Below are 122561 nucleotides of genomic sequence, written 5' to 3'. Positions count from 1 at the left end.
TGTGTCCTATGCCTGCCTACTTTTGCAAATAGGCGTCCCTCATTCCCATCTCAAAAAGTTGGGAGGTGTGTTAATGCATAGCTCCCACCTGTCCTTGATTTCGAGGGACTGTCTCTGATTTCGAGAGACTGTCCCTGATTTCGAGAGACTGTCCCTGATTTCGAGAGACTGTCCCTGATTTCGAGGGACTGTCTCTGATTTCGAGGGAATGTCTCTGATTTCAAGGGACTGTCCCTGATTTCGAGGGACTGTCTGATTTCAAGAAACTGTCCCTGATTTCGAGGGACTGTCTCTGATTTAGAGGGCTTGTCCCTGATTTCGAGGGACTGTCTCTGATTTTGAGGGACTGTCTCTAATTTCGAGGGACTGTCTCTGATTTTGAGGGACTGTCTCTGATTTCGAGAGACTGTCTCTGATTTCGAGAGACTGTCTCTGATTTCGAGAGACTGTCTCTGATTTCGAGAGACTGTCCCTGATTTCGAGAGACTGTCCCTGATTTCGAGAGACTGTCCCTGATTTCGAGGGACTGTCTCTGATTTCGAGGGAATGTCTCTGATTTCGAGGGAATGTCTCTGATTTCGAGGGAATGTCTCTGATTTCGAGGGACTGTCCCTGATTTCAAGAAACTGTCCCTGATTTCGAGGGACTGTCCCTGATTTCGAGGGACTGTCCCTGATTTCGAGGGACTGTCCCTGATTTCGAGGGACTGTCTCTGATTTCGAGGGACTGTCCCTGATTTCGAGGTACTGTCCCTGATTTCGAGGGACTGTCCCTGATTTCGAGGGACTGTCTCTGATTTCGAGGGACTGTCTCTGATTTCGAGGGACTGTCCCTGATTTCGAGGGACTGTCTCTCATTCAGAAAACAAAGTCCCTCTGTCCCTCTTTCCTCCTCATTTGTCCCTAATTTTGGTCTGATCTATATAGATGTATATAAAATGCACTACTTATCTATCAAAAAGTGTTTGCCAGTGCTAAACCTTTCTTCCAATTTCTAAATTGCTGTATTTGAATATTTCAAAAGTCAATATAAAGGAATAGTAGTCCTAAAAGTACTTGTGTTTCACAAATCGTTTTTTTTTTGGTATAACTCTCCTTTAAGGGAGGCGCGGCAGGGGGTGTGTCCTATGCCTTGCAAATAGGTGTCCCTCATTCCCATCTCAAAAAGTTGGGAGGTGTGTTAATGCAAAGCTCCCAACTGTCCCTGATTTCGAGGGACTGTCCCTGATTTCGAGGGACTGTCCCTGATTTGGAACAATGTCCCTCTGTCCCTCATTCCTCCTCATTTGTCCCTAATTTTGGTCTGATCTATATAGATGTATATAAAATTCACTTTTTATCTATCAAAAAGTGTTTCCCAGCGCTAAACCTTTCATCTGATTTCTAAATTGCTGCATTTATAAATTCCAAAAGCCAATATAAAGGAATAGTAGTGGTAAAAAAAAACACTTGTGGGTTTAACCAATCTTTTTTTTTTTTTGTACAATTCTCCTTTTAAGGGGGCGTGGCAAGGGGTGTGTCCTATGCCTGCATACTTTTGCTGATGGGTGTCCCTCATTCCCACCTCAAAAAGTTGGGAGGTGTGGTTAATGGGCCAGCAGATGTGATGCGAAGGGGTTAAAAAAATGGCAGTTGTTGATGACACCACAGCGCGATGCTGTAGCAAACGAAATGCTATTCAAAGTTTGCATTGACTTTTAAGACAATTGCAACTATGTATCGGAGCTCAGAGGTCACATGACACATGACATGATCCGGTCTGCGCTGTTCCTTGTTTGGGTTTTATGGTGCCGTACAATGACTCAATGTCCTCGTGTTCCGTGCCCTGCCCCGGTGTCCTATGATTCATCTCTGGAACTTCCCTGCGTGTCGTTTATAACAATCATTTACATAAAGTAAAAAGTGAAAGTAAAAGTGGCCAGACTGCTGCTGTCTCTGCTGCTGCTGCTGCTGCTGCCTCCGTTCTGGTAAGTCATCTGCTTTGCCTAAATACAAATTATTTAAGGTTGAGAAACATAATTATCCACAACTTCAAATATTCATTTCCGGGTTTCCGTATAGTCGTTACTATGTGTCTGCTGTAGTGGGCAGGAGAGGGGAAGGGGGGTGATTAGGTGGGCTTAGAGGAGACATCGGCATCAGTAGAAGGATCGGGGCACCCAGAGGGACGGTAGGAGAGAGAGGGTTCAGCTCTGCGTCACACTGTCTGAAGTCTATCTAAAGGCAAAACATATCCCTTTCATTTTGGATAGAGTAGGGAAGGGTTGTTTTTTTTTTTTTTTTAGTGTATGTGAACCCTTACCTTGTAAAACAACCCATTCAGTTTAAAGTAGAAATATGTATAATGAAAGAGATATTCAGCGCAGACTACAAACAGGACACGAGAACAATAAACTGCTAGCAGACACTAAAGGCAAATCCAACAACACCTCCAATAAACATATAAATCTAGACAGTGCTGCGCAATTAATAAATGTCCATAATCGGTTGGTGTTTGTTAAAATAAAAAAAACAGTGAAGGCAAAACCGGTGACACACACATAAGGAGACAAGGATCTCTGACCCAATGACTGTGATCTCTCCACCACACACGGATGGCCTCTCACCTCAACGATTCGACCTGAAACAGGACACATAGCAGGAATCACTTATCCGTTAAGGCAATCCTAGCAGTGGGATCCACGGATCCAGCGCTCATCCAAGTCAGTGGGTAAAAGGTACCAGATATGCAACGAGATAATAGCAAAATCTAGTGCTCTCTGTATAAAAATGTATTGCATTTGAAACAAAGCTATTACACTTACATGCAGTCGCACTCAGATCCGAGTGCCGGTGTCTTGTCGAAAACTGTCCCCCATCCAAAAGTGTCCGCCCTGTACTGCGCAGGCGCAGTACAGAGGACAAACGAGAGCCGAAAGTCTCCGAAGTTCAACAGCTGATCGTCAGCTGTACATGGCGCCTGCGCTTTTATTCTTACTCTGTGTCCAGGTTCATTCCCTACTATCCAAGTGGACATAGAGTAAGAATAAATAGATGCCAAGCGCAGCGAGGCCGCGCCCGAAGCGTGGCGAGCGAAGCGAGCCCGCGAGGGGCCCTCTTGCAAAGCCATCACTAACAAGTGCCCAAGCGCCATGTACAGCTGATGGTCAGCTGATCAACTTCGGACACTTTCGGCATCTCCTTCAGACACTATCTGATAGGAGGACACTTCTCGTCAGAACACCGGCGAAAAAGCGTGTGATAATATCAAAGAAGATGACGTCATGCGTGACTCCTGACCCCCCCCGTACGCGTTACGTCCATAGGCGGGACTTCCTCAGGATACACATGGTAACAAGCAATGTGCCAATCAGGGAACTGGATACAACGGTCAGAAGACTGATTCATATCAGAAAACCCCATAGGCTGCAAATAAAAATGAATGCATATAAAGTGCTGGTGTGCTTATGGATAAAACACATTCTTATATTAGAGGAAAGATTGTCTGCCAGTACTATTTTTAATGTATCAGCGCTGTGTTTTATCCATAAGCACACCAGCACTTTATATGCATTCATTTTTATTTCCATGAAGTGGCCAGTCTCTTGGTGAGGCATAAACGAACATCCCTAAAAGAGCAAACAGATCTGCCATGTCCACGGGAAGGTTTCCGCAGTCAATGGGCTTCCACCGTCTGTATGTGCAAATACGCTCGTATTACAGCAACACTGACACTGAGAGACATCTGACAACATACATTAATAAAAATTTCCACAACAATGCTGACGCCTCAAGAGTTCCCTTCACTGGAACTAAGGGGCCAAGCCCAACCTCTGAAAAACAACCCCACACCATAATCCCCCCATCCACCAAATGATTTGGACCAGTGCACAAAGCAAGGTCCATAAAGACATGGATGAACGAGTTTGGGGTGGAGGAACTAGACTGGCCTGCACAGAGTCCTGACTCTTTCCATTTTCGGATGATGGATTGAACAGTGCTCCGTGAGATGTTCAAAGCTTGAGATATTTTTTTAAACCCTAACCCCGCTGTAATCTTCTCCACAACTTTATCCCTGACCTGTCTGGTGTGTTCCTTGGCCTTCATGATGCTGTTTGTTCACTAAGGTTCTCTAACAAACCTCTGAGGGCTTCACAGAACAGCTGCATTTATACTGAGATTAAATTACACACAGGTGGACTCTGTTTACTAATTAGGTGACTTCTGAAGGCAATTGGTTCCACTAGATTTTAGTTAGGGGTATCGGAGTAAAAGGGGGCTGAATACAAATGCACCCCACACTTTTCACATATTTATTTGTAAAAAAAAATTGAAAACCATTTATAATTTTCCCTCCACTTCACAATTATGTGCCACTTTGTGTTGGTCTATCACATAAAATCCCAATAAAATAAATGTATGTTTTTGGTTGTAACATGACAAAATGTGGAGAATTTCAAGGGGTATGAATACTTTTTCAAGGCACTACTTATAGGGAGAAAGAAGTCTTCTTCCTCTAATCGTACCAGCTTCTCTCCCAGATTGGAGCTGGAGAATCTGGGAGGGAGATATTTCACAGTAGGCTCATGGCTTTTCTTTCTTTCATAAACAGACACTTATACTAGTAATGGTGGTGATCAGCAACTTATAGTATGACCAGTGGTGGCTGGTGCTCAAAAGTTTTTTTTTGGGGGGAGGGGGGGGGGGGGGGGCGCAAACAAACGGAAAAATACTAGATTTGTGCACAACGGGAAATTTCGTTTAGTTTTGGTTCATTGTCATTCGTAAAATACATAATTTCGTTCTGTTATATTTGTTATTTTACGTTAATTCGTTCTTGGATAATTTGTTATGATTCGTAGAGTGTCGATATTCGTTATACTGAATCTCGAATCATGTCGAATTCATTCGTTACATCCACTATAATTTCTTTCGTATTAGTTGAAATTTGATATTTGTATGTATATTGATTCGTGATAACGATTCGTAGTTTGGAAAGTCGTTTGTTTATTGAATCTATTAACACACACAATGACAATATCTCTTCTCCTCTGCTCAAATACAATACAATACTCTTCTCACTCAGTTCTCAGGAATGCATTTTACCAGTAAATCCAACCTCCAGCACAGAATTATTCAGCTGATTGGACTGTAAGATTTACTTTGAGTTGACCTTTTGTTTCAATATGTCTTTTACGAATTACCAAATCATGTCGAATTCATGCATCTGAATGTCCGAAAGATGCAAAATTCGGCCGAATTTTGATTCGTTACGAAAGGGATTGCACATGTCTAAAAATACTAAAAAAAAACCCCATCAATTATAGCCTCACTGTGCCCATCAAATGCAGCCACTTGTTCCCCCATCATATGCAGCCACTTGTGCCCATCAAATGCAGCTACTTGTGCCCATCATATGCAGCCACTTGTGCCCATTATATGCAGCCACTTGTGCCCATCAAATGCCGCCACTTGTGCCCACCAAATGCTGCCACTGTGCCCCCACCCGCCCGCTGTCTGCCCGGCACTTACCCCATCTTAGTAACGGTGACGGCAGCGAGCTGTGGGACGGCTCCTGTGTCTTCCAATGCGTCTCTTCTCCTTCTGCCAGGCTTCCAATACGGGCACCTGTGCCTTCAGCCAATCAGGTGACGGGTATTAGACCCCCGCTCCCTGATTGGCGGAGAGGCGGTTCAGTGTTAGAAAAGCAAATATTCATTTGCTTTTCTAACACCTCTGGGTAGACTGCGAGCGCAATGCCTATGGCTCTAATCGGGTGCTTAAAAAAAAAAAAAAACGCCCCCGCCGCTGGAATTCAGGCGCCCAGCATTCGAAAAAGGGGCCAGATGCCTGAATAAGGGGTGGCAGCGACGGCAAAGGATAGTGTCGGGCAATGCATGACTCTATCCATTATTCATAGGGGGGGGGTTGGCGCGACAGATGGGCGGCGCCTGTGCGCTGTCATTGAGTATGACTATGATAGTGTGGAGGGCAATTTGGCGCTTGACACTGGCTGGGAGGGACGCTAACTGGCACTGACCTCGCTAGTGACACTAATACAGTGATCAGTGATAATACTATACACTGTACTAATGACACTGGCTGAGTGATTAGGAGGGCAATCAAGGGGTTAACTGGGTGCCTAACAACTGTATGCAAGTGTATATGTGCTGCTTTTTTTTTTACAGATCTTGCTGGGTCTCTCCTTACTTTCAGTTCTGAACAGTAACTGAAAGCAGCGAGAAATCCAGCTAGAATCTGGGTGTTGTGTGTACAAACGCACAGATTTTTGTGCTGCAATTGGCCACAGCCGTTCAGCAAGTATAAAGCCAAAATCATTGGATGTAACCTGCTGACAAACTCATGCTTTGTCCAATCACAAAAAAAAAAAAAAAAAAAAAAGAATGGCTTTAAGCCTCATACACGCTATTAAATTTTCTGCAGATTTTTGTCTTCAGATTTACCAAAACCATGTAATATGAGGTCAAACCTTAAGAGTTTCAATTTGTATGTAATCAGGCAGGCCCTTGTACTACATGGTTTTGGTAAATCTGAAGACAAAAATCTGCAGAAAATCTAATAGTGTGTATGGGGCCTTATTAGATATACTTTACCCACTTGCGGTCTGGGACAGTTTTTAAAATGTCCATACACATGTTAAAATCAGCATTTTTTTATTTATTTATTTTTTACTTAAACCACCCAAACCCCATATATCAGTGGTCATCAACTCCTGTCCTCAGGACCCACTAACAGGCCAGGTTTGCAAGATAACTGAAATACATCACAGGTGATATCATTTTCTGCTCAGTGATTGCAGTATTCTAGTCTGCATCTCCCCAAGGTAATACTTAAAATCTGACCTGTTAGTGGGCCCTGAGGACAGGGTTGATGAACACTGCCATATATAAAAATCAGAGGCCCTGAAGAATAAAATGGTGGCTTTTGCAATTTTTTTTAATTTCACACTATTTTTGTGCGGCATTTATCTCTGATCTAATAGCCTGTGGAAGGCTTTTCAAAGCGTCACCTATGGACAATGTTATGTACTGCAAAGTTTCAGTAATAAAAAAAACTAAAATGAATTTTAGTACACCGAAACACAATATAATACCCATTTTTTGGCAAAATATTAAATATGATATTGCATCGATTAAATAGATACCAAACAAGTCAAGACTTAAAGCTGTGCATGCTTATGAAATGGGAACCAACTGCGGTGTGTTTGCATTTGTGTGCATGCTCTGGGAGAGAGATGCTTTTACATTTTACATTTTTTACATTTTACATTTTTTTATATAATTTTTATTTATTTTATTTCAATTTTTTTACACTTTTTGAATTTTTTTTTTCATGTAACTTTATTGCTAACAAGCCCTCTTGAGATAGCTTTGGGCAGTGACGAGTCCTCTTTATTGAGATATCAGACCGCTGATGTCTCCCCCCCGGTCTCTAAAGCAACTAATCAAGCACAGATCATGCTTGGTTTGCTGCTTTCCTGGTTGTAACAGCTCTGAAACCGGAAGTGACAAAGTAACCATCACTTCCAGGTTCATTTGTCACAGAGATTGGAGAATGGATGTTCATCCATCGTATGTAGTCATTTTTCAAGCCAAACCCGAAAACTTTAGTGACCTGGAACACCTTTGAATGCCCCAAGAAAAGTAGTAATGCGGTGCACATAGCGTGCTGCAGCGAATGGTGGGTGTGGCCAAATTGCTCTTGATGACATCATCACCCTGTCACAGGGATGCCGAAACCTGCCCCCCAGACAGCTGCCCGCAGCACCGGGATGACAATAGATATGTGTGTGTGACTATCTTGGTTACAGCCCAGTATGAATAATGTGTCCGGGTTTCAGTCCACCTGAAAACCCGGACACATGATTCAAAACCCGGACTGTCCGGGTGAATCCCGGACAGGTGGCAACCCTAGTGGAGAGCTGTCCCAGCCACTGAGGCTCGGTTCACATAGGGGCGACTTGTCAGGCGACCTAGTCGCCTGACAAGTCGCCTCCCGTTCTGTGCTAAGGAACCGTTCTAATAGGAGCGACGCAAGTCGCTCCGACTTAGAAAAAGGTTCCTGTACTACTTTGGGGGCGACTTGGGGCGACTTGCATAGACTTCTATACAGAAGTCGTTTTGCAAGTCGCCTCGGAAGTCGTTTGCTGGTCGCCTCGCTGAGGCGACCTGCAAGTCGTGCCGCCCCTGTGTGAACCGGCACTTACTGTGGTCCCAGGCTCCCCGGAGAAATGGAAGAGCCAAGGACCCACCACAGCTGGCAGCGGGAGCAGCCCTTCACTGTTAAAGTGATTGGGTGGCTGTAAAGCCACTCGGATTACTTTTACAAAACAGCCAAAAGTATAGTATGGTATAGTATGGTATAGTATAGTATAGTATAGTATAGTATAGTATAGTATAGTATAGTATAGTATAGTATAGCGCAAAAGTGGACATCACCATTTCCACCTACAGTAGCAGAATGGAAGATACAAATAAGGGAAACCCTAGTTAAGGAAAAATATATTTTTCTGCATAGAGGATGCCCAGGGAAATTTAAAAAGATATGGAGAAGATGGCTTGATATTTTGGATATATAATTGGAGGGCGGAATGGGGAACGGGGGAGGGAGAGGAGTACGGGCGCAAGAGGATTTTTTTTTTTATGTGTTTTTTATTAGGTGTCAGGGGTTGTTTGTTTTTTGTTGTTTCTGCTGTTGTTTGTATGAAAAAACAACAATAAAAAATGAAGTGATTAAAAAAAAAAAACAGCCGATCACTGGCTGAAAAAAAAACTGCAGATGCGATCTTGTAATAAGCAGTTGCTGACAGAACATTTAGACCCCTTTCACGCGAGAGGCGGTCTTCCGGCGCTTTAGCGCTAAAAATAGCGCCTGAAAAAAGCCATATCTGCAGCCCCAGTGTGAAAGCCCGAGTGCTTTCACACTGGGGCGCTGCGCTGGCAGGACGTCAAAAAAAAAAAAGTCCTGCAAGCCGCATCTTTGAGGCGCTTTAGGAGCGGTGTATACACCCCTGCCTATTGAAATCAATGGGCAGCGGCGCTTTTAACCCTTTAGTCGCCCGCTAGCGTAGGTTAAAAGCGCCCCGCTACCGCCCGAAAAAGCGCTGAAAAAACAACGGTAATGCGCCTCTAATACTAGCGGCGCTTTACCGCCGATGCCCGGGCGCTGGCAGTGTGAAAGGGCTCTTATATTCGTACGTCGTTCAGCAAGTGCTTAATGTACACTCATGTCTAAACTGAAACGGAAGTGTATCTATATACAAAACTGTCTCGGTGCCGTGTCACGGCAAGATTTTCTTGTTCACTATTTTTATTTAACCACTTGAAGACCAAGCCTATTTCTGACACTTGTTGTATTTTTTGCTAGAAAATTACTTAGAACCCCCAAACATCATATATACTTTTTTTTTTTTTTTTTAGCAAAGACCCTAGAGAATAAAATTGCAGTCGTTGCAAAATTTTATGTCACACTGTATTTGCGCAGCGGTCTTTCAAACGCAATTTTTTTTAGGGGAAAAATACACTTCACAGAATTAAAAACAAAAAAAAAACTAAACAAAGTTAGGTTAGCCCAATTTTTTTTTTTAAATTTTGAAAGATGATGTTACGCTGAACAAATAGATACCTAACACGTCACGCTTTAAAATGGCACGCACTCGTGGAATGGCGTCAAATTACGGTACATAAAAATCTCCATAGGCGATGCTGTAAAAAATGTTAACAGTCACCAGTTTAGAGTTACAAGGGAGGTCTTTTGCTTGAATTGTTGCTCTCGCTCTAACGATCGCAGCAATACCTCACATCTGTTATTTGAAAACTGTTTACATTTGCGGGCGCGACTTATGTATGTGTTTTCTTTGGTGGAGGACGGGGGTGCTTTCAAATTTTATTTTATTTTTTTTTTTTATATAATTTTTTTTTAATATTATACTATCTTTACACTGTTCCTTAAGATCACTTTTATTACTGTCACAAGGAATGTAAACATCCCTTTTGACAGTAATAGGCAGTGACAGGTCCTCTTTATGGAGGGATCTGGGGGTCTAAACCCCAACCCCCCCCCCCCCTGCACTTCAAAGTATTTAAAATGGTAAAATCTGCATTTTTGAATACAGTGGAACCTTGGCTAACGAGTAACGCGGTTAACGAGCGTTTTGAAAGACGAGCAACTTTTTTTTTTTTTTTTAGTTCTGACTCGGTTTGCGCGTGTTGTCTTGCAAAACAAGTAGAATTCAAGCTAATGTGGTGTGCAGTACTGCATTTGGCCAGAGGTGCGGGGGCGCCGGTGACACTCGGAACGGTTCGGAGCCGTTTGGAATCACTCGAAAATACTTGGAAACACGCGGAAATACTCAGTTTCCGAGTGTTTCTGAGCCTTTCCGCGGCTTTCCGAGTTCAGCCGAGCTGTCCCCAAGTATTTCCGAGTCTCTCCGGCGCCCCCCCCCCACCTCTGGCCACATGCAGCATTGCATGCAATAGAAGTCAATGCGGAACGAATTATCTTCATTTCCATCGACTTCTCTGGGGAAACTCGCTTTGATATGCGAGTGCTTTGGATTACAAGCATTCTCCTGGAACGGATTATGCTCGTAATCCGAGGTTCCACTGTACCTTGGATTTTTTTAATTCGCCACCGTTGGCTGCCGAGTAAACCGGAAGTGACGTTGTGACGTCCCGGGTTACTACATCAGAGACCCGATCGAAGCTGATTCTGGCTTTGTTCCATTTTAAGGCCAGCTGGTGGACGTTCCGGCTGGTTCGCTCGGGCCTCCCGGTGGGACGGGGACCTGGGCAGAGTGGCGAAAGGCTGCCGGACGTCCCCTCCTGCTCCTTGTAATAAAGGCCGAATGGCTGCTTAGCCGCATCAGTTGTTATCACATGAAAGCCGACCATCCGCACTAAAAAAAACGGGTACCGGGGGTGAAGCCTCTGGCTTCGGGGCAGGCATTCCCCCGGTGCAACCACTTCAACAAAATTTTGTAAGGGTCACCATACATGTTACAATCTGACCGTACGGTCTTTGTACAATCAACTTTAGAATTGCTACAACTTTATAGTATGAGAACCTACAGTATGTAATCTAAATGAAATAACAAGCATAACCCTGATCCTGGGCAAACTGGGTCCAGTGCTCGCGGCACTCCATTGGAGACTGGTTGGCATCCTGTTTGAGAGACAAACCTCCAATGAAATGAGTCAGAGGCATCGCCATGTACCGGCTCCTCTATTTATCCACCACTCTGACTCACTTTAACTCCATTGTGTGATCTCTTGTGACAATGTAAAAATATTATTATTAATATTATTGTGTGAAGGTTAAAGTGATACTAAAGTCTTGTTTTATTTTTGTTTCCTTAAAAAAAAAAAACATGTTGTACTTACCTGCCCTGTGCAGTGGTATTGCCCAGATCCTCCTCTTCTCGGGTCCCTCTTCGGCTCACCTGGCCCCTCCCACCTGTTGCGTGCCCCCCACAGCAAGTAGCTTGCTATGGGGGGGAGCCGCAGCTCTGTGTGTCCATTCAGACACGGAGCCACAGCCCGGCCCCGCCCCCTTTCTGTTCTCATTGGCGCACTGATTTTGTTTGACAGCAGTGGGAGCCAGTGGCACAGCCAATGAGGAGGGAGAGTCCCGGGCAGCCGAGACACCCCATACAACATCGCTGGATAGAGATGGGGAACAGGTAAGTATTAGGGGGGCTGCTGCACAGAGAAGGCTTTTCATCTTAATGCTTAAAATGCGTTAGGATAAAAAAACCTTCTGACTTTACAACCACTTTATCCTACCTGAACCTGAGACAAATATTGGGCTGTGGCTGGGAGGTCTGATTAGATTTGATAGTTTTTAATATGTATTTCGTTCTTCGTTTTCACATGAACTTTTGTGTAGTAAATTGAATATTTTATGATAATTGGCATATGTGCTGATTGGTATCGTATAAAAGTCCCTGTGTATAAGTCGTTTTGACCTACCTAATCTACACAATATTGCCAAAAGTATTCTGACACCTGCCTTTACACACACATGAACTTTAATGGCATCCCAGTCTTAGTCCGTAGGGTTTAATATTGAGTTGGCCCACCCTTTGCAGCTATAACAGCTTCAACTCTTCTGGGAAGTCCGTCCACAAGGTTTAGGAGTGTGTCTATGGGAATGTTTGACCATTCTTCCAGAAGCGCATTTGTGAGGTCAGGCACTGATGTTGGACGAGAAGGCCTGGCTCGCAATCTCCATTCTAATTCTGGTCCAAAACATTTGGTGGAGGGGGGATTATGGTGTGGGGTTGGCCTTGGCCCCTTAGTTCCAATGAAGGCATCAGCATGCCAAGACATTTTGGACAATTTCATGCTCCCAACTTTGTGGGAACAGTTTGGGGATGGCCCCTTCCTGTTCCAACATGACTGCACACATCAGTGCACAAAGCAAGGTCCAACCCCTGGAAAAACAACCGCACACCATAATCCCCCTTCCACCAAATGATTTGGACCAGTGCACAAAGCAAGGTCCATAAAGACATGGATGAGCAAGTTTGGGGTGGAGGAACTTCATTGGCCTGCACAGTGTCCTGGCCTCAACCCGATAGAACACCTTTGGGACCTGCGAGCCAGGCCTTCTCGCCCAACATCAGTGCCTGACCGCACAAATGTGCTTCTTGAAGAATGGTCAAACATTCCCATCCTAAACCTTGTGGACAGCCTTTCCAGAAGAGTTGAAGCTGTTATATCTGCAAAGGGTGGGCCAACTCAACATTGAACCCTACAGACTAAGACTGGGATGCCATTAAGAGTAGGAAAGAGGAAGAGCATAGAGGGAAGGGGGGAAGGAAGGAAGATAGGTAGGTAAACATGGCCGGAGGGGGGAGGCAGTCAACAGACCAATCGATGTAGATGCAAGACATGACCATCGAAATCCTGGAGGAAAGAATGCCCAAGGTTTCCAAATGTTTTCTTATAGGGGCATTTTGTGGTGAGTGTAGTGATCAACTTTTCAAAAACCATGGATTGGGATATTTTTGCTGTTCCTTTAGACCCCTTCCACACTGGGGCCGCGGCCGCGTTAGAGCTAAAGCGCTGCTCGTTTTAGCAGCTGAAAGTGCCTGAAAAACGCCCCAGTGTAAAAGGGGGTCTTAGAGATTCTGATATTTTGGGTGGCCCAAGATGTGGCTATTGTCTTTTTGGCAAAGATGAACAGGTGGTTTGAAAATTCAAATTTATATTCTCAATATCTTCTGATTTATGATTCAAAAAAAGCTTCATAGGGGATTCTTATGTATATAGTTTCCATAGAGTGTAATAATAATGCAGTATACATTGGTCCAAAATGGGTCTAAAAAATTTCTGAGCAATAGGACATGTCCGCCATACATGAAATGTACCTGCTATTGATTGGTTTGCACAAAATTTATAGCGTCTACTAACTGTGGGATATATATACTGGAATTTTTATTTATTAATTAATTTATGCTAGCAATGGTGGCAATCAGCGACTTATAGCAGAACTGGGATATTGCAGCGATGACACCAACTGACACTTTTGAAACGTTGCGGGAATCAGTGACACTAATACAGCGATGAGTGCTAAAAATATGCACTGTCACTGTACTGACACTGCCTGGAAAGGAGTTAAACATCTAGGCCAATGAAAGGGTTAAATGTGTGCCTAGCCAGTGTTTATGTGTACAGCGTGTGCTGCTTTTACTAAGGAATGAGCTGGATTTTATACCCTCTTCGCCCCCTGTGCGGAAATGCAGAATCTTGTGTATATACATATATATTTTATATATATATATATATATATATATATATATATATATATATATATATATATTATATTATATATATATATATATATGTGTGTGATTCTGCACATAATGGCCACCCTGTAGCAGTAAATCTGCTATAGGGTGGTTGGGAAGTGGTTAAGTGGTTAAGTAGTGGATGTGTATGGATTATTTTTGGAGAATAAGGATGTTCCTGGAATATCCCTGTAACTATAGCATGGTTTTTTCACTTTTTTCACATAGAAACATAGAAAAGTGACAGCAGAAAAAGACTGAGTAGTCCACCGAGTCTGCCTATTTTATTTTATTTTATTTATTTATTCTTTCATTAACTTTGTTGTATGACTATGTTTATCCCAAGCATGTTTGAAGCAGTTTACTGTTGAGTCTCACTACCTCTGTTGGTAGTTTATTCAAATCACCAACTTTCAGTAAAATAATACTTTCAAAGACTCATTTGGAACGTCCCTCCAGTTTGAGGTCATGTCGCCGTGTTATTGATTTTGGTTTCATATTGAAAAGACTGCCCTCCTGAACCTTGTTCACCCCCTTGATGTATTTTAAGGTTTCAATCATGTCTCCCCTTTCCCTTCTTTCCTTCCCTTAAGTTCTCGAAGTCGCTCTCGATACGTTTTATCGCCCACACCTTTCACCATTTTTGTTACCCGTCTCTAGACTTGTTCTATCTTATTAATATCTTTCTGTAAGTGAGGTCTCCAGAACTGGACACAGTATTCTAAATGAGGTCTCACTAAAGATCTTTATAGGGGAATCGGGACCTCCTTCCTCCTGCTGGTGATCCCTCTAGTGATACAAAGATCTATATAGAGGAATCAGGACCTCCTTCATCCTGCTGGTGATCCCTCTAGTGATACAAAGATCTATATAGAGGAATCAGGACCTCCTTCATCCTGCTGGTGATCCCTCTAGTGTTTTAAAGATCTATAGAGGGGAATCAGGACCTCCTTCATCCTGCTGGTGATGCCTCTAGTGCAGTCATGTCCAAAGTCCGGCCCGCGGGCCAATCGCGGCCGCGGTCCGGTTTTGAACGGCCCTCCTGGTTATCTAAAAACATGTATATCTTTTGTGGGCCCCAACAATCTCCACAAAAGATATATAGGCTGGCTGCCTCGGAGGGAGGAGGCGGGACGAGTGCCGTGCACACAGGAGTAGTATTTCCTGTTTACACGGCAGCCTCTGGCGCTGCCATTGGACGACTGTTCTGTCCTTCAAAGGAGGCAGGACTTTCTCTTAAAGAGGCCACTGTGTAAACAGGAGATTCTCCTGTAGCATATCTTTGGCGCTCGTCCTGTCCCCTCCATGTGCCCTCCAAGGCTGCACTGATGGTAATAGTGAGTACATTCCTGGCCATGGTGGGTACTGCATTCCTGACAATGGTGAGTGCTGCATTCCTGGCAATGGTGAGTGCAAATCCTGTCAATGGTGGGGCTGCATTCCTGGCAATGGTGAGTGCATTCCTGGCAATGGTGTGTGCAAATCCTGTCAATGGTGGGGCTGCATTCCTGGCAATGGTAAGTGCATTCCTGGCAATGGTGGGTGCTGCATTCCTGGCAATGGTGAGTGCATTCCTGGCAATGGTGGGTGCTGCATTCCTGGCAATGGCGAGTGCATTCCTGGCAAGGGTGAGTGCTGCATTCCTGGCAATGGTGAGTGCTGCATTCCTGGCAATGTTGAGTGCAAATCCTGTCAATGGTGTGTGCAAATCCTGTCAATGGTGGGGCTGCATTCCTGGCAATGGTAAGTGCATTCCTGGTAATGGTGGGTGCTGCATTCCTGGCAATGGTGAGTGCATTCCTGGCAATGGTGGGTGCTGCATTCCTGGCAATAGTGAGGGCATTCCTGGCAATGCTGGGTGCTGCATTCCTGGCAATGGTGAGTGCATTCCTGGCAATGGTGGGTGCTGCATTCCTGGCAATGGCGAGTGCATTCCTGGCAAGGGTGAGTGCTGCATTCCTGGCAATGGTGAGTGCAAATCCTGTCAATGGTGGGGCTGCATTCCTGGCAATGGTAAGTGCATTCCTGGTAATGGTGGGTGCTGTTTTCCTGGCAATGGTGAGTGCATTCCTGGCAATGGTGGGTGCTGCATTCCTGGCAATAGTGAGGGCATTCCTGGCAATGCTGGGTGCTGCATTCCTGGCAATGGTGAGTGCTGCATTCCTGGCAATGGTGGGTGCATTCCTGGCAGTGGTGGGTGCTGCATTCCTAGCAATGGTGGGTGCTGCATTAATGGCAATTGGGGGTCTGCAGGTGGGCACTGACCCTTATTTTGCTTCACAGTTCTTTATTTAAAATTTTAAGTTTTTTTCCTGAAACTTTCCTCTTAAAGTGAAGGTGCGTGTTATACGCCAATAAATACGGTATATCCAAATAATACGCCTGAGCTCATCTCTTTACTCACACACAGCCACAAAGGCAAGAGAATTCTTGTTGGGCAGTGTATTAGTGCTCGAACTAACACACTCAGACCGAATTTTAATGGTTCAAAGATTGTCAGGCAAATGGTCGGCCCTCGCGCATGTTCACTTCATCAAATCTGGCCCTCTTTGAAAAAAGTTTGGACACCCCTGCTCTAGTGATAACTTAAGATGTATATAGAGGAATCGGGACCTCCTTCCTTCTGCTGGTGATCCCTCTAGTAATAAATAAAGATCTATATAGAGGAATCAGGACCTTCTTCCTCCTGCTGGTGATCCCACCAGTGATGCATCCTAGTTTCCTATTCACTTTTCCCACTGCCTGATCACACTGTTTGCTCATTTTACAGTCACCTGAAATAAGCACCCCCAATTTTTTTCTTTTGTAGTGCTGGCTAACACTGTACCCCCAATGTTGTACTCTCTCAGGGGATTCTTTTTCCCTAGGTTTTATTTTACATTTAGAAATATTGAACTGCAGTCTCCACTGCTTTGACCAATTTTCCAGCAATGCCAAATCGTGTTCCATGTTACAGACACCTCCAGGGATATCACCCTATTACACACCTTTGTGTCATCAGCTAAAAGACATCGTCATCCCTATCAATCATCTCAAATCATCAACTGCCACCCCATTATTACCACATACAGCTAATGTAATCTAGAAACAGTCCCGTAAAATGTTTCTATTCAGAAGAAATGTAATCTAGAAACAGTCCCATAAAATTCTGCTATTCAGAACATAAAAAGTTTCTCCTTGCCATGTAGGAAGGGATGGAAGGCAGACGTAGGTTCGTTACCAGATACAGAATGATCTGACACCCTGTTAGTGATACCTATAATGTCTACTGTATATCCCTTACTAAGAAACATACTCAACTCTGCACCAGACCTATCACACTCCACACCTAGGCACCCCAGACGCACGTGTATGTTCGTATGTGCATGGGGGTGAAAAAAGCATTTTTTGGGGGGGAGAGGGGGATGGGTTAGGTGGTTGGGTTTTATTTGATTTTTTTACACTAAACTTTACATAGGGCAGGGGTCTCCAAACGTTTTAAACAAAGGGCCGGTCTACTGTCCTTTGGACTTTAGGGAGGCCGGACTGTGGCCAGCTTGAATAGAACATTTTCCAGGCATCAGTGGGAGTAAACAGTGGGAGTAAACAGTGCCCCATCTTTGATATTTGCCCCATTGTTATTGCCAGTGGCATGAATTATGCCCCATTTTTGTTGAGGGCAGATTAGTGTCTCATATAAGTGAGAGGAATAGTGCCCCAAGGGCCAGATAAAGGCAAGCAAAGGGCTTTTTACTAAGTTACATTGGTGCAACTTGGATTCCTGTGCAAGCTAAAAATGACTATATTAGGCACCTTTACTACTATGATCTTAACTAGCTTATAGCTCCAGGTCCTGCGTCACATGAGCGGCATTCATGAAATGCCTTGAATTTTTATCAAAGAATGCAAAGCGCTCTCTGATTGGGACGAGGTGGAGATCCTGATGTCACTGCCTGGCACCCTTCCTCCTTATCCAATCAGAGAACACTTCACAGTGCCGAGCAAGAGACCCACTTCAGCTATGGAGAAGGGCAGAAGCTAGTGGTGATCACTGTAGTAGTGGTGCCTACTGCAGTGATTTCCAGCTTTCGCAGAGTTCACCCGGGTGTGGCACATAATATAGTGACCTTTCCCCAACTTCTGTAGTTGGCGGGGGTGATAGCACCTCCCAGGGAATGTTGAGTAGGCCACACCATGTGAGAAGATGCCACAGCACAGCGGCAACATTCTCCAAGATCTGGCCAGAAGGTCGATGCTGTCATCCTCCTCTAGGCACTGCTGGAAAAAGCAGATAAAAGGTAAGAATAATATGTAAATGTTATCTCAAACTTTTTTTTTTAGGGAAATGAAGGGACATGACTTGAAACGTGAATCACATTGTGAGTCAACCTGTGCCAAATCATCCTCTTTTGTTATTTCGGGAAATTCCTTTCCCTAGAACTTTGTCAGGATAGATAATAGTGCTTTTTGTTTAAAGTCTTCAGTTAATGGGTGACCAGATTCATGCACGGATTATATCATAAACAACCGCTGAATAGAAGGAAGTTCCTTGTTCATTTAACAGGTTCAGGCTTCTGGGTAATGATTTCAATGTGATTTCAGGGCTGTGTAGACACCGAGGAGTGCCCAGGGAACTAGAGCCAGGGATATATACGTACTGGTGCCAGGTAAGACACTTTGATCTCCTATGGTCTTCTGTCTTGGGGTCTTTGGCACCATCCAGAGAGCTCAGCCTAAGAATGATTCTTTCTCTTGGACAAGGAGAAGGAATCCCTGCTAATGCTGGCTTGCTTCTTCAATTTGTGAACATAAGTGCAATTTTAAACTAAAGTGGAGAGTTAATAACCAGGAGTTGTGCTTTTGTGCTTTTGACTGCTTGTGCTTGCAAGTGTTTTTTTTTTCCTCCTTTATTTGATAAGTTTGCTATCAGTGTTTAAAACACTTTTTTTTCCCCTCCCTTTTTCTGACACTTTTTAAACAGCACATTTTTTCCCCTCTACTGATTAAGGGGAGTGGTTAATTGTTTACAGGTGTATATAAGTGTCTATACAAACTCCCATTGGAGCTGGCTCCCTGCCAATGCTGGCTTGCATCTGGAATTTGTGAACATAAGTGCAATTTTGAACTAAAGTGGAGAGTTAATAACCAGGATTTGAAAACAGGAGTTAAGACAGGTGTCTTCTAACCTGTAAGTAACATCTTAAACTTCCTATAAGTAATTATATTGTAACTGGGAAATGAGTGCTAGCAGGGTTGAAGGTTTTGCTCAGTGCACAGTGTGCTACATGTATGCAAAATTGGTGCAACGGCTCCAGGATGGATACCGCTGTGACAGATGTGAGTGGGTTGCCCTTCTGGAAGCTTTCATTAGAGATCTGGAGGAGCAAGTTACAACACTGGGCAGAAAGGAAAACCTTGAAAGGGGTCCTCTGCTCGCTGAGCAGGTGGTCAGTAGGGTTGATGTGGAGATTGGAGGGGCAAGTCAGGATTATCGGATAGGAAGATGGGTTAATGTAGTTAGAGGGAGTGGAAGGGGCTCACAGAAAAGGAAAGCCAGTCCTGTATTTGTGCATCAAAACAAATTTGCCAAGTTGGGTGAAGTTGTGGAGTTGGCAAACACAGAGGTGGCAGCCCTAGATGTCACTGCTACCCCTAACAGTCGGGAGAGCAGCCCATCTAGTAGAGGTGGTGAGGGGAGTGCAGGTAGGCCTAGACAGTTGGTGGTAATAGTGGATTCTATAATCAGAAGGACTAATAGAATAATTTGTCGCCAGGATCGCCTCAACCGAATGGTTTGCTGTTTCCCTGGTGCCAGGGCTCAGCATGTGGTTGACCGGGTTGACAAATTACTGGGAGGGGCTGGGCATGACCCAGCTGTCTTGGTTCATGTTGGAACCAATGACAGAATACATGGAAGGTGGAGGCTCCTTATGAATCAATTTAATGAACTAGGCTGCAAGTTGAAGGGAAGGACCTCCAAGGTAATATTCTCTGAAATATTGCCTGTGCCATGCGCAACACAGGAAAGGCAGAGGGAGATTAGAGAGCTGAATGCATGGCTAAAGACCTGGTGTAGGGAGGAGGGATTTGGGTTTCTAGAGCACTGGGCTGACTTTTTATTGGGGTGCAACCTATATGCCACAGACGGTTTGCACCTGAATGGAAGGGGATCTGCTGTGCTGGGAGAGAAGTTTATGAGATTATTTAGAAATGGTGCTAATAGTCACAAAGTCACCTGCTACTGGCCCACATCCCTAAATTACATAAATAAAGACAATTTTCTTCTGGGTGGGACTTTGACAAAGGGGACAGAAAGCAGCTAGAGTATCACACAGGTATTTAGAAAAATGTATAAATCTTTAATAGTTTAAAGTTGAAAAGAATGATCATATACATAAGCAATACATGAAGATTAAGTAGGATGCTGATACAGAAAAAACAGTTAATATCACAAATGACCACAGTTGAAATCTGTTGAAGTACAAGTGAGGACAACAGACGTACCCAACGCGTTTCAAGACTGTAAATATACTTTCTCTTGTTCAGGGGTATGCTGTTGTTAGAAACCATGAATTAGACCGAGACAGAAGTACAGTTAATCACAATTGTTTAATAATAATAAAAAGGTAAACAGAGTAAGCGTAGTCAATACATAGCCAGAGTTCAGTAACTAGATCGGGTAGTCAGCCAATGCCAATGTCAGAGAGCCAGAGATCAACGTAGTAGTACAGCAAGCAGGATCAGGAGCCGGAATGGATGTCAGCCGAGCAAGTCTTCAACAGAAACGCAGGAGAAAGTCTGAGATGTGACCAAAGGCGAAGGCAGAGATGAAGTGATCTGGACAGCTTTAAGTAGTCAGGACTGACGAGCAGATCATCAACAGCTGAGTCACTGTGGAGAGAAGGGAGCAGGCAATTAGCCGACAGCTGAGCGGCCAGCTCAGAGAAGGAAGGGCTGAGCCCAGCCCTGACAGTACCCCCTCCTCAACGACCCCTCCCCCTCGGAGGACCACCAGGCTTGAGGGGAAAACGTCTGTGGAAATCATGGAGGAGGACAGGGGCATGTACGTCCGAGGATGAGACCCAAGAGCGTTCCTCCGGACCGTACCCCTTCCAATGCACCAGGTACTGTATGCGCCCACGGAACCTACAGGAGTCAACAATGGATTATACTTCATACTCCTCATGGTTCTCAACCTGTATGGGGTGAGGATGTGGCACCGAGATGGTAAAGCAGTTGCAGACCAAAGGTTTCAATAAGGAGACATGAAACACATTAGAGATGTGCATACTAGGAGGAAGGTCCAACGCGTAAGCCACTGGGTTAATCCTGCGAAGGATACGGAAAGGCCCAATAAACTGAGGTGCGAACTTCAAAGAAGGAACACGAAGTCAGAGGTTGCAAGACAACAGTCAGACTCTGTCCCCAACCTGGTAGAAAGGCGCAGGCAGGTGTGTGCGGTCAGCATGGAGTCTGTACCTAATGTTAGCATGTCGCAAAGTCTCCTGGACTTGTGCCCAAGTGGAACGAAGGCCACGGAGATGCTCCTCTAATGCAGGAATACTCTGCGGAACAAATGAGGCAGGCAACACGGAAGGTTGGAAACCATAGTTCGCCATAAACGGGGACAAATGGGAAGCTGAATTCAAGGCACTATTGTGAGCAAACTCCGCCCACGGTAAGAGTTCTGACCAGTTGTTATGATGGTCAGAAATATAGCAACGTAGGAATTGCTCCAAGGACTGATTGGCTTGTTCTGCGGCCCCATCAGACTGCGGGTGATACGCAGAGGAGAAAGCAAGCTGAATACCCAGCTGTGCACAAAAGGCTCGCCAGAACCGGGACAAACTGACTACACCTGTCTGAGACAATCACCTTGGGTAGCCCATGTAAGTGGAAGATCTCCTGAGCAAAAATAGAAGCCAGTTCCTTAGAAGTAGGCAACTTCTTGAGTGGAATACAATGCAACATTTTTGAGAACCGGTCAACCACCATAAGGATAACTGTGTTGCCCTGGGAGTTGGGTAACTGCACAATTAAAACCACAGACAGCTGGGTCCAGGGCCTCTCTCCATTTGGTATGGGTTGTAGGAGGCCCACTGGAAGGTGTCGTGGAGTCTTACTCTGAGAACACATGGACCAGGCAGCTACGAAGGAGGTTACATCAGCACGTAGACTAGGCCACCAGAATTGTTGGGAAATGGCCTAAAAGAGTTGATTCTTCCCAGGGTGGCCAGCAGCTTTGGGAGAATGGTAAGTCTGGAGCACAGCAGTATGGAGACTCTCGGGAACAAAGCAGCGGTCACAAGGTTTCTCAGGAGGAGCATCGACCTGAGCAGCAAGAATTTTGTCACCCAAAGGAGAAGTAAGACTAGTGCGAACCGTAGTCAGAATACGATCAGGAGGAACTGGAACCAACTCCATCTTGGAAGTGGAGGAAAATTGTCATGACAAGGCGTCAGCCCTTACATTCTTAGTACCGGGTATGGTCAGTAAGAATGAGAACCGGCACAGTAGTACCTTCAATGTCTCCATTCTTTCAGAGCTAAAATGATCGCCAATAGATCTCTGTCACCAATCTCGTAATTGCACTCTGCCGGTGACAATTTCTTGGAAAAGTAGACACACGGATGCATAGTGCACTCAAAGTTAGGATGTTGAGACGGAAGGGTGCCAACTCCAGTCTCAGAAGCATAACCTTCTAGAATAAAAGGCAACGTAGGATCAGGGTGTGCCAACACAGGAGCAGAAACAAAGGCAGCCTTGAGACTCTCAAAGGCCTTAATTGACTCCAGAGACCAACTCTGTGGGTTGCCGTCTTTCGTGGTCATATCAGTAAGGGGCTTGACCAGAGACGAGAAGTTACGAATAAACTTCCGATAATAGTTGGCAAAGCCAAGAAAACGCTGCAGAGGAAGTAAACCCATGGGTCGAGACCACTGTAGGACCGCTGAAAGTTTCTCTGGGTTCAACGAAAAAACCAGCAGTGGAAATTACATGCCCAGGAATTTAACCTGTTCACAATGGAATTCACACTTTTCCAATTTACAGTAGAGATTGTTCTCTCTTAGTCTCTGAAGCACACGACAGACATCTGTGTGGTGGCTCTCCAGGGACTTGGAAAATTTGAGGATATCGTCGAGATAAACCACCACACATAACTGCAACAAATCTCGGAGGACATCGTTAATGAACTCCTGGAAAACTGCCGCAGTGTTACAAAGGCCAAAAGGCATTACGAGATACTCATAATGATCTGATCTGGTATTAAACGCAGTTTTCCACTCGTCGCCCTCCTTAATCCTGAGGAGATTGTATGCCCCTCTCAAATCAAGCTTTGTGAAAACCGTTGCTCCCTTGAGGCGGTCAAATAACTCCGTAATCAACGGAATGGGATAGGCATTCTTAATCGTGAAACGATTGAGACCCCTATAATTGATACAAGGTCTCAGTTCACCACTCTTCTTCTTCACAAAAAAGAAACCAGCACCTGCAGAAGATGAGGATTTGCGGATGAAACCTCGAGAAAGTGGGTCTGCAACATACTCTTCCATGGCCTTATCCTCCAAGACCGACAAAGGGTAAACCCGACCAAGAGGGGGTATGGCACCAGGTTGAAGGTCAATTGCGCAATCATACGACTGGTGTGGAGGCAAAGTACCGGCTTGACCTTTGTCAAAGACATCGCTAAAATTGCGGTACTCCTCTGGCAGGGAGGAGAGTGAAGAGGTGCACAGGACCTTGGCTACCTTATGGAAGCATCTCTCACTGCACTGTGGCAACCAGGACAGAACCTCAGCACAGAGCCAATCAAAAGAAGGGTTGTGCCTCTGTAACCAAGGATAACCAATAATCAGCGGAAACTTAGGTGAGGAAATAACTTGGAATTGGATTATCTCATGGTGAACAGCCCCTACGGCCATGGACAATGGAACAGTCTCATGAGTCACATGGGCAGGCTGTAGAGGTCTCCCGTCAAGAGCCTCAATGGCAAGTGGAGTGTCACGCAGCTGCAGCGGAATCGAGTGCTTCGATACAAAGGCAGCATCAATGAACAGGCCTGCAGCCCCAGAGTTGTTTAGAGCCTGTATCTTGATGGAAGACTCAGTCCAAGACAGGGTAACCGAAACCAGGGGCTTATCTTTCTGGGAAACTGGAGACGAAACAACACCACCTAAGGTCTGTCCGTGACAGGACCTCAAGGTTCGGGTGTTCCCTAGACGGGTAGGACAAGACTTCAAAAAGTGACCAGCCTGGCCACAATAAAGGCACAATCTCTCCCTCCTCCTAAGGGCTCTCTCATCCGCAGAGAGACGAGTAAAGCCCAAGTGCATGACCAACCACAGACCAACTCGGTACCAGGAGGCATGGGAGGTGAGGGAGGCAAGGGTGGGACTGCAAAGCTTGGAGACAAATGTACAGGAGGCTTGCGCCAGCGCTCCTTAAAAGAGAGACTTTCTCTGAGTCTGGAGTCAATGACGATGGCAAATGTGATCAACCTCTCCAGCTCAGTGGGTGTATCTCGGGCTGCTATCTCATCCTTGATGTTATCCGAGAGATCATGAGAGAAGGCAGCCACGAGGGCCTCATTGTTCCAAGCAACCTCTTCTGCCAGAGTACAGAATTCAATGGCGTAATCGGCAACAGTTCTCGTACTCTGTTTGATGGACATGAGGCTCTTGGCAGCAGAAGCGGAGCGTGCGGGAACGTCAAATACCCTTTTGAAGGAAGCCACAAATTCTGGGTAACTCTGGTCCACGGGTTTTTGTGTCTCCCATAGAGGGTTTGCCCAGACCTAGGCTCTCTCAGAAAGCAAAGATATCACGAAACCTACTTTGCTTCTGTCCGTGGGAAACGCCTGGGGCAGCATTTCAAAGTATATCTCAACCTGGTTGAGAAACCCTCTGCATGCAACTGGATTGCCCCCAAATCGCTGGGGAAAAGGGGAGGATAAACTTTGGTATAGTATATAAAAAACAAACTCATAAAAAAAAACAAAGCTTTAAAATATAATAAAGCATATGTGAATGCATATCTGAAAAGATATACGAGTTGGGAGGGTGAAAGGTAGGTGTACAGACCTAATAAAATCATATATGACATGTGTATGGCACTATATGAAAATATCTGTATATAGAAATGGGAATGTACAGATACCTGCCCAGCCGGGTGCACACAACTCAGGCAAGGAGAGGACAAGGACCTAGAGATGCTGTATGGTCTACAAAATCCGCCAAAAGACTTGAGGATACCACAAGAATGGCCAAATAAGACAGCCTGCAGTTTGCTAAAGAGACAAGAATAGAAAAAATCCAGATAAAAAATGCTGGATCAAACACTTGGTTAAAGTGAGAGTAAGAAATAAAGAGAAGTATGTCCATTGAGTGAGGAGATCTGATGGAGAGAGAGGGTGTACTCATAACCCAGATTCCCTCTAGATAAAAGGGTATAGTGCTCTGGAGCTTTATAAAGTGAAAACTGAGGTTAGGCAAATGAAAATTACCTGGTGTGTCACTGAAAGATAAACAGGTCCTTGATCTCACCACCCATGCAGCATGGAGGGCTACCTCGACCGAGGACCTGTTTTATGTGTGGGAGTACAGCCATTAGGCCAATCACCCACACATGCTGGGCTGGGCGGGGCTAGCGCTGGGTGTCCCCCAAGAGGATGGTGCGCGAACCGCGCCTCCAGGGACACCAGCCACACTTTCACCCTTTCAACTCATATATCTTTTCAGATATGCATTCACATATGCTTTATTTATTATATTTTAAAGCTTTGTTTTTTATATGAGTTTGTTTTTTAAATACTATACCAACGTTTATCCTCCCTTTTTTCCTTTTAGCAACTTTTGTCATCTGAGGACTCTACGAGGTGAACAATATTGGGCTGTGTCAGGGCATCCTTTTGTGAGGGACCCCCCCCTCCTTTTTGGGCCCAGATGCGCCCCGAGTAGTTATTTTCATCTCACCTCACTGAACCGAAACAAATCAGGCTTACAATCCCAGCACGTTTTTAACCACTTCGCGCCCGCGCTATAACCAAAAGACGACTGCAGCGCGGACGCCAATTGCCGGGAGAGCGTCCTCCTGTTTACTTCCGCGATGCGCGCTCCCACGGGCGCGCATCGGGGAAATTCTGTGCTGGTCGTGTCACTTGGACACAGCCAGTCACAGATCGCCGTAAATGTCAATCACAGCGGCCTTTTACAACGCGATCGCAGCTTCCAATGGGAGATGATCTCAAATGTAAACATATGAGATCATCCCTCATTGCCGGCTCTCCCTCCTCACACAGAGACCGTGTGCTTCTGGATTGCGAATTGTGAGCTTGTGAGTGCATTAAAAAAAACACATACACAGTGCCAACAGTATATATCACTCCCATCTGTCAGTCCCACCTGCCAGTCCCATCTGCCAGTGCCATCTGCTAGTCCCATCTGCCAGTGCCATCTGCCTCTGCCAGTGCCATCTGCCAGTGCCATCTGCCATCAGTTCCACCTGTCAGTGCCATCTGTCAGTGCAACCCGTCAGTACCATCTGTCAGTACCATCTATCAGTACCATCTGTCATCAGTGCCACGTGCCATCTGTTATCAGTGTCACCAGTGCCACGTATCAGTGTCACGTGTCATCAGTGCCGCATAAGAGTGCCAGCTATTATCAGTGTCACTTGTCATCAGTGCCTTCTGTCATCACCAACAATGGCTAGAAGATTATATTCAGCTGAGGAGGCGTACAATATTCTTGCGGGCGACGAAAGCAACGGGGAGCTCTCCACTTTGGATTCCTCCTCATTTTCAGATTCTGAGTCTGACGTGGACAACGAGCCTGTCCTAACCAGTGGTACACTGACAGCTTCAGAGGAGGAGGATGAGAGTCCGCCCGCCAGACGAAGGCGTACTGGTGAGGAGGCAGTGCCATCCACCAGCACCGCAGTACCTCGGCAAAGGCCACATACCAGTGGGGTGTCACCTCAGTCCCAAAGGGTTAGGTCCCATGCCAGTCTTCCCTAATTCAGGAGAAGCTAATGTTCCCCCTTTCACTGCCCAGCCAGGAGTCCAGGTTGAAAATTTTTCCATTTAATTTTTACTGAGGACATGCTTGCATTGATTGTGGCCCAGTGCAACCTGTATGCACAACAATTTATAGCAAGTAACCCAACGTCCTCTTATGCCCGTCCCTACGAGTGGAGAGCCCTAACAGTGGAGGAGTTTTTGAGCCTCACATTCTGTATGGGACTAAACAGAAAAAATGAATTACATTCACATTGGTCTACCCTCCCCATCTACCACATGCCCATCTTTTCCTCAGTAATGCCCAGGACCAGATATCTCATGATTATGAGATTCCTACACTAACGACAATACCCAGTGCCCTCCCCGAAATCACCCAAATTTTGACAAGCTTTATAAAATTCGGCTGCTAATAAATTATTTTTCTGAAATCTTCCCCCAGTTGGTTACCCCAGACCAACACATATGTGTGGATGAGTCCCTTATCAAATTTTCTGGCAGGCTGGGCTTAAAACAATTTATTCCCACCAAAAGGGCCCACTATGGGGTGAAGATGTACAAATTGTGCGATCGCGCTACAAGGTATACCTATGCCTTCATGGTATATGAAGGACACCCAGCTACATCCTCCTAATTGCCCAGAATACATTGGATCAAGCGGGAAAGTCATTTGGGAACTCATAAACCCACTCCTGGAGAAAGGCTATCATTTGTATGTGGAAATTTTTATTCTAGTTTGCCCCTGTTCCAAAACCTTCACAGAAAGAACACTCCGGCATACGGCACCATAAGGACGAACCGGAAGGACTTTCCTCAAAGCCTCGTCAACAAGAAGTTAAGAAGAGGGGAGGCGGCAAGCTTACGGAATGAGAACATTCTGGCTGTGAAGTGGAGGGACAGAAGGGACGTCTACATGTTTCTTCGATCCACAAAAATACATTTGTTGAGATCACCAGGAGGAATGGCCCAATCCAAAAGCCAACATGTATCCAGGAATACAACATGTTCATGGGGGGTGTGTCAACCTCAATGACCAGATGCTTGAAACCCTACTTTCCACTAGAAGAACATACCAGTGGTATAAAAAAGTTTCAATTTATTTGTTTAATTTGGCCATATACAATACCTATGTAATCTATCGCAACTCCACTAAAAGACCCAAACCCTTCCTTGGCTACCAGGAGGAAATCACCACTGCCCTTATATACCCGAATGGCCCACCAGAAAACATTAGATCTGATGTGATTAGCAGACTCTCTGAACGCCACTTTCCCGATAAAATCATTCCCAGACCAACAGGCCAAAAACGTCAGAAAAAAATGCCGGGTGTGCTCCAAACGAGGAGTGAGAAGAGACACCACTTATCATTGTCCCCAATGTCCTTCCCAACCAGGCCTCTGCATAGTTGACTGTTTCCGCCTTTACCATACTTCACTAAATTATTAGTGAAGTATGGTAAACATAACCCTCACTTCCTGCCATTTACCTTCACACCCCTTATGCCTCTGCTTGCTCTGTAACTGACCCTGGCTTGTTATTCGACCATGCTTCTGCCTACCGATTCTGTTTATATCTCTGCCTGATCTGGAACTGACCCTGGACTGTTATTCAACCACGCTTCTGCCTACCGATTCTGTTTATACCTCTGCCTGATCTGGAACTGACCCTGGACTGTTATTCGACCACGCTTCTGCCTAACGATTCTGTACATACCTCTGCCTGATCTGGAACTGACCCTGGACTGTTTGACCATGCCTCTTGCCTGCCTCTTGGACTGATCTTGTACCCTGCCAGTGGACTAGTGGGATTCAGAACACAGGGATCTCACATATGTGAGGGGCTCCAGAATTGTTTTTCTGGATGAAGAAAACAATTTCATTTGTTTTCTCATTCCTAGATTAGGGTCTGGAGACTCGGAGGCTTCAAAGAGATTTGGGTGGGAGAAGCCTCTACCCCTGTCCCCATTCTGTCCTGAACGAGGCCCTACTTCTGCCTGCTGCCTGTAGGACCTATGCCGTCATGCCTCTGCCTGTCGCATGAACTGACCACACCACATGGACCTGCCTACTACAAGGACCAATATATTGGCACTGCTGACAATCTCTGCCTGCACTGACCCTGGACTGTATATGGACAGTATCCCTGCCTGCTGCCTGTACCGACTATGGACAGAATTCCTGCCTGTTCCCTGGAAAATTGCGTTTGCTTTTGCTGACCAAGTCCCTGCCTGCTGCCTGGACCAGTGCTATCCTCCTGTGTACAACTGCGCTACTACAACCACAGGTAATCTTTTGTTTACTCTTTGTTCAGCATAATGTATTTTGGGGTGAAATTATTGGTATGTGCATGCTATGTGTCCCTGGAACACCTGATGGTGCTATTTCAATATTGGGCCTCTGTATGTGGCCAGGCTGTGTAAAAGTCTCACACATTTGGTATCACCATACTCAGGAGGAGTAGCAGAATGTATTTTGGTGTGTCATTTTTGCTATGTACATGCTATGTGTTGGAAATATCTTATAAATGCACAACTTTGCGTAAAAAAAATGCGGTTTCATTTTTTTTCAACATTTTCCAAAAACTTCTGGAAAAAAATAAACCATTCAAAAGACTCATTATGCCTCATAGATTATACGTTGGGGTGTTAGCTTTCCAAAATGGGGTCACTTTGTGGGCGTTTCCATTATCCTGGTGCTCCAGGGCCTTCAAAAGTATAATAGGTGGTTGAGAAATGAGATGTGTAATTTATGCTCCTAGAACGCCTGATGGTGCTATTTCAATATTGGGCCTCTGTATGTGGCCAGGCTGTGTAAAAGTCTCACACATTTGGTATCGACATACTTAGGAGGAGTAGCAGAATGTATTTTGGGTCGTCATTTGTGGTATACACATGCCATGTGAGAGAAATAACCTATTACAATGACAATTTTGTGGGGAACAAAAAAAAATCTTCATTTTGCAAAGAATTGTGGGGAAAAAAATGACAACATCAAAAGCCTCACCATGCATCTTACTAAATACCTTAAAATGTCTACTTTCAAAAAAGGGGTCATTTGGGGGGTATTTGCACTTTCCTGGCTTGTTCGGGTCGCAAGAAATGAGATAGGCCGCCAGTACATCAGGTGTGATTAATTTTTTATGATTTGCACCACAGCTTGTAGACTCTCTAACTTTCCCACAGACCAAATAATATCCACTAATTTGGGTTATTTTTACCAAAGATATGTAGCAGTATAAATTGTAGCCAAAATATCTGAAGAAAAATTAATAATTTGCAAAATTTTATCACATAAACTAAGAAAAATGTTTTTTTTTTTTCAAAATTTTCGGTCTTTTTTCATTTATAGCTCAAAAAATAAAAAACCCAGAGGTGATCAAATGCCACCAAAAGAAAGCTCTATTTGTATGAAAAAAAGGACAAAAAATTAATTTGGGTACAGTATTACATGACTGAGTAATTGTCATTCAAATTGTGACAGCGCTGTAAGCTGAAAATTGGTCTGGGCAGGAGGGGGGTTTAGGTGCCCTGTAAGCAAGTGGTTAATACCTTACCCTGTTTTGGATGCAGTATACTTTGAACAGTTACACAGTCTGTACGGTCAGTTTATTTACAATTTTGATATAGTATTTGAAATGACATGACACTACATATGCCTGTTATGTTGGCGTTTTTCCAAAATCATTTTTGTTAAATTTTTTCATATACAAGGAAGGAAACCTTGACTGAAGAAATTATGACTGATGGGGAAGGATTTTTTTTCCCAGGTAGGTGGCTATACGTTTATATGTCTATGCACCTTGCGATGGTATTAGGTATCTAGTTTTAAGGGTTTGGAATGGAAGGAGTTGGTCATTATGTATTAGTTCTTTCAGTGGGAGGCTTTTTATGTTTGACCAGTGTTTAAGAGACAGATCAGGGAGTAAGAAGTTGAATACCTCCATAGGGGGATATGCTGATTGGGTGTGTTCTGTTAGGGATGTGCCATGCCTCAACTGCGACCGCTATCGTTGGGTGATCTGTTTTTTTGGGTTTTATGTGAGTTTTCTGAGCTAGCAGAAGAGAGCTTAAATTGCCTTCAGGTACAAATGACTGCTCGATAAATTGCCATTGTTTGTGAAACAGAAGCGTAAACCAATGTTTGATTTGATCCAGTACAACAGCCATGTAGTACTCTTTTGTGTCTGGGAAGCTCATACCTCCTGCAATTTTGTGTTTTACAATAGTGGCATAAGAACAACGAGGTTTCTTACCTTGCCATATAGACGCGCTCAGTAATCTTTTAATAGCTTGGAAAAAAGATTTGGGGACCTGTATTGGTAGGGCTCTATATAGGTACAAGAGTTTCGGAAGGGTTATCATTTTAAACGCTGCTGCTCTACCAGCCCAGGAGAGATAATGTTTGCTTAGTTCTTGAAGATCTTTCCTGCAAGTATGGAGAAATGGCAGGTAGTTGCAGCTATATAAGTTTGAGGATGGAGATGTCAAGGACATGCCTAAATACGGCATTGAAAAGGAACTGTAGATTGTAGACGCAATTTGGTAGATTTGGTGGACTCACTGTTTGTGGAGAAGTTCTTATAGGAACCTTGTAGATCTGGAGGTCGTCAGATGCTGTAGGAAGAAGCAAGCAATCTAGGGCTTACACGTAAGCTAGAAATAACTTTAGTGACTCAGGTGGTCATATCATCCGATGGATCAAAATCATCCCAGTCACCGGTGGTGCGGGAGCCTTGGCTGCGATTATGCTGCCTCTGTTCCAGTGGTTCCAGGATGTGCCATTGTCGCAGCAGAGAAAGACCTTCATCAAGGGTATGGACATAGTGGGTTTTGTTGACCTTAGTGATGATCAGCTTAACTGGATGACCTTGTATGATATCTGATGGTTTCGCAGGGGTTTTGTAATAGTGGCTAAGTTTTTGCGTTGCAGCATGGTATATTTAGATAGATCGGAGTAGAAAGCCAGATTGGCATATTGCTGGGGGTATTCAGCTTGGTTGCGTGCGGCACGCATCAGATTTTCCTTGACGTGGAAAAAAATGAATTCTAACAATAGTGTCTCTTGGGACATTTTCTGGCAGATAGGATGGTTTTGGCAACCGGTGTATGTGATCAATTATTAATTCACCCGGGAATGCGTCAGGGAGAAAAGCAGACATCAACTGCTGAGGGATGGACTGTCTCTGGTATGCCTCTTATTTTTAAGTCGTTCCTTCTGGACTTCTAAGTCAGAGATCTTAGCTTTCATCCACTCTATATCTTCAACCCCTTCACTCTGAGCATCCACTAAGGTATTGAATGAGGTGGTCACTTCCCCCATTTTGTTTTCAATGATAGTGACTCTCTCTCCCATACATGTCATTTCTGAGGTAAAATGATGCATCATTTTGGAGATATCAGAGTGGATGGAGGTTTGCAGTGTGAGAAGCATGTCTCTCAATGTAGTGTCCAACACATGCTGGTTAGTAATGGGATATGCAGCGATGGAGTTATCTATGGCTGAGCACATAGGGGGAGCTAACTATGGCTCATCTCAGTGTCTTGTGCTGTGTCCTGTGAGAGCTTCATTTTAGATTTGGCTGGGCTGGTGGACGGTGTGGAGGCGAGGGAAGCGTTCCCATGCAGGTGAGGAGAGGATATTGCTGTGTCTGCAGCATTCTGTTGTGCTTGTGAGAAGTTCGGGCCACCGCGGGATGCAGCCGCAGGTCCGCCGGCGCCATTTTGGAAGCTGTTTTTCCCCGGGTAGAATTCTGTGAGTTTCCGTGGAGCGGATCTTTCATTTCTTTGTTTCGACATGGTCCTGGTGTTCTGGTGAATCAATTGATCCGGTTGCTGTGTAATTTTGAGGTGATCACCCTCACCTCAAAGAGAGCCCCAGAAAGCCGGCGTCCCTCAGAACTGTTTCAGCAAGCAGCCATCTCAGTTGTCTTCCTGCCACACCACCGTGTCATTAAATCTTATGGAAGGCTCCGGGCACTGCTAAGATGGCGACAGCACGCGGATGTGTGGAGCCGATCTCGGCCTGGATATCCGCACAATTGGCCGTCCAGGCTCGGAAATTTAGGCTGGGGCAGAGGCAGGAGATGTCCACGGACAAGTAGGGTTGCGAAGCAGACTCACCAAGGTGCGCTGGAGGAAGGATGGCGATGGTTGGCTGAAGGATGACCGTTCTCCGTAGGCCTCAAGATGGTGGCATGGCAGAGGATGTGTGGAGTCGGCCCTGGCCTTGATATCTGCACGATCTGCCGTCCAGGCTCAGAAATTTAGGCAGGGGCAGAGGCAGATGTCCAGGGACAAGTAGGGTTGCAAGGCAGACTCACCAAGGTGCGCTGGAGGAAGGATGGCGATGGATTGCTTTAGGATAACAGGAGCTCCTGTTTAGTGCATACTCCTTGGCTCACGTCTGTCCATCAATTGTAGACGTTTTTTACATCCTGCCGTTACTGCATACCCCTGAAGAAGAGAAAGTATATTTACAGTCTTGAAACGCATTGGGAACTTCTGTTGTCCTCACTTGTACTTCAACAGATTTCAACTGTGGTCATTTGTGATATTAACTGTGTTTTTTTCTGTATCAACATCCTACTTAATCTTCATGTATTGTATATGTATATGATCATTCTTTTTAACTTTAAACTATTAAAAGATTTATATATTTTTCTAAATACCTGTGTGATACTCTAGCTGCTTTCTGTCCCCTATGTCAAAGTCCCATCCAGAGGAAAATTGTCTTTATTTTGGGGAGAAGTTCATTGGAAGGCTGGAGGAGTTAACCACTTGCTTACTGGGTACTTAAACCCCCCTCCTGTCCAGACCAATTTTCAGCTTTTAGCGCTGTCGCACTTTGGATGACAATTGCGCGGTCATACAACACTGTACCCAAATAACATTTTTATAATTTTTTTCCTACAAATAGAGCTTTCTTTTGATGGTATTTGATCACCTCTGCGGTTTTTAGTTTTTGTTAAAAAAAATGAAAACGACAGAATAAAAAAAAAAAATATATATATTTTTTTATATTTTGTTATAAAATTTTGCAAACAGGTAATTTTTCTCCTTCGTTGATGTACGCTGATGAGGCGGCACTGATGGGCACCGATAGGTGGCAGTGATGGGCACTGATGGGTGGCGGTGATGGGCACTGATTGGGCACTAATTGATGGCAGCACTGCTAGGTGGCACTGATTGGCACCACTGGTGGGCATTGATAGGTGGCACTTGTGGGCATTGATAGGTGGCACTTGTGGGCATTGACAGGTGGCACTTGTGGGCATTGATAGGTGGCACTTGTGGGCACTGGCAGGTGGCAATGACAGATGGCACCTGTTGGCACAGATGAGGCATTTGTGCCTCCTTCCTCTTCGGGACCAATGTCCCTTTGACATAAGCCGGTGATCGGCTTGTTTTTCCTCCTCACGCTGTCAGCGTGAGGAGAAAACGAAACCGATCACGAGGTTTTGTTTACATCATGTGATCAGCCGTCATTGGCTGACAGCTGATCACATGGTGAGGGGCCGGGACCGGCCCCTTACTCGGATCTGTGATCATCCGAGTCTCCGTGACTCAGTGATCACAGCACGCACACCGCGCGCCCTGCAGGGTGCGCGCGGTGCGCGTGCACAGGGGAGGACGTCCCATGACAGCCTCCCGGAAATTGAGGTCCGCACTGTAGCCGTCATTTGGCTATGGCCTGGACCTCAAGTGGTTAAACTAGGATTAAGGGGGGAGGGTGAACTAGAATTCCATCGGGCAGACAGGTCAGTTAAGGGTCAGACAATGGAGGGTGGAATGGGGATAGATGGGGGGAGGGTTACGGCAGGTGACAAGAAAGTTCCCATGTTGCAATCAACCATTGGAAATTATAATGCCATTTGTACTACTAAACAAGATATGAAAAACACCAGAGCAAAATGTAATAATGCATTAACCACTTGAGGTCCGGGCCATAGCCGAATCACGGCTACAGCGCGGACCTCAATTTCCGGGAGGCCGTCATGGGACGTCCTCCCCTGTGCACGTGCACCGCGTGCACCCTGCAGGGCGCGCGGTGTGCGCGCTGTGATCACCGAGTCACGGTGACTCGGATGATCACAGATCCGAGTAAGGGGCCGGCCCCTTACCATGTGATCAGCTGTCAGCCAATGACAGCTGATCACATGATGTAAACAAAAGCTCGGTGATCGGTTTCGTTTTCTCCTCACGCTGACAGCGTGAGGAGGAAAAAAAGCCGATCACCGGCTTATGTCAAAGGGACATCGGTCCTGAAAAGGAAGGAGGCACATATGCCTCATCTGTGCCTGCAAGTGCCATCTGTCATTGCCACCTGCCAGTGCCCACAGTGCCCAGCAGTGCCACCTATCAATGCCCACAAGTGCCACCTATCAATGCCCACAAGTGCCACCTATCAATGCCCACCAGTGGTGCCAATCAGTGCCACCTAGCAGTGCTGCCATCAATCAGTGCCCATCACTGCCACCCATCAGTGCCCATCACTGCCACCCATCAGTGCCCATTACTGCCACCTATCGGTGACTATCAGTGCCGCCTCATCAACGTACATCAACGAAGGAGAAAAATTACCTGTTTGCAAAATTTTATAACAAAATATAATTTTTTCTTTTTTAAATTCTGTCTTTTTCAATTTTTTTAACAAAAACTAAAAACCGCAGAGGTGATCAAATAACATCAAAAGAAAGCTCTATTTGTGGGGAAAAAATGATAAAAATTTCATTTGGGTACAGTGTTGTATGACCGCGCAATTGTCATTCAAAGTGCGACAGCGCTAAAAGCTGAAAATTGGTCTGGACAGGAGGGGGGTTTAAGTGCCCAGTAAGCAAGTGGTTAAAGTGTTTGTTCACCAATGCCAGAAGTCTGCCACGCAAAATAGGTGAGTTGGAAGCGCTGGTGCACGAGGAGAGCTATGATGTAATCGGTATTGCTGAAACTTGGCTTCTTTCCTCACATGACTGGGCTATTAATATTCCTATGATTGCGCTCTAAATAATGTGAAAGTGAAACTTTAAACTTTTTAAAACATACAATAAATGTTGAGTGAGTACTAAAACATTTATACACGGTCCCAACTATAAAGTTATTGACTCCGTAGGTGATTCTGTGACAGTAAATCAAAGTTCCAAACAAAGATTCCTTTGCAGAAGGTGAATCGTTTACGAAAAGTGAATCAGCATGTGAACAGTTCAAAGAAAATTATGTGACTTTTGCTTGGCAGACACAGTGAATCCACCACCGTCAAGAATGTGCGCTTACCAGCTGCACAGGCTAGAAATGCCTGTGGCTAACACCCAGCCAGGGCCTTTTCCTCAATGATGTTCCGACACCGGTCTGATAACTGCATCAACAGGGGCCGTCTGATCCGGAACGTAGCTGGATGAATCCTCCACTTTAAGCCCGCAGCTCAGTAGGTAATGACACAAACGTAGCTTACTCCTGGCACCAGCAGGGTTCCTCTAGCACTGCGACCCTTCTCCTGTAGCGCACCATACAGGGTTAATGTTCCTGTGCTGTATGTGATGACGACAAAGCACTGCCCACAGACTTAAGCATTGTAGCAGATTGCAGTGTGTCCGGTAGTCGGGGCTCTCCTCCTGCTGCTGTCAGGTCGGGCTCTGTCAGGGCTGGTGCAAGGATTTTTGACACCCTAGGCGAAACCTCATTTTGCCGCCCCCCCTCCTCCCCGGTGACTCCACCCCCTTTTCCCTGCCTATGTAAATCCCACCTTTTTAATAAAGCACCCATCAAATGCAGCCTCACCAGCGCCCATCAAACGTAGCCTCACCAGCGCCCATCAAACGTAGCCTCACCAGCGCCCATCAAATGTAGCCTCACCAGCGCCCATCAAATGTAGCCTCACCAGCACCCATCAATGAATGTTTGCTTGCTGCGGAATTCGGAACACAGACACAGTCCTCCACCACTGCTGCACCTCTGACATTATGTGTGAACGGAGCTGCGGCTGCCTGCTGATGCTGAGACTTAGTTGCTTGCTGCAGAGAGAAGAGAGTAGGAAAACCAGTGGCCGGGCGCCCCCTAGGCAGCAGGGCACCCTAGACGGCCGCCTAGTTTGCCTAGTGGTAGCACCGGCCCTGGGCTCTGTCCCCATCCAGGTGATGTGATGAGAGGTGAGCGGGCTGGCAGTGCGGTAGACGTGGAGTGATCGCAGTTCCTGGAAGCCTGTGCTCTGCCCTCCGCTCTATTCCCAGCGGGATGCTCTCACCGCTCCGGAGCGCTGTCATACCATTTACAGTGAACACCAGTGTTCATTAGAAATCATTGGAAAATGTGGCATAGACTCCCTCCAGAGGTGGTTCTGGCCAGCTCAGTAGATTGCTTTAAGAAAGGCCTAGATTCTTTCCTAAATGTATATAACTGGATACTAACATTTATAGGTAAAGTTGATCCAGGGAAAATCTGATTGCCTCTCTGGGATCAGGAAGGAATTTTTTCCGCTGCTGCAGCAAATTGGATCATGCTTTTCTGGGGTTTTTTTCGCCTTCCTCTTGATCAACTGTGCGTAAAGGGATGGGTATATGGGATTGTATGATATTTTTTATTTTATTTATTTATTTATTTATTTTTTTATGGTTGCACTAGATGGACTTGTGTCTTTTTTTATACCTGACTAACTATGTAACTAAAACTTTTTGAAACCTCTATTTTGATATTTTGGTTTAATTGTGAATGATTATGAATGATTACACTGCTAAGGATTTTCAGTAGTTCTCTTATTACATTATTTGTGTAGAGAGAGTTTTACTGGTCTCTGAATGATATGTGTCTGGTGTGGCAGTGCGGTACATTGCCAGGGTCTAAATAAAGGTTTAACCCAGGATTCTCAACCAGGCAGGTTGAGGGGCTCCAGGGGGTTTGCTTATTGCAGAGGAAACTGGCTTTTCAGTTTTCTCATTGTTTCGTAAAGTCAGTTTTGGGACCTGGAGCCTTGAGATTTCTAAGTGATCCGGGAGGAAATCTCCAATCCTGGATCCAGATTTTGTGAACAGCCAGCACAACAATTGGCTGGGCTTTTATTAGTAACCTGACCATAGTTCTGGGCTCAACCCAGGCAGAGAGGAGGTCTTTGCCAAGAAGTCAGGAGTGTGCCACCTAGGAGAGAGGTGGGAACCAGAGCAGCAAAGGGCTGCTAAGTGTATGGTCCAAACAATGGTAAGCGAACAGTCTGTAGCAGACAGACAAGGGCCTGGATTGTAAAGCCAGAGCGGCAGTGCTGCAAGTGCAAGCCAGAAGGTCTGAATGTTTGTTTTGGATGGAAGACAAATACTGAACACCACTGCGTGGGAAACGTATGTTATGATTAGGGATGAGCTTCGAGTTCGAGTGGAACTCATGTTCGACTTGAACATCGGCTGTTCGTCAGTTCGCCGAACAGCGAACAAATTGGGGTGTTCGCGGCAAATTCGAAAGCCGCGGAACACCCTTTAAAAGTCTATGGGAGAAATCAAAAGTGCTAATTTTAAAGGCTTATATGCATGGTATTGTCATAAAAAGTGTTTGGGTACCTGGGTCCTGCCCCAGGGGACATGGATGAATGCAAAAAGTTGTTTTAAAAACTGATGTTTTTTCGAGAGCAGTGATTTTAATAATGCTTACAGTGAAACAATAAAAGTGTAATATTCCTTTAAATTTCGTACCTGGGGGTGTCTATAGTATGCCTGTAAAGGGGCACATGTTTCCCGTGTTTACAACAGTCTGACAGCAAAATTACATTTTAAAGGAAAAAAAGTCATTTAAAACTACTCGCGGCCAGCACAACAATTGGCTGGGCTTTTATTAGTAACCTGACCATAGTTCTGGGCTCAACCCAGGCAGAGAGGAGGTCTTTGCCAAGAAGTCAGGAGTGTGCCACCTAGGAGAGAGGTGGGAACCAGAGCAGCAAAGGGCTGCTAAGTGTATGGTCCAAACAATGGTAAGCGAACAGTCTGTAGCAGACAGACAAGGGCCTGGATTGTAAAGCCAGAGCGGCAGTGCTGCAAGTGCAAGCCAGAAGGTCTGAATGTTTGTTTTGGATGGAAGACAAATACTGAACACCACTGCGTGGGAAACGTATGTTATGATTAGGGATGAGCTTCGAGTTCGAGTGGAACTCATGTTCGACTTGAACATCGGCTGTTCGTCAGTTCGCCGAACAGCGAACAAATTGGGGTGTTCGCGGCAAATTCGAAAGCCACGGAACACCCTTTAAAAGTCTATGGGAGAAATCAAAAGTGCTAATTTTAAAGGCTTATATGCATGGTATTGTCATAAAAAGTGTTTGGGTACCTGGGTCCTGCCCCAGGGGACATGGATGAATGCAAAAAGTTGTTTTAAAAACTGATGTTTTTTCGAGAGCAGTGATTTTAATAATGCTTACAGTGAAACAATAAAAGTGTAATATTCCTTTAAATTTCGTACCTGGGGGTGTCTATAGTATGCCTGTAAAGGGGCACATGTGTCCCGTGTTTACAACAGTCTGACAGCAAAATTACATTTTAAAGGAAAAAAAGTCATTTAAAACTACTCGCGGCTATTAATGAATTGTCGGTCCGACAATACACATAAAATTTCATTGATAAAAACGGCATGGGATTTCCCCAGAGGGGAACCCCGAACTAAAATTAAAAAAAAAAATGGTGTGGGGGTCCCCCTAAATTCCATACCAGGCCCTTCAGTTCTGGTATGGATTTTAAGGGGAACCCCGTGCCAAAATTAAAAAAAAAATGGCGTGGGGTCCCCCCAAAAATCCATACCAGACCCTTATCTGAGCACGCAAACTGGCAGGCCACAGGAAAAGAGGGGGGATAAGAGAGCGCCCCCCCCTCCTGAACCGTACCAGGCCACATGCACTCAACATTAGGAGGGTGTTTTGAGGTAGCCCCCCAAAGCACCTTGTCCCCATGTTGATGGGGAGAAGGGCCTCATCCCCACAACCCTTGGCCGGTGGTTGTGGGGGTCTGCGGACGGGGAGCTTATCGGAATCTGGAAGCCCCCTTTAACAAGGGGACCCCCAGATCCCGCCCCCCCCCTGTGTGAATTGGTAATGGTACAAATGTACCCCTACCATTTCACAAAAAAAGTGTCAAAAAGGTTAAAAAACACAAGAGACGGGTTCTGACAAGTCCTTTATTAATTCCTTCTTCTTTTGGCTTCTTCTTTCATCTTCTTTCTTCTGGTGTTCTTCTTCCTCCATCTTCTTCTTCTTCATCTTCTTCTCCATCTTCTTCCGCTCTTCTCGTCCCACATCTTCCTCCAGGCTTCTTCTCCCCTCCGTCCACACGATCCGCCTCAGTGGGAGTCTTCAGCCGTGTGACGCTTCGCTTCTTCTGACACTTCTTATATAATGGAGGACGGGCCACCCGGTGACCCCGCCCTCCTCTGACGCACGGGGAATTCACGGGAGTTCCCTGTGGCTTTCCCTGTGTTGTCAGAGGGGGCGGGGTCAGCCGGTGGTTTCGATCAAAGCATATTCATGTGTTAGAATGGCCCAGTCAAAGTCCAGACCTAAATCCAATTGAGAATATGTGGCAAGACTTGAAAATTGCTGTTCACAGATGCTCTCCATCTAATCTGAAAGAGCGTGAGCTATTTTGCAAAGAAAAATGGGCAAACATGTCACTCTCTAGATGTGCAAAGCTGGTAGAGACATCCCCAAAAAGGCTTGCAGCTGTAATTAAAGAGAAAGGTGGTTCTACAAAGTATTGAATACAAATGCACGCCACACTTTTCAGATATTTATTTGTAAAAAAAACTGAAAATCATTTATCATTTTCTTTCCACTTCACAATTACGTGTCACTTTGTGTTGGTCTATCACATAAAATCCCAATAAAATACATTTATGTTTTTTTGGTTGTAACATGACAAAATGTGGAGAATTTTAAGGGGTATGAATACTTTTCAAGGCACTGTGTTAGTTGATGTGGTTTAGTTCTTGGGACAGGTAGAAGCACATTCCGCAGTCAAAAAAGATGCCAGAAGCTTGGTGAAAGGTCTCACTTCTCACTAGGGAACTTATACCTAGAATACCCGAGAATTAGGATATGTCAGACCCTTAAGCTGGATACACACTATACAATTTTCTGCAGTTTTTTTTTCCTTCAGATTTACCAAAACCATATAACAGTGATAGCGAACCTTGGCACCCCAGATGTTTTGGAACTACATTTCCCATGATGCTCCACTACACTGCAGAGTGCATGAGCATCATGGGAAATGTAGTTCCAAAACATCTGGGGTGCCAAGGTTCGCCATCACTGCCATATAATATGGAGGTCAAACCTTAAGAGTTTCAATTTGTATGCAATCAGGCAGGCCCTTGCACTACATGGTTTTGGTAAATCTAAAGGACATCCAAAAACAAAAGTTGTACAGTGTGTATGGGGTTTTGCAAAGGCACACACTTTAAAAACTTTGAAAACAAATTAATGTGTCAAGTCTTGCAAAATGTCAAAGAGTATGTGCAGGCTTTACTCAAATGTATGCCAAACCTTCCTTGCCCCCTTTAGATCATGCTCTGCCATGATTTTTTTTTTATTCTTTAATGAGAAACAACCTTTATTACTCCTGTGCATCAGCATCAGGCTTGTAAGATTCAGGGGCAGTTGCTGGGATCTCTGTTCCAATTGATGTAGACACATCACCAGAACTATGTCTCGCAAGAGCCCTTTCCTTTTTTAAGTCCAGGCAGCAGCATTGTTTTGCTGCAAAAGAGATCAGTGTATCCACGTGAAGAGAAACAGAGAATGTTGGGCGATAGGTGGTGTTCTGTAGTCCAGCAGGCAGGGCTGACAACTGGTTCAGAATAGGCTCTGTGTTGTCAGCCCAAACAGGAAGTTAGGAGCATGCTGGATGTTTGGCAGATCAACTATACTTTTCTGTACTTGCAGTATTTTTGAACCAGTTTGCGCCTGCAAGATGGCGCCGGCGGGAAGCTCTCCTCGATCCGGGTGGACGTCATATGATGTCTTCCCGGATTGCAGCGCGATCTGTCACCGGTAGGGTTGCCACATCATCCCTTTAGTCCAGGACACACATTAATGACACAGGTTCTGTGGCTGATTAACCCCTTCCCGCAGATGTGCGGCCTCGGCTTTCCGGTGTTATACCGGGATGATGCCCGCAGCTGCAGGCATCATCCCGGTACAGTTGTTTACAGCGGGCGATCAGCTATCCGAGTATAACAACCGATGTGGCTAAAAGCCGATCGGCTGTTATACCGGAGGAGCGGGAGGGGACGTCCCCCCCTCCCGCCGCCCTTACCGGGTCTTCCGTGCCATCAGGAGGCCTGGTGACCAATCGGCTGCCTCCGGCGGCTGGGGGCGGGCTGGAACGAAGCCGTGGGTGGCTTAGTTCCAGCCTTCTAATTGTAAACGCGGAAGCGACGTCATGACGTCACTTCCCGTTTACTCGGCTGCCAATGGCGCCGGTTTTAAAAAAATACACAGTATTCAGAATCGCCGTTTTCGGCGATCTGAATACTTTGAAGTGTAAAGGAAGGATGGGGGTCTTTTAGACCCCCGATCTCTCCATAAAGAGTACCTGTCACCACCTATTACTGTCACAAGGGATGTTTACATTCCTTGTGACAGCAATAAAAGTCATCAAAAAAATTTTTTTTTTTTAAACACAATTTATAAAAATAAAAATAAATAAGAAAAAAAAATGTTTTTAAAGCGCCCCCGTCCCCGCGAGCTCGCGCAGCAAAGAAAACGCATACGGAAGTCGCGCCCACATATGTAAACGGTGTTCAAATCACACATGTGAGGTATCGCCGTGATCGTCAGAGTGAGAGCAATACTTCTAGCACTAGACCTCCTCTGTAACTCTAACCTGGTAACCGTAAAAAAAATTTAAAGCGTCGCCTATGGAAATTCTTAGGTACCGTAGTTTTTCGCCATTCCACGAGTGCGTGCAATTATAAAGCATGACATGTTTGGTATCTATTTACTCGGCGTAACATCATCTTTCACATTATACAAAAAAATTGGGGTAACTTTACTGTTTGGATTTTTTTAAAATTCATGAAAGTGTCCCTTTTCCCAAAAATTTGCGTTTAAAACACTGCTGCACAAATACCGTGTGATATAAAATATTGCAACAATCTACATTTTATTCTCTAGATTATCTGCTAAAAAAATATATATATATAATGTTTGGGGGTTCTAAGTAATTTTCTAGCAAAAAATACGGATTTTAACTTGTAAACACCAAATTTCAAAAATAGGCTTAGTCATGAAAGGGTCCACTTCAATAACTGGCTATAGTAAAATGACGTCCTTGACTTTTAGGGGGGATATCTGAATGATGCATCATTCAGATATCATTCTTTGCAGCCGGCGATTCTGTGCATGATAAGAATGATCACAGTGGCAGTTCCACCGCTTGATCGTTCCTATAGGCGATGGGAGGGGACGTCCCCCCTCTCCCACCGCCATCCGGTGCTTCTCCGGGTCTTATTGACCCCACATCTCTCCATAAAGAGGACCTGTCACATAGATTCTTATTACAAGGGATGTTTACATTCCTTGTAATAGGAAAAAAAGTGTAAAAATAAAAAAAATTAGGTAAAATAAAAAAAAAAACTAAAAAAAAACCAAAAACGCCTCTGTCCCCCGGTAGCTCGCGCTCAGAAGCGAATGCATACGCAAGTCCCGCCCACATATGTAAATGCCGCTCAATGTGAGGTATCGCCGCGTGCGTTAGAGCGTGTGCAACAATTCTAGCACTAGACCTCCTCTGTAACTCTAGACTGGTAACCTGTAAAAAATTTTAAAGCGTCGCCTATGGAGATTTTTAAGTAATGAAGTTTGGCGCCATTCCATGATTGTGCGCAATTTTAAAGCGTGACATGTTAGGTATCTATTTACTCGGCGTAACATCATCTTTCACATTATACAAAAAAATTGGGCTAACTTTACTGTTTTGTTATTTTTTAATTCGTGAAACCGTTTTTTTTCCAAAAAAAAAGGCGTTTGAAAAATTATTGCGCAAATATCGTGTGAGAAAAAAAGTTGCAATGACCGCCATTTTATTCCCTAGGGTGTCTGCTAAAAAAAATATATAATGTTTGGGGGTTCGCAGTAATTTTCTAGCAAAAAAATGATGATTTTTACATGAAGGAAGTGCCAGAATAGGCCCGGTATTGAAGTGGTTAAGGTGGTAATTAAACTCACTTGGTGTCTTATCTGCATTAAATCAGCCTCAGAACCTGTGTAATTCATATGTGTCCTGGATTAAAGGGATGTTGTGGCAACCCTAGTCATCGGCTGTATCCACCGGACACAGCCGATGACCGCTACAGGTACTATGTGACCGCTGTAACCAATCACAGCAGGTTACATGACAGTTGTAAACAATGGATGGCTTCCTTTCAAGCCATCCATTGTATACAATTGTGTTGCTAGTTGTGATTAGTAATGCTGGCCATACACTATACAGAAAATCGGCCGAACCCATTTTCGAAAAACGAACGTTCGACCGTGACCGCAAACGATCGTGCCATCATATAATGTCCGATAATCTGTTCAGTGGACATGAATAAATAATTTTGTGTTCGTTTTTTTACATATACCTAGTGCAGGCAGTTCGGACGGGAAACACATTAACCTTGCAATTTATCGTACGTTCGGCAGAAATTTTCCAAACATGCCGTTCGTTTTTTTTCCACAAAAACGTCATAAACGATTATCGATTTGTACCCACTAACTTGCCGAAAAACGAACGAAGTGTCCATACGAACGATTTTTCGGCCGATTTTTCGTATAGTGTATGGCCAGCATTAGTGTGATCACATGGTACAGACTGGGCCAATCACAGTCCATCTGCACCTTGTGATTAGCTGGCCAATCACAGCTAATCACAACAAAACAAACTGAATAAATCGATTTCATTCAGTAAAATGCTTGCATATAGCAATGAAAATCACTGCTATAAGCAATTATAATGTATAATTAAAAAAAAAAAAATCCTGATCACTTCCCCAGAGTAGTACTATGGTAACATTATATTGCTCTATGGTAACATTATATTGCTCTGGTTAAAGTGTGTTCAAAAATAAAGTAAATAAAGGAAAAATAAATCTACAATAAAAAAAAACAAAAAAAAACAAAAAAAAAGTTTTTTTTTCGTACTGTTACCAGTGTCCCTGATCACCGCCACACCCATTTTATGATGACACTGTACTGCACTGGTGACAGTATGTAAAAAAAAATAATTTTTTTATTTCTTAATTTTCCAAAAACTTATGACAAAAAATGACAACTTGAAAAAACTTGCCATGCTTCTTAATAAATACCTTGGACTGTCTACTTTCCAAAAAGGGGTCATTTGGGGGGTATTTGTACTGTTCTGGCATTTTAGGGCCTCAAGAAATGAGATAGGCCATCAGTACATAAGGCTTGATCAATTTTCAGATATACTGTATACCAGGGATATTGAATTAAAATTCACGGAGGTCTGATTAGTAAAATGTTCTTCCAGCCGAGGTCCGAATCGCATTTTTGTGCAATGACTCAGATTCTTTACATCACAGCACAGGTATGCAATCACGACAGTCCATTCATTTGAATTAGCTACTGCCCTTCGGGTCTGGTATGGATTTTAAGGGGAACCCCATGCCAAAATTAAAAAATAAAGGAGTGGGGGTCCCCCCCTAAAATCCATAGCAGACGCTTATCCGAGCATGCAGCCTGGCAGGCCAGAAAGGGGGGGGGGAGAGCGAGCGCTCCCCCTCCTGTACCATACCAGGCCACATGCCCTCAACATGGTGGGGTGGGTGGTTTGGTGGGCACAAGAGCCTCTTCCCGTCAACCCTGGGCTGTGGTTGTCAGGGTCTGCGGGCGGGGGGGCAATTGGAATCTAGAAGCCCCTTTAACAAGGGGGCCCCCAGATCCTGGCACCCCTATGTGAATGGGTAGTGGGTACATCGTACCCCTACCCCTGTCAGGGTCTGCGGGCGGGGGGCAATTGGAATCTAGAAGCCCCTTTAACAAGGGGGCCCCCAGATCCTGGCACCCCTATGTGAATTGGTAGTGGGTACATCGTACCCCTACCCATTCACCAAAAAAATGCCAAATAATTAAAACCACAAAAGACAGTTTTTGACAAATCCTTTATTAAAAAATAAAAAAAAAAGTGTCCCTCAATGTAAATCCACCGTCAATCACGATGCCCAACGGACCCGAAAAATAGAAAATTGTCAAAAACGCTCCGCCTCCATTGGAGGCTACCCGCCATATGCGCTCTCTGCGCTTTGACAGCTCTTATATAGGAGGGGCAGGGCCACCCGGTTATGTCACACGGTGGCCCTGCCCCCTCTTATGGCATGTGACGTCATGTGGCGTCAGAGTGGGGCAGGGCCACTGGGTAAATTAACCGGGTGGCCCTGCCCCTTCCCTATATTAAAGCTGTCAAAGCACAGAGAGCGCATACGGCGGGTAGCTTCCAATGGAGGCGGAGCATTTTTGACATTTTTATATTTTTCGGGTCCATTGGGTGACGTGATTGATGGTGGATTTACATCAAGAGACACTTTTTTACATTTTATTTTTTAATAAAGGTATTGTCAAAAATTGTCTCTTGTGGTTTTTACTTTTTGTACCCCTACCCATTCACTAAAAAAGTGTCAATGTACCCGATATCCATTCACCTAGGGGGGGGCGGAATCTGGGGGCCCCCTTCTTAAAGGGGGCTTCCAGATTCCGATAAGCTCCCCCACCTGTAGACCCCAACAACTACCGGCCAGGGTTGTCAGAAAGAGGCCCTTGTCCCCATCGCTCGTGCCCCCCCCCCCCTTTCCTGGCCTGCCAGGCTGCATGCTCAGATAAGGGTCTGGTATGGATTTTGGTTAAAATTAATTAAAAATTTAAATTAAAAAAAAGTCATTATTGTAAGAATCTGTATTGCCTGGAGCTGGCAATACATTACAACGAGCAAGTTTAAATTTAAATTTTTCCTTTAGAAATGTCATTATTGCTGCAGCAGGTTCTATACATCGCACAGATGCGCCACTTTACAGGCAGACTAAGGGGACCCGCCAGGCACTATATTTAAAGGTATTTTTTATTTTTATTGTTTCATTTTAGGCATCATTAAAATCACTACTCCTGCAAAAACGATTGTTTCTTTAAATTTTTTTTATTTTTATTGATACATGTCCCCCAAGGCAGTACCCAGAACTGCATACCATAAGCCTTCAAAATGGGCACTTTTGATTTTGCCTGTTCGGCTCCCATAGACTTCAATGGGGTTCGCTGTTTGGGTTAGAACACTTCCCCTGTTCGGAAGTTCTGCTGCAAACTGAACAGGGGGGTGTTCAGCCCATCCCTGCTCCCCATCACTAAACAAGGTCTATTTTCTTATTAAACCACTTTATCATAAGATTCCCTTAGCGGAGAAAAGAAGGTTTGTTACAAAAAGGCCAAGACCAACTCATCGATTATGTTATCAAATTGACCAAGGCCTTCTTTTCTTTTTTGCAGAAAGCAAAGACCACCCAGCAAGACCCTGCAGCTGATCCAAAGACACATAGACTTCAGCCTGGAGACTGGGTTATTGTAGAAAAAAAAACAGAAGCCCAGGAACTCAACTTCTCTAGTGGAAAGAACCACACCAGATGCCCATTGTCACATCTACTGTGTCCAAGCTTGCTGGCAAAGGCTCCTGGATAAATGGTATCCGCCAAAAGAGATTGTGGTGGAGCCAAAGGACAACCCCAATGCCCTGCAAGAGTTACCCCACCAAAGTTATGAGCATTAGAAAAAAACGTTCTGTGCAACTAGCTCACCACAACATTTCCAGAGAATTTGACTGTTTTCTGGATATGTATCAATATAAAATCAAGAGGATGCATCACCCTCTATATATTTAACTCAGAGTAGATAGTAGTTCCGAAGTAGTCCGCCAGCTGTTCAATGGGACATGTTTCCAATTAAAGGGAAGAGGAGGAAGACATTAGACATTAAGCCAGAAGAGATCACTGGACTAGATCCCACACAAGAAGAACTAGGTTTACAACAATTGGAATTTTGCACCGAGAATACTTTTAGAACAGTTAACGTGTCCAATGAAGTCACACTGTATAGTGAAGAACTGGTGCCATTAAATGCAAATATCTACAATATCCACCAAGACGATGACATAGATATCTGTTCAAAGTTTTTGATTGGTCCATGCTTTCAGGGTCTTTCGTGTAAAAAGCACCACACTGCGTTTCCGTATGTATGGCAGCTGAGGTATAAAGCCACACCGGTTTGGTCTGACATTGACCTAGGAGCTCAACTGGTCCTGGAGAGGCTATACAGTGACCCGGCTACGGGCCAAGTCACCGGATTCCACCAGTAAGTAGGAGAAGCAAAGAAAAGCAATTCATTTTTACATTAAAACTGTAAACTTTATTGTCGATTCTACGTAAAGAACCTAGTGCAGTGTTTTCTTATCCAGATCTCAAGTGTTTGTGCAAAAAGGCAGATCATCATCTTAACATTGGCAAGCGACTTGTGCTCTGAGGACCATGCTAAAATAAAAAAAAAAAAAACGGCGTGCGGTCCCCCCCCCCCTCCAATTCCATACAGGCCCTTCGGGTTTAGTATGGATCTTGAGGGGAAACTCTACACCAAAATTTTAAAAAATGCAGTGGGGTCCCCCCCCCTCCCTAGACCAAACCAGACCCTTCGGCCTTACCAGCGGCCCTGACAGGCACAATCATGTACGTGACCGGCCTTCTTCCGTTTTTGTCGCATGCATGAATGCAGGCGCCCCCTGCCGACCCCGTGGTGTGATTGGACACAGCATGAGTTTGGCAGCAGATTTCAGCCAATGAATTTGGCTGAAACCTGCCGATTAGCTGTGTCCAATCACTCATAGAATTCTGTGTTTACAAAAACACAGAACTGTGGGATTGATTTACTAAAACTGGAAAGTGCAAAATCTGGTGCAGCTGTGCATAGAAACCAATCAGCTTCTAACCTCACCTCCGTTCAATTAAGCGCTGACAAAAAAAAACGGAAGCTGATTGGCTACCATGCACAGCTGCACCAGATTTTGCACTCTCCGTTTTTAGTAAATCAACCCCTCTGTGTACATAGAAGCAGCGATCTGGCTGTCTCTTCTCCCTGAAAAGCAGGGACTAAAAACAGCCAGATCCGAAAGTGAAAGCAGCACACATTACACATTATTAATCACACAGTTAACTGCTTGATTGCCCCTACAGTATTATCACTATGTTAGTGTCATTAGCGACCTCAGTATCAGTTAGGCTCGATTCACATCTATGCATGTTGCTTTTGAGCGTTTCTGCAGAACTTTTTGCGGTTCTTGGCGCGTTTTTGGACACGCGTCTTTACAGCGATTTTGTCGCAATTTGCGTTTTTTTATCACTGTATATAGCTGGTTGCTAAGGTGGGGGCCGGGAAGCCGGTTGCCGCGTCCTTAACAACCGATGAGTCATCAGCTGTCAGCGGTCAGTGTAAAAAAATTAAAAAAAAAAGAAAATGCAGATTGCGGCAAAATCACAGTAAAAGCGCGATACTTGCGTTTTGGATGCGGGTCCGTTGACGTCTATAAGGCTCGATTCACACTAATGCGTTTTTTGATGCATTTTGCAAAAATGCGTGGAAATTTTTTAACATGGGTTCCTATGGAACACATTCACATCAATGCATTTTTGTGCCTCTGCGTTTTTGCAAAGGGCCGGGGACTTTTTTTCATGCAAAATGCAGCGTTTTGCATGTAATAGAATTCAATGGACCCGCATTTGCGTGTTTTTTTATTTTTTTTTTACACTGTATACAGCTGGCTGCTAAGAAACCACAGTGTAAAAAAAAACACTGTAAAAAAAAATAAAAACGCAAAACGCAGCAAAAACGCATGTTCAAAAACACAGCAAGCACTGCAAAAAGTACTGCAGAAACACTCAAAAGCAACATGCATAGATGTGAATCGAGCCTTACATGCAAAATGCTGCATTTTGCGGGAAAAAAAGTCCCAGTCCCTTTCCTAAAACGCAGAGGCACAAAAATTCATTGATGTGAACATGTTACATAGGAACCCATGTTAAAAAATTTCCCTGCATTTCTGCAAAATGTATCAAAAAAGGCATTAGTGTGAATAGAGCCTTAGGCCCCATTCACACTAGCGCGTTTTTTGATGCATTTTGCATTTTGCAGAAATGCACGGGAATTTTTTAACATGGGTTCCTATGGAACATGTTCACATCAATGCTTTTTTGTATCTCCGCGTTTTTGGAAAGGGTCGGGGACTTTTTCTCATGCAAAATGCAGCGTTTTGCATGTAATGGTTTTCAATGGACAAGCATCAAAAACGCAAGTGCACCTTTTTTGCAGCGTTTTTGATGCGTTTTTGGTGCGTTTTTGGTGCGTTTTTGCCGTTTTTTTTTTTTTTTTTTTTTTTTTTTTTTTATTTTTTGTAATTTTTTTGTAAGACTGTAAAAAAAATGAAAAAAAAAAAAAAAAAAAAAAAACGCAAAACGCAAATCGCGGCAAAAACGCGGCAAAAACGCCGCTAAAACGCGGCAAAAACGCGGCTCAAAAACGCGGCAAGCATGAAAAAAAACCCTCCAAAAACGCTCAAAAGCAACATGCATAGGTGTGAATCGAGCCTTAGTCAACCTTCCCAGCCAGTGTTCGTTAGCGCCAGATTGCCTGACACACTATCACAGTCTCACCATTACAGTATAGCGTCTATAACTGAGTAAATTTCAATGTGTATATATATATATATTATAGTTTGTAGGCGCTATAACTTTGGCTCAAACCAATATACACTATATTTTCAAAAGTATCGGGACGCCTGCCTTTACACACAAGACTGGCATCCCAGTCTTAGTCCGTAGGGATCAATATTTATTGAGTTGGCCCACCCTTTGTAGCTATAACAGCTTCAACTCTTCTGGGAAGTCTGTCCACAAGGTTTAGGAGTGTGTCTATGGGAATGTTTGACCGTTCTTCCAGAAGTGCATTTGTGAGGTCAGGCACTGATGTTGGACGAGAAGGCTTGGCTCGCAGTCTCCACTCTAATGCCGCGTACACACGACCAGACTTTCCGGCAGAAAAGGTCAGACGGAACCATTCCGTCGGACATTGCGATCGTGTGTGGGCTTCATTGGACCTTTTCTTTCGAAAATTCTGACGGACCTAGAAATAGAACATGTTTCAAATTTTTCCGACGGAGTCAGTTCCTATCAGGAAAACCGCTTGTCTGTATAACGACGCACGGGCAGCTATTGGCTACTGGCTATTGAACTTCCTTTTTCTAGTCCCGTCGTAAGTCATCGCGTTCTAAACAAACGGACTTTGGTGTGATTGTGTGTAGGCAAGTCCGTTTCAGCGGAACTCCGTTGGAACTCCACTGGAAAGACCGTCGGAGTCTATTCTGACGGAGAGTCCGGTCTTTTGTACGCGCCATAATTCATCCCAAAGGTGTTCTATCAGGTTGAGGTCAGGACTCTGAAGTACAGTCAAGTTCCTCCACCCCAAACTCACTCATCCATGTCTTTATGGACCTTGCTTTGTGCACTGGTGCGCAGTCATTTTGGAACAAGAAGGGGCCATCCCCAAACTGTTTCCACAAAGTTGGGAGCATGAAGTTGTCCAAAATGTCTTGGTATGCTGACGCCTTAAGAGTTCCCTTCACTAAGGGGCCAAGGCCAACCCCTGAAAAACAACCCCACGCCATAATCCCCCCTCCACCAAATGATTTGGACCAGTGCACAAAGCAAGGATGAGCAAGTTTGGGGTGGAGGAACTTGACTGGCCTCAACCGGTTAGAACACTCTTGAGATGAATTAGAATGGAGACTGCGAGCCAGGCCTTCTCATCCAAAATCAGTGCATGGACTTAACAAGGGCGGTGGAAAATTAACTTCAAGTGCAATAATTCACATCATAATAGTAACTAAAACATATAGAATGAAGTGTAACAATCTAAAAAATAAAAATTCCAAAGTGCTATAATGATGTGAACCCCCCCAACTAAAAAGTTGTTGCACTTGAAGTTAATTTGTATTGCAATTATCTGTAGGGGGTTTCCACCATCCCTGCTAGGTTTTATTTGTTATGTCTTGTTTTCAGTTTGATGTGTATTATATGTGAAGTTGTGTATCACAGAGACCGGTATTGTGGGAAATTTGAGAGTAAGTTAGCGCTGCACTTTTTTCTTTCGTGGTGTGGGAACACGTAACAGTGCTTAGCGGAAGGCCTTTCGCTGACACTTTTTTACTTTAGCTCCAGTAGTTTATTGTAAATAGTAGTGTGGTGATTACCTAATATACTAAAGATCGGCAAGTGGAATTAATAAACATCAACAGATTTCAGTTGTGTCCCACCAGGCCGTTGCCCCCCCCCCCCATGGACAATGTGCCTGGCTGCTCAGTTCACCTCCCCATCCCTGCACTCAGTGCACTGATTAGCAGTACTGATGTCTCTGATTGTCAGCACTGATAGGCAGCACTGATTGGCACTGATAGGCAACACTGATGGGCACTAACAGTACTGATGGGCATTTATAGGTAGCACTGATTGGGAACACTGATTGGGACTGATAGGCAGCATTGGTTGGCACTGATTGGCAGCACTAATTGGCAGCATTGATTGGCATTGATAGGCAGCATTGGTTGGCACTGATTGGCAGCATTGATAGGCACTGATAGGCAGCACTGATTGGCGCTGATAGGAAGCACTGGTTGGCGCTGATAGGAAGCACTGGTTGGCGCTGATAGGCAGCATTGGTTGGCACTGATAGGCAGCACTGATTGGCATGGATAGACAGCACTGATAGGCAGCATTGGTTGGCATTGATAGGCAGCACTATTTGGCACTGATAGGCAGCATTGGTTGCCACTGATTGGCAGCATTGATAGGCACTGATAGGCAGCTCTGTTCGGCGCTGATAGGAAGCACTGATAGGCAGCACTGATTGGCACGGATAGGCAGCACTGATAGGCAGCATTGGTTGGCATTGATAGGAAGGCAGCATTGATTGGCACTGATAGGAAGGCAGCATTGATTGGCACTGATAGGAAGGCAGCATTGATTGGCACTGACAGGAAGGCAGCATTGATTGGCACTGACAGGAGAGAGGGGGAGTTTCACATGCAGCAGATAGTGAGGCTTGCAAGAGCCACTCAGTGTGTGACACTGTCATTTAAAGTAACTGCTTACTGGGAGAAAGAGCAGCTGTCACAAGTCAATGTCAGGGGTGGGCGGGACCAAGCAGCTATCAACACCAGCCAATGATTGGACTGCTTAACCACTTCAGCCCCGGAAGGATTTACCCCCTTCCTGACCAGAGCACTTTTTACAATTTGGCACTGAGTCGCTTTAACTGGTAATTGCGCGGTCATGCAATGCTGTACCCAAACGAAATTTGCGACCTTTTTTTCCCACAAACAAAGCTTTGTATTGTATTTGGTATTTGATTGCCTCTGCGATTTTTATTTTTTGCGATATAAATGGAAAAAAAATGAAAATTTTGAAAAAAAAATGATATTTTCTACTTTTTGTCATAAGAAAAATCCAATAAACTCAATTTTAGTCATACATTTAGGCCAAAATGTATTCAGCCACATGTCTTTGGTAAAAAAAAGTCAATAAGTGTATATTTATTGGTTTGCGCAAAAGTTATAGCGTCTACAAACTATGGTACATTTTCTGGAATTTACATAGCTTTAAGTTTATGACTGCCTATGTAATTTCTTGAGGTGCTAAAATGGCAGGGCAGTACAACCCCCCCCACCCCCCACCCCCCCCCAAATGACCCCATTTTGGAAAGTAGACACACCAAGGAAATTGCTGAGAGGCATGTTGAGCCCATTGGATATTGTATATTTTTTGTCCCAAGTGATTGAATAATGACAAAAAAAAAAAAAAAAACATTTTACAAAAAGTTGTCACTAAATGATATATTGCTCACACATAAAAGGGGAACAATTTATTGGATATTATCCACAGCAGCTCATTTAGCTTATATGTTTGTATCTTATACCAGTGTTGATTGACAGGTATTATTCACATCAGCTGATGCTATTTATTTATTGACTGCATCTCTTTACATACACCTTCACATATATATTTTATATTTATTATACTTTTTTATCCTTTACCCTTTGCACATATTATATTTCAAGCACACACCACTTTTTCACGTGCTAGGTAGAACTTTGTTTGTACACCTTATGTATATGGTTATACATATATATGTTTATTTGGTGGTACACACACCATCAATAGTTACATACACATATTTTTTTTTTATTAGTACAGCGCCATTTCCCTTTTTGCGTTTTTACACTTTGATTGGGTTTCACCTAGGTGGGACTTTTTTTATAGGGAGGCAGCAGTCACACATATCCTAAGCGCGGATCCCTTTGTTAATCTTTATATTGCTCACACATGGCATGGTTATGTGTGGAATTGCACCCCAAAATACATTCTGCTGATTCTCCTGAGTACGGGGATACCACATGTGTGAGACTTTTTGGGAGCCTAGCCATGTACAGGACCCCAAAAACCAAGCACCGCCTTCAGGATTTCTAAGGGAGTAAATGTTTGATTTCACTCCTCACTACCTATCACAGTTTTGAAGGCCATAAAATACCAAGATGGCACAAAACCCCCCAAATGACCTTATTTTGGAAAGTAGACACCCCAAGCTATTTGCTGAGAGGCATGTTGAGTCCATAGAATATTTTATATTTTGACACAAGTTGCGGGAAAATGACCAACTTTTTTTTTTTTTTACACAAAGTTGTCACTAAATGATATATTGCTCAAACATGCTATGGGCATATGTGGAATTATACCCCAAAATACATTCTGCTGCTTCTCCTGAGTACGGGGATACCACATGTGTGAGACTTTTTGGTAGCCTAGCTGCGTACGGGGCCCCGAAATCCAATCATCGGCTTGAGGATTTCTAAGGGCATAAATTTTTTAATTCAAAACTACCTATCACAGTTTTGAAGGCCATAAAATGCCAAGATAGCACACCCCCCTCCAAATGACCCCATTTTGGAAAGTAGACACCCCAAGCTATTTGCCGAGAGGCATGGTGAGTATTTTGCAGCTCTCTTTTTTTTTTTCATTTTTCAATTTTCAAAACTTTGTGACAAAAAGCGAGATCTGCAAAATACTCACCATACCTCTCGGCAAATAGCTTTGGGTGTCTACTTTCCAAAATGGGGTCATTTGGGGGGGGGGGGGTTGTGCCATCTGGGCATTCTATGGCCTCCGAAACTGTAATAGGTAGTGAGGAGTGAAATCAAAAATTTACACCCTTAGAAAGCCTGAAGGCGGTGCTTGGTTTTCGGGGGCCCCGTACGCGGCTAGGCTGCCAAAAAGTCTAACACATGTGGTATCCCCGTACTCAGGAGAAGCAACAGAATGTATTTTGGGGTGTAATTTCACATATTCCCATGGCATGTTTGAGCAATATATCATTTAGTGACAACTTTGTGCAAAAAAAAAAAAAAAATTTGTCTTTGCAACTTGTGTCACAATATAAAATATTTCATGGACTCGACATGCCTCTCAGCAAATAGCTTGGGGTGTCTACTTTCCAAAATGGGGTCATTTGGGGGGGGGGGGGGGTTGAACTGTCCTGGCATTTTATGCACAGCATTTAGAAGCTTACAGTGGGGACGGAAAGTATTCAGACCCCCTCAAATTTTTCACTCTGTTATATTGCAGCCATTTACTAAAATCATTTACGTTCATTTTTTTCCTCATTAATGTACACACAGCACCCCATATTGTCAGAAAAACACAGAATTGTTGACATTTTTGCAGATTTATTAAAAAAGAAAAACTGAAATATCACATGGTCCTAAGTATTCAGACCCTTTCCTCAGTATTTAGTAGAAGCCCCATTTTGATCTAATACAGCCATGAGTCTTTTTGGGAAAGATGCAACAAGTTTTTCACACCTGGATTTGTGGATCCTCTGCCATTCCTCCTTGCAGATCCTCTCCAGTTCTGTCAGGTTGGATGGTAAACGTTGGTGGACAGCCATTTTTAGGTCTCTCCAGAGATGCTCAATTGGGTTTAAGTCAAGGCGCTGGCTGGGCCATTCAAGAACAGTCACGGAGTTGTTGTGAAGCCACTCCTTCGTTATTTTAGCTGTGTGCTTAGGGTCATTGTCTTGTTGGAAGGTAAACCTTTGGCCCAGTCTAAGGTCCTGAGCACTCTGGAGAAGGTTTTCGTCCAGGATATCCCTGTACTTGGCCGCATTCATCTTTCGCTCGATTGCAACCAGTCATCCTGTCCCTGCAGCTGAAAAACACCCCCGCAGCATGATGCTGCCACCACCATGCTTCACGGATGGGACTGAATAGACAGGTGATGAGCAGTGCCTGGTTTTCTCCACACATACCGCTTAGAATTAAGGCCAAAAAGTTCTATCTTGGTCTCATCAGACCAGAGAATCTTATTTCTCATCATCTTGGAGTCCTTCAGGTGTTTTTTTCGCAAACTCCATGCAAGCTTTCATGTGTCTTGCACTGAGGAGAGGCTTCGGTCGGGCCACTCTGCCATAAAGCCCCGACTGGTGGAGGGCTGCAGTGATGGTTGACTTTCTACAACTTTCTCCCATCTCCCGACTGCATCTCTGGAGCTCAGCCACAGTGATCTTTGGGTTCTTCTTTACCTCTCTCACCAAGGCTCTTCTCCCCCGATAGCTCAGTTTAGCCGGACGGCCAGCTCTAGGAAGGGTTCTGGTCATTCCAAATGTCTTCCATTTAAGGATTATGGAGGCCACTGTGCTCTAAGGAACCTTAAGTGCAGCAGAAATTTTTTTGTAACCTTGGCCAGATCTGTGTCTTGCCACAATTCTGTCTCTGAGCTCTTCAGGCAGTTCCATTAACCTCATGATTCTCATTTGCTCTGACATGCACTGTGAGCTGTAAGGTCTTATATAGACAGGTGTGTGGCTTTCCTAATCAAGTCCAATCGGTATAATCAAACACAGCTGGACTCAAATGAAGGTGTAGAACCATCTCAAGGATGATCAGAAGAAATGGACAGCACTTGAGTTAAATATATGAGTGTCACAGCAAAGGGTCTGAATACTTAGGACCATGTGATATTTCAGTTTTTCTTTTTTAATAAATCTGCAAAAATGTCAACAATTCTGTGTTTTTCTGTCAATATGGGGTGCTGTGTGTACACTAATGAGGAAAAAAATGAACTTAAATGACTTTAGCAAATGGCTGCAATATAACAAAGAGTGAAAAATTTAAGGGGGTCTGAAAATACTTTCTGTCCCCACTGTATGTCACACATCACCCACTCTTCTAACCACTTGAAGACAAAGCCCTTTCTGACACTTTTTGTTTACATGAAAAAAAAAAAATTTTTACAAGAAAATTACTTTAAACCCCCAAACATTATATATTTTTTTTAAAGCAAAGGCCCTACAGATTAAAATGGTGGGTGTTTCATTTTTTTTTTTCACACAGTATTTGCGCAGCGATTTTTGAAACACATTTTTTTGAGAAAAAACACACTTTTTTTAATTTTAATGTACTAAAACACACTATATTGCCCAAATGTTTGATGAAGTAAAAAAGATCATCTTAGCCTGAGTACATGGATACCAAACACAACATGCTTTAAAATTGCGCACAAACGTGCAGTGGCGACAAACTACATACATTTTTAAAAGCCTTTAAAATACTTTACAGGTTACCAGTTTAGATTTACAGAGAAGGTCTACTGCTAAAATTACTGCCCTCTATCTGACCTTCGCAGTGATACCTCACATGCATGGTGCAATTGCTGTTTACATTTGACGCCAGAACGACGCTTGCGTTCGCCTTTGCGCGAGAGCGGGGGGGGGACAGGGGTGCTTTTTTTTTTATTGTTATCTCAGGGAATGTAAATATCCCCTATGATAGCAATAGGTAGTGACAGGTACTCCTTTTTTTTTCTATTAGACCCTAGATCTCTCCTCTGCCCTCAAAGCATCTGACCACACCAAGATCGGTGTGATAAAATGCTTTCCCAATTTCCCTATGGCGCTGTTTACATCCGGCGAAACCTAAGTCATAAAATGCTCATAGCTTCTCGTTTCTAAGGCCATAAAGATGATTGGAGCCGTTCTGGTCTCTGATCAGCTCTATAGTCAGCTGGCGGCTGGCTGCATTCTCAGGTTCCCTGTTGGGACAGGAGAGCCAGAGAAAACCATGGAAGACGGTGGGAGGCGGGGGGGACATTCCCTCCCACTGCTTGTAAAAGCAGTCTAGAGGCTAATTAGCTGCTAGGATTGCTTTTACATGAAAGCTGACCTCTGTCTGAAAAGAATGATACCAAGATGATACCTAAACCCTGCAGGCATCATTCTGGTATAACCACTCAAAGTCCAGCAACATACCAGTACGTTGCTGGTCCTTGTTGGGTATATATTGTAATCTTTTTTTTCATGCAGCCTGTGGGCTGCATGAAAAAAAAGAGATTGATCGGTGGGTATGCCCACCATTAGAATAGCTCCCTTAATCCACCCACTTCTAATGATGGGCATACATGCACCATTTTGTTTTTAACTGTGGTGGTGAAATCACCTCCTACAGCGCTGGAGTCACGGCTTGATGTATCATGGGAGCAAGCGCTGTTGCTGTCAAGATAAATAAATCCGCGCTGCAGCTGAATGGCGTACCTGAAAACAAAAAAATGGTTAACAATAAAACACAGTAAACAGTAAAGTATGAAAAATTTACATACCCAAAAAGCACACATGATAAAACATAACAATAAAACATTGCAGAATAGAATACAGTAAAAAAGAGCAGAACAATAGAGAGAGAGAACAATAGAACAACAACTATTTTTGTTTTTTTTATTATATATATATATATATATATATATATATTTTTTTTTTTTTTTGCACTTTTTTTTGTAACTAACTGTTGTAACTGTAACCGGTTCCAGGTTCGGGTCTCCCAAAATGCGCTGGCATCTTGGGAGACCCTGTGAAAGTGTGCCTAGCCTGTGCAGTGCTGTACCCTACCAATGCAAAGACCAGGATTGTCAGGACAGGAGGGACAATAATACCGGGTGTCACGCCTATATCCGCACTTGCTACAGACACAACATCTTCTTTGGGGGGCTCGTTGGGTTGGGGTACTCGGGAGGACATACGGAAAATGCCTCTCATGCAGCCGGCTTACTGCATTTGGTTGGGGATGGTGAGGTGGAGCACCGTCTGGAAACAGAAGGGCTCTGACGATCTCTTCCTGGAATTTAAGGAAGGATCCAGTCTATCCTGAAGCTCTGTATAGCACATAAGCGTTCAGCAAAGAATTTGCATTGAAGCAATTGAAATAAATAAACAGACACTTTTTTGTACCAGCGTCTGCCCTTACGGGCATCTAGGTACGGTGCCAACAACTGGTCGTTGAGGTCCACCCCTCCCATATTAAGGTTATATTCGTGGACACAGAGGGGTTCCTCCACAACACCAGTCGCCGTAGGAATTTGGACCATCGTGTCTGCATGAAGGGAGGCAAGAACGAAAACATTCTTATTATCCCTCCACTTCACAGCGAGCAAATTATTACACTTCAAGCAGGCTCTCTCCCCCAGCCTAAGATGGGAATCTACAAGCCTCTAGGGAAAGCCCCGGCAATTAGGTCGCACGGTGCCACATGCTCCAATCTGAAGATCAAACAAGTTACTAAAAAGTGGCACGCTCGTGTAAAAATTGTCCACATACAAATGGTACCCCTTTCCAAATAAGGGTGACACCAAGTCCCACACAATAATGCCAGCGCTCCCTATGTAATCTGGGCAGTTTGTCGGCTCTACGTGACTATCTTTTTCCTCATAAACCATAAAACTACATGTATAGCCATTGGCCCTGTCACAGAGCTTATACATCTTGACCCCGTATCTGGCACACTTGCTAGAAAGGTACTGTTTTAAAGACAAGCGGCCAGAAAACTTAATCAGGGACTCATCAACGCAGACAACTTGATGGGGAGTAAACAAGTCTGCAAAACATTGGTTGAAGTGGTTTACGAGGGGCCGAATTTTGTAGAGCCGATCGTATCCAGGGTCTCCATGAGGACGACAGAGTTCATTGTTGTTGAAATGCATGAACCGCAAAATCTGCTCGTATCGTGCCCTGGTAATGGAAGCAGAGAACACGGGCATATGGTGAATTGGGTCAGTGGACCAATATGACCGCAACTCACTCTTTTTATGCCCATGTTGAGGGAAAGACCCAGAAAGGTCTTAAATTCAGAAACCATAATTGGTTTCCAATCTCTGGCAAGGGAGGACTGGGGATTAGCGATGATGTATTGACCAGAATACAAATTACTTTGGTCCACAATAGATCTATAGAGATCTTCGGTGAAAAACAGCGAATAAAAATCAAGTGACGTAAAATCAACTGTTTCCACCTGAATGCCGGGTTGGCCAGTGAATGGGGGAAGTACGGGTGCTGCAGAAGTGGTGGGTTCCCAACTAGGATTGGCGAATGCAGCAGGAAGGGCACTATGGGCTTGACGGGCCTGTGTTTGTCTTCTTCTTGGTGGCAGCGGGACACTACTTGTTCTTGCCACCTCGCCAGCTTGAACTGCACTTATGGGACTCGCCACGTCACCACGTGATACTGCAGTGCTGGTTTGACTACGACCGGGGTGTACTAGGCTGCTGGTGCTTGCCAGTTCACCAGAAGGATGAGCGACACTAGTACTTCTCTGCTCCATATGAGAGCCCTGCGGTTCTTGCACCTCAACAGCAGAAAAAGATCGGGGTCTGGTACGCCTGACCTTGGCATGGACCACAACTCCGTTGTCAGAGCTATCTGTCATGTAGCCGTTGTCGTCTACAGGATCGTATTCTGAGCCTGAATCTGACAGATAAGTGACTTCCTCTTCACTATCTGTCATGCTCAGAAACGTGTAGGCCTCTTCACTACTGTACCTTCGATTTGCCATTTTGGGCTCTAAATTTACTGGTACAGTAGTGAGACTCACAGGTAAAAAAGCTCCTGACTGTTAGCGACTGATTCAAACGCTACCAAAAAAACTGTTAGCGATTGCAAGGATCAGGCCTGACTCTGCAAACGCTGCAGTTATGTGTGTTGTGTTTTGTAAGTGACAGTGATCGAATGATACTGCACTTGGGTGAGCTGGGCGGAGGGGCAAAACGCAGGTGCTGGCAGGTATCTGGGCTGATCCCACTAACACTGCGTTTTTGGGAACCCTAAACTGCTGGGGACGCTAGTATAGATCTGATCAGATAGTGATCCGTTCAGACACTATACCACTAAGCGAGGTGTATGCTGCGTGCGTGGTTGTTAGCGTTACCCGTAACACTTATACGGTGATCACTGGTGAAAGGGTTAACTAGGAGGCAATCAAGGGGTTAAAACCTTTATTAGGTAGTATATGGGGGTACCTGACGCTATAAAACGCTGACGGCGAACCTAAATACCTACCTGGCTAACTAGCGTCACCTGTGACACTAATACGGCGATCAGAAAAAAGATCGCTTAGTGACACTGGCGACGGGGTGATCAAGGGGTTAAACCTTTATTAGGGGGGTTAGGGGAGTACCCTAGACCTAAAGGGGCCTAATACTAACTGCCCTAACACTTATAACAGTCACAAATGACACCAATGCAGTAATCAGTAAAAAAATAAAAACTACTATTGGTGTCACTGTGACAGGGGGTGCAGGGGGGGTGATGGGGGGGGGGGGTTATGTGCCTATGTGTGCTAGTGTCAGTGTAGTGTTGGTGCAGACTATGAGTAAGCACTTGGTGTAAGTGCGAAACGCGTCAGTTATTTTTTTACCCCATGATCCTGTATTTCGAATAAAAAGATTGATCTATCCATTTCGGTGTGCGGCTGTCCAGGTCTTCTTGTTCCCTTCTACTTCTCTCCTCAGAAGTCGGAATGAAAAGGCTCCACGAGGAAAGATGACATCTCTTCCTCTGCTTCTGTGTACATTCACATTTGCCAGGAGCGATCGTGACGGAGAGGCCATGAATCAGTGGCCTCCCCCTCAGGACGGATCGCTCCTGGAACTATGCCGACCGCCTCGGGCACCGGGGGGGGGAGTAACATGTCCATACGTTACTCTGCCTGCCCGTGCCATTCTGCCGCAGTATATCTGGTGAGGCGGTTGGCAAATGGTTAAGAAAGGAGGAAGAGCCACATAATTGTAGCGGCCCGCCCAGACCCTATCCCACTGGCTGGTGTTTGATAGTTGCTCGGTCCTGCCCACCCCCGACATCACCGCTGAGTTTTGACAGCTGGTCTCTCTCCCTGCGATCAGTAACCTTACATGGCAGTTTCATACACTGAGCGGCTCTCGCCTCACGATCTGCTGTCTGTGAAACAGACAGCACGGGCTACACACTGCTTGGATACAACATTTCGGGGCAGATCTCGGGAGACAGCACGGGATGATTAGGGTGTGCCGAGACACACTCGGCACACCCCGTGAGCATGCATAAGATTGGCAGTGTAGAGAAGGAAGGCATAAGTTGAAAAATATACGAGCCTAGCAGTCTGTGGCAAAACTGCCATCACCATCACCTGAGTAGGAATTACACGTTGTTCAGTCCTATCAAGCACGTTTTTTTCCTTCAAAAGACATAGGGGTTGTTTCACTAAAGGCAAATAGACTGTGCCCTTTCCAAAGTGCAGTTGCTCCAGAGCTTAGTAAATGAGGGAAGCTCTGCTGACTTCCATAATCCAATCACGTGCAAGCAAAAATGCTGTTTTTTTTTTTTTTAATTTTCCTTGCACGTGATTGGGTACTCTTTGCAAAGTGAAGCTTTACCTCATTTATTAAGCTCTGGAGCAACTGCACTTGCAAAGTGCACATTTTTTTTGCATTTAGTAAATCAAACCCAATAGTATACAGATTATGAGGGTGGTTAGCTCAGGCGTAGATACGTTTTCATAGTACACAGCAGTTGGCTTTTTAGACTAAAGGCTTGGCAGCCAATTATTTTTATTTAAAGGAAACAGAACGTTTTTACAACAGCAGGCTTCCCAAGAATGGGTTTTCCTTCAGCAAACACATACTGAGCCACCTGGCTTTCAGGTTCACTCAGCCTCAATTGCAGTACCTTGCTGCACGGCCCACTTCAGCCCGGGTTTGCTACCTCATTCCTTTAATCCCGAACACAAGTGAATTACACAGGTAATTTAAGGCACTAAGTGAGTTTAATGACCACCTTATTCAGCCACAGAACCTGTGTAATTAATATGTGTTCGGGTTTAAAGGGGTGAGGTGGCAACCCTATCCCAGAGACTTCTGGAATTTCTCCAGCAGTGGCAGCCTGTCCATAGAGGACACACAGGCGCCGCCCCCCCTATCCATGCATCCGGCCCCTTGATCTGCATACAGGGACGGCGGGCCATGGATTTCAATGGGGGGGAGAGGGATTTTGAAGCACGTGATTAGAGCCAGAGGCTCTAATAGGCTTTGAAAAAGGGTGGGCTCGGGGCGCAGAGCACTGCGCTCCGAGCCCACTCAGTTGTGTGACAACAGCGAATGAATATGCGCTATTCTCACACTAATCCTCCTGACCAATCAGGAAGCGGGTATGAGACCCATTTCCCGATTGGCCAAAACGCCAGGCGATCATATTGGAAGCCTAGGAGGAGGGAGGAGGAGGGGAGCATGGCTGGAGGAGAAGACTCGTCGATCTACCAGCCGCAGAGGAAAGGGATCAGGACAGCAGGGAAGAGCGGATCTGTACACCTTGGGGGGAGCAGAGCTTTGAGCGGTCGGTGGACACAGGAGAGAGAGCTCCGCTGGCCAGGTGCGGGACTCATGTGGCGTACAGCCAGGAGTGCCTTCCCTTTAATCCGGGACACATATGAATTACACAGGTTCTGAGGCTGATTTAATGCAGAAAAGGCACCAAGTGAGTTTAATTACCACCTTATTTAGCCACAGGACCTGTGTAATTAATGTGTGTCCTGGATTAAAGGGATGATGCTGCAACCCTAGTTGGCACCCCCCGAATTGTTGAGCACCATTGTTTTCCCAGCCTCCCAGACCCCCTCTTGGTCTCCCAGGCCTGCGTAGCCATGCCGACCTTCCCAGTCTTTTTCGGGGCAAGATGTCCCCCTCACCAGGGATTCAGTCTCTGACAGAAACAAGGGTCTGTCTCCAAATGGCAGCAACTGCCCTGAGCTATGCTCAGATCTGGCTTATAACAATCCTGACCACCTGTGCACTCACACAGGCTGTAGGCAACTAGCAAAGCCTGGACACAGGACTAAAGGCTCAGTCCCACTTAGTTCTCTTTGGAACCTTCAAGCTTCCAGCACCGATCCGGAATGACCAAATCCAGAGAAAACCATGGTCTCTGCTCACAAAATATCTGTTGCCACTTCTCAAACTAACTCGTTGGGAGTCCTGTGTCCTTTTTAAACCCATTTATATAGTGGCAGGGACTCACAGGGGTTTGTTTACTAAAACCGGAAAGTGCAAAATCTGGTGTAGCTCTGGAACCAATCAGCTTCCAGGTTTTATTGTCAAAGCTTAATTGAATAAACTGAAGATCAGTGGTGGCTGGTGAAGTTTTTGTATGGGGGGGCGCCAGACCCCGCCTATCGTTTTTGACCCCTTCCACTTTTCATAAACCACACCCCTTATAGAATCCACCCACTCCATCCCCTGTATTCCACTTGCTTCCACCCATAGTCAGGAGTATACAGCTCAGATCACAGGACAGAGTATACAGTCCCAGCATCACAGGACAGATTATATATCTCAGCATCACAGGACAGATTATATATCTCAGCATCACAGGACAGATTATATATATCTCAGCCTCTCAGATCATGGTATATAGCACAGCCTCACAGATCATGGTATATAGCACAGCCTCACAGATCATGGTATATAGCACAGCCTCACAGATCATGGTATATAGCACAGCCTCACAGATCATGGTATATAGCACAGCCTCACAGATCATGGTATATAGCACAGCCTCACAGATCATGGTATATAGCACAGCCTCACAAATCATGGTATATAGCACAGCCTCACAAATCATGGTATATAGCACAGCCTCACAGATCGGCGCAAACCAACTGAAGCCCGGAAGTAACTTCAAGATTTAAACAACAATGCTCCCGCCCGTAGTGATTCTACAAGCGGAAGCTACTTGGCGCTTTGTATTGCACCGCAAGGCGGGTTAAAGGGCCGCAAATGAAGTGCCACGTCTGAATGTGGGACAAAAGAACAATTATAAGAAGAGGGACAAAGGCACAACATAGCAATTGAGGTCTCTGGTCTTCTGATGACTTTTTTTTCTTCCTCTTCATCCTCCTCTTCCTGTTGTCTGTAAGCAATTTTGTTTATCCCACTGGTTTTCCCACTTTCAGATTTCTTACTATTTAAGTTTTCCTTGCTGCCTTTCTTTGTACTGCCTTTAGGGCAGGCAACCACATAGATGTTTTGTGTGGTGGTGGGAAAACCACTTGGCTCTTGCATTAGTTTGTGCTTGGGAAGGAGAGGTTGACCTTGATGTTTGGCTTGAGGCTTCCTGTGGCCTACAACATGGATGACCTCTAACACACTTCTCCGTCTTCTCTGTGGAAGCCCTCTTTGCTGCTGCCTTATCTTTTGAGTCACTCATTTTTAAATATACCCTTATTTTTTCCTCTAGGAAAGAACAGTTACCCCCTTCCCTCCCCCACTGCTATATATATTCTACCAGCCCAGGTTAAAGTGTTTGTATTCCACCAATGTCATCTGGTGGGATGGGACTACAATTAAAAGGGAAGAAAGGCATGGCCACTTTACCCATCCAGCCCAGCATATTGTTAGCGCCTTGTTCTCCCTTTCCGTGAGCTACATCCTCCTTTGATAGATGCCAGGTGTCTGACGGCCAGACCACTTGCAATTTTTGTTTTAATGCAGTTTGCATATCTATTGGGGAGATTTACCTTCACTTCCTGACTTATTGGCCACCATCAGTGGGACAAAAAGTAAGGGTCATTGAATAGGGGCACAGAAGAAAACTAAAAAAAGTTTTTTATTGTGGCCTGCGTCCTTGTTGGAGTGATGTCTTTACATGACATCAATGGGCCTAAAATAAAAAATTCATTAGCTCATTGAGGGAGGGAAATGGAACCACGGAAGGCAAAAAAAAGCAGATTAAATTTCAGCTTTATAACATATACGATTAGGATCACATCTACTTAAATTTTTACTTTTATAAAATTTTTGTCTGATCTGCTCTCTTGTTAATCTCACACTGATCTTCTTTCTCTTAACAGTGGTTCTAATATTCCAATTGACCTCACCACCATGTCCATCCAAAATAGCCCAGTGTTTGACCGTGTCCGACGTCTCTCTACCTCAGCCTGTCCCACCACCGAGTTCCACACTGACTACAAATATTACTATGAAGAAGGAGAGAACAAATGGGTGGAATATAGTCCGGTAAGGGAGACTGGAAAATAAAAGGGTCAGTCCACCCAAAACTGCTATTTCAGTGTTTGGAAGATGCTAGAGCAATGGCGGTCAACTGAAAAATTACAGAGAGCACCAAGTGCGGCCCCCGACACTTCTAGAGGGCCACACAATAATAGCACATTTTAGTACATTAACGTCCAAATTTTGACCTGCTGCAGTGTATCACACTGAAGAAGTTGAAAATGGTTGTAAAGGCTGAAGGTTTTTTTACCTACATGCATTCTACATACCTTCTGTGTGCAGCATCAACCCCAGACCCCACCAATACTTATCTAAGACCCATCTCTTTTCAGCAATGTGCACGAGAGCAGTGGCTCTCCCGGGTCTCTCCCTTCTAATTGGCTGAGACACAGCAGTGGGTGCCACTGGCTTCCACTATCGTCAGTTGCGGCCAGTGAGAAGGGAGTGGGGGCTGGGCGGGTCGGAGCAGAGCCACTTTTTGTGTGTCTTATGGACACCCAGAGCCCGTTCAGGAGTGAGCGCACATGAGTGCTCCCCAGTGCTATAGGGCCACTCGTCAAGAAGGGGCCAGGAGCGCCTGCGGGGGACCCGAGAAGAGGAGAATTGGGGCTGCTCTGTGCAAAACCATTACACAGAGCAGGTGAGTATAACATGTTTGTTATTTAAAAAAAAAACACAAGCCTTTAATATCACTTGAAGTAGAATAACCCCCAGCACTGATGTCAGTGGATACAGTAATAATAACTCCCTGCATTGGTGTCAGTGGCCACAATAATAACCTCCAACACTGATGTCAGTACTAATAAAATTACCACACATTGGTTGTCAGTGGCAGTGAAAGGTACACCCCCCCATCCCTCTCCTGCATTGGTGGTCAGTGACAGCGAAATTTAACCACACTCACCCTGCATTGATAGTCAATGGCAGTGAAAGTTAAGCCTCCCCCCACACTGGTGGTCATGGCAGTTAACCCTCCCATTCCCCCTATATTTGTGGTCATGGCGGTCAAAATGTTAACCCCCCCCTGTATTGGCGGTCATGACAGTGAAAGTGTTAACCCCCCCCCATCCTCCCTGTATTCGTGGTCAAGACAGTAATATTTTACCACCTGTACTTTGGTGGTCATGGCAGGGAAAGTTAACCCCCCCATTTTGGTGGTCATGCCAGTGGCAGTGTTACCACTCCCCATCCCTCTATTATGGTGGTCATGGCAATTAAAGTGTTAAACCCTCCATCCCTTCCCCGTATTAGTGGCCATGGCAGTGAAAGTGTTAACCCCACCGCCCATCTCTGTATTGGTGGTCATGGCAGTAAAAGTGTTAACCCATCCCCCCCTCCTTTATTGTTGGTCATAGCAGTGAAAATGTTAACTCCCACTCCATTGGTGATCAGTTAGCCCTCACATGCTCCCATGCCACTATCTCTCCTTCTTCCCAGGACGGGGCTTTACCCAGCTTCATATGCATCGTTGTATTGTTCTCAGCACCCCCAGAACTGGGACCAAGCTGTCACCTATAGCTCACAGTCAACTTTTAATGATGGGAAGCCGGTAGCAATAGGCTCCCGATGACATCAGTACTCTGCAGCCAATTACAGTCCTGCATGATCAGAAGTCCCTGCTACTGGCCTCTGGCATCACAGCCCAATTAAAGGCCCACAATTTTTCTAAACCTTCTATTAATGAGTTTCCAAGTTTACCCTGTTGCTGCCTGTGTAACACATGTGCAGCATAAATGGGCGGGCTTTAATGTCCACACACCACAAGGTGGCTGATGTTTCTGTCCTGAGATTGTGCTTAATGTGCGTTCCCAGCACAGAGACCTTGCTCTCAAAGACAGCTGATGGTCCCCACTAACGATTAGTAGCCAGTGTCAGAATTACTGGAACGCCTGCCTCTACACACACATGAACTTTAATGGCATCCCAGTCTTAGTCTGTAGGGTTCAATATTGAGTTGACCCACCCTTTGCAGCTATAACAGCTTCAACTCTTCTGGGAAGGCTGTCCACAAGGTTTAGGAGTGTGTCTATGGGAATGTTTGACCATTCTTCCAGAAGCACATTTGTGAGGTCAGGCACTGATGTTGGACGAGAAGGCCTGGCTTGCAGTCTCCGCTCTAATTCATCCCAAAGGTGTTCTATCGGGTTGAGGCCAGTCAAGTTCCTCCACCCCAAATTCGCTTATCCATGTCTTTATGGACCTTGTTTGTGCACTGGTGCTCAGTCATGTTGGAACAGGAAGGTGTCATCCCCAAACTGTTAACACAAAGTTGGGAGCATGAAATTGTCTAAAAATGTCTTGGTATGCTGACGTCTTAAGAGTTCCTTTCACTGGAACTAAGGGGCCAAGCCCAACCCCTGAAAAAACAACCCCACACCATAATCCCCCACTACACCAAATGTTTTTATCCAGTGCACAAAGCAAAACCTTATGGACAGCCTTCCCAGAAGAGTTGAAGCTTTTATAGCTGCAAAGGGTGGGCCAACTCATTATTGAACCCTATGGACTAGGGATGAGCTTCGAGTTCGAGTCGAACCCATGTTTGGCTCGAACATCGCATGTTCGACTGTTTGTCGAACATGCGATGCGATAATTGAACATGCGATAATTGCGTTATGGGCCGTTCGTGCCAAATTTGAGTGGCGCGTCACGGCCCATAATTCACTGCGGCATCGCAGTGCATTACTGGCTGATGATTGGCCAAGCATGACCCGCATGCTTGGCCAATCACAGCGCCGTCTGTACAGAAAGCCGTAATTGGCCAAAGCCAGGGTGGCCCTGTGTAGTGTGTTCCGGCGTTGAGAGAGAGAGATAGAGAGAGACAGTGTCATTTGATTTAAGTTAGACAGAGTAGGCAGGCCAGTCAGTTAGCTGCACTTACAGTGTATTGTGTATATATATGCATCCTAGGTGTTTTGTGTGTGTGTGTGTGTGTGTGTGTGTGTGTGTGTGTGTGTGTGTGTGTGTGTATATATATATATATATATATATATATATATATATATATATACACACGGTATTCAGTTTAGCTAGATCCGTTCCTGTTATTCTCTTCCTACTGACAGGCAGGCAGGTGTTTTTACAATATTTACAGCTACCTGAAGAAAATTGCTGGTGTTCTTCTGATCCTATTAGTACCATAGGCAGGCAGCTACAGTATTTACAGTTAGTGTAGTGCGTCCTCTGCACAGTGTGCACCTAAAGCTACCTGAAGAAAATTGGTGGTGTTCTTCTGATCCTATTAGTACCGCAGGCAGCTGCAGTATTTACAGTTAGTGTAGTGCGTCCTCTGCACAGTGTGCACCTAAAGCTACCTGAAGACAATTGCTGTTGTTCTGATCCTATTAATACCACAGGCAGGCAGCTGCAGTATTTACAGTTAGTGTACTGCCTCCTCTGCACAGTGTGCACCTAAAGCTACCTGAAGACAATTGCTGTTCTGATCCTATTAATACCGCAGGCAGGCAGCTACAGTATTTACAGTTAGTGTACTGTGCCCTCTGCACAGTGTGCACCTAAATCTACCAGAAGAAAATTGGTGGTGTTCTTCTGATCCTATCAGTACCGCAGGCAGCTGCAGTATTTACAGTTAGTGTAGTGCATCCTCTGCACAGTGTGCACCTAAAGCTACCTGAAGAAAATTGGTGATGTTCTTCTGATCCTATTAGTACTGCAGGCAGCTACAGTATTTACAGCTAGTGTACTGCGTCCTCTGCACAGTGTGCACCTAAATCTACCTGAAGAAAATTGGTGGTGTTCTTCTGATCTTATTAGTACCACAGACAGGCAGCTGCAGTATTTACAGTTAGTGTACTGCGTCCTCTGCACAGTGTGCACCTAAAGCTACCTGAAGACAATTGCTGTTGTTCTGATCCTATTAATACCACAGGCAGGCAGCTACAGTATTTACAGTTAGTATACTGTGTCCTCTGCACAATGTGCACCTAAAGCTACCTGAAGAAAATCGGTGGTGTTCTTCTGATCCTATTAGTACCGCAGGCAGCTGCAGTATTTACAGTTAGTGTAGTGCGTCCTCTGCACAGTGTGCACCTAAAGCTACCTGAAGAAAATTGGTGGTGTTCTTCTGATCTTATTAATACCACAGACAGGCAGCTGCAGTATTTACAGTTAATGTAGTGCGTCCTCTGCACAGTGTGCACCTAAAGCTACCTGAAGACAATTGCTGTTGTTCTGATCCTATTAATATCACAGGCAGGCAACTACAGTATTTACAGTTTGTGTACTGTGTCCTCTGCACAATGTGCACCTAAAGCTACCTGAAGAAAATTGGTGGTGTTCTTCTGATCCTATTAGTACCGCAGGCAGCTGCAGTATTTACAGTTAGTGTAGTGCGTCCTCTGCACAGTGTGCACCTAAAGCTACCTGAAGAAAATTGGTGGTGTTCTTTTGATCCTATTAGTACCGCAGGCAGCTGCAGTATTTACAGTTAGTGTAGTGCGTCCTCTGCACAGTGTGCACCTAAAGCTACCTGAAGAAAATTGGTGGTGTTCTTCTGATCTTATTAGTACCACAGACAGGCAGCTGCAGTATTTACAGTTAGTGTACTGCGTCCTCTGCACAGTGTGCACCTAAAGCTACCTGAAGACAATTGCTGTTGTTCTGATCCTATTAATACCACAGGCAGGCAGCTACAGTATTTACAGTTAGTGTACTGTGTCCTCTGCACAATGTGCACCTAAAGCTACCTGAAGAAAATTGGTGGTGTTCTCATACTAATAATACTACAGGCAGGCAGTTGATTCTGCTAGCTGCAGTATCAGTATATATATACATCCCAGCTTTGTGCAGCTACATCTCACTGCAGGCCATTAGTATGTCTGGAAGGCCAACAAGGAGAGGCAGACAGTCACAAGCCAATAAAAGAGGGCAAGCAGGCTCTGTGTCTAGAGGCAACAGTGCTGGTCATGGAGACGGTGCATCCTCATCAACACGTGGCCGTGGGACACGCTTGTCCTTTTTTTCGCAGCTGGCCGTGTTGAGCCGCAACATGCGGAAGACTTGGTAGAGTGGTGACCAAGCCGTCCTCATCCTCCTCATCCTCTCTCACCCAGGCTCAGGGTACTTTTTCGGGTAAAGCAGCTGCCAACGCGGCCTCTTACCTCAGCTCAATGGCATCAGTCACTCCTTCCCTAGCCCCACCATGTCCTCCTGAGTCGTCCCCCGAACTGTTTGACCACATTGTTGGGTACATGCTCCAGGAGGATACCCAGCGTTTTGAAGGCTCCGATGATGGTACCCAGCTAGAGGAAGGCAATAACGTGAGCCCAGAGAGAGGGGGTGCCCAAGAAGGACAGCAATCTGGCAGTCATGTTCCCCCAGCTGCAGCATACTGCCAGGTTTGCTCCAGTGATGAGGAGGGAGGGGATGATGAGGTCACTGACTCCATGTGGGTGCCTGATAGGATAGAGGAGGAGGAGGCACATCACCAATGAGGCAGGATGCCCTCCAGGGGCCAGCTTAAGGGCAGCACACCGACTGCATCACACCGCGGAGCTCCGCATGTGCAGGACGCTGCTGTCTCTGCGCGTTATTCCAAAAGATCTTTGGTGTGGGCCTTTTTTGAGACGAGCGCATCAGATCGCACCGCTGCTATTTGCAACATATGTCTCAAGTGTATCTCGCATGGCCAAAACATCACCCGCTAGGGCACCACATGCTTGACCAGACATATGTTGACCTGCCATGCAGTTTGCTGGCAAGCGTACCTAAAAGACCCACACCAAAGAACAAAGAGGACCTCTTCTTGCTCCTCATCAGCTGGGATCTCCAACCCCATTATACCTTCAGTCCTCTCTGAGACCTGCACTGAGAGGAATGAAGGTGTAGAATTAGGTGTGTTACAGCCAAGTATTTGTGGGCAATCTGCTATCAGTACACCGACGTCAGATTGTACCAGGCAAATTTCCCTGCCCCAGCTGCTGCACCGCGGAAAGAAGTTCGCTCCCAGCCATCCATATGCCCAGCGGTTGAAGCACTTCAACTGCTGCCTTTTCAGTTGGTAGACTCTGCCCCCTTCCGTGAGTTTGTGGAATGTGCGGTTCCTCAATGGCAGGTTCCCAAACGCCACTTTTTCTCACAGAAGGCGATTCCGGCTCTCTACCGGCATGTGGAAGGCAATGTCTTGGCCTCGCTGGACAGGGCGGTCAGCGGTAAGGTGCATATTACCACTGACTCATGATCCAGCAGGCATGGACAGGGACATTACCTATCTTTCATGGAGCATTGGGTGACTATGCTGGCAGCTGGGAAGGATGCAGGACAAGGTGCAGTAGTGTTGGAGGTTGTTCCGCCACCACGCCTCTAAAATGCTACTACTGGTGATTCTGACACACCTCTCTCTTCCACCTCCTCCTCTTCTTCCTCCATGGCCTCTTCCTGTGCTTTGTCCACGGAACCAGTGGTGCTTCGTAGGCGTTCAAGGGGCTATGCAAGTACTCAGGCCAAAAGATGCCATGCGGTGCTTGAGCTGGTGTGCTTGGGGGACATGAGCCACACTGGGGCAGAGATTCTGTCAGGCAGGGGGCAGGCTCAGAGGTGGTTGATGCCACGGCAGCTTTATGCAGGAATGGTGGTTTGCGACAATGACACCAACCTCCTCTCCACCCTCCGACAGGGACAACTGACCCATGTGCCCTGTTTGGCTCACGTCCTTAACTTGGTGGTGCAGCGGTTCTTGGGCAGGTACCCGGGCTTACAGGATGTCCTGAGGCAGGCCAGGAAAGTCTGTGTCCATTTCTGCCGGTCATATAATGCCAGTGCTCGGCTGGCAGACCTCCAATAGGAATTTAACCTGCCCAAGAACCGCCTAATCTGTGACATGCCAACCAGGTGGAACTCAACTTGGCCATACTGCAGCGGCTGCACACGCAGCAGAGGGCCATCAATGAGTACCTGTATGACTATGGCACTAGGACAGGGTCAGGGGAGCTTTGTTTTTTTTCCCCACGCCAGTGGGCCATGATCAGGGATGCATGCACGGTCCTGTCACCATTTGAGGAGGCCATGAGGATGGTGAGCAGTGACAGTGCATGCATCGGTGACACTGTCCCTCTTGTCCACCTGTTGGAGCACACGCTGCGTGGAATAATGAACAGGGAACTTGAGGCAGAACAGAGGCAGGAAGAGGAGGACTTCTTTCTCTCAAGGTCCCCTTTATTCAGACAGTGCCTGCCGATCACACAGGAAGAGGAGGAGGAGGAGGAGGAGGATTGTGTCAGCATGGAGGTGGAGCCTGGCACTCAGCAGCAGTCTTCAAGAGATCATTTACAGTCCCAAGAAACCCATGGACTTGTACGTGGCTGGGAGGAGGTGGCTGTGGATCATGTCGCCCTTAGTGACCCAGAGGACTCCGGACCGAATGCCTCAGTAAAGCTACGCTGCATGGACTCCCTGATCCTACAAAGCCTGCGGAAGGATCCTCATATTCGTGGTATCAAGGAGAGGGATCAATACTGGCTGGCAACCCTCCTTGATCCACGTTACAAGGGTAAGGTTGCGGACCTCATCTTGCCGTCGCAGAGGGAGCAGAGGATGAAACATCTTCGAGAGGCCTTGCAGAAAGGTCTGTGTATTGCGTTCCCAGAGACTGGGAGGTTACAAACTCCTGTTCCTGGACAACATGTTGCTGAGGCTTCGGTCAGTCAAAGAAGGAGCGGTGGAGAAGATGGCCGTCTGACCGATGCGTTCAGACAATTTTTTAGTCTGCAGCCCCAAGGTATGATCGGTTCCAGCAACCATCGCCAGCTTCTGTTTTACATGGTATAGGAATACCTAGGGGCAAGATCTGACTTGGACACCTTTCCCACCGAAAATCCTCTGGGTTACTGGGTCTTGAGGATGGATCACTGGCCAGAGCTTGCACAGTATGCAATTGAGCTACTGGCCTGTCCTGCATCCAGCGTTCTTTCGGAACGCACATTCAGTGCTGCTGGAGGCTTTGATCACAGGGTGCGCCTGTCCACCGACTCGGTCGATCGACTGACCTTCATAAAAATGAATCAGTCTTGGATCACCACCAGCTACCAAGCACCTGATGCTGATGTAACTGAATCATTTTTTTGAAATGTCAGATCCCTTCAAGACTGCCTATGCTGATGCTGAGTGACTATCCTGTTATGCTGAGTGATTATCCTCTTCCTCCTCAATGATCATGCTGATAGCTTGTAAGAACATTTTTGGTTCTGGGCGCCGCCACCAGTGGCCAAGACCCAATTTTTCAGCCCCTGTTTAACAGGTGCGTGCAATTACAGTTTTTGAGGCAATACTTTGCAGCAGGGCTCATTCATGTGCTCCAACTATAGCATCTGTGAGGGGTTGCAGTGTTGTGGCACCAGTGCCCAAGGCCCAATTTTTCAGCCCCTGTTTAACAGGTGCGTGCAATTACAGTTTTTGAGGCAATACTTTGCAGCAGGGCTCATTCATGTGCTCCAACTATAGCATCTGTGAGGGGTTGCAGTGTTGTGGCACCAGTGCCTAAGACCCAATTTTTCTGCCCCTGTTCAACAGGAACATGTAATTAGAATTCTTGATCTAATATTTCACAGCAGGGCCCATTCCTGCGCCTACCAAGAGTAACTGTGAGGGCTTACAGTGTTGTGGCAACACCTCCAAAGGCCCAATTTTTCTGCCCCTGTTCAACAGGTGCATGTAATTACAATTCTTGATATAATATTTCACAGCAGGGCCCGTTCCAGCATCCACCAAGAGTAACTGTGAGGACTTAGTGTTGTGGTACCAGCACCAGCACCACCACAGGCCCAGTTTTTCTGCCCCTGTTCAACAATGAAATGTAATTACAATTCTTGATCCAATATTTCACAGCAGGGCCCGTTCCTGCGCCCACCAAGAGTAACTGTGAGGGCTTACAGTGTTGTGGCAACACCAACACCTAAGGCCCCAATTTTGGCAGGCCCCTACTTTCAAACATCCAACTTACAAACGACTCCTACTTGCAAACGGAAGGAGACAACAGGAAGTGAGATGAAATCTATCTCTAGGAAGGGAAATTCTCTCCTGTAAGAGTTAATATGGGAAAAACGTGTCTCCTCTTCACTGATGCTTTATCACCAATCCTTGTTTCACTAAAAACCCCACATTTTCAAAAAACATTTGTCATTGGGACAGAAAGTGAGGTGAAATCTTACGAAGAGGTGCACAGACAGCAAAACAAATGTTACAGGGGTGATAACCCTTCCCTATGTTTTCCAAAAAGCTTAAAAATAGATTTTTTGACTGGAGCTAAACACGTTAAAAATGTACCAGTTCAAAATTACAAACAGATTCTACTTAACAACAAACCTACAGTCCCTGTCTTGTTTGCACCGCCTATATACTGCTGTTCAGAGGGCCTGGGGCCCCACGCCTTTCCTTTTTTTAATTTGGGTGCAGGGTTCCCCTTAATATCCATACAAGACCCAAAGGGCCTGGTAATGGACTGGGGGGCGGGGGGTGCCCATGCCGTTTGTCTAACTGATTTTCATCCATATTGCCGGGACCCGACATTACATTAAAGCCGCAAGCAGTTTTAAATGACTTTTATTCCTTTAAAAATGTCATTTTGTGCAGGGACTGTTCTAAGGACGGGAAACACGCGCCACTTTACAGGCACTTTACAGGCATACTATAGACACCCCCCAGGTACGATATTTAAAGGAATATTTCACTTTTTTTCACTTTAAGCATCATTAAAATCACTGCTCCCGAAAAAACATCCGTTTTTAAAACTTTTTTTTGCATTGATACATGTCCCCTGGGGCAGGACCTGGGTTCCCAAACCCTTTTTAGGACAATACCATGCATATTAGCCTTTAAAATTAGCACTTTTGATTTCGAACGTTCGAGTCCCATAGACTTCAATGGGGTTCTAAAGTTCGCGCAAACTTTCCGTCCCTTCGCAAGTTCTGGTGCGAACCGAACCGGGGGACGTTCGGCTCATCCCTACTATGGACTAATGGCGTGTACACATGGGCGGACTTTTCAACTGGACTGGTCCGACCGGATGAATCCGGATAATCCGACCATGTGTGGGCTTCATTGGACCTGCAGTGGACTTTTTTGGTCGAAAATCAGACGGACTTTAGATTTGGAACATGTTTCAAATCTTTCCGACGGACTCGAGTATGGTCGAAGAATCCGCTTGTCTGTATGCTAGTCCGACCGATGAAAACCGACGCTAGGGCAGCTTTTGGCTACTGGCTACTGGATCGTGTGTAAGCAAGTCTGTTCATTCGAAAGTCCGTCGTAAGTCCGTCTGAAAGACCTTCGGACCTTTGATGGCGAAAAGTCCACCCATGTGTACATGGCATAAGACTGAGATGCCATTAAAGTTCATGTGCATGTAAAGGCAGATGTTGCAATACATTTGGTAATATAGTGTATATACAATGCAGGATTGTTCTAGAATGTGCTCCATCAGCACTCCTAGAACCATGACCAACTTGTCTACAGCTTGCAGACAACTTTCAATGGGGAGCCAGTAGGATGGGCTCCCGATGATGTCAGCACTAATCAAAAGCCCCTGCTACCGACCTTGGGCATGACAACGAACTTGAATGCCCAGCTTCAGGCCTCTACAACTAGTTAAGCTAGCTAATGTTTAATGCTTAGATTTTGGTACAGCAAATCGTTAAGAAATGCAACTGTTATTATTAAAAGATTATATTAAATAAAAGAATGAAAAGCTCATTTAAATATTGTGAACATAAAGAATTACTGGGTTTTGGTTGAGCGTTTTTTTTTTTCTGTTTTTCACTGTTTCCATGCAGGACTTTGTGAAATGCATAGAAGAAGGCCTCCGGGAGCGTCAAGAAGAGGTCTTTTGCAAAAACGCCCAGTTTAGTTATTCCCTTCACCTGGTCAACATGGTGCAAACTAACATGAATACCAAAACCCAGAGGAGGATGAGAAAACGGCCAGTGTTCCAATCTCCCATCGTAATGGGTCATAAGCTGCGGTAAGAGGATGATGTAGCAGACTTCAGTAAAAGACTTAGGGCTCATTTACACTTGACTCATTTACAATTGCTCTAAAATGTGGCATTGGACACGCTGTTTTAAAGCTCTCTGAATGCCAATTAAAGCCCCTGTCACCAAAATAAATGGTTACCTTACAGTCCTCTTCACATGTTGTTTTTGCTTTCCTTCTCTTCACAAATTATACCCCATTTCACTTTCTTGGTGCTTCAAATCATCTCCAAAGTCCCCATAGACATCTATGATAATGCTCGCTTACAGCACCTGAAGCTTTTGAGGGGCTTTTATTAGTTAGCTTCACTTTGTTTTGGAGGTATTACTGGCATGAGTTATTCCAGGATGCACTGGGAAACCAACAAGTGAACTGGAAAAGTGTCAACAGTCACTTCCAGTTCATGTGTAAATATTCTGGGACTGTCTGGTGTAGACGTGACATCTGGTGTGCAGTGTGGAGCATCAGGAAGGTGAGGGGGGTCGTAATAGAGCGGAGCAACTAGCAGATTGCACACGTAGTGTACAACATGGGAACGCTATGGCGGAAGGTGAGCAGGGACCGGAGAGAGAGGACTGAGCAGAGGATCAGCAGAGCTGGGGGAGCGGAGCAGGAGAAACTAATACCGCATACACACGGTCGGATTTTCCAATGGAAAATGTTCGATAGGAGCTTGTTGTCGGAAATTCCAACCATGTGTAGGCTCCATCAGACATTTTCCATTGGAATTTCTCTCACACATAATTTGAGATCTGGATCTCAAATTTTCCGACAACAAAATCCGTTGTCGTAAAATCCGATCGCATGTACACAATTCCGACGCACAAAATTCCACGTATGCTCGGAATCAAGCAGAAGAGCCACACTGGCTATTGAACTTCATTTTGCTCGGCTCGTCGTGCGTGTTGTACGACACATCGTTCTTGGCGATCAGAATTTCCGACAAGATTTGTGTGACCGTGTGTATGCAAGACAAGTTTGAGCCAACATCCATCTGAAAAAATCCATGGATTTTGTTGTCGGAATGTCCGATCTTGTGTACGCGGCATAACAGTCTCAGTGTGGGAGCAATTTAGTGGGAGGTGAGTTGGGACCGGAGAGAGGAGGATCAACAAACCAGAGGATCAGCAGAGTTGGGGGTTACTACTGAGCAGGGAATTGGCAAAACTGAGAGTACTAGTGAGTGGGGCATCAGCAGAGCTGGGGGTATTTCTGAGCATGGGATCTACTAAACAAGTGTACTAATAAGCTGGGGATCTGTTGAGATAGAGTACTAATAACAGTACTGGGACAAGGTCATCCAGTGCTCAAGGCAAAGATGCCATACTGTGCCCCCCCCACCCCATTCATGATGTGCAAAATTAGGGGATCCTACGCCCAGTAGTCACTCACTTGTGCAAATCACGGTAGCTATCACTACTCCTGTCAGGCTTGTAACAAAGGAGGCGCCCCATCCCTACAGTAAACCATTGCGCCCAGGGCAGCCGTCCCTTCTGCTCACCCCTTGTCCTGTTCCTGACTAATAAACAGGGGATCTGCTAAACAGGGATACTAATTAACTGGGGATCTGCTGAGTGGGGGTACTACTGAGCCAGGCTTCTACTGGGCCTCTTTAAGACAAATAGAAAATCAACACACACAGGGCATATGCCAAGCTTTGTTAGAGCTTCAAAAAAGCATCACAGAATTATCAAAAACACAAAAAAACCATGTTGATTTGGTAGGCGCTTTAACCACTTGCCTTCCAAGCCAATTCTGACACTTCTCTCCTACATGAAAAAAATCATCATTTGTTTGCTAGAAAATTACTCAGGACCCCCAAACATTATATACGTTTTTTAGCAGAGACTCTAGGGAATAAAATGGCGGTCGTTGCAACTTTTTATGTCACATGGTATTTGTGCATCAATCTTCTTTCAAACCTCTTTTAAAAAAAAAAAAACAGTTTCATGAATTTAAGAAAAAAACAAAACACTAAACTTAGCCTGATTTTTTGCATATCGTGAAAGATGATAGTTACATAGTTACATAGTAGGGGAGGTTGAAAAAAGACACAAGTCCATCAAGTCCAACCTATGGGTGTGATTATATGTCAGTATTACATTGTATATCCCTGTATGTTGCGGTCGTTCAGGTGCTTATCCAATAGTTTCTTGAAACTATCGATGCTCTCCGCTGAGACCACCGCCTGTGGAAGGGAATTCCCTATCCTTACCGCTCTTACAGTGAAGAACCCTCTATGAAGTTTAAGGTTAAACCTCTTTTCTTCTAATTGTAATGAGTGGCCACGAGTCTTGTTAAACTCCCTTCTGCGAAAAAGTTTTATCCCTATTGTGGGGTCACCAGTACAGTATTTGTATATTGAAATCATATCCCCTCTCAAGCGTCTTTTCTCCAGAGAGAATAAATGTTACGCTGAGTAAATATAAACTTAACATGTGATGCTTTAAAATTGCGCACACTCGTGGAATGGTGCCAAACTTCAAACTTAAAAATCTCCATAGGCGATGCTTTAAAACATTTTACAAGTTACCTGTTTAGAGTTACAGAGGAGGTCTTGGGCTAGAATTATTGCTCTCGCTTTAACGTTCGAGGCGAAACCTCACATGTGTGGTTTGAATGCCGTTTACATATGCGGGCACGACGTACGTATGCGTTCGCTTCGGGGGACGGGGGCGATTTCATTTCTATTTTTTTTTATTGTTCATTTTACTTTTACTTTTATATTTTGACACTTTCCCTTTACATTTTTTTTAATCTGATCACTTTAATTCCTATTACAAGGAAGATAACATCCCTTGTAATAGGAATAGGGCATGAAAGGGCTTCTTTACAGCGAGATCTGGGTTCTAAAAGTCCTCAGATTTCACCTCTAGGCTGGAAAGCCGGAGATCACAAAAAAAAACAAAAAAACAAAAAACGACTTAGGCTTCCCAGCTGAAGAAGTGTCAGTGTTTACATCTGCTTAGGCCGGATGTGACGCATACCTCCCAACTTTTTGAGATGGGAATGAGGGACACCTATTAGCAAAAGCAGTACTGGGACAAGGTCATCCAGAGCCCAGGGCAAAACTGCGCCCCCCCCCCCAATATGTATGAACATCTTCCCACAAAAACACTAATGTCATGGTTATGCAGTTATGTGTGTCTGTCAGCTCACCTTTCCTCCTGTGTTCACCTTTAGAGGCCAGCCACCCTCACCTGACTGTGATAATCTTCCCTCCGCATAGCTCCACCCTGGCCTCTAATTAGGAACACTATATTAACCTGGGCATTGCAGGCCAACCTTGCTGATCAACCATTATGTGTTAGCTTTTGTGTGTACGTGCTGTGTTTCCTACGTCTGACTCTGATTCCAGGTACCGACCTTGGCCTGTTCTAGACTTTCCTTGTCTGCTAGTCGCCCCGACATTTGGTTTATCCCTTTACTCTCCTTGTTGTTCTAGCCTGCTGCCTCCTTCCTCTTCTCCTGTAGTCTACCGTGAGTGAGAGTGAGCTGTGAGACCCTGGGGGACACGATCTGGAGCCAGACTGCAGCGCAGTTCATCCTCACCACTAGAGGCTCTGGTGAACACCTGCTGGCTCTTAGACTCCGGGCTCTGGGGAATCTATGCTCTAGTTCCCAGTGGGATCTGTGTTAGTGATCCAGTAGACCTGCTTCCTGAACCTCCCAGGGTTCCATCCGCAGCAGTCAGTCCTAGGGTCCACTACCTAGCAGTGCACTCCTAACTCCCACAGAGTGCATCTGTCAGCTGGTCTCAGGTGACCTGACAGTTTGATCAGCCATGGACCCGGCTGATGTGCCGCTACCCGCAGATGATACGTTGCAGGGCTTAGTTCGCAGACTTGAGACCCAGGAATCGCATCAGACCCAGGTGATGCGATTCCTTCAGGATTTTTGCATCCCGTTTTGAACAGGTTCAGGCCTCATTAGGCCCCCCGGTTCAACAACCTCAACCGCTATCTGCTGCTTCATTACAACTGCCAGCTCCGGCCCGTTTCTCTGGGGACTCCAAGGCTTGCAGGGGGTTCCTTAGCCAGTGCACAATTCATTTTGAACTCCAGCCCCAAAACTTCCTGACCGATCGGGCGAAGGTAGCCTATATTAAATCCCTTCTGTCCGGCGAGGCTGCTCCTTTGTGGGAACTGAATGATCCAGTGGTTTCTAGCCTGTCTGATTTCTCGAAACTTTTTCGGAATATCTTCGAAGAACCGGGTTGTGTCTTGCCAGCGCTCTTTTACGTCTCCATCAAGAGTCCGCTTCTGTGGGACGATACGCTCTTCATTTTCGTATTTTGATTGCTGAGCTGGAATAATGAGGCCCTAATTGCAACCTTTTTACATGGCCTCTCTGATAGAGTGGAGGATGAATTTGCGGGAAGATCCCTCCCTGCTGATCTGGATGGTGTCATCAACCTGTGTAACCAGATCGATATTCGCTTTCAGGAGAGGGCCCTGGAAAAAAGACACCAGCACTCCCCGTTGTTTAGGCAGCCTGAGCTACCTGTCCCTTCTCTTCGTTCCGAGGAGCACCTCCTGCCTGCTGAGGAACCTATGCAGCTGGGCCGAACCAAGTTATCTCCTGAAGAACGCGCTAGGCGCCGAACTCTGGAAGAGGAGGCACTCTGGAAGAGGAGCCCACCTGTGAACCTGAGCCTATCATTCACTCCAGTTTGCATGCTCCATCCTCACCACTAGAGGCTCTGGTGAACACCTGCTGGCTCTTAGACTCTGCGCCCTGGGGAATCTATGCTCTAGCTCCCAGTGGGATCTGTGTTAGAGATCCAGTAGACCTGCTTCCTGAACCTCCCAGGGTTCAATCTGCAGCAGTCAGTCCTAGGGTCCACTACCTTAGCGGTGCACTCCTGACTCCCACGGAGTGCATCTGTCAGCTGGTCTCAGGTGACCTGACAACTAACCTGCATGCTTACCCCCTAAGCATAAATTTCCCCTCCTCCCAGTACAAATCCTCTCTCAGCACAAGTCTTTGATCCCATCCCCCCAGCTCAAATATCACCCCCAAAAAAATTCACCCCTCCTAGCATAAAACCTCTACCCTAACGTGTCCCCTCCTAGGACACATCTTCTCCCCCACTTCAAATCCTCCCTCCTAGCACAAATCTTCTTTCTCCTATCACCCCACCCAACACAAATCCCCCTAAATCTTCACTCTTACCACCCCCCAAATTTCCTTTTACTGCAACAATACATACCCCCTGTCGCCCCTAAATTCTCCCTCCCAGCACAACCCCCCCAATCTCCTTGTGGCGCCCCCCCTCCGCATATGATACTACAGTGCCCAGGGCAGCCATCCCTCCTGCCCCCCCCTTGTCCCAGTCCTGAGCAAAAGTACTGTATGTAGGCATAGGACACATCCCCTGCCACGGCCCCTTAAAGGGGAATAATACCAAAAAAATTATTAGTTAGACCCACAAGTGTTTTTTTTACAACTACTATTCCTTTATACTGAGTTTTGAAATGTACAAATGCAACAATTTAGAAATTGAATGAAAGGTTTAGCACTGGGAAACTCTTTTTGAATGATAGAGAGCATTTTATATACTTTCATATACAGCTATATATATCAGACCAAAATGAGGGACAAATGAAGAGGAAAGAGGGACTTTGTTCCAAATCAGAGACAGTGTCACGAAATCAGGGACAGTTGGGAGCTATGTGCGACGTCATAACATCGCGCTGGCCCCCGAAGGTCATAGAGACTGCCAGGGACCATCTGGTCCTCGGTCTTCTCTATGGTAAACGGCCACCGCCGGCCCATTCATTCTCCGGCTCGCCGATCGTACGGGCGAGCTGGCAGAAGCACTGGAGGGTGGTAGTAGGGGGGTGTCCCCTCCTGCCGCCTGTAAAAACAATCAACCGGCTAAACAGCTGCTATGGTTATTTTTACGGTGCAGGGAATCGCCGGCAGAAAAAGAAGAGCCTACAGCTGCACCCATCATACCGATATCTCCACTCAAAGTCCAAAACGTCATATGACAGGCTTGGGTGGGAAGTTGTTAAGGTGTGTTAAAGTTGAAGAAAGTGTAAATGAGCCCTTAGGGTGAAAACGCACATCAAAACAATTTTTTCATTGATAGTGTCTTCTTTTTGGTGCATACAAACTTCACAATGTATGTAAATGCTAAAAAGGAATTTCTCTTATTTGCTTCCTTTTTGTCTGTTAAATATACCACTGAAAGCATTTTGTTATATTTGTTTAATAAATGCAAAAAAATACCTGTTGATCCTGCCCGACATCTTGTCAGCTGATAACCTCCTGAACTGACCGTTATCAGCTACAATGTACTCAGTGCCAGGACAAGGTCATCTAGAGCCCAGGGAGAACATGCCAAACTGTATGAGCATTATGTTTCAGCAAACCCCCCCCAAAAAAAAAATATATTGAGCATTAATCTGCATGCTTACTCACTAAGCATAAACTCCACCTCCTCCAAGGACGAATCGCCCCCCCCTGCTGAAATCCCCCCTCTCAGCAACATTTTTTGCCCCCCCTATCCCCGGTCCCAGCTTAAATCTTCTCTCTCCTCAAATCCCCCCAGAACAAATTCTCCCCCCTCCAAAAAAAAATCACTCCTCCTAGCACAAACTTCCCCAAACTCCAATCCCCCCCCCCCAGCACAAATTTTCCCCCACCCTCTCCTAGCACAAATCCCATTGCCCCTCTACCATATCTCCTCTTCTAGCACAACACCCCCCCTCCCAAGTGATACAAAAGGTAGTAGGTATGGGGGGCTGATGAAGAAAATGAAAGTACAGTTGTTAGGTGAAGGCAGGATAGGCTGAACAGAGGGGTTTTCCGGGATTGTCTAAAATCAAACAGAGTAGGAGATAGTCTGACAGATTGGGGTAGTGAGTTCCATAGGATAGGAGAGGCTCTGGAAAAGTCCTGGAGGCGAGCATGGGAGGAGCAGACGAGGGAACTAGAGAGCAGGAGGTCTTGGGAGGAACAAAGAACGAGTAGGTTGGTATTTTGAGTCTAGGTTAGTGTTGTAGCTGGGGGCCGAGTTGTGGATGGCTTTGTAAGTTGTTGTTAGCAGGGCTTTTTTTCAGCGGGAACGTGGGAGAACCCAGTTCTGGCACCTCCAGCACTGAATATATGTAATAGCATGGGGTGTGGGGTGTGCTGGAGGGTCTATTGATGTTGGCTGCTGGGGGATCTATTGTCACTGGTGGGGATCTGATTTTATGTGAGGGTCTATTGTTGCTGATGGGGAATCTATTGTTGCTGGGCGGGTCTTATGTTGCTGGAAGGGATCTACTGTTGAGGGAGAGGTCTATTTTTATTGGCTGCTGGAGGATCTATTGATGCTGGCTGCTGGGAGTTCTGTTGTTGCTGCTGGGGGGGGGTCTAATGTTGCTTGGGTGGATATTTTGTTACTGGGTGTGATATTTTGTTGTGGGTAGTTCACTGTTTCTGCAGGGAATCTATTGTTGTTGGGGTGGAGTCCATTGTTGCCGGGGGAGTCTATTGTTGTGTGGGGATCTATTGCTGGGATTCTATTGTTGCTGACTGCAGGGGATCTATTTTACTGATTTTCTTTTTATCATTAACATGTTCCATATAAATGATTTAGCACCACAAAACGACACTTGGTTCTGGATTCTCTAAAAGGAGCAGTACTGGTAGGTGGGTAGGGGGTGGAATCAAGGGACAGTGGTCAGAGGTGGGTAGGGGGCAGAGACAAGGGGTGACTCAGATGGGCGGAGTTCCTGCACCTATTCTCTGAGAAAAAAAGCCCTGTATGTTAGTATTTTAAATTAAATTTGCTGGGTGACCGGGAGCCAGTGGAGGGATTGACTGAGAGGGGTAGCAGACACAGAGCGGTTGTTAAGGTGGTCGAGCCTGGCAGCAGCATTCATGATGGACTAAAGGGTGGATGGCCTGTGTAATGGTAATCCCTTGAGAAATGCCGCGTGTGCCGAGTGTGTATGCTGCGTACACACGAGTGGATTTGCCGTCAGAATAAACTCTGAAGGTTTCTCCTCCGGAATTCCGCTCAAGCTGTCTTGCATACACACGGTCACACCAAAGTCCGACTGTCAAGAACGTGGTGACGTACAACACGTACAACGGCACTAGAAAAAGGAAGTTTAATAGCCAGTGCGCCACCCTTTGGGCTCCTTCTGCTAATCTCGTCGGAACGGCATACAGACGCACGTTTTTTCCGATAGTAATTAGTTCCGTCGGAAAAATATAGAACATGTTCTCTAAGTCCGTCTGAATTTTTGACGGAATAAGTCAGATGGGGCATACACACGTTCGGAATATACGATGAAAAGCTCCCATTGGACTTTTTCTGACGGAAATCCCGCTCGTGTGTAGGCGGCATCAGAGTGGTCAAGGTGAGAGATAACCAGGGAGTAAATTAGGAGCTTTGTGGTGTCATTGGTTAGGATGGAAGGGGCGTATTTTGGAGATGTTGCAGATGTTGAGGCGGCAAGATTTGGACAGTGATTGGACGAGGGGGAAATAAGCTGCAATATCTTACATTTTTGTTCTTGGGTTTAGATATGCACTCTCTATTGTACTGGTGACCATTGTCTCCATTGCAGAAAGTGTTGAAAATCCAAACTTTTGTGTTGTCACCAGAAAAGGAGGTGGGGAGATTCTTCCAATGGGGACACCTGTTCTGGTGACACCCATCTAAGAGGGGGGCTTACCACGCACTTTGAAGAGATCTACACTTACTTCCTGCTGTGTCTATGGGACAGGTACAGAAGGGAAATCGACGGGACACAGCAAAAATAAAACCTGACGGGGATCATCACCATTTCCTATTCTATTGAAAACAAAGAAAAGAGTTGTGGCTTTACAGACTTTTTTAAACCTATTTTATTTAGATACAGTGCCTTGAAATTTTCCATATTTTGTCATGTTACAACCAAAAACGGAAATGGCCTTCATGATGCTGTTTGTTCACTAAGGTTCTCTAACAAATCTCTGAGGGCTTCATACTCAGGTGGACTTTATTTACTGATTAGGTGACTTCTGAAGGCAATTGGTTCCACTAGATTTTAGTTAGGGGTATCAGAGTAAAGGGGGCTGAATACAAATGCACACCACACTTTTCACATATTTATTTGTAAAAAATGTTGAAAACCATTTATCATTTTCCTTCCACTTCACAATTATGTGCCACTTTGTGTTGGTCTATCACATAAAACCCCAATAAAATACATTTACGTTTTTGGTGGTAACATGACAAAATGTGGAAAATTTCAAGGGGTATGAATACTTTTTTTTAAGGCACTGTATATTGCTCATAAAAAGATTATTCAGGTTGGTTCAAATTGACAATAGGATGATGGAGCCAATCAAGCTCTGAAGCCTTTTGGTTCCTACAATATGACCAGCTGAACGAAGAAGAAAGCGGGTATTTCCATGTCTCAGCACGTTTTTTTTTATTGTTCTTTTATAGAGACTTATCTCATTCACTCTGGCCTCGGAATCAGCTGGAAATGTTTACAGGCTATCCTGATAAAGATAATGATTTCCCCAAGACCTGGATCATTACCAATGAAAACGTTATCTACGAAAAGAGCCTTGTAACCCCCACAGGTAGCGAGTACGCATACATCTACACCTACTTCCACAAGACCATGGCAGAATCCAAGTTCGTCATCCTGGAGGTCTTCCGAATACAGAACTACTTCCAGTGGAGAAAATACTCACAGTATGTCCGTTTTTATCATTTCTTATCAGTCTGTGAAGATGCTTGGTCACTATACAAGGGGAACTATTGGGGTTTTAGGACAATTATAGTTTCTTTTTTAACCCCTTCATGCCTAAGGGTAAAACAAATCTCAAAAGTGATGTATGTTTTTTATTTTTTTTATTTAATAATCATACTTACCTAGGCGGATGCGGCATCGGTCTGATAGCATCTGTCCCCTGGCGCCTCCAACGCTGAGAACCGAGCGATCAAACACCACAGATCGCTCAGTTCTCACAGCTCCCCGAGCGGAGAGATGGTGACTGTCAGTCACCACTCTCTGCTCTGCCCCCTCCTCGCTCATTGGAGTGCGGGGCTGTGGAGGGGGTGGGAGTGGCCAGCTCAGGCTCTCAGCAGCTCCCTGAGAGGATGAGCCGGGTGCCAGTCCAAGCTTGTGGGCGTATCCCGACTTCATTGTCGCAATCTTGCCCGAGCCTGGATCGGCATTGTGACGTCAGCAGACAGGGGTTGTAAAGGTTCGTTTTTTTTCACTTTAATGCATCCTATACATTAAGGGAAAAAACACCTGGCAGTCACCGGCCCCCCGGCCCCCCAGCCCCCCGCTTTACTTACTTGACCCCCTTCATCTTCTTCGGTGGGGACGCACCATCCTTCTCTCCACGGAGTCCCGGCTTTGATTGGATAGATTGATAGCAGCGCAGCCATTGGCTCCTGCTGCTGTCAATCAAATCCAATGACGCGGGCGCCGGGGAGCGGGGCCAGGGGCGGACTGACAACTCATGGGGCCCCCGGGCAATAGGAGATTATGGGGCCCCCAGGCAATAGGAGATTATGGGGCCCCCAGGCAATAGATTATGGGGCCACACAGTGTACACACACACACACACACAATATACACACACAATATACACACACAATATACACACACAGTATACACACACAGAATACACATACACACACTGAAAAGGCACTGGAAAAAAACACAGATTTTTACATACTGTCCCTGGTTTTATTGAGGCTGGCAACCCTGATGGGGCCCCTTAGTGGCATGATGCCCTCGGGCAGTGCCCGAGTGCCGAATGGTCAGTCCGCCCCTGAGCGGGGCCGAGTCATAAATTCGGCTTCTATGGACGCCAAGAGAATGACTCGAGAGCGCTCCCGCAAGGTAACCCCCTCGGGAGAGAGCTTCTCCTAGGGGGTCATCTAATGTGGGGAGGAGCCGCGAGAGCCGCCGAGGGACCCCAGAAGAGGATGTTCGGGGCCACTCTGTGCAAACCGAGCTGCACAGTGGAGGTAAGTATGACATGTTTGTTATTTTAAAAAAAACAAAAACAAAAACGAAGCTTTAGTATCACTTTAATGTCTAAGCACAGTTTTTCAACTCTGACATGTGTTGTTAAAACCGCTCATATCATCACAAACACCTTGCGTGTTCAGGTGGATTATACCTTGTTTTTTCAGGACAATTTGGGATTTCGTTTGGTAGTAAATATCTCCTGATTTTTTTTTATTAGCAAAGTAAAACTAGTCCAAAATAGTAAAAAAAAATATTTTTTTCAATTTAGCTGTATATTTCTTGTTACTACCATAACCTACCATGTGTATGTTATTTGTTGTTTTTACTTGTACCCTAGCACCAATAGTGCGCATTTTTCTTTTCTTTTTGACGTAACTAAAATACACCGTCACTAACTGACACTGATGCTAATTATTAAAAAAAAATCCCAAAATATTCTGACCCTGACCTTTGACCCAAATACTAACCCTGGCACTGACCTAGATCAAACCTTGATATAGGTATATTTTTCTTCATTATTTATTATTTATTTTATTTTATTTTTTACACACACTTTTTTTTTCCTCTCTGCAAGAAAAGAGAAAGATACATAGCATTTTCCCTCTCCATTCACAAAGAGAGAAACACAGGGGCGGGATTCACAGTGACTGATCACTGTGGTAGCCAATCAGAGGCTATCACAAAGATCAGGGGACCTGGAATCGGGAGTTCTGGGTCCCAATCGTTAGTATGGGCCTCGGGGCTCTTAGTGAGACCCCAATCTCTGTGCTGGGAGCGCACTCTGCGGCAAGGGAGATACACATATATGCAGCCCCATGGAAGAAAGCCTGTATGTGTTACATCAGCAGGAAGGGGTTAATGTTTGAGTATAATCACCTCAAGCATGATGGGAGTTTTTGAAGGTTCCAATGTTTTTTAACTGATGTTTTTAAATGAGGGGTGTACCAAAAGCAATGCAAAAGTGAGTATAACTTTTTTGTTAAAGGAGTTGTAAAGTCTCACAGTTTTTCACCTTAATGCATTCTATGCATTAAGGTGAAAAACCTCCTGTGCTGCAGCCCCCCAGATCCCCCCTTTTTATTACTTGAACCCAATCATTCCAGCGACGAGCATCAGCCCAGCAGCTCCAGCCGCTGTCTCTGGTCCTCATTGGATAGATTGCTAGGAGTGAGAGCCATTGGCTCCCGCTGCTGTCAATCAAATCCAGTGACATGGGAGCGGAGGGCGGGGCCGAGTCCTGCTGTCTGTGTCAATGGACGCAGCATCAGGACTTGGAAACGCGGCCGCATGGGTGCCCTCATGGTATGCGGCTCTCTGTGGGGGCAACCGATGAAGAACAGGGGCCAGGAGCGCCACTGGGGCACCCCAGAAGTGGAGGATCAGGGACACTCTGTGCAAAACCCTTGCACAGAGCAGGTAAGTATAACATGTTTGTTATTTTACTGCTTGCCGACCGCCAGCTGTCATATGACAGCCAGGCGGCGCGGCTCTCGTTGCAGGAGGGCGGCATATGCCACCCTCGCCTTCCTGGCCCACCAGGGGGCACGCGCGCCCCGGTGGCAATCTCGCGCGCCCGCCATGTCACTCGGGACCCGATGCGCGTGCCTGACAGCTGCGATGTCCGCTGGGCACCCGCGATTGCCCGGTAACACAGCAGGACCGTGGATCTGTGTGTGTAAACACACAGATCCACGTCCTGTCAGGTGAGAGGAGACCGATGTGTGTTCCCAGTACAGAGGAAGACACCATCGGTCTCCTTCCCTTGTGAATCCCCTCCCCCTACAGTTAGAATCACTCCCTAGGAAACATATTTAACCCCTCGATCACCCCCTAGTGTTAACCCCTTCCCTGCCCCTTAGTGTTAATCCCTTCCCTGCCAGTCACATTTATACAGTAATCAATGCATTTTTATAACACGGATCGCTGTATAAATGTGAATGGTCCCAAAAATGTATCAAAAGTGTCCGATATGTCCACCGCAATATCGCAGTCACGATAAAAATCGCAGATCGCCGCCATTACTAATAAAAAAAATAATTAAAAAATGCTATAAATCTATCCCCTATTTTCTAGACGTTATAACTTTTGCGCAAACCAATCAATATACGCTTATTGCGATTTTTTTTTTTACCAAAAATATGTAGAAGAATACATATCGGCCTAAACTGAGGAAAAAATTTGTTTAAAAAAAAAAAAATTGGATATTTATTATGGCAAAAAAGTTAAAAAATATTGTGTTTTTTTCAAACTTGTCACTATTTTGTTTATAGCACAAAAAATAAAAACCGAAGAGGTGATCAAATACCACCAAAAGAAAGCTCTATTTGTGGGGAAAAAATGATAACAATTTCATCTGGGTACAGTGTTGCATAACCGCGCAATTGTCATTCAAAGTGTGAGAGCGCTGAAAGCTGAAAAATGGCCTGGGCAGGAAGGGGGTGAAAGTGCCGGTATTGAAGTGGTTAAAAAACAAAACAAAACAAAAAAAACGAACCTTTACAATCACTTTAACTAATATAGGTCATTCCAATTTTACATACAGTATTGGTAGAGTAACTCTTTTTCTAAAGAAACTCCTCTTCTTTTTTTTTTTTATTGCAGGTAAATAATGAATTCCAAGCAGATGCAATGTGCTGTCGATATCCACACAGGGCTACAGAATGTTTTCAGAGATGACACCATGGACAAGAGCAATATCTTCTCATTGGTGACTCTTGTCGATGGTGTTATCTCCGTAAAGTTATGTAGCCTTCCTGTTAAAAAAACATTTTCTCCTTGGCAGGTTCAGTGGCTCAACCTGCAGTGGTGGCAATTGGGGTATGTCAGTCCTTGAGAGACCATTTGAAACAGGTGCTCAAGGTGTTCCCTAAACAGCAGGCCCAGGAGTTAGCCAAGCTGCCAGCGGCTTTGTGTTTTGCAATTGACGCAATCAGAGATTCTATTCTTCAAACCTCTCGCCTTACCCTTGTGTTGGTACGAATAAGTAGAATCTTATGGTTGAAAAGTTGGTCAGCCGAAGCGCCATGCAAAAAGCTCCTGGCTGGTTTTCCTTTCCGCGGTGAAAAGCTGTTTGGGGAGGATTTGGACAAATATATCCAAAAAATATCAAGTGGGAAAAGTACACTTTTGCCAGTTAAGAAAAAGAGTAAACATCCCTCATTCAAACGGGCTGTCTCTCCAGTGCCAGGGGCATCAGCCTCCAGGCAGTCGCGAAGGCCTCCACCGTCAGGTTCAAGAGGTAAACCTCAGGGTCAACCCCAGGGACAAAAGAAGTCCTGGGGGAGGTAACCCACAAGACAGAAAGCTAAAGCCTCTGTATAAAGGGGCGCCCCCGCTCGCTCGAGTGGGGGGAAGACTTCTGCAGTTCTCAAAGGTCGGGCAGGAAGAATTTCGAGACAGATGGGTGGTTTCCACAATAGCTCTAGGTTACAAACTAGAGTTCCAAGAATTCCTGTCTCCTCGTTTCCTCAGGTCAAATGTCCCCAAAGATCCAGAGAAAAAGAAGTCTCTCTTTCTAGCGTTAGACCAACTTTTGTCGCAAAAAGTGATCATGGTGGTCCCCATGGAAGAGCAGGGGTTAGGGTTGTATTCAAACCTTTTCATGATACCAAAACCAAATGGAGATGTCAGACCCATTCTAGATCTCAAAGACCTAAACCAGTTCCTGAAAATTCGCTCTTTTCGCATGGAATCAATCCGATCAGTAGTCTCCATCCTACAAGGAGGATAACTTCTGGCATAAATCGACATCAAGGATGCATACCTGCATGTCCCTATTTTCCCCGCTCACCACAAGTATCTGCGTTTCGAAGTAGAAAAACTTAATTTTCAGTTTGTAGCCTTGCCTTTCGGTCTAGCTACTGCACCTTGGGTGTTTACAAAACTTCTGGCCCTTCCTCTGGCCAGATTAAGGGCTCAAGGTATAACAATAATAGCATACCTGGACGACCTGCTCTTAATAGACCGGTCAGTAGCCCGCTTGGACCAAAGTCAACTACCTGGAATACCTAGGTTGGGTCCTCAACCAAAAGAAATCTTTAAAGCCAGTAAGACGATTAGAATACTTGGGCCTGGTTATAGATACAGCCCAGAAGAAGGTGTTTTTGCCCCAGGCAAAGATCAGGGCCATAAAAGAGCTGGTTCAGGTGGTCAGGGCAAGGAAGGGTCCTTCCATTCACCTTTGTATGAGGTTGTTGGAGAAGATGGTGGCTTCATTCGAAGCAGTTCCCTATGCTCAATTTCATTCGAGACTGCTGCAAATCAGTATCTTTTTGGCCTGGAACAAGAAGTTTCAAGCACTAGATTTTCCAATGCGTTTGTCGCCAAAAGTGCACCAGAGCCTCAGTTGGTGGAGGATATCCAAGAATCTGCAGAAGGGGAAATCCTTCTTAGCGGTTACCTGGAAGGTGGTAACAACAGATGCCAGCCTTTCAGGTTGGGGAGCAGTCCTGGAAGAAGCGTCTGTCCAGGGGAAATGGTCCAGAACCGAAAGGACCTTGCCCATCAACATTCTAGAGATTCAGGCAGCGCGTCTAGCGCTAAGGGCCTGGACATTTAGGTTGCAGAATTCTCCTATCAGGATTCAATCCAACAATGCCACAGCAGTGGCTTATATCAATCACCAAGGGGGCACCAGAAGTCAGGCAGCCCAGGGAGAAGTAAACCATATTCTAACCTGGGCAGAAAAACATGTGCCGTGCATATCGGCAATCTTCATTCCAGGGGTAGAGAACTGGCAGGCAGACTACTTAAGTCGCCAGCAGTTGTTCCCAGGGGAATGGTCCCTTCACCCCGACACCTTCCTGGCTATATGCCAAAGATTTGCGTCAAGGTTCAACAACAAAGTCAAAAACTTTGTGTCAAGAACAAGGGATGCACTCGCATGCGGAACAGATGCGTTGGTGACCCTGTGGGATCAGTTCTCACTGATTTATGCATTCCCTCCTATTCTGCTGCTACCTTCTTTGCAGGATCAAGCAGGAAAGGAAGTCGGTAGTTCTTGTGGCCCCAGCGCGGCCCAGAAGATCTTGGTATGCAGAAATAGTAAAGATGGTGGTAGGGGCCCCATGGCCCCTACGACCACGTCCTGACCTGCTATCGCAGGGACCAGTGTTCCATCCTACTTTATAAACGCTAAATTTAACGGTTTGGCTATTGAAAACCACATTCTGAAGAATCGTGGGCTTTCAGGCTCAGTGATACCTACCTTGATTAATGCAAGGAAGCCAGCTTCCAGAGTCATTTAATATAAAGTCTGAAAGGCATATGTTTCCTGGTGTGAATCCAGGGGTTGGCATCCTAGGAAGTTTGTCATAGGTAGAATTCTTGCCTTTCTGCATATGGGGCTAGAGATGAAACTGGCCTTGAGTACTATCAAGGGCCAGGTCTCGGCCTTATCAGTATTGTTTCAACGTCCACTTTCTTCGCATTCTTTGGTCCTAAGCTTTATATAGGGGGTAATGCGGCTTAATTCACCGGTTAGAGCACCCCTGAACCCTTGGGACTTGAATTTAGTTCTGTCGGCATTACAGAAACAGCCTTTTGAGCGATACGACATATTCCTTTGGTCCGTTTGACAAGGAAGCTAGTTTTTCTGGTAGCCATTTCTTCTGCAAGAAGGGTATCAGGGTTGGTGGCTCTTTCTTGTAAAGAGACATATTTAATCGTTCACAAGGATAGAGTAGTATTGCGTCCTCATTCTAGCTTTCTGCCAAAGGTAATTTCAGGTTTTCACCTAAACCAGGATATTGTTTTACCTTCATTTTTTCCAGAACCCTGTTCTAAGGAAGAAAAGTCACTACATTCTTTGGATGTAGTGAGAGCAGTCAAAATCTGATTGAAGGTGACTGCTCAGATTCAGAAAACAGATGTTTCCTGACAGACTCCATGGCAGCCTACGTATGGGTTAATCCCGCCTCTCATACCTCATAGGACCCCACTCCCATAAATCTTTGCTTCTAGCCATAGACCGTGTTCCTTTTTTGTCCTCCTCCTAGGACCAAGGTGTATCTTACCTTATGAAGTTTTCTGTGGTCCGGTTCTGGTTGCACGGTGGTTCTGATGGCGGTTCTGGAGTCCAGCAGTCCCAGCTATTAGGGTGGATACGGGCAGCTTTGCGATGCCATGAAGAGCTTACTAGCCTTGCCATTGGCAGGCAAGCGGCAACTGGGCCAAACGTCCTTGCTATTAGCAGGAGGCCCCCCCTTATTGAAGCCCGGCCGCGCAGTGGATGATCGTCCCCAAATCAGACTGGACCAGGATCGTGCGGTGGTATCGTATATTTCATTGTTTCATTCCATATATGGCAGCTGTTTTTGTGTGTATTGTTCGTTCCTGTATCTCTCTTTCTGGCCTCTATGGCGGCTGGAACGCATCTGCGTCCCACTCCGCCGCGTCTTTCGGGTCCCTGCACATTGCGAGCCTCGTCTGAAAGTGAGGCTTGGTTTGCGCATGCGCAGTTCCGGGAAAATGGCGGCGGTCGCGCATGCGCGCGAGCCACGCTTGTCGACGCTGGGGGGCGCGGTGACGTCATCGGCGGCGCCAAGTTTAAATAGCTGTCAGAATACAGCTATTACTTGGGTTGTCTGCGGGTGAAAACGGCGGCTTCCCGGTGCAGTGCTTATTCCCTGGCAAGGTAGGAAACTTCGCTGCTGGCTGTCCAAGCCTCTCTCTCTCTCTCTCTGATCCCTGTGTTTGACAAGGAATTGTTCATTTAAGATACCTGGTTTTCTGCTATGGACGTGTCACCGCCCCCCAGTGGCCAACCCTTGCGCTGCAGGTAGGAATTGTTTATTCCTTCTGCTTGATTGTTTTGGGTTTGTTTCTTTCTGGATCCTGTTTATTTCCTTTTATTTTCCACAGCCCTCCTAGGTCTGATCATAGACCCTCAGCACGTGAAGATACCGATCGTTCCAGATCGCATCATCAAAAACAGTCATCAAGTTCAAGGCGTTCTAGATCAGCTTCTAGGCGCCATAGTGAAGAGCCCAAGTCTACATCTGGGCGTCACTCCCACCGCCATTCTGGCCGCTCTGATAAAAGGGCTTGCTGGGGATGTAAAGCTCAGGTCCCAGAAGGTAAATCCCTCTGTGAGCTATGTTATGCCCGAGCCGCAAAAGAAAGAGGAGCTGGAGACCAGCAGGTGGAAGCTATGGTCCGAAGAGTGGTTCAGGAATCCCTGATCAGAACGGATCCCAATCGTTCAGCTATCTCTCCTTCTTCTGCTCCAGTGCTAGCTCCTGGCGGAGTCGACCTTGGGGCTCCTGGTCCCTCTAGACGCAGTCCCTCCTTAAGCGGATCCTCGGAAGGCGAGACTGATCTGAATGATCCTGGTGCGGGTTTTGATTTCTCCCTGGTGCCACGGTTGGTCAAGGCGGTTAAAGACGCATTGAGATGGGAAGAGCCAGTTGAAGCACCCTCTAAACAGAGGAAATACTTTAAACATCTCAAAAAGGATCAACCGAATTTTCCCTTCTTGGGAGAGCTTGGCGAAATCATTTCAGATGAGTGGAGTAAAGTTGAGAGGAAGAACTCACTAATCTCCAAAGTGGCCAAGATGTATCCGTTTAAGAGTGAAGAGGTAAAGCATCTGGAGTCAGCTCCGCTCATTGATGCTGCTTTGATGAGGTTGGTGAGGCATGTCACCCTCCCTCTAGAGGATACCGTTTCATTTAAGGATGGTCTGGAAAGGAAGATCGACACTGATCTTAAACGTATCTATATTACGGCAGGTATGGCTTGTAAACCAGCCTTGGCTCTCGCAGCTCTGTCGAAAGCTATGGAGTCCTGGTCGGATGATGTGGATGCAGCATTAGCGAGTGTGTCCGAAGATTTGGTCAAGAGTTCACCAATCCATGAACTAAAACTGGCGTCAGTCTTCTTAGGGGAAGCATCCCTGGATATTATCCGCCTAGTGGCACGGGTCATGCTTTCCTCAGTCACAGCCAAGCGCGCTTTGTGGCTGCGCCCGTGGGTTGCGGATCCTGCCTCTAAACAGGCTTGGTGTAGAATTCCCTTTGAGGGTTCCTCCCTCTTTGGGAACAAACTTGATTCCGCCATTACCCGTGCTACAGGGGGTAAGTCAGGGTTCTTACCCCAGGATCGTCGCCTTTTGGGTCAGAGGAGACCCCAACCCAGGCAAGACCAAGAACGCGCTAGAGATGCCCGCCGCTATAGACCGGGCCGTGATTTCAGGAGAAACTGGAAGAGAAATCAACCCTCTGGCCAGAAGTCCTCAAAGACATCCTCTTCTGGTGGACGGGAGGCTTCTAAGTCCTTTTGATATGAAGCCTGTCCAGGCGGAGCAAGTTGGGGCTCGGTTACTCCTTTTTCAGCACGTCTGGGCAGCCTCGATCAGGGACTACTGGACGGTCAAAAAAGTCTCATCAGGCCATTCGTGGGTGTTCTGCAATCCACCTTTACACCGGTTTGTTCCCACAGTCCTTCCTCACCAGGAAGAAAAGAAACAAATTCTTCTGTCGTACACGGACTCTCTGATAGCTCAAGGGGCTGCCGTCCCGGTGCCCTCGGAAGAGAAATTTCAAGGGGTGTATTCCCCCCTTTTCATGGTCCTCAAAAAGAGTGGTTCCTGGAGGCCAGTCATCGACCTGACATACCTGAACTCCTTCATCAAGAAGGAAAAATTCAAGATGGAGACACTGCTAACAATTCGTCAGATAATACAGCCAGGCGATTGGCTAGTCTCCATAGACCTGAAAGATGCCTACTTTCACGTACCGATTACGAGAGACTTCCAGAAGTACCTACGTTTTGCAGTGGGTCAGAGACACCTCCAATTTACATGTCTCCCATTCGGGCTTACAACATCGCCTCGAGTGTTTTCGAAGCTCTTACTGGCTGTCGTGGCATTGATCAGAGTCAAGGGTATCCGTTTACACCACTACCTGGACGACCTACTCTTGCTTTCGCAGGACAGGGATCAACTAGTGTCACACCGAGATCAGGTCATTTCTACTCTGACAGAGTTCGGTTGGCTGTTGAACAGGGAAAAAAGTCATCTAGATCCTACACAGTCTCTGATATTCCTTGGAGCCCAGTTCAACACGTTGAAGAGTACCATCTCTCTGCCTCTGGAGAAAATCCCTTTGATTCGGGACAGAATTCACCTGGCAATGTCATCTCCCCTGCTCAGAGCTTCTCAGTGTCTCAGGATAATCGGCACCATGGTAGCAACAGCCCCCATGGTGAAATGGGCTCAATGGAGGATGCGCCCTTTTCAGAAGGGTTTTCTACAACAGTGGGATCCGGGTTCTCGAGACCATCTGGTTCGGATAACCCCGTCCATGCGGGAGAGTCTCCCCTGGTGGCTGCAGCGGAGGAATCTCCTCAATTGCCATTCCATAGCACCCATTTCCTGGATCACGGTGACAACGGATGCCAGCAGCAGAGGCTGGGGTGCTCTCTGTCTGACGGAGATAGCCCAGGGTCAGTGGGATTTCCCATCCCGGGGCGTAGTTTCAAATGTCCTGGAACTCCGAGCTGCCCTCTGTGCGCTACGAGCCTTTCTCCACTTAACATTAGGGGCCTCAGTCCTCCTGAGGCTAGACAACACGACAGCGGTGTCTTATATCAAGAGACAAGGGGGTACACGCAGTCTCTCCCTACTGAAGGAAGTGAGTCCTATCATGTCTTTGGCTCAGACGAACCTATCAAATCTGACAGCTGTCTATCTTCCAGGAGTTCAAAATGTCCAGGCGGACTTCCTCTCGAGGTTTGTCCTGGACAACAACGAGTGGTCTCTCCACACGGAAGTTTTCAATTGGATCCTGTCTCTGGGAGTGTCACCAGAAGTGGACTTGTTTGCGTCTCCTTGCAACCACAAAATGGAGAAGTACTACACGAGATGTCGTTGTCCCCAGGCTTTCGGAGTGGATGCTCTGACGGACCAGTGGAGATTCCACAGGGCTTATGCCTTTCCACCAGTTCCGGTCATTCTTCGCTTCCTATCGAGGCTCAGGTGGGAGGAGGTCGAAATAGTGACAGTTGTTCCATATTGGCCCAACAGACCGTGGTTCCCCCTCTTACTACAACTCAGCTACCGGAATCCAATTCCTCTCCCAGCCAGATCAGATCTCCTATTACAAGGAACATCTCTTCACCCATGTCCGTCCCAGCTCCATCTGACGGCTTGGTTCTTGAGAGGGGAAGGTTGGAAGCCCTAGGATGTCCAAGTGCGGCTATTTCGACTCTACTGAATGCCAGAAGACCAGGTACCAATAGAGTTTACCAAAGAATTTGGTCGAAATTTGCGGATTACGTTTCCACCACTGATGGTTCCTGTACTGACCCAAGGATTCAGGATATTCTTGGTTTCTTACAGACAGGCCTGGATCTATCCTTATCAGTAAGTTCTCTACGGGTTCAGGTTTCCGCAATCTCTGCCTTCACAGGTATATCCTGGGCCAGACATCCCCTTACAAGGCAATTCTTCAGAGGAGCGATAAGACTCAGGCCTCAAAGAAAGCCGAGGTTTTCCAAGTGGGATCTTCCCCTTGTCCTAAATTTCTTTTCGGAAAAGGAAATACGTGTGGATCAAGCAGCTATTACAGATCTCTCTCTTAAAGCTGTATTCCTAGTGGCTATAACATCAGCCAAAAGGGTCTGGCTCAGTTCTCTAGGATGTAAAGAACCATTCCTTACCTTCTTCCCTGACCGGGTGGTCCTGATTCCTATGCTCAGATCAAATCCTAAGGTAACATCGGTTTTTCATGAGAATCAGGAGATTGTTCTTCCAATTTTCCGGACAACTGAGGACTCTAGCATTCACCCTTTGGATGTGGGAGAAGTTTTAAGGCAATACCTTGAAGTCACTGCCTCTTTCCGAAGATCCGATCATTTGTTTGTTTATTTTCAAGGAAAGAACAAGGGTTTGCGTGCTTCCTCCAGAGTCATTGCAGCTTGGATCGTTCAGGCTATACAAGGGGCTTATGCAGCCAAGGGTCTGGCTCCTCCAGAAGCGGTGACCGCTCATTCTACTAGGAGCGTTTCTACGTCATGGGCAGCTTCCCGTCATGTATCCCCGGAAATAATCTGCAAGGCAGCCTCTTGGTCGTCGATCAACACTTTTATGACACACTATTGTGTAGAACCGGCTTCTTTGTCTTCGGTTAATTTTGGTTTGCATGTCTTGTCTGTTGACGGTGCCAAATAAACCTTTTTTCTTTGAACCAGCAATTTCCCACCTGGGAGTGTATGGCTAGTCATTTCCCATACGTAGGCTGCCATGGAGTCTGTCAGGAAAATGGAAAATTTATATCAAATACTTACCGTAATTTTCCTTTCCTGATGGACTCCATGGCAGCAGGAGTTCCCTCCCATTTGCTGGAGTAGGCTATGTTACGGAACACGGTCTATGGCTAGAAGCAAAGATTTATGGGAGTGGGGTCCTATGAGGTATGAGAGGCGGGATTAACCCATACGTAGGCTGCCATGGAGTCCATCAGGAAAGGAAAATTACGGTAAGTATTTGATATAAATTTTCCATTTTTGTTCGTGTTGCCTGAAGGTCCTAGTAAAGGACAGGCAGCATCGAAATCCACTATTGCCAAATGGATTCGGCAAGTAATTATTCAAGCTTATGGCTTGAAGAGGAAGGTTCCACCTTTTCAAATCAAAGTGCACTCCACCAGGGCTTTTAGTGCTTCGTGGACAGTGCATCACCAAGCCTTCATGGCTCAAATCTGCAAGGCCGCAACTTGGTCTTCAGGCAATACATTCACCAGTTTCTATCAGGTGGATGTAAGAAGGCATGAGGATATCGCCTTTGGGCGCAGTGTGCTGCAGGCAGCAGTATAGGTCCTCGGGTCTAATTGCACCCTACTTTTGTTTGTGCCCCCTCCCCTCAGATGGCATTGCTCTGGGACATCCCATACAGTTATTACTGTGGCTCTGTGTCCCGTGATGTACGATAAAGAAAATAGGATTTTTATAACAGCTTACCTGTAAAATCCTTTTCTTGGAGTACGTCACGGGACACAGAGGTCCCTCCCCTCTTTCTGGTTACTTGTGTATTGCTTTGCTACAAAGCTGAGGTACTCCCGGTAAGGGGAGGGGTTTTATGGGGAATTGAACTTCCTGTTTAGGGTGTGCCAGTGTCCATCACCGGAAGGTGCCATATAACCCATACAGTTATTACTGTGGCTCTGTGTCCCGTGATGTACTCCAAGAAAAGGATTTTACAGGTAAGCTGTTATAAAAATCCCATTTTTAAAAGGACAGTGTAAAAATAAAAAATGAAAAGTAAAATAAATAAGAAAAAAGAAATAAAAAAATTTAAAGCATTCTGTCCCGCCGAGCTCGCGCACAAAAGCGAATGTGTACGTAAGTCGCGCCCGCATATGAAAACGGTGATCAAACCACACATGTGAGGTATCGCTGCGATCGTTAGAGCAGGAGCAATAGTTCTGGTACTAGACCTCCTCTGTAACTCTAAACATGTAACCTGTAGAAATTTTTAAACGTCGCCTATGGAGATTTTTAAGGGTAAAATGTGTCTTCATTCCACGAGTGGGCGCAATTTTGAAGCGTGACATGTTGGGTAATTTACTCGGCATAACATTATCTTTCACAATATGAAAAAAACTGGGCTAACTTTACTGTTGTCTTATTTTTTAAGTCAACCGCTGCATAAATGTGGTGTGACATAAAGTATTGAAGTATTGCAACGACCGCCATGTTTTTCTCTAGGGTGTTAGAAAAAAAAAATATATATATAATGTTTGGGGGTTCTAAGTAATTTTCTAGCAAAAATGATTTTAACTTGTAAACACAGAGTCTGAAAAATAGGCCCAGGCCATGTTTATCAAATACATTGCTCAGCTGCTGAAACAGAGTTAAAAAGAAACATTATTTTCCTGTGCAGATGAAGCCAGTTTTAACCACTTCAGCGGCTTTTATTTTTTTGCGCTATAAGCAAAAAAAGACCGACAATTTTGAAAAAAAAAAAACAATTATTTTCTGCTATAAAACACACCCAGTAAAAAAAAATGTAAAAAATCACATTTCTTCATCAGTTTAGGCCAATATGTATTCTGCTACATGTTTTTGGTAAAAAAAAAAAAAAAAAAATCCTAATAAGCATATATTGATTAATATGTGCAAAAGTTATAGCATCTACAAACTATGGGATAGTTTTATGGAATTATTATATATATTTACTAGTAATGGCAGTGATCAGCGACTTATAGCGGGGCGGCGACCTTGCAGCAAATAAATCAGACACCAAGTGACACTTTTTGGGGACCAGTGACACCATTACAGTGATCAGTGCAAAAAATACACACTGTCACTGTACTAATGACACTGGCTGGGAAGGGGTTAACATCACGGGCGATCAAAAGGTTAAATGTGTCCCCGGGGAGTGCTTTCTAACTGTTTGGGGGAGGTCCTTTAACTGTGGAAAGACAGAGATCCATGTTCCTGCTTAGCAGAAACACAGGATCGCTGATCATTCTGCCTCTGTCGGGAATGATCGGCGGGTCCCCGGTCCAATCACAGCGGGATCGCCGCTGGCACGTGTGGGTGCCGCAAACCCGGAAGTGGAGATAATGTATAGGTACGTGATTTTGCCTGTAGGAGCCGCCGCCCCGCAGTACATATGCATGGGGTGGTCGGCAAGCAGTTAAAGCAACCTGTCAAGTAAAAAAAAATTTTTTTTTCTTCATTTTTTTAAATTAAATTGTTCCTTTGTTTAACCCCTTATTAACACTTAAGCTTCCTGAATTAACCTTATTAACTCCTTATTCTCCTTCTCCATGTAATTATTATTTTCCTGCTGATTTATTTTTTTGTTCACTTCTATTTCATAAACTATTAATAATGATTAATAATTTATTTTTTGTTTGCTTTGTTGATATTTTTACACCTTTACTATATATTTACAAGTTTTACATTGAAAAAGGCGCAAAATTAACAAAAAAAATAATTTATTTCATTTGTAAATAAGTTTTCAATGCTTTGTACCATCGCTGACAGCTGAAGTGTAAACAAAAAAGTGTCGGTAGGTATCAGTAATTGGTATTGTTTAACCACTTCAGCCCCGGAAGGATTTGCCCCTCAATGACCAGGCCATTTTTTGCGATACGGCACTGCGTCGTTTTAACTGACAATTGCGCATTCGTGCAACGCTGTACCCAAATAAAATTGACGTCTTTTATTTCCCACATATAGAGCTTTCTTTTGGTGGTGTTTGATCACCTCTGTGGTTTTTATTTTTTGCGCTATATACAAACAAATATTTTTTTTTTTACTTTTTGCTATAATACACATCTATAAAAAAAAAAAATAAAAAAACGAATTTATTCATCAGTTTATGCCGATATGAATTCTTCTACATATTTATTGTAAAAAAAAAATGCAATAGGTGTATATTGATTGGTTTGCGCAAAAGTTATAGCATCTACAAAAATAGGGGATAGATTTATTGCATTTTTATCATATTTTTTTTTACTAGTAATGGCGGCAATCTGCGATTTTTAGCGGGACTGCGACATTGCGGCAGACAGATCGGACACTTTTGACACTTTTTTGGGACCACTGATATTTATACAGCAATCAGTGCTATAAATAGCCACTGATTACTGTATAAATGTCACTGGCAGGGACACTAGGGAGTGATCTAGGGGTTAAATGTGTTCCCTAGGTGTGTTATAACTGTAGGGGGGATGGGTTGCCAGAGATATGACAGAGATCACTGTTCCCGATCACTGAGAACAGTAGATCTCTGACATGTCTTTTGTCAGAACGGGGAATCGTCTTGTTTACAAAGGCAGTTCCCCGTTCTGCCTCTGTAATAGGCGACCGTGGGTCACCGGCGGACATCGAGTCAGCCCGCGCCGCCACCATCGCACATGCCCGCCCGCAACTGTGCCTGCGCGAGCCGCTGTACAGCTACGACGATTTGCGCAGGAGAGCCGACCTGCTGCTGTATAACGAACATTATATGGCGGCTGGTCGGCAAGTGGTTAATCAGGTTAGGGAGTCTTCAATCAAGACCTTTCAGGTGAGACAGTGAGTCCAAAATGATAAAAAGAAAAAGGTGCTATTTATTCCATACACTGCAGTGGAGAAAATACATAAAACACAGTTATGCCGTGTACACATGACCGGACTTTTCGTCGGACTGAACTCCGAAGGACTTTTCGACAGAGTTCCAACGAAACGGACTTGCCTACACACGATCACACCAAAGTCTGATCGTTTCGAACGTGATGACGTACGACCAGACTAGAATAAGGAAGTTCATAGCCAGTAGCCAATAGCTGCCCTTGCGTCCTTTTTTGTCCGTTGGACTAGCATACAGACAAACAGATTTTTCGATCGGACTCGAGTGCTTCGGAAAGATTTGAAACATGTTCTATTTCTAAAGTCCGAAAGATTTTTCGACAGAAAAGGTCTGATGAAGCCCCCACACGATCGAATTGTCCGACGGATTCGTTCCATCGGACCAGTATGGTTGAAAAGTCCGGACGTGTGTACACGGCATAACTCGGCTAATGAAGTGAGCGAACGTGTAAGTGCTTCTCTATTGGCAGGAGGACAAAGAAAGCAATTTAAAACCTTACCACCAGAAACAACACTAACATAGAAATGTTTGCAGTAATTAACTCCACAGCATCTACCAAAAACTGAAATGTAGTTTTTGGGCAGTTTCATTAGAGAATACATTGTTCGTAAAATTCATTAATGCAAACAGTCATATATTTATCTTTTTAAATTTTACAGGAAGAAAAAATTCATGCAAAGCATGCTTAGAGAAACCAAGGATGGTTGCTTGGAGCGCTACCTGTTCCACGGCACACAATCAAACCACATAGAGGCCATTTTTAATCAGAACTTCGATCCACGTGTGTCAGTCAAGGATTTGTACGGTAAAGGGAGCTACTTTGCCAAGGATGCCAGTTACTCTCACGGTTATGCTCCCGCCTCCCCCGAAGGTCACCACTTTATGTTTCTTGCCAAGGTATTGGTGGGACGTACAACATTGGGTAATAACTTATACACCCGACCACCACCGTTAAATAAAGAGTGTGCTTCAAGCCTTCTCTATGACTCTTGCGTGAACAAAACTAAAGACCCAACAATATTCATTATTTTCGACAATGACCAGTTCTACCCATATTTTATCATTAAATACCAGAAGTTGCATGATGTAGTCCTTCTGGATTAAAGAAGACCTTAACATGAATACTTATTTTCTGTACACTCACAGTGATTTACGGGACTTGGCTCATCAACTTTTATGGAAGAGCTGTGGAAATATGTACAGTTTGAGGTCTTATCCAGGACAGACTGGTTCTTACCTTTCATGGATGAGCTGTAGTATGAGTAAAACCTAAAGTATTGTCTGAAAATAGTTGTTAGAGGAAATTTTGAAAATCACCAGCACTATACGTAACTCATTATTTTTGACAATGACCAGGGGTACTAATATTTAATTGTCTTATATCTGAAAGTGCAAAATGTGTTTTTAGAATGATAAAGGCCTCAATGTAATTACTTATCTTCTTTCCATTTGCACACTGGTTTACGGCAGTGGTTCTCAAGCTCAGTCCTCAAGTACCCCCCAACGGGCCATGCTTTGGGAACTTCCCTTAGATAAAATAGCTCTTATCAATACGTCATTGATATTGATTTAAAGCAGCTGTGCAAAGTAAAGGAGAACCTGAAAACATGGCCCGTTGGGGGTACTTTAGAACAGAGGCTGAGAACCACTGGTTTATGGGACTCAGCTCATCAACCTTTATGAAAGAGCTATGTATATGTGTAAAGTTTGAGGTTTTGTCTGAGACAAACTGGTTGTTAGAGAAGGTACAGCCTTGATGCTCATTGAACTGAATAGGCAGTCAGGGAGATATCCCCCAATAATTTTTTTTTTTTCTCAGCTCAGTTTATTTTAGAGAAGAGTTTCGACTTCAAAATAGCAAGAGGAAAAAATGTGCCCATGGGACTTTTTGAGTTGCGCCTAGAAAAAAAACAAAAGTTAATACTTTTCATAAAATTCTAAATCTTCGATATTCAAGTTAAAAATTGACACGGTGGACAATAACATATGTCATGATATTAAAAACTTTCCTTTGGGCTGCAGACACACTATTCTGATGCCACTTCTCAACTGTTGCTTGTACTACAGGTTCTTACACAGCCCTTTACCTACTTCAGTCCTGTCTTCTTGGGTCCCCCCTGTGTGCACAGACTGGCTGGCCCACCCTATCTTTAGCTCCCAAACTGAGCGTGTCCTTGGGTGCCCCTCTATGCCTCTGCCCTATCTGGGAACAATCCTATGGATCTTGTTACCCCCCTGATTCCTATGTTGGTGTATATACTGGATTTGACTATATCCTGAAGAAGTGAACATTGCTTTACGAAATGCGTTAAAATATAGTCCAACATGTACCTACCTGCTTATCTCTGAAATGCTGCTTATATTTGAAAATATACATCCATGTTTATATGTACGTTATAAAAAAAAAATCATATCATTACAAACACTATATTGTCAAAAGTATTGTGACACTTGCCTATACACACACATGAACTTGAATGGCATCCTAGTCTTAGTCTATAGGGTTCAATATTGAGTTGGCCCAACCTTTGCAGCTAAAACAGCTTCAACTCTTCTGGGAAGGCTGTCCATAAGGTTTAGGAGTGTGTCTATGGTAATGTTTGACCATTCTTACAGAAGCGCATTTGTGAGTTTTTTGCAGTTTCCCAAAGGTGTTCTATCAGGTTAAGATCGGGAGTCAAGTTCCTCCACCCCAAACTTTCTCATCCAAGTGTTTATGGACCTTGCTTTGTGCAGTGGTCTAAATCATTTGGTGGAGGGGGATTATGGTGTGGGGTTGTTTTTCAGGGGTTAGGCTTGACCCCTTAGTTCCAGTGAAGGGAACTCTAAGGCCCCATTTACACATATGGACCGTTCAGGTCCACCTGTAAGTTTTTCTGGCGGACCTGAACGGACGCTCCATTCACCTCTATGGAGCGACGGATGTCAGTGGTGACATGTCTGCTGAAATCCGATCCGCTAAATGCAGATGGCTGGAAACCCTATTTTCCATCCGTCTGATAGATGGCATGAAAACGGACAAGCTATCCGTTTTCATCAGATCCCCCATAGAGGAGAGCGGAGTCCTGCCAGGTCCGTCTCTGCACAGTGAGCAGAGACGGACCTGTCATCCGCTGGCTCAGCAGTGATCAACGGATCGATCCCCCTGCTGAGCAAGCGGAGTCCATCAAAACGCAGAGTATGAAAGGGGCCTTAAGGCATCAGCATACCAAGACGTTTTGGACAATTTCATGCTCCCAACTTTGTGGGAATAGTTTGGGGATGGCCCCTTCCTGTTCCAACATGACTGCGACCAGTGCACAAAGCAAGTTCATGTGCGTGTAAAGGCAGGCATCCCAATACTTTTGACAATATAGTGTATGTCCTGGTTAATTTGTTAACTTAAATGTTGAATAAAAGATGTAGAATTTTATGTAAAGGTATTAACTTTTTTTTCTTGGTGCAACTCTGAAAAGTCCCAAGGGCACATTTTTCCTCTTGCTGTATTGTTGTGTTAGGGACTGAGTTCCACCAACATCTCTGCACTTTCGGCCACCCTTAGTTTAGGAGTTTCACACAGGTCTTTTATGAAAGTTAAATAGCTGAATATTACCGAACAAAGCTCCTTCCCCTGTTTGAGTTATTGGAAAACCTAAAGAAAGATAATTAAATGGAGTTTCAGAAAATAAAAACAGTTAAAAAGAGTTGAAAAGTTCAAAGGGAATTTTGGTGCTTAATCTGAAGCATCAAAATTCACTCATCACTACTGCTGAGGTGCCACTGCTGTTTCATGGCGATGCCTTGCAGCATCCTATGTCACCTCTTCATCTCCAGTAGCAGCTAACCATTTTCTATTTGTTGTTCGATGGGTTAGGTGCCAAAGGAAACTGGTTATCTGCCTGAAGTTCTGCTTTATGCCGCGTACACGCGATCGGAAATTCGGCCAGCAAAAGACCGATGAGAGCTTTTGGTCGGAAAATGCGACCGTGTGTATGCTCCATCGGACTTTTGCTGGCCGAATTCCAGCCAGCAACAGATTGAGAGCAGGTTCTCTTTTTTTTTTCGGTTGGAAAAAGTTCCTATCCGAAAATGCGATCGTCTGTAGCAATTCCGACACGCAAAATTCCTACGCATGGTCGGAAACAATTCGACGCATGCTCGGAAGCATTGAACTTCATTTTCTCGGCTCGTCGTGGTGTTGTACGTCACGGCGTTCTTGACGGTCAAAAGTTCAGAGAACTTTTGTGTGACCATGTGTATGCAAGGTAACCTTGAGCGGAATCCCGTCGGAGAAGCCATCATATCTTTTTCCGACCAAAATCCTGATCGTGTGTACGCGGCATAAGGGCTAAATTCTGGTGGGTAGTGGCTTTTTTCTATTAGTTCTTGGTAGATCTACTTTTTTTATTTCTTTTGTGAAGTAAGTAGAGGGTTTACAACTTGACCATTTCATTTTGGCATTATAGAGCTTGCTAAACTTCTAAAACCAACTTCTTCTTGGATTGTTCAACGTTGGTGGCCATATGAGAGGTCAACCCCGTTCCTCCCAATCCTGTGCTGCACATTTGAGAGGTCAACCCCGTTCCTCCCAAGCCTGTGCTGCACATTTCTGTCTGCCTCCAAAGGCATTGTCCTTCAATTATGGCAGCTCCAGAACAAAAATTTTCAAAGGAATTCAAAGGTTTTGGGGGAAGGGATAGGGGCACAAGGGGCATTATTATAATTTAACCACCCGAGCCTTTTTGTTCTCTCTGTAATGCTCTTCTATTACCGAGCATTTTTTATTTGGGAGAAATTTTGGTTCTGAATAATAGAATGGGCCCAGGATTGTTTCGTGGGACGTCAATGGGGGCTGAATCAATTCTGGACATTTTCAAGTCAAGGGGTCGTCAAAAAAAAGGGCACAGGGAACTAGGCACTGCCAAAAGGGATATGTGCCAATGCAATAGAAAAAAACATTCCGTTCAACAGGGAGAAGCTATTTTAATAATGCTTCAATGAAAATTTAAAAAAACAAAATTCTTTTATTAAGCATGATTGGGGGGGATGCACTAAAGCTGCCTGTGAAGTGGTGCACCCCTAGGATGTGTAGACTGTACTGCAGCAAAACTGACATTTTGTGAATAGAAAATGCCATTTGTGGTAATTTACATGTTGCTGCTGGCTTGTTTTTTTTTTTTTTTTGTGTTTTTTTTTTTTGTGTTTTTTTTTCTTTTTTTTAAACAGCATGGGGGCCCCCCAATTTTTTTTTACCAAACCCTCATCAGGGGTCATCAATAGCAGGAGATTTCCAGCCAGCCTCTTAAAGTATATGTAAACCCTCACTTTATAAAACCACCCATTCAGTTTAAAATAGAAATGAAAGTCAAAACATCTTTATTTCCTTTTTTTTTATAAGTGACCACATACCCTCTGTTCTCAGCTGCATAAGGAGCAGAGGGAGGAGAAACAGCAGCCCGCCGGTCTTCCCATTGAATGACTGTGCAGGGGGGGGGGGGGGGGCGGTGTCAGCATGAGTTTGATCATTGGAAGAGAGCAGGTTGAGTTTTCAGCACAGCCAGAAAACTGACCACGCTGTGCTCTGATACCTAGTGTGGTCAGTTTTTATTAGGAAAGCAGAGGGACTGGCAGGATCACCAGGGATTTCACATAAAGGAAGCAATACAAAGAGAACAGGATACTGTCTTATACAAGTACATGGTACAGCAGGCACATATCAGGACTATGCAGTGTTGGGTTGACATATTCTTTAATTATAAACAAAATGGCGTGGATGCTGGCTGATGCCAGGTCATGTGAGCATTTTAGGCCCCTTTCACACTCGTGCGACTTGTCCTGCGACTTGGGACTGCAAAGTCGCATGACAAGTCGTACCCCATGATTTCCAATGAGTACCATTCATATCTGTGCGACTCCAAGTCGCAGCGACTTCAAAGTAGTCCCTGCACTACTTTGGTCCGACTTTGATGCGACTTGAGGTCCATAGACCTCAAGATTACACAGACATCGCTTCAAGTCGCGGTAAAGTTGCGGCAAAGTCGCGCAACTATCAGGTCTCACAAGTGTGAAAGGGGCCGTATGCACGCTCAGTAAACATAACTGTCATGTAGATAATCCAGCATAATTGCTGGCACCTGAGAATTATTCTGGGTCAGCAATATTTTCTTTATATATTTTATTTAGTTTCTTATTTTTACACATTTTATTTCTTTTTTTTTCTTTTTCTTAATGAGAGGGTCTGGAAGTGGCCATTGGAGACCTGATCCATCCCCCACTCAGCTCTGCTGCTCCTGATCACTTCTGAAAGTGATCTATTGCTAGATACAAGCAGCCAGCAATAGATTAATATACCCTGTTTCCCCCGAAAATAAGACCTAGCGTGATTGTCGGTGATGAATGCAATATAAGCTCTACCCCCCCAAATAAGCCCTAGTTAAAGTTCTTGTAGGTCTTATTTTCAGGGTAGGGCTTATTTTCAGGGAAACATAGTAGGGCCTAATTGGGGGGTAGGGCTTATATTGCAGCCATCACTGACAATCACGCTAGGTCTTATTTTCAGGGAAACACGGTAGCAGTGATCTATTGCTGCGGTGGGGGGGGGGTCCGAACCTTGGTACTGAGAGGGACGGATAACATTATTGGTGTTTCAGTTCAGTGCACAGGAAGTAACAAACACACAAGATGTCTGGTAGGATCAACGGGCATTATTCTATATATGCAAAAGATGCACTAAGCCTGGAAAAATAGAAAACACATGCAGCCATCACATCTAAGGACTGGTAAGCTGCAATATATAAAAATGTTTGTTCTTGAGTTTAGATATACTTTTGGAAAACTGTATTCAGTGGAGGATGATACCAAAATTCTGAAAAATAGATTTTATGTTTACACCCACCTATGCAGCATTTCATATTACATGTACAGTATATGAAGTGAACGCATGTTTGACACGTGTTATAAAAAGAAAAAAAGGCCAAAATGGTTGCAAAAAATGGCTTCATATAACCAGGGGTGTAATGTCCTGTAAAAACACAGCAGCACATATGAAGTGCACTTAAAACACATAAAATGCATTAAAAACGTTTGCACCGCTGTGCATTATAAATGTATGTAAACTTGCATTAAAATGCACAACTTTCCAAATGCTTAGGTGTGAAGGCATCTTTAGGAAAATTAATTGACTTTGCTGTATCTATATAGCAGATTATGCCACTTCTAAGGTGGCATGACTTTTTAGCGGTGAAAACCTGCTGTGCTGCAGGCAATCGCCTTCACAAGTCCGCCTGCACGCAATTAGGGAATCTCATGACCTTCCAATAATAAACCTCTGTATAAAATGTAATATTTGGAGAAGCAGGTTGGCTTTTTTTCTTTTTTTTAAATGTTAAAATGATATGTGTGGTGAAAGATCAATACTGCTCATCACCTGAGACCATTCCCACTGTGAAGCATGGTGGTGATGGTCTCGTGCTGTTGGGTTTGCTTTTCTATCGGCAGCAACTGGAAAACTGGTCAGGGTTGAGAGCAAGATGGAAGGAACTACACTGTAGTGACAAAGTTACCCTGGAGTGGTTCCCATGCACTGCCCCAGTGATGACCAACAAGCCTGAAACAGCGGTGTGCAGTGTGGAATAAATGGATCTATAATATTAGGCTGTATCCAGTGCCGGGACAAGAATATCCAGTGTCCAGGGCAAAGATGCTAAATTGTCCCCCCATCCTTCATTATGTGGAGGAGGAGGGGGAGAGAGAGCACAGCCCACACCTCCTCCCGGCTCTCTCCTCCTCTCCTTGATGCTGCCAGTGCTGGGCTGACAGAAGTAGTGATGCTGCTGTCACTACTCCTGTCAGCCTTATAGTAGAAGGAACTTGCAATGCCCCCCATCTCTACAATACACACTAGGCTGAGGGCAGCCGTCCCTTCTGCCCACCCCTTGCCGCCACCCTGGCTGTATCTATGGTGTAAACCAGCAGGTCTGGATGCACAGGCAGCTAGGAACAACTAGGGAGTGATTTGCATGACTCCACCTACTATTTTAAAAGGAAGAATAAACCTGTAGGTGGGGTGCAGCGTGGTGCACACACAGTCCAGGTGCGATGAAAGAACCTGTATTGATATAATGCAAAGACAGTTTACAATAAACCCGGTGGGAAGTCCACCCAACCGGAAGCACTCACAGGTCTAATGGCATGTAGAGAGCAGGTTTCAGGCAAACTGACAGCTCCTGTTAGGAGGGGCAGAATGTGGCCTGGCTGTCACTTGCCCCAGCAGAAGATTTCCAGAGAAGTAGTGAGCCCTATGCTTTCCCTCCTTATCAGAAACCTCCCCCTGCCGCTAGTTCTGTCTCTTTCAAGCGGTGTACCTGTCCCTACTCTGGGAGCCAGGGCCTTAGATGGCTACTAGAGTCCCCTTTCTACAAACGTACTTTGTTTTTTTTGGTGGCCTCCACAAGCCTCTATTGTAGTTAGCATTGAAGTGGTTAAAAACAAAGAACCAAAGTTTTATGTCCATTCAAAGCCTCACTTTAATCTAGTTGAAAATCTGTTCCGACTTCAATCTAGTTGAAAATCTGTAGCAAGACATGAAAGTTAAATTGGATCTAAACTCTAACTGGATAACACTTAAGCCGCGTACACACGAGTGGAATGTCCGACAGAAAAAGTCCGATGGAAGCTTTTCATCGTATATACCGATCATGTGTAGGCCTCATCTGACTTTTTTTTTCGAAAAATCTAACGGACCTAGAAATGAAACATGTTCTAAATATTTCCGATGGACCCAATTCCTATCGGGAAAACCGCTTGTCTGTATGCTGGTCTGACGGACCAAAAACTACGCATGCTCTGAAGCAAGTACGAGACGGAAGCTATTGGCTACTGGCTATTGAACTTCCGTTTTCTAGTCCCGTCGTAAGCGTTGTACTTCACCGCTTTCTATATGGTCAGACTTTGGTCGGACTTTGGGTTGACCGTGTGTAGGCAAGACCGCTTGAATGGAATTCCGTCGGAGTTCCGTTGGAGAAACCTTCGGAGTTTATTACGACGGCTAAACCGGTTGTGTGTACGCGGCATAAGTAGTAGTCCAATTTGTCTCTCAACCTCAGCCATGTTCTTGTAGTAGCTGCTGATGTTCTGATATGGCTCATACGCCTTCTACACTCTCATTACCACTGCTTCACTTGGAGGCTTCTTTCAGCACTTACTGTCTACACACACTTGCTCCAGGGTCCGTTGCACTTCACTAAAAAGTGGACCATATCTGTGACAGTGTGTGAAGTCAAAGCCGCTTGTAGTCACCCCAGGAGCTCAATTTTTAGAAGGTTGTCAACCAGTTGAAGGAAGTCTCTCAACAAGGCTTTCCTGGCTATAGCAGTGTTCTGAAGTCTTAAACACATCCTGTCCTAGGAAGGCAACATTGCATAAGTGCAGTACAAATGAGTCAGCGTTGTCACATTAGGACAGGAAGTGCGTTTCTGGAAGGATCACCAAGTGAAGGAGGAAATGCCTGGGAAAAAAAGAAAATAAATGTGGCCATCACGTCCAAGGACTAGTGACCTGCTCTACTCTACTACATTTTTGTTCTTCGGTTTAGATACGCTTAAAATAACAGTTTTGTGACTGCTTTAGATGTCTACCTGCAGCGGGAAATCCCAGAACCTTTATCATTTTCTTGTAACCAATAAGGCGAGGCTGGACATTGTTTTGAATATATTCTTTGTGAAGTAAAATACATGAAACTGCAGGAAAAGGAGTGAGACTTTATCGTAATGGTTCAGGTTTGGAATTCAACCTGCTTTTATAAGAAGCCTGCGAATGAACTGTCAAGGGTGTTTTGTTGATCTCTCGTCTGGAATTACTTGAAAGTTGCTTTATATTTTTATATGAAATATAAAATGTATCTATTTATGGGAGAAAATCTGAAGCTTATTTATATTTACTGCTGTTTGTATTCTGCGTTAAAAGTAAATTGTACTGGTTTTAGATCATTATTTTTTTTTTCGTTTTTATTTTTTATTTTTTTTAATGTATTCATTTTTAAACTTTTTTTTCCTTTAACCACTTGCCCAATGACGGCTACATCACGACCAGTTCTGGGAGGGCGTCATATGTCCTGTCCTCCAGACACTACTGATTACAGATTGAGGTAAAGAGCCAAACAGCGGCTCCTTACCACGTGATCAGCTGTGTCCAATCACATCTGATCACGATGTAAACCGAAGCCGGTTATCGGCATTCCTTTTCTCACGCTGACAGCATGAGGAGAGGAGAGCCGATAACCAGCTTGTGTAAAAGGGACATTTACACTGATTATCAGTGTTCTGATTATCAGAAAAGTGCCCACCAGTGCTGCTAATTAGTGCCCATCAGTGCCTCCTCATCAGTGTCACCTATCAATGCTGCCTACCAGTGCCCATCATTGCCGCCTATCAGTGCCCACCAGTGCTGCCAATCAGTGCCCATCAGTGCCTCCTCATCAGTGTCACCTATCAATGCCGCCTATCAGTGCCCACCAGTGCTGCCAATTAGTGCCCATCAGTGCCTCCTCATCAGTGTCACCTATCAATGCCGCCTACCAGTGCCCATCAGTGCCGCATATCAGTGCCCACCAGTGCTGCCAATCAGTGCCCATCAGTGCCTCCTCATCAATGTCACCTATCAGTGCCACCTACCAGTGACTGTCAGTACTGCCTACCGTTGCCCATCAGTGCCGCCTATCAGTGCCCATCAGTGCTGCCTATCAGTGCCCACCAGTGCTGTCAATCAGTGTCTCCTCATCAGTGTCTCCTCATCAGTGCCACCTATCAGTGCCCATCAGTGCCACCTATCAGTACCAATCAGTAACCCTATCAGGGCAGCCTCATCAGTGTCTCCTCATCAGTGCCACCTATCAATGCCCATCAGTGCAGCCCCATCAGCGCAAATCAGTAAAGGAGAAAAATTACCTGTTTTCAAAATTACTGTGAAAAAGTTTTTTTTTTTTTTTTAATTTTCGATGGTTTTTTGTTTATTTAGCAAAAAAATAAAAAACCCAGTAGTGATAAAAAAAACACCAAAAGAAAGCTCTATTTGTGTGAAAAAAAATGATAAACATTTCATATGTGCCCTGTGTAGCATGACCGCGCAATTGTCATTCAAAGTGTGACAGCGCTGAAAGCTAAAAATTGGCCTGGGCAGGAAGGGGGTAAAAGTGCCCAGTAGGCAAGTGGTTAAATAGGTATATCAAATCATTAAAATTATATTACACCCTCAGTTTTTAAGAACTTTCAGCAGGTGATTTAAAGTGAACACCCAACAGGGAAAGTTCTGCTTGTTTGCACCCTCCCCTCCGTCACTGCCACATCTGGCACTTTTTTTTGGGGGGGGGGGGACGGGTATCTGGTTTTGACAGGTACCCGCTCCCACTCCCGGTCAGATGCACCAGAAGTTCAGCCCACTCCTCCTTCCCCCACAGCCTTCTGGGACACTTCACAGGGCCCAAAAGACCGCAGGACCAATCACAAAGCGCAGTGCGTCTCGCGCATGTGCAGTAGAAAACCAGCTGTGAGGCCGCAAGGCTTCACTTCCTGTTCCCCTTACTTGCTATGCGGGCGCCTGCACCTAAAGCCAACTGAAGAATCGGTTCAGATGAGGACATCACTGGATTCCTGGACAGGTAAGTGTCCTTAAATTAAAAGACAGCAGTATTTGTAGCTGCTTAGCTTGAATTTTTTGGGGGGAGCTTGGAACCACTTGACCCCCAGGCCATTTCTGACATTTCTCTCACATATGTAAAAATCTGCATTTTTTTGCTAGAAAATTACTTAGGACCCCCAAGCATTATATATTTTTTTGAAAGCAGAGACCCTGGAGAATAACACGATATTTGAGCAGCCATTTTTCAAACGTAAATTTTCAGAAAATAACATTAACCAATTGCCCTCTGGAAGATTTACTCCATTTTCTGACCAGGGCATTTTTTGCAATACTGCGTTATTTTAACCAACAATTGCGCGGTCGTGCGACGCTGTACCCAAATAAGATTTATCTCATTTTTTCCCCCACAAATAGAGCTTTATTTTGGTGGTATTTGATCACCTCTGTGTTTTTTTATTTTTTGCTTTTTTAACAAAGAACGACCAACAATTTTGAAAAAAAAACAAAAAAAAACAAAAAACATTTTTTACTTTCTGCTGTAAAACATATCCAATAAAAAAATGTAAAAAATCGAATTTCTTCATCAGTTTAGGCTAACATGTATTCTGCTACATATTTCTGGTAAAAAAAAAAATGTAAAAAAAACAAATTTCTTTATCAATTTAGGCCAATATATATTCTGCTACATATTTTTGGTAAAAAAAAATCCCAATAAGCGTATATTGATTGGTTTGCGCAAAAGTTATCACGTCTACAAACGATGGGGTATTTTTATTTATTTATTTTTTTAAATTTTTTTACTAGTAATGGCGGCGATCAGCGACTTATAGCGGGACTGCAACATTGCGGCGGACAAATCCGACATTAATTGACACTTTTTTGGGGACCAGTGACACCAATACAGTCACTCTAACCAGAAGTGACTAAATCCTTGCCGCTCTCCTGTGCCGCTTCTGGTTTCTTACATCACAGAGGGGAAGTATGTACGGATGTGCCTTCCTCCCCTCTCAGTACACCACTGCACCAAGCAGTAGGGGTGCTGTGCTCCCCGATGGCACAGGAGAGCCTGTAAAGGGCTGCGGGCTGCAGTGGGGGGAGGGAAGCCCCTTCTGTGCCCTCTATTAGTGATCGAGTGGCTGTAGAGCCACTCGGATCACCTCTACATGAAAGCCCGTCACCGGCTGCAGGGCATCGTCATCCCAGTGTAACCACTTCAACCCGAGGCCATACAGGTACATCCTAAGTGGTTAATCACTTACTGAGTGTGCAGCTTCTTTATCTTTTGATCCTTGCCTATATTCCAGTTTAAGCTGGTGCCATGACCAGTACCCCATGTTTCCTGTTTTAAGGTGGCTACTTCCTCTTCCAGCATCCTACGGAGCCACCTTGCATGCAGGGACTAGAGTTGTATCTCCTTGATGCCCTGTGTGCGTCAAAAGAAACTCACAACCCTGTATTCTAGGGTGGCAAGGCACTCTCCCCCTGCTCCCTTCTTTCTCCAAGCTAAGACTGGTTGGAGGCTGCACTGTCCTCTGTTAATTATTGAAGACCGGAAGTTCAGAGAGCAGGAGCCAGCAGCGTGGAAAGCTGTAAATTGCAAGTGCTGGGGTAAGAATTTTAACAAAATAGTTTACCGAAGAATGTTAAGCATGTTAATTTTATTGTGTGCAATGTGTTAAACTAAAATAGCTGAGGGTTTATTACTACTTTCATTTGTTAGTCGGGTCCATCTTAAAGCGGAGGTCTGCCCGCCGCTGCAAAAATTAAAAGCCAGCAGCTGCTGGCTTTTAATAATCCGACACTTATGCTTGTTGTCGGAAATTCCGACCGTGTGTGGGCTCCATTGGACTTTTTCCATCGGAATTTCCGACACACAAAGTTTGAGCGCTTGCTATAAAATTTTCCGACAACAAAATCCGTTCGCGTCAATTCCGATTGTGTGTACACAAATCCGACGGACAAAGTGCCACGCATGCTCAGAATAAATTAAGAGACGAAAGCTATTGGCTACTGCCCCGTTTATAGTCCCGACGTACGTGTTTTACGTCACCGCGTTCAGAACAATCAGATTTTCCGACAACTTTGTGTGACCGTGTGTATGCAAGACAAGTTTGAGCCAACATCTGTCGGAAAAAATCCATGGATTTTGTTGTCGGAATGTCCGATCAATGTCCGACCGTGTGTACAGGGCATTACCTGTCCTGGAGTCCAGCGATGTCGGCACCGCAGCTGATGTTTCCATCAGCTCTCGGGTACATGCCGCCTCCATTGCAAGTAAGGGAACCCAGAAGTGTAGCCTTACGGCTTCAAGCCAGAAACCCTACTGCACATGCCCGAGGCTCCGCTCCTCTCTCCTACTGGACCGGCGGCTGGGGAAGGAGGAGGGAGCCCGGGTGGTGATGTCAATGCCCGCGGCTGAGGCTCCCGGAAGTGGGAACAGGATATCTGTGAAAGACAGGTATCCTGCTCCCCCTCCATCCCAAAAAGAGAATGAGGGAGAAATTGGGACTTTAAATGAAGCACATTGAAGTGCCTCCATCCCAGTAATAGGTAAGTACAAAGGGAAAGTTGGGACTTTAAGATGAAGCGCTTGGATAGTGGAGGTAAAATTGACCATGTTTAAATTTTGCCAGGGAATGTTTATTGGTTGTAATAAATATACAGACAGTAAAAGTATTCATTTCATATACAGTAAAAAATACCCATTTAATATACATATAAGAGGCATGCACATGGCATAAACATAATAAAAAATGTTTTTCACGTGCAGCAGCACATGATTCTGATAGTAAGTAGATTGAATAGTAAAGCATAGTAATGCAGGCAATAACATGCCTGATACAGACAGATGTACCCACATGGTAAATATGCATCTACTAAATAGGAAAAAATGATGTAGTTGAATAAATCAAATAGTAATAAAATAAATATGATTACGTATGAGATGTAGCTTGGGCATCAAAACATAGCTCGACGCGTTTCGTGGATGTTTCTCCACTCATCGGGAGCTGATGCAGCCAAAATTCCTATGGAATGCATATAGAGATATAATGAACCATATTATCCATATAAAAGAGTAAAAGAGTAAATGAACATTTGGTGTGTATAGATGGTTAACCAAACACACTCACCAACTCAGACAGCAAGTGCAGTGTGTGGTGGTGGGCGCAAGGTGGGGCAGGAGCATAGCCTCTCCCTGGGAGCTGAGGCGGCATATGTATGGATGCAGCACCGGGCAGAGTGGGGAGGTACAGAGTGGGACGGAGTGTCTCCACAGACAAGGATAATAAGTGGTTGGAACAACGTATCTGGGAACAAGATATTGAGAGTGTTTATAGTTTATAATGGTAATATATTATAAATTATAATAACTAAATAATTGATGGGTTCACTATCAATTATTTAATTATTATCATTTATAATATATTAATGATTAACTAATAATAGTGCCTGCAAACCGACCTGAAAGTGCCGCTGCTTTGTCTCCAGTGTGAAAGCCCAGAGGGCTTTCACACTGGAGCGGTGCGCTAACAGGACCGGAAAAAAAGTCCTGCTAGCAGCATCTTCAGAGCAGTGAAGGAGCGGAGTGTATACTGTTCCTCCACCACTCCTGCCCATTGAAATCAATGGGACGGCGCGGCTATACCGCCGGCAAAGCGCCTCTGCAGAGGTGCTTTGCGGTGCTTTTTAACCCTTTCTTGGCTACTAGCGGGGGGTAAAACCGCCCCGCTAGCGGCCGAATACCGATGGTAAAGCGCCGCTTACAATAGCCGCGCTTTGCCGCCGACGCTGCCGCCGCCCCAGTGTGAAAGGGCCCTAAGTGGTTAGAAAATATGTATATATATATATATATATATATATATATATATATATAATGTTTCTGAGTTCTAATTTTCTAGCTAAAGATACTGATTTTTACATGTAAACAAAAGTGTCAAAAAAAGGCTTGGTTTGGTTTTAATAAAGGAATGTGAGTGTCCCATTCCACCAGGAGGAACTAGGCCTGTTTCCAAAATAATGTTTTATGTAATCTTTTTGAAGTTGGAAGGTTTATTTAAGTTCAAGGAGAGCCAAAGAGCTACAGAGAGTTATGGCTTTAGATGTACTTTACCTGCACAATCTAAAGCACACCCATTTAGCTTTGTGCAATGACTATTTGTGTTTTTTATGCTTCTCTTTCAATGTGAATTTAGTGGTGCACATGTGCAAAATGAAAAAAATTTGTTTAGTTTAGTTTCAATATGTTATATTGTATACATAAATTTGTTCAGTTAAAATTGTTTAATTCCTTTGATTCGTTTTTGGAATTCGTTTCGTTTATTTGAATTTGAACCGATTACAATTTTTCAAATCCCATTCAAATCGAATTTCATTCAAAATAAAATGTATTCTATTTAAAATTTGAATTTTGGAAGATGGTTACATTCTTTTGATTCCATTCTATTCTATTGTTTTTTTTCTATTCTATTTTTTTATATATTTAAAAAAAAAATTAAATAAATAGATTAAAGAAAAAAAATAAAAAAATATATATATATCTATATATATATATCTTTATATATATATATATATCTATAGATATATATATATCTATCTATATATATATATATATAGATAGATATATATATATATCTATATATATATTCTTTTCTATTCTATTTTATTCAAACTGGAATTCTATTCTATTGTTTGTTCTATTCTAGTCTTTTCTAGTCTGCTCTTTTATTTTCTATTCAAATTCAAATATGTTCTATTCGAAATTCAAATTTCAGAAGAGCGTTATATGCTTTCTATTTTATTCTATACTATTCTATTTTTTTATTCTATTCCATTACTTTATTTTCTATTCTATTGTATTTTTTTCTGTTCTTTTAATTTCTTTTGGTATTTTGTTCTGTTTTACTCTATTCTTTTATTTTCTTTTCTATCCCTTTTTTTTCTATTCTATTGTTTTTCTATTCTCTTATTTTCTATTCTGTTCTGTTTTACTCTATTATATTATATTCTTGTATTTTCTATTATATTCTATTATTTTTTTTCTATTCTATTCCTTTATTTTATATTCTATTATATTTTTTTTTCTATTCTATTCCTTTATTTTTTATTCTATTTTATTCTCTTTGGAAATTCAAAAAACTATTCAAATTCAATTTGAAAAATATTCGAATGCGATTCGAAAACTTTTTGAATTACATTAGAAAACTATTCAAGTCTGAATTTCACCCAAAATTTTGATTCGTTATTTCAGATTTGTTTAAATTCTTTACTATTGTAATTCTGAAATGTGGATACATCCGCATTTCCGAATAACAAAAAATTTGTCTATTTATCTGAACTAATGGTTGAAAGTTAGTTCCCATAAATCTTATGAGTTTGATAGAGAAGCATGGAGGTGTGTCTACTTATGGACTGAATTACCTTATCTGCAATGCCTAGCAGAACCTAAAATTTACACCAAAAAGCGGTGGTCAAGGTGTCGGATGGAAAATGATTGAGTACCAAAAGAAGACACAGGCACAGTTCACAGGATTCACACACTTTATTTTTACTGTCTCTGCTTTGGCTAAAATGTTTGTTTTGGGGGAAAATCTATGCCTTTAAAGGACCCCCTAAAATTAAAATTTCAGTTATGGCCACGACTAATGATCAAAATCGCGCGACTGTGTTAAAAAAAAAAAAAGGTTTTGAGCAGGATGGGACTTTAATTGTGCCTCAGAGGAATATAATAAAAAATATACACATACTTGAATTTATAGAAAAATATATACAAACTTTATTCATCTGCCGTACGGCAGTACCTTCTGAGAATAAACAAGTTAAAATGAGTTACAGTTTTGGAATTTTGGAGTCAGGATGTGCCAGTCCCAGACAGAATAGAGAAGATATGGCCTACGTGTTTTGCGGACAGTTCGCGGACAGTTGCGCTTTGTCAGGGCCTTGAGAGTAGCAGCACAGTAGATATCACCCATAAACTGTGGACTTATGGGTAAGTCGAGATATATGTATTCAAGATTAAAATTGTCTACAACTACATGTGGTGAGAATCAAACTTTTGCATGTAAATATATCCTTTATATGCTTTTTAACCTGTATCTATATGAGCACTTGAATCTGAATACTCCATGCACGTGAAAACGCCGCTGTTCCTGAATATCTATGCAATGTAACTGTGTATACACACAGTTGGATTTCTTGTAATATATAAAATATAAGTTGTATCAATGAACGCTTTATATGATTTAATATTTTTATAAACCTATGTGAAATCAATGTATCATCATATTCTTTTCTCTTCTTTTCTTTTTTCTTCTTTTTATCTACTTGTAATTCCCTATGTTAAATCATGTCACTTATACATTGTTTATTGCAGGGGTCTTCAAACTGCGGCCCTCCAGGTGTTCAGGAACTACAATTCCCATCATGCCTAGTCATGTCTGTGAATGTCAGAGTTTTACAATGCCTCATGGGATGTGTAGTTCTGCAACAGCTAGAGGGCCGTAGTTTGAGGATCCCTGGTTTATTGACATTTTTAGAATTCATGTGATATCTACTATGCTGCTACTCTCAAGGCCCTGACGAAGCGGAACTGTCCGCGAAGCACGTAGGCCATATCTTCTCTATTCTGCCTGGGACTGGCACACCCTGACTCCAAAATTCCAAAACCGTAACTCATTTTAACTTGTTTATTCTCAGAAGGTACTGCCGTATGGCAGATGAATAAAGTTTGTATATATTTTTCTATAAATTCAAGTATGTGTATATTTTTTATTATACTCCTCTGAGGCACAATTAAAGTCCCATCCTGCTCAAACCCTTTCATTTTTTTTTTAAAACACAGTCGCATACTCTTAGTGGATGGTGCCTCTGTAGGAGTATTTGGGACTCCAAGGCTACCCCAACCCCCACATATAATGATCAAAATCTCTGGCTTGATTCTGAGGTTCCCTCAGTGAATTTACCAGCTCTACTTCCTCTCATTTATTCGAAGACCCACCTCTCCTGCAGTGAGGGGTGCCTCATTACTCCTTTTTGTTCGGAGTTGCAGAAAAAGATGATTAATATTTTTCTGGTCTGGGAGTGCTGAGTCCAATTTTCCGTCTACTCCAAGCTATGGCTGCTGAAGAACTTTCTGTTTCTGGGAGTGTCTGTTGTCTTGTCCCCCCGTGGGCTTCTACAACACAACAGGACACAGTAGTATCGGAGCTGACGGATGGAACCACAGAGTGCAGTGGAGAGCAGGAATCAACAATTCTAAGTCACCGCCACTCCAAATTAATGTGTTTCATAGAGAATATGTTGGCTTGAGAAAGGGACCCTGGGAGGACCCAAAACGTTGGTTTCTTATGCCTTACATCACGCTGTATTCACAACTAAAACGCTAAACACATTTATTTGGAGCTCTGGTTCTGGCACGACACCATCCATGTCGTTCACTTTGAACACCTATCTTTACAAGTGAGTAGTGCAGCTAGTTTTTGAACTCTTTAGGGAACAGGGGGTAGACACTCTCAGAAGTACTGAATGCAAATAGGTCTTATAGAGGTTGCAGCACCGGGACAGATGGAAGGTAGGAAACACAGGCGACCAGTGAGGTAAGTACAATACCTCTTTCTATTGTTAGGTACCTTTGATATGGATCTGGTCCATAATTTCATTAACTTGACAAGG

The 122561-nt window shown here is 44.7% G+C and overlaps 1 protein-coding gene across 3 annotated transcripts; it reads left to right on the top strand.

Annotated features, from left to right (window-relative positions):
• The first annotated feature begins 1596 nt into the window (after nucleotides 1-1596).
• Nucleotides 1597-106978, top strand: LOC141133527 (protein mono-ADP-ribosyltransferase TIPARP-like). 3 transcript variants are annotated; one of them, XM_073622958.1, is made up of 7 exons: nucleotides 1597-1966; nucleotides 18373-18437; nucleotides 47272-48129; nucleotides 66065-66230; nucleotides 77009-77196; nucleotides 86647-86901; nucleotides 103940-106978. In XM_073622958.1, the coding sequence occupies exons 3-7, from the start codon at nucleotides 47711-47713 to the stop codon at nucleotides 104382-104384; spliced, it is 1473 nt and encodes a 490-aa protein (XP_073479059.1). In that variant the 5' UTR covers nucleotides 1597-1966; nucleotides 18373-18437; nucleotides 47272-47710; the 3' UTR covers nucleotides 104385-106978. The 3 variants fall into 3 exon arrangements, with proteins under 3 accessions (XP_073479059.1, XP_073479058.1, XP_073479060.1); XM_073622957.1 differs by lacking the exon at nucleotides 18373-18437; XM_073622959.1 differs by lacking the exons at nucleotides 1597-1966; nucleotides 18373-18437 and adding an exon at nucleotides 17433-18068.
• Nucleotides 106979-122561: the final 15583 nt, after the last annotated feature.

The sequence above is a fragment of the Aquarana catesbeiana genome, linkage group LG03 (assembly GCF_042186555.1).
Source record: "Aquarana catesbeiana isolate 2022-GZ linkage group LG03, ASM4218655v1, whole genome shotgun sequence".
Lineage (NCBI taxonomy): Eukaryota > Metazoa > Chordata > Amphibia > Anura > Ranidae > Aquarana > Aquarana catesbeiana.
The sequence above is the reverse complement of the archived record's forward strand: the minus strand, read 5'-3'. Positions and strand labels throughout refer to the sequence as shown.

Bases quoted from the DNA above. Each gene is read 5' to 3' on its own strand.
- LOC141133527 (XM_073622957.1), top strand. From the start codon at position 47,711: ATGTTTCCAATTAAAGGGAAGAGGAGGAAGACATTAGACATTAAGCCA. The intron at 48,130-66,064 runs GTAAGTAGGAGA...TTCTCTTAACAG, and splicing joins CAAGTCACCGGATTCCACCA to TGGTTCTAATATTCCAATTG. The intron at 86,902-103,939 runs GTATGTCCGTTT...TAAATTTTACAG, and splicing joins CAGTGGAGAAAATACTCACA to GAAGAAAAAATTCATGCAAA.